Source organism: Schistocerca serialis, chromosome 2, assembly GCF_023864345.2.
Source record: "Schistocerca serialis cubense isolate TAMUIC-IGC-003099 chromosome 2, iqSchSeri2.2, whole genome shotgun sequence".
Lineage (NCBI taxonomy): Eukaryota > Metazoa > Arthropoda > Insecta > Orthoptera > Acrididae > Schistocerca > Schistocerca serialis.
The window spans coordinates 417510475-417654653 of record NC_064639.1 but is presented as its reverse complement, the minus strand read 5'-3'; the positions used below and the strand labels follow the sequence as shown (position 1 = coordinate 417654653).

At 42.0% G+C, this 144179-nt stretch overlaps 1 protein-coding gene across 1 annotated transcript; it reads right to left on the bottom strand.

Annotated features, from left to right (window-relative positions):
* Positions 1 to 49965: 49965 nt before the first annotated feature.
* LOC126457267 (circadian clock-controlled protein daywake-like) lies at positions 49966 to 93485 on the bottom strand. The gene is made up of 6 exons (XM_050093431.1): positions 93363 to 93485; positions 68778 to 68870; positions 63473 to 63608; positions 60745 to 60878; positions 54069 to 54221; positions 49966 to 50271 (listed from the first exon to the last, which is right to left on the bottom strand). The coding sequence occupies exons 1-6, from the start codon at positions 93454 to 93456 to the stop codon at positions 50120 to 50122; spliced, it is 762 nt and encodes a 253-aa protein (XP_049949388.1). The 5' UTR covers positions 93457 to 93485; the 3' UTR covers positions 49966 to 50119.
* Between the last annotated feature and the right edge of the window lie 50694 nt (positions 93486 to 144179).

Genomic DNA, 144179 nt, shown 5'->3' with positions numbered 1-144179 from the left:
AGTGCGTGGAGCACTCGTCGCTATTGACTTCGATCATGCGTTCGACAGAGTGGATCATACCTTTTCGCATGCGGTGATGGGCAGATTGGGAATCCCACAGGCCTTCATCCTAGTGATCATGCGACTGTTACACGGCGTACGATCAAAGATCTCGGTGAATGGGCGGGGCACTGACTACATTGTTATTTCAAGGTCAGTTCGTCAAGGTTGCCCCCTTTCGATATTTTTGTATGCAATGGCTTTGGAACCCTGTCTATATAGTCTCCGAAGACGGTTGGAGGGAGTGCCTTTGCCACAACTGACCTTTCATTGCCGCGCTTATGCTGACGATGTGATGCTGGTGGCACGGACCGGCGAAGAAGTACGTACGGCGTTGGCATGGATACAGCGATACGGGATGGCGGCAGGAAGCGTGCTTAATCTACAAAAATCACGCTGCATGAATGTCGGTCGAGGATTACAACCGGGGGAGGAAGGCCCGCTCATCTTAGTTAAGACCATAAAATGCCTAGGTATTACGTTCCACACGGATGTGCAGTGGACAGTAGCGGATAACTACCGACGCATATTGAAGCTGATGCGGACAATGGTGCTGTTACAGAAATTAAGAGCGTTGGATATGATTCAGAGGGTGACCTATGTTAACGTATACCTAGCACCGAGACTCACTCACGTAGCGCATGTCCTGCCTTTAACGCGCACAATGGCATCACGGATACAAGCAACTTTCGGAACCTACGTGAGTGTGGGACACCTGTTTAAGATCCGATGCACAACGCTTACGCTACCACCTGGAGAGGGTGGACTTGTCTAGTTAACGTATATGAAAAGGCACGGGCGTTATTCGTCAGTACGATGTTCCGACAGTGGTGCGGTCAATTTCGCAATATCTCGGGTGCGTTGGCCGATGTACTAGCGCCCACTTCAATGCTGCCCCCAGTCGGTGTGGGCCATATTTCACCGAAGCTGTCACATTTCAAGTCTTTTTTTTTTTTGGAGCTTAGCTATGTCAGAGATTCCTTCCCAACAACACGACTACCGACGACGCGAGACGTATACCAACTCTTACTGCGCCGGTGCCCCAGGAATACCCTGGAAAAGAAGTACCCAGACAAGAACTGGCGACAGATATGGCGCGTTATACGGAACGTTTACCTCCCAACGTCGGTACGCTCAACATGGTATGTGGTGATAAATAGGAAGTTCGCAACGAATCAACGGCGGCACGCGATTCATTTGGCAGACACTCCACTATGTTTAGGCTGCGCAACAGTGGACACTGATGAACATCGCTTAGCATGTAGTGGGACGGCTCCAGTGTGGCTCTTGGCACAACAGATATTGGCGTTCCTGTTACGCTCCGCCCCTCACACAATTTCATCAGACACACTTTTTTTCCCCCAAGAATCTTATTTCCCGGTCCAAGAAACCAATGCAGTGACATAGGTGAGGGGAATGGTGGTGGGCTACGTGTATAACGAATCGGAAAAGGACAAAATTGAATTTTGGCATTTTCTCCTAGATGGACACACGAAGCTGCAACAGCATAAGAAATATAGGCAAGACTTCGCTAATTACTTGCGACTTACATTTACCGACCGGCCGGCCAGCTGGGGTGTGACGGGTGAGAGATGAGATAGACGAAGAAGCCGAGATAGACATCGATCACACTTACGGACCCTTAGTTAATTTCGAGAAGACGACACAGTCTTACACCAACGTCTGGAGAACGAGTCGATAGATGGCTCTCTTGCTCTATCGAACGTCGGGTCGTGAGCAGGTGTCGCCCCCGACACGAATTTCATTTCATTGCTACAGGAGAATGTTTCTTTTGTATTTGTACTATCCGCAATGTCTTCATGTCTTTCATTTGGGCATTTTCAGAATAAAATAACAAAAAAAAAAAAAAAAAAAGATGGATAGTGCGTCTGCCCGGTAAGCAGAAGATCCCGGGTTCGAATCCGGGACGGGGCACAGTTTTTCAACTGATCCCGTTGATGTACATCAACGCCTGTCGGCAGCGTGGGGTCTTGATTTAATTATCATTTCAAGCAAATATCAGGCTAACTATTCAAGATATTATTGCTAAAGTTGAGTCACTGCCAACCAACAAGATTTCCAGAGTTTGAAATGCGAAGTGTATCGTTTAAGCATTGAGCAAAGTGATCTTGCTACGGAAATGGCAAATCTTAAGCTGTCCCAGGAGAAAGATCCTGCGGAAGTCTCTAAAATCCAAACCGAAGTAAAAGATGTTACTGTAACTGTAGATTCTCTTGTGTCCAAATTGGAACATGTTATATCAGATTGTGTCGCAGTTACAGAAGAGAGGGTGACACAATGTGTTAATGAACAACTGCAACAAGCTGTGCAAAACGTTCAACTCGCTAATGTATCGGATTCCACAAGAATCCAGGCTGATGTGATGTGATAAGCCAACAATCTGCAGAAAAGTTCTCAAAGTGGACAGACAATGTAACCAAATCGATTGAAGAATTTTCCAAGTCAATAAAAGAGGTAAGTGCAAGTGGTTCTGACACATGTCACATTTTCTAACGAACCGAAGCAAAATGTGATGGATTCGCCGTCAGTGATGAGTAGCCCAACGCCTACGACAACAATTGGACATGTGGTGTCTGACCCCTTTTATGGCACTACGTCGACCAACAACGTACATGCCCAAATGTTAATGGAGGAGAAGCTCCGAAAGCACCGGCAGTTGTAAGCCTTCTGTACGGAGAAGAAAACTGCTAACACCGTCGTTTTCACTTGCGGGTTCAGCGGTGTTTTACCCCGTGCATGGACTCACACGAAAAAGATTTCTTTTGTCGCTGGCTATGTACAAGGGGAAGGTACTTTATGGTGCACGAATATTATGGAAACCTGTGGCACCTACGAGGATTTTGAGCGATCGTTCTTGAGTAGGTATTAGTCTCAGGAAAATCAAGATCGACTGAAAAAAGAGGTTTATAAGCGAGAGCCATTTTCAGTCAACAGTGGGAACTTGCGTCGCTACTTTGAGAAGTACCTGTATAAAAGTAGATATTAGGATACTCCAGTGCAAGGTGGATATTTTGAAGATTATTAAGGCAAAGTTACCGGTCAAGGTATGTGAAAAACTCATATATGCTCCCGAAGACAGTGTGAAAGACTTCCTCTCTGCCATCGACACCATGACTTATTAAACGATAAATTAAGATCTACAGATGATGGGAATGAGTCGTCGATTAGTGTAAACAAGATCTCTGCATATCACCCAGTATCGAGTGGCAATAATAATAGTAGAGCGCATCAGAGCTGCCGGCCGGGGTGGCCGAGCGGTTCTAGGCGCTACAGTCTGGAACCGCGCCACCGCTACGGTCGCCGAATCCTGCCTCGGGCATGTATGTGTGTGATGTCCTAAGTTAGGTTGAAGTAGTTCTAAGTTATAGGGGAATGATGACCTCCGAAGTTAAGTCCCATAGTGCTCAGAGCCATTTGAACTATTTTTTGCAGCAGAGCTCCAACTTCCAAGTTCAGCATAATAAACGACAGCTGAACGGCGACCAAAGATTGGATGCCAATGAGGTGCAGTTCAGACGTAGCTGGGAGAAAAATAAACCCAATGAGCGAAGATTCAACCCGATGCAAACCACGAATCCAAATAACAAAACCAACATAGTCAGAACAATCAGTAATTCCACGGGAATAATCCGAAATGGCAACCACAAAATATTAACCAGCAATCTCCCAATATAAATGACTGGAGAGAGCAACCACCAGTGATTACGGATGTCTCTGACAAACCCAGAACCCCTCCGTTAAACTAAAGACGATAGGATCGTGCCCCGCAGAAACCGTTGGGTGTGATGTAAGGAGCTCTGGCAAGAGAGTTGTCATGTTCCAATGCAATGACGGACAGAGACTAGTAAATGAACTTAGGGATGACGTTCAGCATTGTACACCCAAGCGTATGACCCTTCCTGTACCGGCGAAATATGCAGAAGACTACGGCCATACAATTAAAGTTATTCTTGATACAGCTGCAAATGTGAATGCAATCTAAGCATCACTGTTTGAGAGGTTGACACGACACAGGAATCTACCAGTCTTTCCTATGACTAATTGTGAAGTTATAGGTGCAGTCGGTACCAGGGCACAGAAGGTAAAGATACAGACTGTTATTGAATTAAGAATAGGAAACGCAAACTTTATGCACGTACCTAGTAATAAATCAATTAATAGAGGACTGTATTTTGGGTATTGAGAGTATCAATGTCCGGGAGACGGACGTGTAACTAGATTTATCTGCGGGCTGTGCCTATTTTAAGATTGATTCGAACATAGAAGACCATAGCCATGGAAGATATAGTAGGAGTTCAACAATTAAGCATGCAGGGCGTTTCAATGTGAGTCGGATATCAAATGCAGAAGAGGAGGAGAAGGAGGAGGAGGAGGAGATTAGTGTTTAACGTTCCGTCGACAACGAGGTCATTAGAGACGGAGCACAAGCTCGGATTAGAGAAGGATGGGGAAGGAAATCGGCAGGGCCTTTTCAAAGAAACTATCCCGGCATTTGCCCGAAACGACTTAGGGAAATCACAGAAATCCTAAATCAGGATGGCCGGAGACGGGTTTGAACCGTCGTCGGTTCTTCCATTTGGCCAAAATGTTAGCTCCAGTTTGTTTATCCAGGCATTGGATGCTGTTTTAGGACCTGGACTGCGTAGTCAACTTACGCTTTTTGTCTATCAAATTGTCATTGCTACATCTTCTTGGGAAGAACACATTAGCCTCTTGTCCAAAGTGATAAATGCATTTAGTAAAGGAGGCGTGACAGCGAACCTGCAAAAATATCATTTTTTACTGGAACAGATCCCTTTCCACAGGCATATAATAGACAATAATGGAATAATACCGGATTCAGCGAAGGTGAGGCCCATCAAGAATTTTTCCACACCATCAAACAAGAAGCAGTTAAAATGTTACGTAGGAATGACGACCTTCTATAGGCGAATTTTAAACAAACAGGTGATGAATGCAGAGCCCTTACACTACAACGTACCGTGGAGGTGGACAAATGACTGTGAAGTTGCATTACAGCTTGTGAAAGACACTCTTGCGGATGCAAAATTGTTACACAACCCAGATACGACTTTGGAGTTTGGTTTGATGACTGATTCATCGAGCGTTGGTTTAGGTTGCTGTTTGTTTCAAATCAAGGACATCAATGATCAGCCAACGTTCTGTCCAATAGCTTAGGCAAGTCGCGTGTTACCATGCTAATTTTGTTTCTTGGGGTTAAGTGACTTTCATGGACTCTTTCGTCTCAATAGGGTGTTCTATCTCTTTCCTGTTCTTTTGTCCTTAAATTAGTTTAGTGTTCTATTTTTATTTTTTATTTTTAGATCGTTAGACAATTTTTCCCTGTTGCTGGTTAGGAGCAACAGGCTGCATGATGCGCAACGACACTCCCAACGTCCATGGCAAGGTCCATCTTTGCAACCACGACACCATGCAGCGCGGTACAGATGGGCCCAACAACATGCCGAATGGACCGCTCAGGATTGGCATTACGTTCTCTTCACCAATGAGTGTCGCATATGCCTTCAACCAGACAATCGTCGGAGACATGTTTGAAGGCAACCCGGTCAGGCTCAACACCTTAGACACACTGTCCAGAAAGTGCAGCAAGGTGGAGGTTCCCTGCTGTTTTGGGGTAGCATTATGTGGGGCCGACGTACGTCGCCGGTGGTCACTGAAGGTGCCGTAACAGCTGCATGATACGTGAATGCCATCCTCCGACCTATAGTGTAACCACGTCAGCAGCATATTTACGATGTATTCGTCTTCATAGGTGACAATTCGCGCCTCCATCGTGCACATCTTGTGACTGACTTCTTTCAGGATAACGACGTCGCTCGACTAGAGTGGCGACCATGTTCTCCAGAATTGAAGCCTATCGAACATGCCTGGGACAGATTGAAAAGGGCTGTTTACGGATGAGGTCACCCAACAACCACTCTGAGGGATCTACGCCAAATCGACGTTGAGGAGTGGGACAATCGCGAGGAACAGTCGCTGCACGTGTGGCGAGATACGTCATCCGGTGACGTCACATGTTCAATAATTTTCATCAACTATTGGGGTTTTTCCCGACATTTGCCGACCCATGTGTCTTATATTAAATTATCTGGCAGCGTCATCTACGTCGCTTTGGGAGTTTCTAAACGTTAATAGGAATCAGGCTGCATGCAAATGTTACTACGAAAGTGAGCTATCTTGTAGATTGATTGCAATTACTTTTGATGTGCTTATGCCATCGGAATCACTTGTGTAAATTTATCTTAAATGCCTTCATCTCAGTGGAGAATGTCTCAGTCAAACTGCAAGTAGTGGGACACACATCAGTAGTTCCCTTTACTGTCTTTTTGCTACCCGTTGTTTATCCGTTTTCCGATTGCATTTATATTTCAGCTCGCTGGGAAACGAGAAAGGAGTACGGTTCAAAATCATTATTTATTAATCATGAAAAGTTAAGAAATATAATGACATATTTCTTTCCGAGAGGCCGATAACATCCGCAGACAGGGAGCAAGTGGCAGAAGCAAATGAACAATACAGAAAGACCGAAAGGTTGAGGAGGACCTGACATAAAGGTTCCTCTCGGCAGACGCCATTTTTGTGATACAAACGCCTGTAAACATCAAGTTACGTGAGAATAGATCCCGCTGATTCCGCAAGCTAGTAATTATATTTTACATAAAAAAATTTGGAAACCATAATTCCTTCCTGACAGATCGTTGAACTTTCTTTTCCAAGAAGTAAACAGATTTATCAATTATTATGTTCATATACGAGGGGACAACTTTTTTACGCATTTTAAAATGAAAACTATATGCTGGTGTTCATGGTTTCATAACTGCATGACTTGTTTTCTAGTATTCCTCTCGATACAAACTATTGTTCTCATAATCGTTGTCGCTTTACTATGTAGTTCATAATTATAAATTTCACATCCGTGCAGTCTTTACTACAAATACCAACATACCAGCATTATAATGCGAATACTTAGTTACAATGTTAGTAAGGATTATCTAAGCACTTAAATATAATACATACAGTCATGGTATTCAAAAGGAAGGAAGAAACCTTGTGTACTAACATCTCGGCGACGTCGAGGTCGTCAGCTCCGATTCCTTGAAGCAAGGCGATGGAGGTCGGCCGTGTCCTTTCAAAGTAACCTTCCAAGAATTCTCCTGTTCCAATTTAGGGAACTCTTTTTAATCATCAGTCTTCTGACTGGTTTGATGTGGCCCAGCGAGATATCCTGTCCTGCGCTAACCTCCTCATTTCAGAATAGCACTTCCATTCTACATCCTCAATTATTTGATGCATGTACTGAAATGTCTCTCTTCCCATGCAGATTTTGTCCTCTACAGCTCTCTCTAGCACCACGGATGTTCTCCTCCTCAGTGTTTTCCGTAACTTCCTTTCTTCGCCGATTCTGCGGAGAGCCTCCTCATGCCTCATCTTATCGGCCCATCTAATTTTCGACGTTCTGCTGTAGCACCACATCGCAAACGCTTCGATTCTCTTCTGTGCTCGTTTTCCCACTGAACATGATTCACGAGCATACAGTGCTATAATCCGAACGAACATCCTCAGAAACTTCTTCCTCAAATTAAAATAAAAAGAACTGATTGCAGTGAATTTCTCTTGTCTATGAACGCAGTGCTGGTCTGTTTCTTACGTCCTCCTTCTTTCGTCAGTCATCGGTGGTTTTGCGGCCTAGGTAGCACTTTTCCTGAACTTCTGTTTCGTCATAACCAGTTTTGATGTTAATTTTCTCGCTATTCTCGTTTCTGCGGCTTCTCATTACCTTTATATTTTTGATGTATATTCTCTATCCACATTCTGTTCTCACTAGACAGTTCATTCCATTCAACAGATCCTGAAGTTATTATTTATTCTGACTCAAGATCGCAATGTCAGTAGTGAATGTCATCACTGATAGTGTCCCATTCTTGAATATTCCTTTTAATACCGTCATTTCTTCTTCGATGCATAGATTGAGCAGCAGCGACAGAGACTGTCTAACAGTGCTAAACCCTTTTTAATCCGAGTAATTAGTTATTTTTCTTCCAGTTATGTTTGTCTCTCTTCGTTCCTACATACACTCACCAAAAAAAGGTTTGCATCCCCTCGATTCCTTGAGTTCCGGAATCTGTACAGAAAATTGGAATAGAGATCATCATAAACATCATTTCCGTCCTGTTTATTGCTCATGAAAACCATGCATTGCATTTTATACCACCATACTACGAGACCTTCAGAGGTGGTGGTCCAGATTGCTGTACACACTGGTACCTCTAATAAGCAGTAGCACGTCCTCTTGCATTGATACATCCCCGCTCGCCTGTAGGGGGCAGTGTTGCACATCGCTCGCTAGGCTACTCTTTTTTCGAAGACCTTTCGTAAATGTGATTTGTTGTAAACGTAAAGTTACAAAATTATTGTCCTCGATGTAACTGAGCAAAAGCTGTTGTTATTTTGGTTCCTTTCCTTTTGTCGCTTCCTTTTTTATTTATGGATTTTATTTGGAATAGAAAACGTAGGTTATTTACGGGTATCGACGCAGTTAGTGAACTTATTAACTTATACCCCTGTACAATACTTTTCAGTTGTACTATTCTTTGCTATAATCCAGTGGAGACCGGCAAACAAAATCTTATCTCAGTGTAAAAATGCAAAAAAGTACTGTGTGTTAAATACAAGACTCGAACTCTCGCCCCACGCGCTTAAGTCGGGCACATAAGTCAAGAGCCATACCGACGTGAATACTTCACTTGCGTTGGAATAAGATGTGACAGACCTACAGGCTCAATTGCTGCACGTGGGGCGATGTAAGTCATCCCGTGACGTCACATGTTCAACATTTGTCATCCACGTGGTATTTCCCGACATTTGCGGCCCTATGGGTCTTTAATTGCTTGTTCCAACCTACGTATGTCGCTTCGGTGGTTTCTAAGCTTTAATACCGGGTACTGTATATTTAGGAATAGAAAAACGAAATCAAATGTTAACAATATAACAGCATTTACGTTTGGAGTAAAGTTTGGCTCGAAAGGATTATTACTGACGTTGCTTGCTTCCTACCCAGAGCAGCCCGTATGTCCTTTAGACAGTAGGCTCTCCCCCACTTTACACAGGGACAGTATCAAGCGGTCGCTCGTACCCACTTTTCGCGCAAGCCTGGGGTCCTGAAGCTAAAATTTCACTGGAATGAGCTGCAAGGGACGGCCTGTTGATTGATGCCAGAGTAGCGCGCACGCTGGAACTGTGGCTCCTGCTGCGGTTGCTTGTGAGCCGTAGCAATGTGCATCTTTTTTTCGTTGTCTAGTTCGGATTTTTCGAAAATATTCCAAATGGAAGGGGAAGGTGGGAGGTTATCCTCATGTCTCATGGCCTAACGACAAGACTAGAGCTCTGATAGGTCGCTAATATTTGCCGCAGTCTTCTCTGGCGCTCACCAGAGGGAGAAGGGATTTTCTGTCAATCTTCCTTTTTCTGATAGGTCAGTCAATAACTATGAAACCTGGTTGGTTCAGGTCCGTATTGACGCTCTCAATTTTTAGTGGGATGCGGAATTAGAGAGACGAAATGTTCAGAAAGCACGCTCGATCTGGTATTGGTGAAGTACACTTTCTAGTTTGGATACTGGGTCCGATACTGGCGAATTATAGATTGAGGTTCCATTTTTGACGAGATGTAGACTGCTAATAATTGCATAGTTTTTCATGGCAATGGGATTCCGATGGAGTGAGGGCTAGTAAGTGCTTTCGCTTCTGTGACTGAATTTAACTGAGACTGACACCATCTGAATTTTAATGACCTTACATAAAGCCGTATTCATAAATCGTATCGTTATTTCAGTTCTACCGCGATTCGCGGATGGATTCAGTGAATCCTGTGTTGGCATGTATTGCTTAGTAGCATGCCAAATGCGTGTTTTTGTTGTACTGTGTCGTTATAATTTAAGTGAAGGTGCTCACGGGAGTCCAGTGTGTGCTCTGATTATCGTATGGCAACGAAACTTGGTAGATATAGTAATGCGTCATTGCGGAACAGATTTACACTGGACAAACTTTATTCCAATTCTGAGCATCAGGTGCAAATCTGGCGATGTTCACTGTTCGTATGACGGTATGTCATCCACACTGTCATTTGAGAAGCCTTAACGTGAATGAATACTATAGCTAGTGAGCTGCTGGGGAACCTGTTTTATCTGAACGATAGATATTACAATACTGCACTGAGAGAGTATAGCCAACTGAAATGACCGAGGAGAGGCCCGATCTGATGTTACTGAATGATATAAAGAAACTGGTAATGAAATTCTAAAACACGGGGCAGCTTGGTGTGGCACCTGGGAGAGGAAGGCGTCCAACCGCTCTGGAAGTTATTGGCGACATGGCTGTTGCTGTAGGTGACCATGCAGCACGTGCCCGGGAGTGCCAGTCCTCGTGCTGCGTTGCAAGAATTGTCCACCTTATGGTCAACAGCATGGAACGTTTTTCGGTCTATTTTACACTGGTACCTGTACAAGATCCAGAAGGTGTACCAACTGAAACCTCATGATCCTCAACGACGTTCTGAAATTATCCTTCGGTTTGTGGCTCGAACTGCATGATATGTGGACGCGCAATATTCCATTGTGTACGAGGCAAATTTCATACACAGAACTTCCGAATTTGCGGTATTGTTAAACAGAGCGTTGTGCGCAAAGAAACATTACACTCCTCGTATGTGACTGTTTGGTGTTGATTCACAAGCACGTTAATCTCTGTTCGTTCTTCATTGAGGGGACTACATCATGAGATTCTGTCAGGTGCACCGTGACGTCTGCTCATTAACGAGACCTCCATGTGTAGCATGCGATTCCTCTTTTGGAAGACCGTAGCTATATGGAAAGTACTGTTTTCATGCAAGATGCGGCAACATCTCATGTCGCTCTCCTAGTGGAGGATCTGTCTAATGAAACCTTTCACGAACTTGTTATCTACGCAGATTTTTCAGATACATTGCCCCAGGATCACCTGGAGTGAATCCATGTGACTTTTGACTCTGGGGATACCTAAGAGAACGCTTTCACGATTGACGCGTTTGGCCTCTACCTGATCTGAAGGACAATATACAGGAAAACGTTGCTCAGATTCCATTGGAACTGCTGCGAGCAGCGGTTAATCACATAATTTTACGAATGCAGAATTTCATCCACGGCCCGGTCCTCACATTGAAGAAATTTTATGAACGGCTATTAATAATAAAATTAACATTATTTGACTTTATCTGTCCACATACCGTTTCCTAATCCATTACATATGAAAACATTTCTATAAGTCTCTCTTGTGTTACAGCACCAGATTTGCACCTGATGGACAAAATCAATTCCACATTAGCGCCTTAAAATATCTACCAATTTCCGCTGTCGCACAATAGTTTCAGCCCATACTGGCTTCTGTAGTAGTTGCACTCTAATTATAACCATCTGGTACCATGAGTAAAGTCTATTCATCCCAGATATCTGGGAGTAGTAACTCATCTTTTATACCAGGTTTCCCACGTTGAACGCTGGTGATGGAGACGTGTTCATGGTCATGAGAAATACGATGATATGTAGTGTGATCAAACATAGTCATAGAATGCTTTTACAGACTTCCCGACTAAGCAACAGTAGTGGCGGGGAAGTTGAGGGAAACTTGGAGAATATTTTGCAAAAATTTCCTGGGCATGTTACGGTTTTAGGTGGAAATCTTAACTTACCAGCTATAGCCTGGGAGACTCAACTTTTTTGGACGGGTAGTAGGGAGAGGGAATCGTGTGAAACTGTTCTAAGTACTTTATTCGAAAGTTACCATGAGAAGTTAGTTAATCACAGAACCAACTGTGGAGACAACATTTTAGACCTGCTGGTGACAAACAAACCCGAATAGACCCTACATAGAGTCACTGATCGTAATGACGTTACAGCATTACCGAATAGGGCTGTAAATAGGAACACAAAGAAAGACAGGAAGATATTTCTGCGTAGCGAAAGTGACAAGAAACAGATTTCAGATTACTGAGCATTCGACACGAAAATTACATCTCCAGCACTAACAACGTTGAGTATCAATGTTCAAAGTTCAAGGACGTTGTACAGAACGCTTAATCTCCCGAGAAAAGTAATGAGGGGTAGAAGGGTTCGACAGCATGTTAGAAAAATGCTACAAAGCAAGGCGAGCTTCACTGCAAATTTAAAAGTAGCCAATTGCAATTTTAAAAGTATCCAAAGCCTCGCAGATAGACAAAAACCAAGCGAAGCCAAACTGATCGTAAGCAGAGACATGCGTGAAGTACTCAACAAATTCGAGAATAAACTTTCATCGTTCGACTCGGCAGGAAAGCAGCGCGGGGTAGCCGAGCGTTCTGAGGCGCCTTGTCACGGTCCACGCCGCTCTCCCCGCCGGAGGTTCGAGACCTCCCTGAGCATTCGGGCATGGATGTGTGTGTTTTCGTTTGTGTAAGTTAGTTTAAGTTAGATTAAGTAGTGTGTAAGCTTAGGGACCGATGACCGCAGCAGTTGGTCCCATAAGACCTTACCACAAATTTCCCAGTTTCAGCAGAAAATCATTAGAAGAATTGGTCTTATCTTAAGTAAGTAAACGGACCGAAGTTCTCTGTCCCGACTCTCTCATGAGCGTAACCATAGTGAAACAGAGAATGATTCAGAAAAGACCGAAATACTAAACGTCTTTTTCGAAAAATGTAATACATCCTTTAAATAGTAACACGAGCTATAAAATGGCTAATATTGGAACAAGCGGCCGAGTGACAGAAAAGAAACTGAAATCACTCAACAGCAGGAAGACCAAAGGCCCTGACGGGATACCAGTACGGTTTTACAGAGAGTATGCGGAAGAAATTGCTCTCTTCGAGCAGTGTTGTACCATAGGTCTCTAGAGGTGCCAAGCGCTCCTACTGCTTAGAAAAAGACACACGTCATTCCCGTTTCAAGATGGGCTGTTGATCTGAAACACAAAACTATTGGCCTATAACGTCTGCGACGGTCTGTTGTTGAATTTTGGAACATGTTTTCTGCTTCTGTGGTATTCCAAGGAAGTATTACACAATCATTATAGTAAGCACTATCTTTAAATGACTGAGCGTATAAAGTTGGAAGTTTCATGAGACTTTTCGGCAATGATTCTGTTGTATACAGAGAAGTCGCTACGCTACAAAATTGTAGCAAAATGCAAGAAGCCCTGCAATGTTTGACGCGTGGTGCAGGTATTGGCGGAGGAGCCTCAACGTTAACAAACGTAACATATTGAGCATGAAAGTGCAGAAAAAACCATTATTGTGTGATTAGACGATACCATGGGCCAGTCAACAGTATACACTTTTGGTTAGCATTTACAAAGCTCAAAGAATTCTGCAGTAAGGAAACGATTAAGTTCTCGCTATCAAAACTTGGGATGATGCAGTAGGAGAGGAGACAGAATTATGCTGTTTAGGGTGCGATATTACACTAGATGGCGAAAGTAAGGGAGACACCAGAACCGGTGCCACAGGTGATAAAATGTTTCTTTAGTAGGAGGGTTTTACCTGTGTCACTGAGAGTTATTGGAGATTTTTCTGAAACTGTACGTGTAGAGCACTTTACTGTATCGATGTGATCTATTAATCCTGGAAAATTATGGAAGATAGATCTGGCTCCATAAAGACGTTAATCTTGAAGTTTTACGGTTTACAGTGGTGCGCCCGGTTTGCAGCTGATCGTCGTTTGCTTCCCAGCACAACATTTCGACTGGATATCTGTTAGTGATATTCCAGTTTTCCATCAAAGACTGCATTATTTCTGAGACTTTGGATTACTTACTGGCGTACTGTATATATTCCGTGCATGCGTCATGATGCAACAGAAATAGCAAGGGTGTCGACGGTTAGCAGCAACACGAGCAGCGCCTTCGGCGGTGAAGCTGCAAAACCGGTATGTTTGATTGGTTGCCGCATCTACTGGCGCTAGGCGAGCAAATAGCAGCACGCCAAGCTTCGTCCAACCAGCACCATGGTTAATGAGACACAGGATAATCAGTGCCTCCGTAGTGGGAGGTAGGTAACAAATTGATTCGCAACGGCTAGTGGTAGTCACAACAACTTCGCCAGAGTTTGACTCATTTATTAAGAAATCATGACTGGTGTTCAACCCATGGGAGGATATTATCGTGTTCCTCGATTGCAAGTGTCAACTCTAGTATTCTCACATTTTTCTATGCATTCAAAGAAAATACAAAAAATACATGGAACACTTTCCCAATAACTTCATTACATAAATGTAAGATATAATATTTAAACAAATTTAGACAAATAGAGATCAAAGTATGAATCTTGTCATTCTCACTGATAAAGAACATTGAAACTTCAAAGAATCCAGAGAGATGTTTGCAGTTTCTTTGAATACGTGCAGAGAGCTACGTTATATCTTTAGGGCCACAAAATCGGATGTAAATTTAAAGATAGGGTATCTAATCGAACATCTTTCAACCGTCTAATTTTCAGACTGTTATTTTATTGGGCTACCAGTTTCGGCGCTATATTACGCCATCTTCAGGCCCTTGATACGGCGATCACTTCAAACATCGTTTGGTGACTCGGAAGATGACGTTTGAAGTGATGGCTGTATAAAGACCATGAAGATAGTATAATATAGCGTCGAAACTTGTAGCCCATAAAACAATAGTTTCGGAATTAGATGATTGATAGGTGTTTGATTTCACCTTCTGTACTGAACAGCAGAGGTCCCGCAATCATCTCTGACTGGATGAACCTACAGAGATTAATTTTCACGATGTGGGCAGCCATTGTGGAAACAAATAAGTGTAGAGCAGGGAAGGTGGGGGGGGGGGGGAGGGGAGGGAATTGCTACGCTAGCCACCCAACGATAGGTCGAAGCAATGGGTTTGTCGGTGGCAAGAATATCATTTGAATCAGTAATAAAGCAATAACAGGAGCGTCTTGATAGAATTCAGAGGTTCAAATCAAAATAGTTGTGTCTTAGTTACACAGTGAAACATTAAAAGACACGAGGCATCAGCAGAGATATGGAACGCTCTACTGCACAAGAAGGAGGAAAAAGCAGTTGACAGTATAGTGGAGCCTAGTGAAACTACGAATTCTTGTCGGTCAGGACAGGAAGATACAGTTTATCACGCAGAGCAGTCAACTCGGATAGATGATAGCCATGACGATAACGTGGCAAATAACAACCAATTAGAAAACTATGTCAGTTCGGCGAATGAGAATACAAGAGAGGAAACGGAAGAAAGTACACCACAAGACGGAAATGCCGTGGCATTCATGCGTAATACGAAGGAGAAGAAAGGATTGAGCCTAGGTGCCACAGAGATCGACTCACTGCATTCCAGAGCAACTTCGGCCAGTAGAAATAATACGTCACGGAGCGATGAATCCAACGAAACTGACTTTCTAAGAGCAATGAGAGAAAAAAGTATTGATATTGGGGAGAACAACATACAGGAAATTAAATATTAAAGAAAAAATCGTGGATGCTGTAGCTAGTGTTCGTCAGTACCCTGACAAAAGTTCTGTGTCAGTCATTTGCAGCGTCATGCCATAATAACTGCACCAACATTGGAAATAATTATCTTATACATGCGCAGAGAATTGTAAACACGATGGTAACTATTTTCAAAGCAGTGAGTGTCGTAATGGTACATGTTAGACCGTGATTACGCAGTCAGGGTAGTTTTTACTACGTCTTACTTCGTTCCATACTCGGTGCCTAAGTAACATCTCTGTATATCCATCTACTTACAGATGATTGCGGAACCTCGGCTGTTCAATACAGAATGTCAAATCAAAACACATATCAGCCGTCTAAATTTCCAAATTGTTATTTTATCGGGCAACCAGTTTCGGTGATCTATTCCTTCACGTCGGTCCAGGAGCCTGAAGACGGCGTAGTGTATCGCCCAAACTGATTGCTCAATAAAATAACAGTTTGCAATTTTGACGGCTGAAAGGTGTTTTCATATGGCATTCTATGTTTATACGTTTCTGAGGTTCCATTTGTCTATCTCGATGGAATAGATAGCCTTGATCCGAAGACATAATGTTGTGAATAAAATATGTCTAAATAATGTTTTTCGTATAAACTACTGCCCATGAGGGACCTAACTAATAATTCGTTGGACAAGGTATTTTTACCAGAAAAAAACAAGTTACAGGGACCCTAAATAAGGACCTCACGGTCTAACATGTACCATTACGACACTCACTGCTTTGAAAATAGTTACCATCTAACAAGTGGAATGATACTAGCGACCCTAGCGGCGAGAAAGCCAGCCATAACATTAATGATTGTTTTTAATTATTTTTCTTATTAATTAACGAAGTAATTATTATATTTTTGCTTTCCAAGTTTAGTAAATGATCAAGAAACGAATTTCATTCATGAGAAGCATATATTTATATTGTTGTCCTTTCTTATTATGATACGCACTTTCCTTGACATGTAACAATTTTATATGAACTCTAATAATTTGCACATTTCTGCACTTTATTCAGTTTCCAAATACAGCAATATTTTTGTAATTGTAATTACCTTTGCTTCAAAAGCCAATATTTCGAAGACTCTTGGCGTTTGTGGCTCATCTGTAGCAAAAGTTGTGCTATTGGTTTCTTCTGTCTTGGGAAACATTTTTATACTTTTGACGTTTTATTATTACGTTTGTGTGGTTTTTCCTTGAGCTACGCTCATCTGGCCTTATTTGATACTTTAAGTAACGTATTACATTTCACACAAGTTTCCTACGTTTTACATTAAATAATTTGACTGGGGCTGCAGTAAGGACAACTTCACGTTTCTGAGAAGATATACAACGTCTTTCGGCAAACTGACACGTCTTCTACTGTTTACGACCCATTTTTTGGTCGTAAAAAAATAAAAAAGCAAAATTATTCATCAAATATCTGTTATAAGAGAATCTTAAATGAACTATCCTGTAATGTACTGTTTCATAACTCCCATAGTACTTAGGCAACTACAGAAAAACAAATGTCGTATAATTTTTTAGGCATTACCTTCTTTTATGGCACTATATAACGTCCCTGTTATAAATCTGTGTTATAAATCAACGCAAACGAGACTATTCGCACTCATCCGATATCGTATTCAAAAGTGGAGCTTTCTGTCTGCTTTGAGAGCTGCTGTTACATTGTATAACAAATACTGTTGTGAATGTATGCATTAGAACGTGGTGTAATGTTAATGGTCCGTCACTGTGCCGAGATCCTATCAAACCACTGAACTAAAATTCAAAATTCCACAGAGTAATAAGGTGTTCTATCTTGTAAGTGCCAGGTAAGACTTTACGTTTTAGAGCTACACTATGTGATCAAAGAAGTATCCGGACACCTGGCTGAAAATGACTTACAAGTTCGTGGAGCCCTCCATCGGTAATGCTGGAATTCAATATGGTCTTGCCCCATCCTTAGCCTTGATGACACCTTCCACTCTCACAGGCATACGTTCAATCAGGTGCTGGAAGGTTTCTTGTGGAATGCCAGCCCATCCCTCACGGAGTGCTGCACTGAGGAGAGGTACCGATGTCAGTCGGTGAGGCCTGGCACGAAGTCGGCGTTCCAAAACATGCCAGAGGTGTTCTATAGGATTCAGGTCAGGACTCTGCGCAGGCCAGGCAATACAATGATATTACTGTAGTGTAACCACTCCGCCACAGGCCGTGCATTATCAGTAGGTGTTGATCGTGTTGAAATATGTAATCGCCGTCCCCGAATTGCTCTTCAACAGTGGGAAGCAAGAAGGTGCTTTAAACATCAGTGTAGGCCCGTGTACTGATAGTGCCATGCAAAAGAAGAGGTGCAAGCCCTCTCCATGAACACGACCCAACCATAACACCACCGCCTCCGAATTTTACTGTTGGCTCGATACACGCTGGAGGAGGAGGTTCAACGGTCATTTACCATACCCACACATTGCCATCGGATTGCTACATTGTGTACCGTGATTCGTCGCTCCACACAACGTTTTTCCACAGTTCAATCGCCCAATGTTTAGGCTCCTTACACCAAATGAGTCGTCGTTTGGCATTTACGGGAGTGACGTGTGGCTTATGAGCAGCCGCTAGACCACGAAATCCAAATTTTCTCACCTCCCGCCTTACTGTCATAGCACCTGCAGTGGATCTTGATGCAGTTTAGAATTCCTGTGTGACGGTCTGGATAGATGTCTGCCTATTACACAAACGACCCTCTTCAAACGTCGGCTGCCTCTGTCAGTCAAGAGACGAGATCGGCCTGTACGCTTTTGTGCTGTACTTGTCCCTTCATGTTTTCGCTTCACTATTGCATCGGAAACAGTGGATCTAGGGACTTTTAGGAGTGTGGAAATCTCGCGTACAGATGTATGACACAAGTGACACCCAATCATCTGACCACGTTCGAAGTCCGTTAGTTCCGCGGAGCGCCCCTTTCTGCTCTCTCATGATGTCTAATGACTACTGAGGTCGCTGATATGGAGTACCTGGCAGTAGTTGGCATCAAGATGCACCTCATATGAAAAAAGTATATTTCTCGGGGTGTCCGGATACTTTTGGTCACCTAGTGTATATATCACACCGAAGCAAATGAAAAGATTGGAAACACGTTTCTCCTAACAGTACGCCGTTTCAGATACATTGAGCTTAGTTTTTAAACTTTATATCACTATGAAGCAAATGTAAAGATACAAGCACATTTTTTCACTTATTCACACAAGTTTTTTAAAACTCGTTCGAATGAAGACAAACAGCTGGTGAATTCTTCATTAAAATTACAGTGGTCCTTGTTGTATTACCTAGATGAATCACTTTCGACAACAGAGAGCAGTAAAGCAGTATAGTCGTAGCCTCGTGCAATCAGAAGACGTCAGTCTAGCTCGAATATAAGGCAACGACCAACTTTATTACAACATAAAGTCAATTTTCTTCTTTCGGATACCGGTGTTGGCTGTGCAGGCTGCCTCGCGCTGTTCTGTAATCACTAAAATGAAAAATGAGGTAGAAAATTCGAGATTATTTTGGTATTACGGATGGTAAAGAGACCAGAGAGGCCTTTCAAATGTTGTGCTTGATAATGGAAGTAAGATTGAAGAAAAATCAAGACACGCTCATGAGAAATGTCGACCGAGAAAAAGCTTTCGACAACATAAGATGGTGCCAGATGTTTTAAATTCCGAGAAAAATAGGGGTTAGCTATAGGGAAAGACGGGTAATATACAATATGTACAAGAACCAAGAGAGGAAAATAAGTTTGGAAGAACAAGAATGAAGTTCTCGTATTAATCCGTCTATACATCGAAGAAGCAATGACGGAAATGAAAGAAAGATTCAAGAGTGGGATTAAAATTCGAGGCTAAAGAATATCTATGATAAGATTCGCTGATGAATTTTCTATCCTCAGTGAAATGGAAGAAGAATTTAGGATGTACAGAACAGACAGAAGAGTACAGAGAATGGACTGAGGGTAAACCGGAAAAGGGGAAGTCATGAGAAGTAGCAAAACTGAGAATAACGACAAAATTAACATCAAAACTGGTGCTCAGGAAGTTGAAGAATTCCGCTACCTTGGAAGCAAAATAATAGACAAACGATGAAAGGAGGATCTACAAAGTAGACTATCACAGGCAAGGAGGGCACTCCTGACCAAGAAGTCTGCTTGTGTAAAAGACAGGCCACAATTCGAGGAATACATTTCTGAGGACGTACGTTTGGAATACAGAATTGTAAGCTAGTGAATCATGGACAGTCGGAAAACCAGAACAAGTGAGAAAAAAGTTGAATTTTCTCATGCTGAAAAAATTTTTTTTCATGCCTTGTTATCATGTTATATTATGCATCACTACGTCGTCTGTTCTGTAATATTGATGTATTGTTATATTACAACTACCCCACATATTTCCCAGAGGAAATATCTGCTGAAACTTTTTATTTAAAATGATTGTACTTTTATGTTTTTAATTTGTAGAGACTCTTTCTACTTAAAGGATGGCACATACATCTCGTTACTTTAAATTGCACACCTACAGTTCTCCGTTGTGAAAATTACATGCACTCCAAATCTCTCACTTTGCTTAGACCTTCATTCTTAAATTCTTTATCCTATACGTTCGTAGCTTAAAAAGCAACCCTGTTGCCACCTGCGTTAAACAGGGTGCAAATTTTAAGCTGACAAACGAGGATTACTCGATAAATAAGCTTCATACCAAAAATGTGTAGAATTCAAAGTTGATTAATTTCGAGGGGGACATCATCTGCTGGTGCTAAAATTAGCCCGTCACCCCAGCGCCTTTTGGGGTAGGGCGGGAAGCAACTTTAAAATTTCAAATGAGAACCCCAATTTTTTACTGCAGAATCAGATTCATAAAAAAATTCGCAAATTTTGTCTGAAGCATTTGTTTTGATTCTTAGTAGTTGGCGCTGTAATTCAAGAAAATCCATGTTCTCATTTTTGTGTGGCAAATGATTACGGATAAGTAAAAAATACTTATTTGATTCGCTAAAACCAAAACTCTCCCTCTCTTCGCAAAGGTTGGTGTTTGAGAGAGAGGAATTTCAGTTTTACAAATGTTGATCCAAATATTAATTTTTTCGGGTGATTTGGATATTTGGGTCAACATTTGTAAAACTCTATTCACGTTAAATGGAATGACCTGCAGAATGAAAAAAAAAAGAACAACAGGCAGATATCCTACAAGTACTAACAACCTACAAGAAAGTCAAGCGTGGTGTAAGTAGCCATATATCCCTACAACTGGATTCAAGGTTCACTCATTTTAGCACACCAGTTCATGGCACATAATGGTGGTTTATTATCAACACATATCATAGGAAACAAGTTACTTAACTTAAATAACTACTATTTACAGATCATATAGTTACACAAATCATGACGTACATTTAAAAAATACACAGAATTTTTTGTAGAACATTTTCAAATCCTTATGAGGTTACAAACACTTTATTTTCAATGCCTTTGGGTATACCAACAGATATGCACCTGGATGTGGCAGTTTTAAAATAACATAAGGTCCATGGTATATTCTTTGCCACTTCTTGGTGCTCTTCTCTAGAAGCGAAAATCTTGAATGAGATCTCCGTAGTGCCAAATCTCCAACATTATAATATTGTCTTCTCTTTGATACCTCGTCGTGTATCTTCTTTCTCATCTTTCTCTTTCGTGTTGAGGTAAGCATCGCGAATTTTTTCTTCCAGTGAGATACTATTTCGAGGTATCTTCGGTAATGCTTGCATCCACTCATTATTTTCTTCGGTATTTCTACCAAAGTATAACCAGTAGTTGTACGCGGTAGGTTATTTACGATTGTAGTGAAGTCTTGCATCAGATCAAGATTAGATTGGGTTAGATTAGTACTTGTTCCATAGATCATGAATACGACACTTCGTAATGATGTGGAGCGTGTGAGGTTAATAAAAGGCGTCTATACAAGATATTACATTACACAAAATGTTGCATGACACTTAATATATTTAATTTTTTATTTTTTTTGTGGGGGTTGGGGAAATTACCTATTTATTACTAAATCCAAAAACTGTATCAGACCATCTATATAACAAAACATTATCAATCCACTTGGTTTGCTTTGTTGAGCAATAGGTTCTCATAAAACGATTAAACTCTCTGAATACACGTTCGATAGGGCTAGCTCCGAGATTGTAACATGACGTTTTGACATGTGTAATATTTACATCCCGTAAAGCCTTCTTCCAAGTATAACACGTGTAAATCGTTGCATTGTGTGTCAGAACCTATCTTGGCTTCCGAACAGATGGTATAAAATCAGAAAACAATTTCTTGATAACGGATTTGCTGCTGGCTGATCGAATTGGGTACAACATTACATACTTAGTAAACGTATCCAAAAGGCAACTATGTATTCACTACTTCCTCTTGCCATCAGAACTGGCCCACCGATGTCCACAGACATTAGATCTAAGGGCTTGTGTGGTATGATGAAGTGCATATGATCTTGTGTACCTTTGTTACAAGGCTCAGTCAGCTGACAAACTTTGCATTTCTTCAAAACCTGCTGAACTCTTCTGCTGATATTCGGAAAGCAACAATAGCGACCTATCTTACTTGTACGTGTAAGTACGCCAATATGTCCCCAAACATAGTGAGTATGCAGTATGAGCTTTTCTACGTAATCTTCCGGTATAAATACACACCATTTATATGAAGTATCAGACCTTCTAAATAACTAAACATTATCAACTACCTTGAAAACTCTTCGTAGCTGTCCTTCGTCTGGCTGACTCAGTTTATTCAATATTATAGATCAATGTTCATCTCGTGCTGGAGCACAGATAGATTACTACACATGTATAAATAATATCTCCTGGATTCCAAATCTTGCATCAGCAAGATCCTATGTTGCTTCTACTCATCTTCCACAGTATTAATGTTCTCCAAACCTTCAGGTAGTATAGATAAAGCATCTGTGATCTGGTTATGTTGTCCCTTTATGTATACAACTATGAAATTATATTCTTCTAAAGCCAAGGTCCAACGTGAGAGACGAGCGTGAAGAAGTTTGCATTGTTGCAAGAATGGGAGAGCTTGCTGATCGCAGTACACGGTAGTGCATGCTCCAAGCAAGTAACAGTGGAATTTTCGAGACGCCCACACAGCCACCAAAGCTTCGAATTCTGTGGTTGTGTAGGAGCGCTAACAACATGATAATACGCGACTTGCGTAAGCTGTGGGACACAACGTTGGCTGATTAATGATGTCTTTGAATTGAAACAAACAGCATCCTAAACCAACGCTAGATGAATCAGTCATCAATCCGAACTCCAAAGTAATATCTAGGTGGTGTAACAATTTTGCATCCGCAAGAGTGTCTTTAATAAGCTGTAATGCAACATCACAGTCGTTTGTCCACCTTCATGGTACGCTGTGGTGTAAGGGCTCTGCATTCATCACCTGTTTGTTGAAAAATTGCCTGTAGAAGGTCGTAATTCCTACGCAACTGCTTCTTGTTAGATGGTGTGGGAAAATTCGTGATGGTGCTCACCTTCGCTGAATCCGGTATTATTCCATTATTGTCTATTATTTGTCTGTGGAAACGGATCCGTACGGGTAAAAAAAGTTTTTTGCAGGTTAGCTCTCACGCCTGCTTTACTAAATGCATTTATCACTTTGGACAAGAGGCTAATGTGTTCTTCCCAAGAAGATGTAGCAATGAGAATATCATCGACAAAAAGTGTAAGTTGACTACGCAGTTCAGGTCATAAAACGCCACCCAATGCCTGGATAAGCACACCAGAGCTAACATTTTGGCCAAATGGACGAACTTTAAAATGATGGCTTCTCACTGCATAAACAAATGCTGTGTACTTCCTCGATTCAGACTTGCCATTATCTGCCTGTAAGAAATAATGATATCACAAGTTGAAAAGAATTTCTTGCCATGAAACTTCTGTGTAATCTCATCAGTATTTTCTGGATGGGTGCGGACAGAAACTATAATTTTATTTGTCTGTCTTGCGTCCAGTACTAATCGAACTTTGCCCTCTAGTTCAGGGACAACCAATAAAGGACAACAGTATGAGTTTGTGGTTGGCTCGTTCAACTTCCAATCCAATATTCGTTGCGATGCTTCATTGACAGATCGTCGAAGTCGCCACGGTACATGATAAAATATTCGGCAACATGTACTATGTTGATACACTTCTAAATTACACACATAGCTTTTCACTGTACCCAGTTTTTCACTAAATACATCGATATTCTACTGCAATAAGTCTGCCAATTGTTTTCGCTGCCAATCGTCCAAACAATTAGATTCAGACTTCTTTTGATGTATAACATGAGTTAAGGTGCATGGTTGATAAACCTCTTGATACTTGATAAACCTCTTCTGCACTTACCGGGCGGGGTGACCCAGTGGTTAACACACTGGACTCGCATTCGGGAGGGAGACCGTTAAAACCCGTCTCCGGCCATCCCGATTTAGATTTTCCGTGGTTTCCTTAAATCGTTTCAGGCAAATGCCCGGATGGTTCCTTTGAAAGGGCACGGCCGTCCCAGTCCTTCCCTAATCCCAGTTTGTGCTCCGTCTCTAATGACCTCGTTGTCGACGGGACGTTAAACTCCAATCTCCTCCCCCTCCTCCTCCTCTTCTGCATTTGATATCCGACTCTTCCTGAAACACCTCAGAAGCTTAGTTGTTGTATACCGAGACTATCTTCCGTGGCTACCGTCTTCCCTGGCCGAATTGATGTTAATAGAGGCATAGACCGCAGAGAAGTCAAATTTAACGTCCGTTTCCCGGATACAGATGCTCTCAATACCCAAAATACAGTCCTCTATTAATTCATTTATTAGTAGGAACTTGCATATAGTCGGTACATTTTCTATTCTTGTTTCAATATGAGTCCTTATCTTTACCTTCCGTGCCCTGGTACCAATTGCACCTGTAACTTCACAATTACTCACAGGAAAGACTGGTAGATTCCGGTGTCGTGTAACTTCTTAAACAGTGATGCTTAGATTGCATTCACGTTTGCACCTGTATCAAGAATTACTTTACTGGTATCACCGTAGACTTCTGCATGTATCGCCGAAGTAGGAACGGTCATACGCTTGGCTGTACAATGTTGAACGTCATGCGTAAGTTCATCTACTACTCTCTGTCCGTCACTGCACTGAAACAACACAACTGTCTCGCCAGAGACCCTTACATCACACGCAACCGTTTCTCGGAGGCACGATCCGGTCGTCTTTATTTTTATCGACGGGTTCTGGATTCGTCAGTGACATACTTAATCAGTGCCGGTTACTCTCTCCAGTCATTTATTTTCTGAGATTGCCTGTTAATATTTTGTGGTTGCCAGTTCGGATTATTCCGCTGGAATTGCTGATTATTCTGATTATGTTGGTCGTGGTTACTTTGATTCGTTGTTTGCATCCGGTTGAATCTTCGCTCGATAGCTTTATTTTTCGCCCAGCGAGGTTGGAACTGCGCCGCATTGGCATCCAACGTTTGGCCGCCGTTCAGCTGTCGTTTCTTATGCCGAGCTTGGAAGCTTGAGTTCTGCTGCTACTATTATTAATGCTGCTCAGTACTGGGTGATATGCAGAGATTTTGTTTACACTAGTCGACGAGCCATTCCCATAATTTGTAGCTCTTAATTCATCGTTTAGTAAGTCGATGGTGTCTATGCCAGAGAGAAAGTCGTCGACATTTTATTCGGGAGCATACATGAGTTTTTCGTGTATCTAGACCGGTAACTTTGCCTTAATAACCTTCAAAATATCCACCTGTGAGACTGGAGTATCCCAATATCTACCTTTATTCAGGTACTTGTCAAACTACCGATGCAAGTTTCCACTCTTGACCGAAAATTATTCTGGATTATAAACCTCTTTTTTCAGTCGTTCTTGAATTTCCTGAGACCAATACCTACGCAAGAACGCCTGCTCAAAATCCTCGATGGTGCCACAGGTTTCCATAATGTCCGTGCAACGTAAACTACATTCCCTCTGTACGTAGCCAGCGGCAAAAGAAATATTTTGTGCGTCATTCCATGCACGGAGTAAAACACCTCTGAACCCGCGAATGAAAACGACGGAGGTAACAGTTTTCTTTTTCGAACAAAAGGTTTGGAATGGCGGTGCTTTAGGAGCTTCTCCTCCACTGAAGTTTCGGCGTATATATTGTTGGGTGGTATAATGCCAAAAATGGAGTCGCACCACATATGCACTTTTTGTTAAATGTTCAAATGTGTGTGAATCCGTATGGGACCAAACTGCTGAGGTCATCGGCCCCTAGATTTACACTCTACTTAAACTAACTTATGCTACTAACAACACACACATCCATGCACGAGGGAGGACTCGATTCTCCGGCGGGAGGGGCTGCGCAATCAGTGCCGTGGCGCCTCTAACCGCGCTGCCACTCCGCAAGGAGCACTTTTTGTCGTAGGCGTCGAGCTATTCCTCCCTGACGCCGAATTCATTACATTTTGTTCCAGTTCGTCGGAAAATGTGACGTGTTTGTCAGAATCACTTTCTCTTATTCCCTTAATTGACTTGGAGCATTCTTCAATCGATTTGGTTATATTGTCTGTCTGGATCCTTTTAGAATCCGACACATTAGCGAGTTGAACGTTTTGCACAGATTTTTGCAGTTGTCCGTTAACACATTGTGTCACCCTCTCTTCTGTAACTGCAACACAATCTCATTTAACAAGTTCCAATTTGGACACAAGAGATCTACAGTTGCAGTAACATGTTTTACTCAGGAACTTTCTCCTGGGACAGCTTAAGACTTCTCACTTCCGCAGCCAGATAACTTTTCTGTATGCGTAAATGATCCACTTCGCATTTAAAACTCAAAAAAATCTTCTTTGGTTGGCAGTGACTCAACTATAGCAATAATATCTTGTATAGTTAGCCTGATATTTGCTTGTTCAGTTAGTAGCGCCTCCTGCTGCTTAACGAGACCGTCTTCTTTAGCAGAGAGACTCGCCTGTTCTACTGCTACAGTATGAACTATATTGGAAATTTTCTCTTGTCCGCTGCCATTGATTCTGGTGCGGAAGCTATCCTGGACTGTTCAGTTGCTACAGATCAGAGCTTTAGCAGACATCGATTGTTGATTTGCAATTTACGTCTACACCGCTTGGGATATACTAAGTAAAAGATCTTTAATGTTAAACTCCTCAGTCCTGGCTGTGGTCATTACAGGTACCGAACTATCAGAGGAACTAAACTGAGTGAATATTGTCCGTTGTATTCTGACCCCGTTCCATTTTCGACTTGGCGCGTGTCCTAACTACAAATAAAAAAATCTTCACACGACCCACGTAGTTTCTAAACACACACATAAAATCAGTACAAATCTACACATGATTTTTTATTAAATATACATCTGTAACTAATTTAAATAGGAAGACTCTACAGAAAAAGACCGTATTAGATTCCAGGCGGGTAAACTTTCTGTTGCTTGCCTGCAGCCTGGACATTACATATACATATACATTACATACACGAACTTGTTGGAGTGCTTAGCAACAGAATACACCGCCCAGTGGCTGTTGAGACATTAAACCATCTCCAGTTAAACATTTTGGGCCAGGATTAGAATATGTCTATTTTCGAGGTGAGGAAATCGTAGCGCACCTTCACTTGTAGCAGCATGGTCATAAATATAAAACCGACCCATAAAACCGTCAGTACATCATATCATAGTAGAAGGGCAACGTGATGACATGTAAGAATTTAAAGTTTCTTATGTCGATAGGACTGAAAGCGCACAATGATGTCACGCAATGTAACAACCGCAGTTCAACATGACGAGTTGACCACTCGCTGGTGACATTTCTCCCAAAAACCTATTGCTTTGGCACAGTTAAATAAAAATGACAAGATAAGGATTCTAATTCAACATTAAGGTGTTTCAATACTTCTGAGCAGCAGCTTCTTATACCGGGAGAACAAATTTATGAAGGTGGAAGTCCTATATCAGTAACATCAGCACTTACACATAATGTGTTCACCTCCTTGTTACAAGAAATAAAATACGAACTTAATGGTGTAGAGGTCGGCCAACAACAAACGTTGGAATCATCTCGTTCCGCAAGACAAACGTTTCTGCATCAACTTTGGCCTGAATAGTTTACAAAGTACAAGGTGGTTCACAGACTGATCGATAGATAATCACTTTAGCGTATTGACTCCTCACAAAACGTTTGTGGGAATCCTTCAGGATAATAAATGCATCACTAACTCTCTTTTGAAGTCTTACACATAATGACTTATACATTCAAGAGGGGCAAGAACAGAAAAAAGATGCATTTGATACATTGGCGTAGCAGGCGCTCCATATATCTTTATCAGACAAGGAGCATCAGATACTTTGGTGTGTACTGTATGCAAGTGTTCAGTCCCCATTAAGTTTCCTTTCACGACAACTTTGCGAGTATGTACTTCTGCTGACGACATGAAGACAGTCTTGGGTGATTAAGAAGTCAGTTAAACTAAAAACACCTCGATTTGTTATTCTGGCGCTGCAGACATACAGGAGAGGAATGTGGAAAGGTTTCCAACGTGTTCGACAATCTAAGCTAGCCAATGCAAGTCTGTAGCCGAATTCTGTATACCACCCATAGCATTATCTACAGCTTGGCCTGTTGCGCAGTATGTTCACTAGGTCTTTGATCTTCGTACTGTGATGGCCACGAATTAGAATGCATGCTCAACCCAAAGCAGTGTAACGATTTAGTACTAGTTACCCTGATCGATTGCTCACAGCAAAATGAAAGTATCAAATTGGGACCTATAGGCATCCTCATCAAATTTGAGTCATCATATAATTTCCCCTCGTACGCCACAGTGTAAGTATTCTTGTTGCACGGTTGTGTGATAAACTACACACCTATCACAATGGTTGTAGAGCTTCACATCCGAAGCATTCCTTGAAGACACCTCAAAGTGCAAATGTTAATGCAAATTTACAGTTCTCTTATGATAAATGTGTACAATGTTTTGTTTAAGATGTTGCATTCGTTACATTCACCAACACTGGACATTTACCGGCGACATTTTGCACAACCATAGTTTCGCCTAAATCATTCTGTACAGTAACACATGCCAAGACTCGGAAAATCACGGCATGATTAACGTGCTTCCGCCACGGACAATGGTGGGACGATATTGGGATGGTGTATGAAGTAATGTGACTTCACCTCGAAACATATAGTTTACATCAAAGGTTATGAGAAAATATTTTGGTTTGCGTGAAATTTCAAGAGAGCTTAAATTAGAAATCTCAGTTCGACGACTCAAGCAAACGTACTGAGAAAAAGACAAAATAATTGGCTTCATGTGTGCTTCACATAATGTATAAATATGTGCTTCACATAATGTATGAATATTTTTGAGTTAGTAGTAAACGATATTTTCATTAAAAATTGTGTTTGTGTAGCTCATGATCCACGTACAGATGTTTAAAGTAAATATTCACCACATGCTGCCTATATAGTTCTTCAACTATGGGAGATATAATTTTGGATGTCTCCTCTGTCTGACACTGGATCTGGTGGCATGCAATTGGGGGCTGTTGGCATAGACCTTTCTGAGTTGCCCAGTAAGTAGGAAAATTCTAATTATTTAATATGTGAATCGAGCTACATGCCTCATTCAGAAAGTGTACTCTCTTCTTCATGACGGCAATTCTGTATGCTAACGATAGTAGAGTGGTGTAGGGAGAGACAAAGTCGTGCCAGTTCCTCCTTGCGGCAGAGCAGTGAGTGCACGCTGCACGCCGTCGCCAGATGCCAAAGGACACTCGTGGGGTAGGATAAGATAACAATTATCCTTTGTAAGGTGTCGACAGCGTATTGTCAGTACAGTGGCTACCTGTGACAATACGTACTGCTACGTCAGCGGATGGTAACAAATTCGAGAAAGTGCCACCACCATATCGGTGACATTGATTTGAGGCCCCACATGTGGGAAGGTACATGATATAACGATGTACTGGCAGAGGCAGCACTAATTCTTATTGTATTCCTTGTTCACTGCCGCCGCTCTGTCTATGCAGCTCTAAGCGATAAGATAATACGGTAAACACTACTGATGGCGGCTTCATAGATTATCTCTTCAATGCAAAGTTGTCACCTCATAATCTATATGTAAGACATGTGTTGCTCAGAGATATCACATGGTTTACAGTCCGCAGCAAGAGAACATCTGCAATGATCAAATGCAGCACTTTAGAGGAGTGTGATGTTGCAGGCTAAAAGTTTCATTATGCAGAAGGAGATGGAGATACTTCCTCACGTTCACTATATGACACTAAATTAGAAGAGCTAATAGAGCTACTTGGTACTTCTAGAGAACCACTATCAGACGAATTTTGTGAATGTATGTGTATCACTCTCTCTCTCTCTCTCTCTCTCTCTCTCTCTCTCTATGAATGTGTCAATAATAATAATGCTTTTTCTTTCTTGTGGAATCTTTCGATGATATAGCAGCCATGGGCGTGGAAGAAGCGCCTGCCAGACAAACTGCAGCAACATCTATAGTGCAAATGAAAACCATATATATGACCCATCTCTGTGTGCACGTGTCACTCACGCAGTGCGTTTTTATATAAATGCCAGCCGTAGTGGCCGAGCGGTTATAGGTGCTTCAGTCTGGAACCGCGTGACCGCTACGGTCGCAGGTTCGAATCCTGCCTCGGGCATGGATGTGTGTGATGTTCTTAGGTTAGTTAGGTTTAAGTAGTTCTAAGTTCTAGGGGACTGATGACCACAGATGTTAAGTCCCATAGTGCTCAGAGCCATTTGAACCATTTTTTTATATAAATGCTTGGAGTTGGGCTGGTCCCTAGCGTCAACTCCCAGGACATTCGAACATGTAAGTGTGTTAGTATTTCACACAAGAATCTTATAAATATTTACGAACACTAATAAAATGTCATTGTTGATTTCTAGCAGACCCACATATCATCATAGACAAGTTTAAAAGGATTGTTCAGATCCCTTGTATGAGCTGCCAGGACCGCTGCCAGGACCCTTGAATACACAAGTGTTTCACATAACAGTGTTGCACACACACACACACACACACACACACACACACACACACACACACACACACAAACACGCGCTCGTGAGAGAGAGACAGATGGTCTTCAGTAAATGTTACGCTTTTTGTATTTTACGAGGAATGGGTATGATTATAGAGAACGTAGTAGTATAAATGCCAAATCTCCACACGAGGATGGTTCCTATCATACGTATGTAGTTGATATTTTCTCAGTGTTAATTTCGGCTTGTCTGCATTAGTTATAAGTTGTTTTTTTATTCTGTTCCAGTTGCTGCCGATGCCACACCTGATCTCATTATGACTGATGCTTTTATCACACTAGATAAAATATTAGAATCCATTAATCCTAAAGGTGCTACATCTGCTCACAATGAGATGGATATTGATGCCAAGCTGGATGAAACATTCGAAGCCATAAATCTGAATGATGAGACACCCTTTCAGGACACTGACACCAAGCTGAATAAAATAGCCAAAGCCAATATTCTCATCAATGGTATTGATGATGAATGTCTGAAACCCCTGTGCGGCTATATCAACACTGATGGTTCTCCACGTACGTATTGGGAATTATTATTATTATTATTATTACTTAAATGCGAATATGTCTCTTACATGATACTTATTAATACCGTTTTTTATTCCTTTGCAGGAGTATTGGAAGGATATGGAACTGAGCTTCAACTAGCACAATCGATGATTCAATCATCACCATCACTAAAGGCGCCCTATCACCTTCGTACAGGCCAAAAACGCCGCTAACGTGACTGGACCTGTCGATGTCATCACCATCCTTTTACGGACTGGCGTCGGCATGGTTCCCATGATTTGGGCCGTGCTCTCCGCGCCTTGGACCATCTAGCCATCGTCGTCCTGGACCGAGCAGCAGACCACTAACTCCATCTGTTAATGAGCTCTAGGTAAATCATATGTCTGAATTGCACTAGTCTGTGGTTTCTGGAGTTTTTGTAGGATCGCATCTCACAGGCTCACACAGCCAAGTTCAATACTGTCAACTGAGGGCCTAATACTTACCTTAATACATGCCTACCTGAATTGGAAAGTGAGCTTTCCAGAATTGTCAGCGATTCACGGTGTCCCACCACTAAGTGGAGCACGGTTCTCTGTTGCGAATTCATGCAACTTCCAAGAGTGTCATACTGGGCAATTTTTCTGCACTCTACCTTAAAGAGTACTTACTTCTTCTCTATTCAGTAAGTGAGGGATCGAGTTTTATCCCTCTTTCATATGATATTGCCACTAAAAAAGAGTCTACCTACGTCCAAAATGCTGCCAAGGTGGGCTTTCCATGGTCACTTCTGGCTTCCGGTTGAGGTTATAGTGTCCATCTTGAGTGTACCAATAACCTAATTTCCGCAAGCATTGTAACTTCACTGGCATTTCATTCCCTGTTAAACTACAGATACTACCAGAATTTGAAAGGCTGAGTCAGGACTATCCATTTCACATTTCCAGCCTGCAGGTGGGAAAGAAAAGCAAGCCAGAAGAAAGAGAACCAGAAGAAGAAGAAGAAGAGGATGAAGAGCACACGGTGTAGAACACAAAAGATGTAGAGTATGAAGTAGTTGGACGCCTCTATTTTTCAAAAGCAGCCGGTCACCGCTTCAAACGCATATACTCGTTGCTATTCTCTGAGGGTGAGACACAACACTACATATGGATCAAAGATACGTCCCATTTACTTCCCACCCAAATGATTGGGAAGGAACATAACGCCATTTTTGCCGTAGATACCTAAACTCATTCACTGACAACAAGAATTTATAAAAGCATCGGATTAGTTGCACTAGCCAGGAAAAGATACTTGGATATGTCTACCAGTGCGAACTAGTTCTTCAGCAGGAGCGCTGCTTCATTGTCGTTTATGCAGATTTAGAGTACCTGTTAGCTCCTGCAGCACGTTGCGAATGCGATCCCACTGCATGTGATATTACTTTCACAGAACAACAAGCACCTTACCGCAACTGCATATCAAGCTCTATCCCCTTATCATTCCATTCTTAACAAATTTAATTTCTGTTCTGGTCCATCAATCTTTTAAGTGGTTTCTTGAGGTCCACCACAAATACCTCTCCTGTACCAAAGTCTTCATCTCTGAGTAGCAGTTGTACCTAATCTCCTCAGTTATTTGTCTTCCCTTACAGGCGTTACCCTCTACAGCTCCCTCAAGTACCAAGGAGGTAATTTCCAGATGTATTAACACATGTCCTATTGTTACACAACCACTTTCGTCAAAGCTGCCAGTTACCATAATCAATTGCCATAGTATTTGCAACCGTCATCCTCGATTATTTGCTAGATGTATTCCACTATCTGCCTTCCTCTACAGCTTTTACTTTTTACAGCTCCCTATAGTACCCTGCAAGTTATTCCTTCATGTCGTAACAGATCTCCTACAATCCTGTCCGTTCGTCTTGTTTTCTTTCCAGATATTCGTTTGCTCAGCGATTCTGCAGAAAAGCTCTTCATTCCTTACTTTAAAAATCCACTTAATTTTCAGCATTCGTCTGAAGCACCACATCTCAGACGCTTCATTCTCTTCTGTTTCGGTTTTCTCACAGTCCACGTTTCACTATCATACAAGACTGTACTCCAAACTTACATTCTGAGAATCGTCTTCCTCAAATTAAGACCTATATTTGATACTAGTAGATTTCCCTTCGACATAAACACCCCTTTTTTCCAGTGCTAGTCTGTTCTTTATGTCCTCCTTGCTCCTTCCGTCATGGTTTATGTTGCTGCAAAAATAGCAGAATTCCATCTACTTCGTGATTACAAATTCTGATGTTCAGTTTCTCGATATTCTCATTTCTGCTGCTTCCCATTACTGACTAAGATTTACTCTCAGTCCAAAATCTGTCCTATTACATTGTTCATTCCATTCAAAAGATCCTGGAATTCTTCTTCATTTTCACTGATGGTAACAATGTCATCACCGAATCTTATCATTGATATCCTTTCACTTTGAATTTTAATCACACTCTTGAACCGTAATATACACTGAAGATTCATACAAACTGATACACGTGCCTAACATCGTGTAGGGCCCGCGCGAGCATGCAAATGTGCCGCAGCACGACGTGGCATGGAGTCGACTAACGTCTGAAATGGTGCTGGAGGGGACTAACACCATGAATCCTGCAGGGCTGTCATAAATACGTTAGAGTACAAGGGGGTGGAGATCTCTTGGGAACAGCGCAAGACATCCAAGATATGCTCAATAATATCCATATCTGGAAAATTTGGCGGCCAGTGGAAATGTTGGAACTCAGAAGAGTGTTCCTGAAGCCACTCTGTAGGAATTCTGGACGTTTGGGGCGTCGCATTGTCCTACTCAAATTGCCCAAGTCCGTCGGAATGCACAATGGACATTAATGGATGCAGGTTATCAGACAGGATTCTTACATATGCGTCACCTGTCAGAGTAGTATCTGCACGTATTAGGGGTCCCACATCGAACGAACTGCACGCGCTCTACACTATTACTTAGCCTCCACCAGCTTGAACAGTTTTCTGCTGACATTCAGGGTCTGTGGATTCATTAGGGTGTCTCCATACCAGTACATCTCCATCCGCTCGATACAATTTGAAACAATACTCGTGTGACCAGACAGTGATCAACAGTTCAATGTGAATGATATTCACGGTACACTCGTGAAATGGTCGTACGGGAAAATCTCCACTTTATCGCTACCTCGGGGATTCTGTGTCCCATTGCTCATACGGCGATTGTAACACCACGTCCAAACACACTTAAATCTTGATAACCTGCCATTGATCTTTTGTTTTGAAAGTGACATAAGGTCATTCCATGATAGCAGTGAGAGGACATATAAAATAATTTTATACTAAATTAATCATAAATTATGTGACATTCAAATTATTATTGGTTTCACCATCTTAAGCTTACTGCATATAATTAAAGAGAATTTTACACCAAACGCTTTTTGATTTATTTACAAAGCATCTCCTATGGCCATTCTGCCAATATGGACACATTTATTTGTAGAATTTCGCTGTTATTGATTAAATACAGTATTTCCTTCACATGTTCTGCAGATCACTGCTTTTCCTTTCTTTGTTAGCAGTTGTTGAAGTCAATAGGAACTTCGTTGTACTTGGCAGTTTTCTGTTTTTTGTAGTTTCTCTTACTCTGCATTGTCTTTATTTGCGCTTCACCGCACTTTTGAAGACAGGAGTGAAGGTATACGTATATATGGTCGCATTCGGCACTGAATTATAGTGTTTACGGTTGCTCATTTGTTTTTCGTGTGGGTTGTATTACACATCAGTTGGCATATTCGTGATTTCTGATGTAGATTAGTTTTTCCTGTTCTTTTTGGAAAGCACTTTTGAATTGAATTGTTTGTTTGGTGGGCTATTTTTATGCCTTGTATTTTGAAACTATTAGATTTTCTATGCTTTTATTTGTGTTTGTATTTCACTTTGTATCATCTTTTGTTTTATGTTTCTTCTCATTTTGAGTTTTTCCTGTATTTTTATTTTTTGTGTGTAATTATGTAGGATTCCGTCCTTCTCTTGGTTACGGCTGGGTGTTTGCTCCTTTTGTTTCTTTATTTTATTGTTCACCTTTGTTAATAAGTTCTCTTTGTATCCATTCTTTGTGGTTATTTGTACTATGGTATTCATTCCTGTTTGGTAGTTGTCTGTCACTAATGGCACTGTGTTTCGTCTGTGGGGCATGTATCTAAGTGCTGCCTGCTTATGAGAGCCAATTCCACTGTCTGCCTTCCTCTACAGCTTTTACTTCTTACAGCTCCCTCTAGTACCATGCAAGTTATTCCTTCATGTCGTAACATATCTCCTACAATCCTGTCCCTTCGTCTTGTTTTCTTTCCAGATATTCGTTTGCTCAGCGATTCTGCAGAAAAGCTCTTCATTCCTTACTTTGGTGTATAACTGTATCTGTTGCTGTCGATTTTCGGTGTATGTCAAATGTGTGTTGCTTGTTCCGAATCTTTATGGTACTGTCCAACAAATCTAACTGCGTATTTGTTCTTTTTCTACTATAAGACATAACTTCATGAACAGTATTTATGTCTGTACGTAAATGGTCAATTTTACTGCTTGGTTCATCGATTGGGCACACGATGTCATCAATACATGTAATCTAGTATAGGATGTTTTACCTATTTAGCAATGTTTTGTTAAACATAATTTGCTCTGAATGGTTCAAAAGTACGTTTGCTATGGTTCCAGACACTAGCTGTCCCACTAGTAATCTTTCAGTTTCTAAATAGAATTCATTATTGAATGGAAAGAGTTCTGTTCTGTTAGTAACTCTTTCTTTGATGTATTAAAAGCCGACCGGTGTGGCCGAGCGGTTCTAGACTCGTCAGTCCGGAACCGCGCAACCGCTACGGTCGCAGGTTCGAATCCTGCCTCGGGCATGGATGTGTGTGATGTCCTTACGGTAGTTAGGTTTAAGTAGTTCCAAGTTCTAGGGGACTGATGACCTCAGATGTTAAGCCCCTTGGTGCTCAGAGCCATTTGAACCATTTTTTTAATGTATTCAAATGAATGTGTGCTGCGTGTCTTAAGATTTTTTGCTACAATGTTTATCATTTCAGTTGCTGGTACATTGGAATATATGTTCTCTGCATCAGATAACAGGAGGGTGACTGTGTCCGGAACCTGTATGTTTGTCTATAATAATTGCAGTGGAAGATGGTCAGGCAAACGATTCTCGTTTGTTCAGAAAACTCGCTCGTTGATGGGTCTAGGTTTTTAGTTGCGCCTGGCTCTTAGGTAATACATCGTACGATGATGTATTGCTGGTAGCATAATTGGTAGAGTCGAGTATGTGCCACTGGCGGTACACGCCGCCCGATGGAAGAATCCAGCACCAGCCGCCAGTGGTATACGCTAGCATGAACAGGGTATATACAGGGTGTTTCAAAAATGACCGGTATATTTGAAACGGCAATAAAAACTAAACGAGCAGCGATAGAAATACACCGTTTGTTGCAATATGCTTGGGACAACAGTACATTTTCAGGCGGACAAACTTTCGAAATCACAGTAGTTACAATTTTCAACAACAGATGGCGCTGCAAGTGATCTGAAAGAAGAAAATTACTTTCAGTTTAATGGTAAAATGTATGAGCAACCATTCGGCTTAGCCATGGGTTGCCCGTTAGCTGGCATCTTTGCTGACATCTTTATGAATGCACTAGAAGAAAATTTCTTCAAAAACAACCCTACGTTAGGCAATAAGATTTCTTTTTATGCTCGTTATGTTGATGATATACTCATACTATTTCAAGGTTGTGACCAAGATCTACAACAACTGTTTCATGTTTTCAACAGTTTCCACGAGAAAATGAAATTTACAAAAGAGATACAAAATAACGAGAGAGAACTCAATTTTCTTGATTTGAAACTTAAGTTATCGGGTAACACCATTAGCTTCGACATTTTCCGTAAAGAAACTTTTTCTGATAATATTATTCCAGCAGATTCCTGTCATCCTCAAACTCACAAGATCGCCTTTTTTCATTCTGCAGTTCATCGCGCTGTGAGCACACCTTTAGCACAGAATTGTTTTGAAAATGAAATATTTTTATTAAAATCAATAGCCACTAACAATGGATACGACCCTAAATTAATTGACCAAATTGCTAAGAAAAAAACAGCTGTAAAATTTTCTACTTTAGGAGATAACAGGGCAAAGAACTATGAGAGTAATAACTTCATTTCTATTCCATTTTTAGGGAACGTTTCATATAAGATTAAAAGACTTTTACAGAAACAATACGGTTATAGAGTTGCTTTTTCCGTAAATAATAGCCTCAAACGTAGAGTAATTCATAATATTGGAGCACGAGAAGAACTCAGCACTAAGTCTGGTGTATACAAAATTACTTGTAACGACTGCCCAAACTATTACATAGGGCAGACAGGTAGACCCATTAAAGTTAGGTATAAAGAACACAAGTTAGGTAAAAATGGGGAAAACGTATATAATTCCACTTTTGCTGAACATCTATGGCTCTTACAGCACACGCCAAGAGAACTGGACGACGTAGAGCTGCTTCATGAAGCTGATAAAGGTGACAAACTAGACTTGCTCGAAGAATTAGAGATTTTCAAGCATCTGTCTCTAAAAGATGGTTTTGTTCTTAATGAACAGGTGCAGCTTCGAAACAAAAATTTTTTAGACAGTTTCAAACCCCTCATTGCCTTAATGTAATATAGTCTGGCTGACTAGGAGTTATTTTCTTGCTTGATGATGCCGGTGAAATGCGCTTTTCCTATCTTGTTGGGATCTACATATTGTGATGTTTGTTAATTATGAATTTCAATGTGTATGTGTGGTTAAATGACTACTATGTTTTATTCATACAGACAGATGGTTTCGTTTTATTAGAACATTTTGGTTGTTTCGCTAGTATGTATTTCACTGCCTACATTACGTGAGACTCTCGCGCATTACAGTAGTGCCCTCTCTCGTTAGATGTTCCAAGCGCAAGCTTTATCCGTTTGACACTAGGACACAGATAAATTTGGTTCTATATTTATAGTTTACATAAATGTCTTTAATTGGCGTGATACGCTTTATTTATTAAGACAAAGTTTGAATTAACACAACCTTTAATAATTTTGATGCGCTTATGTATGTATTTATGGATTGTAATATGCGCGAGTCTGGCACATGCAAGTGCCCTCTCTCGGCGAAACAATCTACCTTAGTGCCTTCACACTCGTGTCTCAACAGTTCATAGGCGAAGTAACATTGTTAAACTGTTCGCTTTGATCCTGTACCCATTACACATGTCGTACAAATGGAGATGATATTTTAATTACTGACGACGCCTTTTGGCATAATTGTTTCATTATTCTCCAGTGCATGATGTAATTTTAGTAAGTACTAAAGATTGTGTGCCTGTATTACTTTAGCAATTTCACCGTTATTTAAGCTTCTGTTTCTCACTTTCGTTGATATGGCTTTTCTAATGTATGTGTCTTTCTATTCAGGAAATGTACTTCTGATGAAGGTATATTTATATGTACCGAAACCTTGGTCAAGAATTTAATAAAAAAAAAAGAATTCTATCCTGCAACTGTTTTTGGCTGCCATCCTTTATTGTGATGATCTGAAAGATATAGAAGACAACGCAGTCTGTGGGTGCGCCATTCTGTACGTCGTCTTTCTGCTGTAAGCGTGTGCTGTTCACAACGTGCAAGTGTGCTGTAGACAACATGGTTTATTCCTTAGAACAGAGGATTTTTCTGGTGTTGGAATTCCACCGGCTAGAACACAGTGTTGTTGCAACAAGACGAAGTTTTCAACGGAGGTTTAATGTAACCAAAGGACCGAAAAGCGATACAATAAAGGATCTGTTTGAAACATTTCAACGGACTGGGAACGTGACGGATGAACGTGCTGGAAAGGTAGGGCGACCATGTACGCCAACCACAGAGGGCAACGCGCAGCTAGTGCAGCAGGTGATCCAACAGCGGCCTCGGGTTTCCGTTCGCCGTGTTGCAGCTGCGGTCCAAATGACGCCAACGTCCACGTATCGTCTCATGCGCCAGAGTTTACATCTCTATCCATACAAAATTCAAACGCGGCAACCCCTCAGCGCCGCTACCATTGCTGCACGAGAGACATTCGCTAACGATATAGTGCACAGGATTGATGACGGCGATATGCATGTGGGCAGCATTTGGTTTACTGACGAAGCTTATTTTTACCTGGACGGCTTCGTCAATAAACAGAACTGGCGCATATGGGGAACCGAAAAGCCCCATGTTGCAGTCCCATCGTCCCTGCATCCTCAAAATGTACTGGTCTGGGCCACCATTTCTTCCAAAGGAATCATTGGCCCATTTTTCAGATCCGAAACGATTACTGCATCATGCTATCTGGACATTCTTCGTGAATTTGTGGCGGTACAAACTCCCTTAGACGACACGGCAATTTATTCAAATTTAGAGAATGATTACATTGAGCCTATTGCAGCAGTTTTATTCGTCTTTCCACAGGGATAATTTTGATACCTTGCAGTCGGTTTAACATCTGATGGGTCTCTTTCAATTATAAAAACATGAACTTTGTAAATTATATCATAAAAAGAATACATATCTAAATATTATTTTTAGTGTTTAATGCAGATTGATTTTGAAGCAACATTTTTCCGCTTTCGAATTGTGTTATTTTTTTCACATATTTCAACTATTTTTTGAATTACACATTTATTAATGGCAGTTTCCATCACGTGCTAATGTGACCAAGAAATATATGGTCAGATTTAAGTATTGACAGTATCTGTCGTTTGAAGCAGTATATGCAGTAGATACGTATGCTGACAGTAATGAAAATTTTATTTATTGGTGTAATGGTGTACTTAGTTCAGTTGCCGTAAATGTGCCAATTTTTTTGTCTGCAGAGTGTTGTATACTGTCGATAAAAATATGTACTTATTTTTTTTACCGTCATAAATGGATCATACATAATCGGATTCTCGTTGTGGCCAGTCTCTCACAAGCTGCAGCCAACGGTCGAAATTACTCTGCTCGTAGAACTCTGCCATCTTCTTCTAGAAAGACTCATTTTGACACACAATTGTCGGAACTCAGTGACTACACTACGTCATTAGCTGCTTTGTGCAGTGAGTTCACTACGCCCAGTCTCCCTCTATGTACTCTCGGCCGATGATATCCAGCTCCTACGGCTGTGACAATCTATCAACGTTTTCAATCTGGCAACGTCTCCACACGGTGCTTCACAATGTATATTATCTGCTGTATGCATACAATACAGTAATATAACAGTATAGTGGTAATCATTCATGTATACTGGGTAGTAGTGACACGTTTCGTGAGGCTTTCCAGGAGACACGTAACACAACAGAAAGTAAGCCACTGGTACTGGAGACATCATTGTTTTGTTCCATTTATGTACTGTTCATAAGATGTCAAAAATATCCAGCTTACTGTTGACAACATCGGTAATATTTTATATTAGCCGTTACCTGCGGGTAAGCTCGCATATCAGAAGTTTTATTAACATGAGTGATGCTAAGTAAACTATTGCATATGCAATAGCGTGTCTGCCTGTTCGTGTGAGCATAGCAGGATGCTTACATGCACCCCACTCCTCCAACCACCCCAGTGCATAACGACGTGGCTCGCAAACAGCGTTGCTGTCGTGACATGTACGCGGACGGCCATAGGCAGATGTGCACATGTATGCATCGTCTACATCTACATCTACATGATTACTCTGCAATTCACATTTAAGTGCTTGGCAGAGGGTTCATCGAACCACAATCATTCTATCTCTCTACCATTCCACTCCCGAACAGCGCGCGGGAAAAGCGGACACCTAAACCTTTCTGTTCGAGCTCTGATTTCTCTTATTTTATTTTGATGATCATTCCTACCTATGTAAGTTGGGCTCAACAAAATATTTTCGCATTCGGAAGAGAAATTGGTGACTGAAATTTCGTAAATAGATTTCGCCGCGACGAAAAACGTCTTTGCTTTAATGACTTCCATCCCAACTCGCGTATCATATCTGCCACACTCTCTCCACTATTACGTGATAATACAAAACGAGCTGCCCTTTTTTGCACCCTTTCGATGTCCTCCGTCAATCCCACCTGATAAGGATCCCACACCACGCAGCAATATTCTAACAGAAGACGAACGAGTGTAGTGTAAGCTGTCTCTTTAGTGGACTTGTTGCATCTTCTAAGTGTCCTGCCAATGAAACGCAACCTTTGGCTCGCCTTCCCCACGATATTATCTATGTGGTCTTTCCAACTGAAGTTGTTCGTAATTTTAACACCCAGGTACTTAGTTGAATTGACAGCCTTGAGAATTGTACTATTTATCGAGTAATCGAATTCCAACTGATTTATTTTGGAACTTTTTGTGGATCACCTCACACTTCTCGTTATTTAGCGTCAACTGCCACCTGCCACACCATACAGCAATCTTTTCTAAATCGCTTTGCAACTGATACTGGTCTTCGGATGACCTTACTAGACGGTAAATTACAGCATCATCCGCGAACAACCTAAGAGAACTGCTCAGATTGTCAGCCAGGTCATTTATATAGATCAGGAACAGCAGAGGTCCCAGGACGCTCCCCTGGGGAACATCTGATATCACTTCAGTTTTACTCGATGATTTGCCTTGTATTACTACGAACTGCGACCTTCCTGACAGGAAATCACGAATCCAGTCGCACAACTGAGACGATACCCCATAGGCCCGCAGCTTGATTTGAAGTCGCTTGTGAGGAACGGTGTCAAAAGCTTTCCGTAAATCTAGAAATACGGAATCAACTTGAGATCCCCTGTCGATAGCGGCCATTACTTCGTGCGAATAAAGAGCTAGCTGCGTTGCACAAGAACGATGTTTTCTGAAACCATGCTGATTACGTATCAATAGATCGTTCCCTTCGAGGTGATTCATACTGTTAGAATACAGTATATGCTCCAAAACCCTACTGCAAACCGACGTCAATGATGTAGGTCTGTAGTTCGATGGATTACTCCTACTACCCTTCTTAAACACTGGTGCGACCTGCGCAATTTTCCAATCTGTAGGTACAGATCTATCGGTGAGCGAGCGGTTGTATATGATTGCTAAGTAGGGAGTTGTTTAAGTAGCTATACATTTCACAATACGTACATTACGCAACATATTTTATAACCTTTGACACTGTTTATGTTCACCCATGAAGAAGAATGTGTACCATCACCTACTTCACATTTCTGAGTGCTGACTTCTCTTTTTTCCTTTTTTACTTTCTAAAGCAGACGGGTTCTTCCTCAGGGATCAAAACATCTTCGTACCAAATTTCATGAGAATCAGTTCTGCGGTTTTATCGTGAAAAAGTAACAGACGAACACACTTTCGCATTTATAGAACTTTAGATTATGATATCTTCTTTACGTGATACAACTTTGATGAAATGAAGCCTATATTTTTGTTACCTGACATAATCATTCAGAACAGGATGTAATCTGTTAGTTTGTACTGTAGTCTTCTTGTGAAAACCGATTTATTTGCAGAGATCTAGTGATTGTTTTAACTTAGTGATGATGACAAATGAATTGATTTTTACTAGAAGATAGTAGTATGAAGCCTGTATGTCGCTCCAAGCTATGCTCACGTTACCTGTGCAAACCCCATAAAAATTCGTGTAGCACTATTGGAGGTTGTCGCGTTCAATCAGACAAATAGACAGACATGACAGTTTTAAATAAAACATTGAATCACGGTAGCTTTTCGTTTCGTGATCTGATTTTGATTAATTAAAGCCTATACGTTGCTCCAAACTACTCTCAACTTACCTGTGAAAACCTCATAAAAATTCATGTAGTGGTTTTGGAGATTAGCACGTTAAAACAGACAGACATGACAGTTTTAGGTAAAACTTTAAATTACGTATCTTTTTCTTCCATGACCCAGATTTGATGAAATAAATCATACATGTCACTGGAAGCTACGTTCAAGTCACCTGTGAAGGCCCCGCGAGAAATAGTCTGGTAGTTTTGGAAATGAGCGAGTTCAAATAGAAAGACAGACAACGATTTTATAGTTTTATTATTAGTATAGATACTGGTATTAATAAACTATGGCGTTGGATGGCGAATGATTAGAGTGTTAAAATGCAGTCAGACAGATGCGCTGTGACTAATAGTACGCGTGTAATAGCTACGGACAGTATGTTCAGTGTACTAGTCCAAGTACCAATTTCTTCTCTGAATTCCATTTCATAAAAGCAAACTGCAGGAAGACTTCGGGTAGACAATGAAACAGGCAATACGCAGGCCTATTTTGGTTTCTTCGTCGGACAGGGGTCTGGAAAGTGAATGACTTATGGTCCCGCAGGATGATGATGTCGACATGCCTATCAACAACTGTGCTAGATGGGTGACGCAGTTGGCTGGTATAGCTCAAGGCAGCAGAGGCCGAAGCCATAACATACGGTCTTTGGCAGTCGCTTTGCCCGCTGTGTACATGGAAAATGGAACCGCGGACATGACACTGGTCAGCTGTCTATGAAGAAATTACGCACGTCAGACACAAAATTAGTGTCCCCAAGGATATCTCAGGCTAATTCCGCGTAAAACCGATCCTAAGCGTGATAATAGCCTCATTTCGGCGAGGAGAATTTAAAAACCCTCTAACCAGCCAGTGAGACCGTCCAACCAAGAGATCGGCCTCACTTCACTGTTTAGCAGTATCTTCAAATCCATCCTTTCGCAAAGCACACATAAAACCAGCGTCTGCCCCTCCCTGTCAACCAGTGTGGATCGAGACCTACATCTTCCTCTGACGACCCATCCTACCAACTTTATATCCGTAAATAAATGTCTTTAGATTCGTTGACCTAGGGCTTTTGTGGCTTTCATAATCCAATAAACTTCCAATAAATTATGTCCACCTTATTGTATCCTTTCTAACCAATCCTATCTAACTATGAACAATACTAATTTCAGTGTCATCTATCTCACTGCAGGCATGCCTTGCTCCACTCCTGTGTATCATCTGCACTGCCACTATGCCTAAACCCAAATCACCCAATCTACTCCCTCCAGTAAGCCGACGATACAGCCTTCCTACCCTTATACCCAATCCTCGATAAATCACAGCGCTGTTTCTAATAGTCCCAAATGTTTTCCACAGGGTTGGGATTGATGATTTAACGAGCCGGTCGAGGAGAGGATCCATGAATTTCGTTAGACCTGTGAACACGGATCTTGTGATGTTGGTCGATGGGAGTGCCCACAGCATTATCATCACGAAGATGTTGGCTAAAGGGTAGCACTTGGCAACCTTAATGTTGAAATAAGCCTTCTAGTTTATGTTCACGGTAACATGAAAGAGTGGGCCCGAGTCACGGTACGACAACACACATCACAGAACGACCCCCGACGTGAAGCACACCCTACACACGTTGCGGATTAACTTGCATCACTGGAAAACAGGCAAAATGGTGACTCGTCGGACCACACTGCACTCCAGTCAGCTACTGTCGAGTTTTCACACTATGTGATCAAAAGTATCCGAACACTCCCAAAAATACAAATTTTTCATATTAGATGCATTGTGCCACCGCCTACTGCCAGGTATTCCATGTCAGCGACCTAAGTAATCGTTAGACATCGTGAGAGAGTAGAATGGGGCTCTCCGCGGGACTTAGACTTCGAACGTGGTCAGGTGATTGGGTGTCACTTGTGTCATACGTCTGTGCTCGAGAGTTCCACTCTCCTGAACATCCCTAGGTCGACTGTTTCCGATGTGATAGTGAAGTGGAAACGTGAAGGGAGACGTACAGCACAAAAGCGTACAGGCCGACCTCGTCTATTGACTGACAGAGACTGGCGACAGTTGAAGAGGGTCGTAATGTGTAATAGGCAGACATCTGTCCAGACCATCAGAGAGGTATTCCAAACTGCATCAGGATCCACTGCAAGTACTGTGACAGTTGGGTGGCAGGTGAGAAAACTTGGATTTCATGGTCGAGCGGCTGCTCATGAGCCACACATCAGGACGGTAAATGCCAAACGACGCCTCGCTTGTGTGAGGAGCGTACACATTGGACGATTGAACAGTGGAAAAATAGTGTGTGGAGTGACGACGGTACACAGTGTGGCGATCAGATGGCAGCGTGTGCGTATGGCTAATGCCCGGTGAACGTCATCGGCCAGTGTGTGTAGTGCCAACAGTAAAATTCGGAGGCGGTGTGTTATGGTGTGGTCGTGTTATTCATGGAGGGGTCTTACACCACTTCTTGTTTTGTGTGGCACTATCACTACACAGGCCTACATTGATGTTTTGAGCACCTTCTTGTTTCTCACTGTTGAAAAGCAATTCGGGGTTGGCGACTGCATCTTTCAACACGATCGAGCACCTATTCATAATGTACGGCCTGTGGCGGAATGGTTACACGACAGTAACATCCCTGTAATGGACTGCCCTGCACGAAGTCCTGACCTGAATCCTATAGAACTCCTCTGGGGTGTTTTGGAACGTCGACCTCGTGCCAGACCTCAGCGACTGACATCGATACCCCTCCTCAGTGCAGCGCTCCGTGAAGGATGGGCTGCCATTCGCCAAGAAACCTTCCAGCACCTGATTGAACATATGCCTGCCAGAGTGGAAGCTGTCATCAAGGCTAAGGGTGGAACAACACCATACTGAATTCCAGCATTACCAATGGAGGGAACTTGTAAGTCATTTTCAGCGAGGTGTCCGGCTACTTTTGATCACATAGTGTATGTTGTCTTCCCCACTGTGTAGCTTTACGCTCACTGTGACCAATGGTGTTATGGTGTTCAGAAGGTACCCGACTCTAAATTCCATTGCATGTATTTCTCTTTGCAGTGTTCACTAGGAAACTGCGCTAATTCCCAACAACCGACTGTCACACACCACTTCACTGCCGTGACTTATCGTCAGCAGCAGATGGTCACGTTACCTCCTGGAACCAGTTGTACTCCATTTTCAACGCTCCAAGGCGAACTGATTAGTCGAGAATCCCATTATATTACAGTTATAGAACTGCTGTAGGCTACCGTAGGCTGTCGTAAGTATGTGTAGACTACGGTAATTTTCCTAGTAGCTGCGGTCAGTTAAGGTCGTAACAGCTAGGTGTGTTGCATACCTGTCGGGCGTTACCTCATTTCAATCGTTTTGCTTGCGTATGAAGCCAATGCCCTACAGATTCCCCTATAAACGGAAAGTTGTGTACCGTCTAAAAACTGAGTGAAGACATGTAAATGGCCGCGTAACCCACGGAATATTTTTGTTCCACATAGTTCTCCTCCTGTCCGTTACTTAAAAATAATCAATATTTATGCAAAAATTCAAACTGTCATTATTTAATTAATGTTTTACTCGAGAGTTGTTGATTTGTAACGTGAAACAGAGGGACGTTTTAGCAGAAATAAAAAATAGTACGGGTTTATCACATAGCTCTAGAAAACGCAATTTCCTCAAAGGAAGATAAAACGTAGAAAAAGTGAGTGGAAAACAAAAAGTATCAGTAATTTTTGGGAACATTTCTCCTAGAGTACAGCGGTTATTTTTAGCGCTCAAAAATGAACATTTGCAGTCACAACCGCAAGAAACTTCTTTTTTATGATAGAGCAGTTTCGGGCCTCACACCATGATGGAAGACGGTGGCTGTAAACGGAGCAGTCGCTACGACTCCACAAACGCCACTGCAGTTCCAGTTTGTGGTGCCGTAGCGACTGCTCCGTTTACAGCCACCGTCTTCCATCATGGTGTGAGGCCCGAAATTGCTATAAAACAGACAGAAACTGGCAACCTCATGAAAAAAAAGTTTCTGACGGTTGTGACTGTTCATGTTCATTTTTAAAAAACCTATCATACATCGCTTCCAATACTTACATAAAACATGTTCCCGTTATTGCTAAACAACTTTCTCACTTACGAATAATAACAGGAAACTCTTGTCTTGGGTCATGATGAAGAACGTTCTAATCAGTACACAACAACAACAATAATTATACAGAATTTTTGTATCTGTGCGCGTAATCAGTACTTGCGTCTAAAGTTTTTGCTTTGGGTGCATGAAAGCACAAAAGTTACGCTAGCTGCTAATTTTTATTTGTTATACAATGAAATTTAGATTTTTTAAGGATATAATATGCACAGTGGAATAACACTGAACGATGTGCGATTCTAGTTATGTACAGCACAAAAAAAAAAGATAGCTGGTTGCCTCCCAGTTCCTTTCTCTCACACATTCGTTTAAATTTCTTTCCCTACCAATGCTACTAGGTCTTACACTCACTAGGTCAGGTATGTACCGCACCTAAAAGATCGAACCGTAATCTTGGAAGAGAGCAACTCCACATAGGACACAGGATTCTGCATGCAAGGTCACGTAAAAAAGGAAGAAGGCGTCTACATACCAGATATCCTGTACGTCATAACTCGTGAACGGAGAGAATTGAATGGGAAGATGCTCAGCTACATTTTTCCAGATTCTTTGTTGTAACTGTGCTGTGAATTGGGAACGTCAGTGCTCTGTTACACTAGCAACTCTAAGGTTTACTGCAAAATCCAGTCTTCAGACTACCCTGTCAGTTTTGCAGCCACAGTCGTTGCAACTCAGCTACAGAGAGCAGTGACACAGTGGTTCGTCAACATGTATTGTCATTCCGTTGTCCTGATGATGTTCCTATCCGGAAGTAGCTGATCACGAAATCGAATACTTCACTTTGCGTAAAATTGTGTGAAGAGGGCAGTCCTTGGTCTGGCGAGAGGGAGTAGACCTGGCTCACGGCTGCTTAGAAATTCATTGGAGGTAGTACGATAGTCTCGGGCTATTTTCCCAGGCTTGCGTTTGAACGCTTTGGACGGTCAAAGAAGCACAGCTGTTTCTCGTACATTCTAAATAACTACATGATTTGAATTATTCGCCCGAGCGGTTCTAGGCGCTTCAGTCCGGAACCGCGCGACTGCTGCAGTCGCAGATTAGAATCCTGCCTCGGGCGTGGTTGTGTGTGATGTCCTTAGGTTACTTAGGTTTACGTGGTTCTGAGTTGTAGGGGACTGATGACCTCAAATGTTAAGTCCCATAGTGCTCAGAGCCATTTGAACCATTTTTTAAAATTATTTGCCAACTGTTTGGAATACGATATTTTCTGCATTAACATTATGTTAGCGCTGTAAGCAGGGAAAGTGTCATTATTTCGTAAATGTGGCAGCAGAAGGTTCAGAAAATGGCTCTGAGCACTATGGGACTTAACTGCGACGGTCATCAGTCCCCTAGAACTTAGAACTACTTAAACCTAACTAACCTAATGACAGCACACAACACCCAGCCATCACGAGGCAGAGAAAATCCCGGACCCCGCCGGGAATCGAACCCGGGAACCCGGGCGTTGGAAGCGAGAACGCTACCGCACGACCACGAGATGCGGGCAGAAGGTTCAGACCTCAATCAGCTAATGCGTCGACATCGTGCTATACAATTCGCCCGAAACAGCAGCAAAAGCTATCTGCGAGTATTTGGGGAGAATGGAAACAAACTGAGTCTTCATTGTACCATATGCTACTGGAAAGCTCCATCGAAGGGTGTAATAGTAGTAATACAACTGGAGGTATCAACTGGACCATGTAGTAGAGGCTGTTGGAGGAATTTCGCCCAGTAGTGTTCCTTCAAGGCTTATAGCACAACGTTAAGAGACGATAAGAGACAGCTGAAATCGATTTCTAATCCCCCAGATACTCTTTCGATTTAGCAGCATCTGCACTCAGACTATGTTTCGAGGAATACTGAAATTATCCCATATGCCATCCTTCCGAGCATTCCATCAAAAACTTGACCTAAATTTTTTAAATGATAATTTTTCGAATGTACGCGTCTGTCAAAGAGCATTTGAAATACAGATAAATAATACTTTGATAAATAAACTGCAACACATTTCATTTTCATATTAACTACTCAACATATTCAATCAATGGAAAATCCTGGATGGAATGTAACAAAATTATGAGAAGGAAAGATGCTACTCACCATATAACGGAGACGCTGAGTCGCAGATAGGCGTCGCGTTTCGTCCGAAACAGCAGCAACGACTATCTCCGAGTATTCGTGGAGAATGGAAACAAACTGAGTCTTCATTGTACCATATGTTAGTGGAAAGCTACACTGAAGGGTGTAATAGTAGCAATACAATTGGAGGTATCAACTGGACCATGTAGTAGAGGCTGTTCGATGAATGTCGCCCAGTAGTGCTCCTTCAACGCTTATAGCACAACGATAAGAGAGTCTTTTTGTTGTGCCTATCTGCGACTCAGCATCTCCGTTATGTGGTGAGTACCAACTTTCCTTCTTATAATATTGCTACTCAACATATTACTAGATCACGATACAGGCGGGTCATTCGCTTAACACAATATTTTTCCAATATTTTTCAGAATTATAAACAGAGACTCTATTCCTCTAGCTCCTAGGCTCTTCATCAGGAGTCTGTTGAATGCGGCACTAATCTTCCCACTCAGATTCCCTTTCGGTATAAAATGATTCAAACGGCTCTGAACACCATGCTTAGGTCATCAGTGCTTTCGGTATAGTTAGAGACCGTGAGGGATCAGCAGTTGTGGTGAACATACGAACGCAGGAGAAGGAAACGGGAAGTGTTGAAGGGTACATATAAGGCAACCGTATTTGCTCAAATATTTGGAGCAGCAGAGAAACTACTCCTAATATCATCGTTCCAAATCAGTAAAACACCTTAATGAAGAAGGAAGAGTGATTTAATGAGCTTCGACTCTAGAGGTACATCTTAGCGTCTACCCTAAAATGCTGCACTAGCGCCGGTTGCACTCTGAGAACGAGTGTAGATAAGCGAGAAGGCAGCATCTAGCAGGTGGCTGGGTGGTGCGCCGGCCGCTACAGGATGAAGAGCTGCTCGTAAGGCACCTGCAGGGCGATGCCGGACAGGATCTGGCGCACTGCCTCGGCAATCGCCTGTGCTATCACGGGGCCCACGTCCGTTGTCACCTCCCGCCAGTTCTCGTTCAGGAACATGTTCGTGTTGTCTCCTGAAAGCCACACATACAGCGGGGTTAGAATATGCAGAAAAATCTTTCCAGACGCTTTGGGGCTATAGACATGTTTATAGAACCACACGCTCTCTGTCACACACTTTCTCTTCCTCTCTCTCTCTCTTTGTCTTTGGCTGGCACGTGCCAGAGACAAACTTAAGGGGTCAGAGAAAGATAGAGTGTATGCACGCAGATGCTTGACGTATCAGAGATCAACAAGACATATATCAGATGCGAATGTTTGTTTCTCATACAACTTCAAACGCCAAATCTACGTGTAGTAATCGCTCCTGGATATCTGGTGACGCATAAATTCCAAACTGCGTCGTTTTTTTTTTTTTTTTTTTTGATCAGTCTTCTCACTGGTTTGATGTGACCCGCCACTGGATTCTCTCCTGTGCTAACTTCTTCACCTCATAGCAGCTCTTGCAACATAAGTCCGCAATTATTTGCTGGATGTATTCCAATCTCTGTCTCCTTCCACAGTTCTTGCCCTCTACAGCTCCCTCTAGTACCGTGGAAGTTAGTCCCTGATGTCTTAATAAATGTCCTATCATTCTGTCGCTTCTCCTTGTCATTGTTTCCCACATACTCCTTTCCTCTCCAGTTCTGCGCAGAACCTCCTCATTCCTTACTCTACCAGTCCACCTAATTTTCAACATTCTTTTCTAGCACCGCATCTCAAATGCTTCGATTCTCTTCTGTTCCAGTTTTCCCACAATCCATGTTTCACTACCACACAATCTTGTACTCCAAACGCACATTGTCAGAAATTTCTTCCTTAGGTTAAGGCCTATGTTTCATACTAGCAGACTTCTCTTGGCCAGGAATGCCCTTTTTGCCACTTTAACTTCGTCGTCACCATCAATCCTGATGTTAAGTTTCTCGTTGTTCTCATTGCTACTACTTCTCATTACTTTCGTCTTTCTTCGATTTACTCTAAATCCCTCCTCTTTACTAATTAGACTGTCCATTCCATTCAGTAGATCATGTAATTCTTCTACACTTTCACTCAGTATATCAATGTCATCAGCGAACTGTATCATTGATATCCTTTCAACTTGAATTTTAATTGTGCTCCTGAACCTTTCTTTTATTTCTATCATTGTTTCCTCCTCTTAAAATGATTTTTGTAAGGAGACGTACTATTTCTAAGAGTCATTAAGGTCATATGTCTCTGAAAACCTGCATTTGTGTACAATTTAAACACAAAATGTTGGAGACAACGCACTGTAACAGACCATTATGACCAACCTATTCACAATAGACATAAATAGGTTACTGGACAACATTTATAATAATGCGTGGTTTCACGGCAAAATATACTGATAAAATCGTCTCGACCTTCCAACCGCGTCAAGCTTTTTAAAATCCACGAACTTTTGATGGACTATTTCTGAGTCATTGCCAGTTAGTGACTGTCGTGGTGTTGCTGCCGACGGCCAGAAGACAGTTATCACTTGACAATGACTGCAGAGTACTCTGTCGAAAATTTGTTGTGGATTTTAAACCATTTCGTGCGGCCGGAAATACGAGAAAATTTATTACCCTAACATTTGCGAAATAATGTACTTTAAAACATGCAGTATACACACAGACACATTGTCTAAAATAGGAGTTCCTTTCTTGTCACAAGTTCTTTTCTTATTTCTCATTGGGGTACTTGTGCGGAGTTTCAGGTAAGTGATTAAAGCACTGGGGAATGGAAGACTATGTACACATGACAAGGACACCTTGTGGACCTATCATTTTCGGTTTATTCACACTGTAGCTGTGCTATACAATATCAAAGGCCATAGTGATCATACTAACCCGAGCTTTGCCATAAGCGTAAAAACGTTGATGAGCGTGGTATAGTTATTGAACTAATGTTGTTACGAATACTCTTTGATTGTTTAGACGTAACTTCAACATTCACGTTCATCCTTTCATGTACATCCTTCCTCTCAAATTCACGAAATTAATGTAGGTTAAACATGTGACAGCAGGGTGTGTTGTTACAGAATTTGTTCTAAAGTACACAAATGATATTAGATTTGCACATAAAAACACGTTGTTGTATCGACGAAGTGAAAGAAGACTAGGAAATGTCAAACAAACAAATTGCGCAGAAAGAGAGTTTCAGTGGGCATACAACACTGATGTACTGAGATGAGTAGTTCAGCTTTTCCATTTAGTTGTCTTATATTTAAATCGCGAGGAACAGGGATAGTTTTAATCGGTTATGTCGATTTGATATCAAAACACTTATCACAAAGTAAAAGATGTTTAATCTATTTGAGTAACAGCTATATTTCACTTCCGCATCATAAAAAAGTTAGGTAGGGACATAAAAATTACACGAGAACCGTAGAAGGCAAAATAGCCTAATTCTATTGAAACGACTAAAATATGAAGCTTTTACTGTCAAGTTCTTCATTCATCCATTACCAAAAAAACAACTTGAGCGTATTTCGAAATACTATTTAGCCTGCTCTCAGAATAAATTTTCGTGTGCAGCTGGGTTTGTGGTGATGAGAAACAGTGATTGAAACTGTGTCACAGGAACTCGCAACTGGGACCCTCGCCTTTCTACGTACGGCTTCCGGTCCAGCACCCAGTTTTAATCTACCATGAAGTTTCTCATCAGCGCACAATCCGCTGCAGAGTGAAAATTCAGTCTGGGAACAATCTCCTGGGTTGTAACTAAGCAATGTCTGCGCAATATTCTTCCTTACAGAAATGGTAGTCCCGCAGTGTGTACAGGAGAATTTCTGTGAAGTTTGGAAGCTGGGAGATGAGGTACTGGCTAAAGTACAGCTGCAGGGCGGGGAGCGATTCTTGCTTGGATAGCTCAGCCGCTGCAGGTACGGTCGCTTAGCTTGTTCGGTCAGAGGGTTAGCTGCCCTCTGTAATAATAAAAATAAGAAAAACTGAATGAATGGATCATCAACGAACTTCAACGGGTGTCGTGGGATGTCCGCCCTGAACAAATGTAAGAAACAATAACGAAGATAATAAAATTTTAAAAAAAGTTGGTAAATCACTTGCTGTGAAAGGCAAGGGTCCCAGATTCGAGTCCCCGGCCGGCACACTGTTTTGATTTGGAAGTAAGTTTCGATTTTAACTGCTGATTACAATTCCACAGAGACTTTTTTCTCTCATGAAATTAACCGAAAAGCTTTCGATTCCTCATAAATAAGTGGGTCGAGAGGTCACCTTTTTTACCCTTTATAGCGGACTTCTCTGCCAAATAAGGTTTTAAATATTTGTTGTCACGAGAAATGAATTTTCAGTGTTTCCCGCCAGTCCTTTGAGTTTTGCATTCCGCCATCATATGTAAGGACATACCCACTGTATCGTGCTACTGTGAATGACTCATTTTACAAGACGGAAGGATCCAGCCCTAGAAAACCTATAAGATATGCACAACTGCCCAAGTGAAGCACTAGAATATCTAGGTTAAATGAGTGCCGTAGTACTGAACTTGAAAAACGTCTTTTGTATTGCGTGTTTTTTTAAATTATGTATTATATACTTTGTGTGTGATATCTACGCGTTTGTGTTACAAAATGAGTAAATAAATATAATAACTAGATCCTTATTTAGAATCTAAAAATGCAATGGAAGTAGCAAGCATACTTGGAATATTTAAGTTTACTATTTACTAAATGTGGGATTGACTGTTGTTGAAAGATAGTTATTCCCTCAGTCTAAAAGCGTACTAGTGATAGCGAGCCAAATAAAGCAATCTCAACTTGACCTATGAAGTTTCACGTGCTTTATGAGGGTCGCTGTTTTCCTCTCTGACTCACCCAGCAGTTTGTCACCGTTGAACAGGTTGTCGAGCTGTATGTAGGTCCGGCTGGTGTCGAAGGTGGGCGTCGCCCTGGTTGGGTTCAGGTACTCCTTCCCGTCCTCCTTCTTCACCAGCTCGTACTCGAACTTCAGCGCTAGTGGTACGTCAACTGGAAAACACAGGCTAGCCTAGTAGGGCAATTTATGTACCTCTATATTTTTGGCACCACAGGTTGAGTCTAACTTGTTGTTAGGCCAAACTTGCTATATCTCTTACCTTCTTTTCTTCTCTATATTATGTATGCCAATAAAATTGGAAATTTGTGGTAAGAACTACGGGACCAAACTGCTGAGGTCATCGATCCCTTGGCTTACACACTAATTAATTTAACCTAACTTACGCTAAAGACAACACACACACCCATGCCCGAGGGAGGACTTGAACCTCCAACGGGGGAAGCCGTGCGAACCGTGACAAGACGCCCAGACCGCTCGGCTACCCCAGGCGGCTGGCAATAAATATAATAGAAGCAGAGACAAATTAATTGCAGATGAAAACTGAAGAAAGAGCTCACATAGGTAGAATGACCAGATCTGTTAAAAATCCCTGGATGACAAAGGAAATATTAAATTTAATTGTTCAAAGGAGGAAATATAAAAATGCATCAAAAGAAATAGGGGAAATAGCATACAAACGCCTTAGAACTGAGATTGACAGAATGTGCAGAATGATTACGTAAGGAGCTGTCTATGGGAAGTTTAATGTGACTTTTGACGAAAAAGGAGACAGCTATATGAATATCAAGAGTTCAGACGGAAAGCCAGTAATAAGCAAAGAAGGTAAGGCTGAAAGGTGACGCTCTATATAAGGGCAACTAACATGAAAACGGTATGATATGTACAGAAGACGAAATAGCTGGAGATGGGAGACATGATACAGCGACTAAAATTTCACAGAGCACTGAAATATATAAGCCGAAATAAGGCCTCGGAAACAGTAAACAAGTTCAAAGAGATGTAGGCTGTGGTAGTTACACAGAGATGAAAAGAGCTGCACAAGATAGAGTAGCACTGAAAACTGTACCAAACCAGGGTTCGGGCAGAAGACCACAACTACGCCGGCCGGTGTGGCTGAGCGGTTGTAGGCGCTTTAGTCTGGAACCGCGCGACCGCTACGTTCGAATCCTGCCTCGGGCATGGATGTGTGTGATGTCCTTAGGTTAGTTAGGTTTAAGTAGTTCTAAGTTCTAGGGGACTGATGACCTCAGATGTTAAGTCCTATAGTGCTCAGAGCCATTTTTGAACCACAACTACACTCCTGGAAATTGAAATAAGAACACCGTGAATTCATTGTCCCAGGAATGGGAAACTTTATTGACACATTCCTGGGGTCAGATACATCACATGATCACTCTGACAGAACCACAGGCACATAGACACAGGCAACAGAGCATGCACAATGTCGGCACTAGTACAGTGTATATCCACCTTTCGCAGCAATGCAGGCTGCTATTCTCCCATGGAGACGATCGTAGAGATGCTGGATGTAGTCCTGTGGAACGGCTTGCCATGCCATTTCCACCTGGCGCCTCAGTTGGACCAGCGTTCGTGCTGGACGTGCAGACCGCGTCAGACGACGCTTCATCCAGTCCCAAACATGCTCAATGGGGGTCAGATCCGGAGATCTTGCTGGCCAGGGTAGTTGACTTACACCTTCTAGAGCACGTTGGGTGGCACGGGATACATGCGGACGTGCATTGTCCTGTTGGAACTGCAAGTTCCCTTGCCGGTCTAGGAATGGTAGAACGATGGGTTCGATGACGGTTTGGATGTACCGTGCACTATTCAGTGTCCCCTCGACGATCACCAGTGGTGTACGGCCAGTGTAGGAGATCGCTCCCCACACCATGATGCCGGGTGTTGGCCATGTGTGCCTCGGTCGTATGCAGTCCTGATTGTGGCGCTCACCTGCACGGCGCCAAACACGCATACGACCATCATTGGCACCAAGGCAGAAGCGACTCTCACCGCTGAAGACGACACGTCTCCATTCGTACCTCCATTCACGCCTGTCGCGACACCACTGGAGGCGGGCTGCACGATGTTGGGGCGTGAGCGGAAGACGGCCTAACGGTGTGCGGGACCGTAGCCCAGCTTCATGGAGACGGTTGCGAATGGTCCTCGCCGATACCCCAGGAGCAACAGTGTCCCTAATTTGCTGGGAAGTGGCGGTGCGGTCCCCTACGGCACTGCGTAGGATCCTACGGTCTTGGCGTGCATCCGTGCGTCGCTGCGGTCCGGTCCCAGGTCGACGGGCACGTGCACCTTCCGCCGACCACTGGCGACAACATCGATGTACTGTGGAGACCTCACGCCCCACGTGTTGAGCAATTCGGCGGTACGTCCACCCGGCCTCCCGCATGCCCACTATACGCCCTCGCTCAAAGTCCGTCAACTGCACATACGGTTCACGTCCACGCTGTCGCGGCATGCTACCAGTGTTAAAGACTGCGATGGAGCTCCGTATGCCACGGCAAACTGGCTGACACTGACGGCGGCGGTGCAAAAATGCTGCGCAGCTAGCGCCATTCGACGGCCAACACCGCGGTTCCTGGTGTGTCCGCTGTGCCGTGCGTGTGATCATTGCTTGTACAGCCCTCTCGCAGTGTCCGGAGCAAGTATGGTGGGTCTGACACACCGGTGTCAATGTGTTCTTTTTTCCATTTCCAGGAGTGTACAACAACAGAAACACTGGACATACATCTCCACAAACATTTACCGATAAATGTCAAGGGTAAATATCAGTACTTCATTTGTTATGTCCACCTGAATATAAGACCTTTTATTCTCTTCAATATTGATACACAAAATAGCGGCTTAATCTCGCAGAACAATGGTTATGTTAATTCTCTCTTTCTCTATGAGAAAAAAAGTCAACGAGTAAAGGGTGTGCAATAGCAGAGATCTAAATTACTCGTGTTTTGTCTTAGATGGAGTAGGCAGACACTGCTAGACCATAGAGGTAATTAAAATGATATACTTTAAATATTTTTTTAATTCAGGCTCTACACTCTATGATTTGTGTGTAAGAGCTGGAAAGCTTCCTTTCAACATAATCTGATCAGTAAGTGGCAAAAGTTTTCCTTCCAAAGAGGTTAATGTCGAGAGCATTCCATAGCATTCTCTGGGTTCAGCGATAACTCTACTACTCCACTGTACAATCAGGGTACAAAAGAGCATAATTTGCTTAGCTGTAGAGCGTCCCTTGAAACTAATCTCTGAATTTATAGATCGTAGATCTTGTCCGTCGAAAACGCTGACTTGTTTCTCTGTTGCTGGCTTCAATGGTTGTTACACTGCGAGTTTCAGTAACGTGGATCTGTTTTGAAACTCAACTCTTCATGCATTTGTGACATCTATGTACTGCCGTTCCATGTTTCTTACTAAACAGAGTAGATGACAGCAACTCAAGACTCATGTCTGCCGAAAGGGCACTTGAAGCAGCAACCAGTGACTAGCTGAATTCCTTGTTAGGTTAGAATCATGTGAAAATACATACTTTTCCGTAGTAACTTGTGCTGTCCCTTCGAACAGAGCACGACGTTCTCTTCCTCCATGTTTAAAACGACGAATTATGCTGTAGCTCAATTTCTTTTCACAGGCCTGCACAAAAGTAATTGTTACTTCTATTACGTGTTACGTAGTGTGAACGGTTCGTCCTCTCAGTCATATTCGACCGCTTGTCTCATAAAATTCTTTTAAAATTTTCTGTAATTTGTGCCAAAATATTGACTGAAGCCAGATATTTCATTTACAGTGTTCATTTCTTCTCGAAAACAATTAAGTTACTCTTTGTCATTGTTGATTTTTGAATGATATTTTTCACTGCAGAAATTCTCCTCTAGTTACACTAGGCAACACTGAAAAAGTAATTGGGATGAAATAAATGTTTGTTGACTGTGTCGGTCACATTGATAACGAAAACGACAATGAAATACGCGAATTAGATCTCTTTCCACGTTAAAGGGGGTGCATTTAATTACACTTTCTTAGGATTCATTGTCAATCCCTTCCCATATAGGCTTCGAAATCCCGTTCATGGTAGAAAGAGTGATGAAGTTTGTCGCCCGTGCTCGAAGCAACACGGCGAAGGGGAAAAGGAAGCGAGGAGCTGAGCATGTTTCATTTCAGCGTAGTTTCTATCTGTTACAATCTGTGTTCCGTTCCTGCGTTGGAAGAGGGTATTACTGTAGTGTAGCTAGTGCGTGGGGTCATTGTAATTACTGTGATTCATTGCGCTTTGCAAATGCGTAATCGGTGTTGACATTTTGCTACATTCGCGGACAGGCTACACTGATATCTTAAGGAGGTCGTAACGTCATATATTAGGAAGGAGTACAGACTGTCCTTTGGCTGTGACATCAGGGGCCAGTACAAACCGTGGGCTCCTCATGTATGCTTCATATCTTGTGTTTAGAGTCTTCATTCGCAATGGAATCGTAAAAGATCTTCCACGGGACTTCTATACCCGTGATCCGGCGAGAACCATCAAACCATGGGAGTGATTGTTATTTTGTATGACAATTCCTTTAACACATGGCATTTCCAATAAGAGAAAGTCTTTCTTGGCGCATCCAACATGTCGTTGGCCACGTGACCAGTCCTCCACGGAGACTGCCTGTTCCTGCCTCACTTGACAGTGGCAGTGACAAGGGCGGTAGTGAAATTAGTGCTGCACCGTCATCTTCAAAACCCAATTCTTCGGAAATCCTGATAATAATGAGTATACAGAGATTCGCAAAATAACACACTAGGAACTTAATGACCTAGTGAGAGATATGGAATTGCCTAAAGGTAAAGCTGAACTGTTGGCGTTGAGACTACAACAGTGGAACCGTCTTGATAAAGTGGTAAATGTGACAGCGTTCCGCAATCGCCGTATGGCATTCCATCCACTTTTAGAAAGCGAAAATAACTCGGTATTTTGTTGAGATTAACAGCGAGTAATGGCAGCTATGGAAAATTTCCAGGGATCTGAAAGCTACAGGCGTATTACTTGGGCTACAACACGGCTACCAAACTGTGTTGCTTCCTGGGACTCTGGGATAGCAGTGTCAAAGCTCTTCATTACAAAAATAAAAAAGGGAGATTGACCTAAACGTCAACCATTTGAACCACTGATCTTGTCGAATAAGAAAACTCGTAATTCTGCATGCTCTTCATACAAAATTCGGCCAAACGAAAAACTTTGTTAAGGCCACGGATAAAACGGGGAAGCATTTCTCTATTTGAACGATCAATTTCCACTCCTTAGTGAGGCGAAAATAAAATAGGGGATATTCGAGGAACCAAACATATGCAGACTGTACAGAGATCAGCATTTCAACACCCCGTGTCGGGTGATCAAAAGTTAACTCGGGATACCGTCGTTCAAGTGCCAACAAACTCTCTACGAAATAAGAGAGCAGAAAACTTTAACGATATTGTGGCAAATCTTCTGCACTGCTACAGCAGATTGGGGTTGCAACATGTTCTTAAAGTTACAATTCCTAGATTCTCACTTGGACTTCTTTCCTGACAACTGTGGTGCTGTTAGCAACGAGCACGGAAAACGCTTCCACCAGCAAATTTCGGAGGAGGAAATGAGACACCAGGAAAATGGAATGTCTCAGTGTTAGCCAATTACTGCTGGACACTAATCAGGGAATCACCAGCAGAAAACTACAAACGCCAGGCAAAGCGGTTAAGTCTTCAGTGCCCCTCCTCTGAGAGACAACATCAAGGTCTATACATGTATCAACTTAAACCTATAGTTATCATAACTTCAAAACGAGAACTAATCTTACACTTTCATTGACGTGTACGTCATCAGCACATCCTAAAGCATAGAGATTATCTGTTTTTATGCCAGTTACAGAAAAAAGTAAAGTTTTGTTACCTCGTTTTATCATTATCTTAATCTGGTTGCTGGAAACTCTAAATTTTGCTCTTTTGTCATGAACAAATCATTGTAAAGATTTTTGAAAGTCATCTGAAACTGAAAAAGCTATAACATATTAGCTGTTACTGAAGTTCTTTGTGCAGTTAATTATCGTTCATGGCAACGAAAACAGTATCATAAGGAATATTTGACGTCGCTGTAAGATTTTTTGTTATATTTTTCTGACATACATAGCCACATATCAAATTATTGTCCAGTTAGAAAAACGTAACTAATTTCATGATTATTCTCCAGCTATAGACCTGGCAATCAATGTTTCACCACGATGTCTTTTCTGTAAGACTTATTTTTGTATGGAGCATAAATGTTGATACATAATCATCTCTTTCTTGTCCAGGTACAAAATTCGTCGATGAAACTTGTGTCCTCTTTAGAGGGACCAAGTGATTTCTTATTGATATCTACGGAAGGGAATTGCCTTGGAGTGTAATGTGTGTTAACATTCAGAAACGTAACTGAGTGATATCTAAATGAACTTCCTGTGAATTAGTTGGTATATTTCATAGAATACATAAAAAAACATGTAATTATTGAAATTACTAATGTGAGTATGATTAGATTCAAAATAATATGCTATTATTAATCGAGGATTTTAGTTAACAAGCCAGCAGAGAGCATAAATAAATTTCAGAAACAGCTATTACGAGTTTCACTTAAATACGTGACGTGGTTCAAAGTCGCAAAGTACTTACGGAGAGTAATGTTGGCGGGGCCACTGCCTTTCAGGGGCAGCACGAGAATCTTGCCGTCCACCTGGTAGTCGGCTAGAACTTGCAGCCGCGGCAGGAAGAAGTCCCACTCGAACTTCTTGCCTTTTGAGTCAAATCTACGACAAAGGTTACATTCCTATACTGCCATGCATGTTAAACTGGATCAGTGGAGATATAAAAGAATTCTATTGCGTTAATGGCATTGAATAAGATCACTCGCGGGAAAGTAAAAGTGCTTTAACTTCAGTTCTGACGCTCTGTGCTCTCCATGAATTTCTGCAAAGCTGCATCTACTTACACAGGAAATTTAACTATTGGTATGCTTTGTAATAAATAAACGGCTTACAGTTACTTTGCCCTAATATTTCATAGTGAATCAGTAGGGAGGCAGAGCTGAGAATATATGAAAAAACTTATTGACTCCTATTGTGTAGAAGTCCATAAAAACGTTAGCGATGTTAGTCCCAGATGAAACAACAGTGTAGTGGGTTAACAAACTGAATTTTCTTATAGGTAGAAACTATTTAACATTTTATAATATTTCCTAGACGTAAAGTACATTACTCCAATTATTTTGTGAAGACCGCCGCATCTGTAGAAGTCTACATCCCTTTCGTAAACCCAATTTACTCCAAGAACTTTGTTCTTGTCTTCCAGTCTTGTTGTTCTCTCTTGGTTTATGTACACATTGCACTTTTTCGTCTTCCCTTGTAGTTTACCCTTATTTATCTCGGATTTCAAACGTTTTACGTTGGCGAATGCTTTTCCCAGGTCGACAGATTCTCCCCTTTGCTACAGCCAAACTGATCGTCATATAAAAATTTGCTAATTTTTTTTCTGTCAACTTACGCTACCTAGGTGTCGAGCGTCATCTTGCTCTCAAGTAGGACGAGTAATATTAACCCCTGTCACGTTCTCGAAATGCCTCAGCAGCGCAAGTGAACCGTATGGCATCAAAATATGCCCTCTGGGAGGATTGTCCGTCACTGTGGTGTGGGTGAACCACATCGAAAGCAATTTTGGTACCACCGGGATAACGCAGACGCCAAATGTGCACATGTGCTTGGACTACTCGACAGCCGCTCCGGCAGTGAGGTTAGCCATGTTATCCAAACCCACCTATGTCCGGAAAATATGTTACTGAAAGACTTCATGGTTAGGACGATCGTTGCACAGGAGGAAATAGAAGGTCGTCACTGTACCTGCGGGACCTCCACACTTCGGCTGGACCAGACGTACTGTCACACTTCTACGGTGCATATGCTTGCGGAGCTGCATCGCACCGTGCTTTCGTTAACTCAAGAGGTGTACTTGAGCAAGCCGGTAGAGATCGCGAGCGTGCTAAACGAGACTGCTGCTCCACAGGTGTTTAACGCAATGCACAACTTGCAAAGTTCGCTCGGACGTTTTGACATTTCAGATAGTGATTTATGATCAGGTCCTTTAAAGGGAGATAGAATAATTTGTGCATTCGCTCGACTGTACGGGATACACATGACAGCATGCAAACGGTGTTTTGGAGTGTCTAAACCGTCCCTTGAAGGCAGTTACATTCCACCACACAATTGATTCGTGGATTGATGCTCTCCCAACTGTGAAGTTGCGATTGTGCAGTGCAAAGAATGCCTGCAGGTGTCCCAACAGAGCAAGTCTGTGGCGAATGTCTGCGTCTAACAGGAGGTTTCTCAACCAAACCGCGGCTCACCACGGTACAGTCAAGATATCCTTGCGGGTCTCCAGAATCAAAGGGAGGTTCTGCCACTGAATGGAACTAACGGCACGCGAAATAGACTCTCTCTCTATCCTACGCTCCCGGTCCTAACGAATCCTACTCCCACTGAACTATTTTCTCCTGTTGTTGACGTCACCTTATATTCATCCCTTGACAGTTCCTTATCTGGTTTGCAATTCAGCTGACCGCCGTTTCGTCCTCTGCCAATGACGTCATTGCTTTCAGTATGGAGGGCGGGAGGTCTGCACGCCTCTCTCCCGGCCGTTGTCAGTTTTCTTGCCCTGGAGCCGCTACTACTCGGACCAATAGCCCCGCACGTGGTCACACAAGGCTGAGTGCTCATTTTTCCACGCCTCCAGTCAAGGAAGTATCCTCGGCAATACAGGGAATCGAACACGGATCCACCACATGGCAGTCTATCGTGCTGACCCCTCACCCATGGAGACGGACTAGCAACTGTAGGTTCTTAATAAACGCCACACTTCAAAAACAATCATGATATAGGCTCTAAGATCGAGCTTTATCCTGGTCTACCCCCTTAAACGCTCTAAACATAGTTCACCTTACGTTAATTTTAGATCGTTCATTGTTTGTTTGTCTATGAAACTTTTGCTGCGTTTGTAAATAAACTCGCTTTGTTTTCAGAGCAAATTTATAACCTAGTTGTTCATACACAGTAAGTCCTTCCTATTCCTCACAACTTTGCTGGGTACATACCTATCTGTACAATATCCTCGTACTTCGTCTATTATGGTCCAAAAATTTTAGTCCCAGAGATGGATATTTATTACTCAGGTTATCCAAATCGTTGCATTTACTAAGACATACATCCCAATGTTCCTTCACATTCCTACTGACGCCCGTAGTCTGTGATCCTGGGGGCCTCATGACCACTGGTTCGGTACTCTACGTTAACTAAGTCTGATATTTGAGGCGTGACGCGCTGCCCTCTGAGAGTCCAGAGCGGGGCGCACTTACACAGAGGATCGGAACTCGATGTCGGTGATGCCGTGCAGGCGCACGTTGCGCAGCGTGATGTTGAGGCCGCGGTCCGCCACGCTCACCTCGCTGATCACCAGCGGCTCCATGCTGGGCACCCGGTACTTGGGGTCTCCTGCAACAGCACGAGTAACAGGTGTGCAGCGGGGACGGGCTTCAATTACAACCACTATGCCTTCGTATACACACGTTTTACGGGGGCGTGCTGAAAAGTAATGCTTCCGAATGTTTTTGAATGGAAACTCTTAAACCTTTTTGAATAACAGAAACGTTATTGACATTCTGCACTTTTATTATTGAAACTATATATTTATTCCTCAACATAGTCACCCTGGCGACGAACACATTTCTCCTTACGCGAGACCACTTTATTTATACAGTCGCTGTAGAATGTTTGTTGACGGGGCCACAGCCGCACCTCTGCTTGCACCGCTTCATCATTTTCAAACTGAAGTTCTCGAACGTGTTCTTTGGCTTTTGGAAACAGATGAAAACCAGATGGTGCCAAGTCGTGAGGGTGACCGATGACAGTGAGCCCAAGGTGCTCGATTACTGAAGACGTCGCAGCGCTCGTGTATGGTCTGACATTGTCATGCTGAAGAAGAGGGTGATCTGTGTGTGGACAAAATCTTCGAATTCGAAACTCGATTCCATCAAGCTGTTCCACACTCAACGAGATAGTTACGTTACAAATCGCCATGTTACACGTTTCCAGGCATGACTTTGCAGCACGCCCTCGTATACGAACGATGAAAAGATAATCTTTTGTCAGTGCGGCGCTTAGCTGCTTGCTGTGGAATTTTGTTTTTATGTTGGTACATTTTACGCAGTAACGTAAGTCATATTTAAACGCGATTTGGGTAATACCGTTGTCTGCAGGTTTTTCTGAGTTAGCCATGTTCCGTGTGTTCTCAAATAGATAAACTGTGAACTGCGTAGTCTCCAAACTTTCGTTCTTGACGATTGTGGCAGCGGAATTTCATTGAAAGTTTTCGAATATTTACAAAACATTGATGGCTGGCAATATTGGCAAGTTATCGCACCTCTGTCGGAATTGGTCCAGGTGAACGACTTCCCGAAACAGCAACCACAGTTGGTTCAAATGGTTCAAATGGTTCTGACCACTATGCGACTTAACTTCTGACGTCATTAGTCGCCTAGAACTTAGAACTAATTAAACCTAACTAACCTAAGGACATCACACCCATCCATGCCCGAGGCAGGATTCGAACCTGCGACCGTAGCGGTCACGCAGTTCCAGACTGAAGCCCCTAGAACTGCACGGCACCACAGATGGAAAACATCGAGGAAGTGTAGAGTGTGGTGTTAGGGTATGTACTGCTGGAGTATTCTATTTGTACCTAGTGCAATTGGCTTATCAGTAAACAGAATGTATCGTGTTTTCCAATAAATTATAAGAACGCTATCTGCAAGGTGACTGTCATGTAGTTTAATGCAGGCAAAAGAGATTGCGCAAATAAGTGTCTCCTCGTGTTCAGATCTTATTAAAACAAATTAAAATTTTTTGTATAATATTGCTATGGAGAGAGTGATACATCCACAACTTCTAGACATAAATGAAACTGCAGTCTAAGTAGTCGGAAGAAGCCAGTAACCCTGCACGTCTTTGTGAGCAACGGAAGAAAAGAGTACTTGAGAAGAAGCCCTGAGGCCTCGTATCCATAAATTCATTAATGGAATTTACCGGCACACAAAGGTTCTTCAGCAATGAAATCTGAAGCATGAATTGTTAGAATATCAAACTCGTTTCTCAAACGTGGGATCTGCTGACATGGGTCTAATTCCCATGTATGACAGCATTCGTGACTGCAAGCTATGAGAGCCTTCGTCAAGAATAATGGTTCACATACTGAAAATAGTTATTGGAAGAAAAGATGGACTAAAGGAGTGTAGCTGAAGTGAATCTACGATGAGTAATATGTGCATTTTGAACAAAAAATCCCAGACGAGAAAGTCTCGAAGAGCTGGAGATATTATACATGATAATTAAAAAAATCACTATATTCTGTTAGTTCTGAAATGCAGCGTTGCCTACTTTTTGGAATTGTTTCGATGTTAAGGGCATTTTGCATCTTGGAGGTGCCAGCGATGCTGGTGTCCTCGTTCCGTGAAATTGCACGTCTCGTAATGAATCTGACTATTAAGAATAAAATACGTTCGCAAGGATGTTTAATGTTGTAATGTAATAACCTTGGAGGTACATATAATACGGGGAGATTGCGCTACACACATAGGCTTTAAACTGTTTTAAAGCCGCGCCGCCATGTTAGACGCCCCAGAACATTGTAAGAGTTTTGCTTACGATTGATTCTTGTTATACCGTGTGTAGTGTGCACGCAGGAGTTAAATGGAAAATATTACAGTGCTTTCGTGAATAACACAGTGTCAGGATGGTATTTTCAGACTTTTTTCTAATGTTGAATGAATATTTGAAACAATAATACGACTCATTTCGTCTCGTTCATGTAACACACTTTTTGTCGTATGTTTCGAATAACCACCACAAGTTTGTGATGTGAAACGCTGCTATAGTAATACAACTTTTTCCTTAATATGTTCTGAGGAAACTGGTATTAGGTCTACGCACTCCTCCCGAAAATACAGATTATACTTTCCTATGTTTGGTCGATTGCCAATCTTTCCTTCTCATACCGTTACCGAAAGAGCTTCTCGGCTTGAAATAATAGGAAATATGAAGTCAAATGACAATTTTTATTAAGAAAACTTTCAAGGTGAGCAACATAATTCTGTAGTATCAGAATACTTCCTCCATTTTCTGGATACAAGTAAGTTATGTACAAAAAGATATATATAATTTTTTTTATTCTCCCGACAAAAGTGAGATTTGGCAGTCAGAACGTGTGACTTCTTAACTAGGAAACTACCTCATTTGTCTTGATAGGGGTGTGTCGTAATCCTACATTTATATTCTGGAAAAAAATCCTTGATTATGAGTTAATTACACTGATGAACGAAATCATTATCATCACCTGCTGGACTAAACATTGGTCCGACTTGGGAACACAACATAGCAGAAATTTTTGGTGACATGGATTCGCCAAGTCTGGTAGGTTTTTGAAGGTCCGTGCCACAACGTCAGATTTGTGCTATAGTGACTTGGGAAGCACGGTCATAAACTAACGTTGATGTCTTGGCCACAAAACTCGTCTTACCTGAACCAGAAGGAACACGTCTACGATACAGTCGAAGTTCTGTTCTTGCGACACAAACCCGCTACTGCTGATTACTTCCTGATGAGACCAGAATAGCGATGCCTTTGGTACAAATGCCAGTGGGCAGGCACATGACCGTTTAGTACGTTTAGTGATTTGATTTTTGGGCTCTGTAAGTTCATACACAGGTATTATTTTACTTGTGCAGTGGCATGGTCCAGTACTCTAAACTCGCTAATGTTGGTTAATTCCCCACATTCTTCTAAGCAGAGCACAGGTCACGTAACTCCCATAAATTAAGTGTCGTTCGTCGTGAAGCTTATAACGTTACAAGCCATGGGTTTTATACGTATAAATCGATCAGGGCTGCACTGTACCCGCCAGGGTAGCCGAGATCGCTAATGCGCTGCTTCCTGGACTCGGATAGGCCCGTCGGCCCCGAATCGAATCCCTCTGGAGGATTAACGCCAAAGCCCGGTATTCCAGCCAGCCTGGATGTGGTTGTTAGGTGGTTTTCCACATCCCGCTAGGTGAATACCGGGCTGATCCTCACGTTCCGCTTCACTTGCACGACTCACAGACATTTGAACACGTTCGCACTATTTCATGGCTTACACTAGACACAGACAGCTGGGGTACGCTACTTACATCCCGGGGGGTTTGGGGTGGCAGCAGGAAGGGCATCCGGTCACCCTCTGCAACTAACACTGCCAAATCCGTAATGACACGGCCGATCCCGCGTTAAAAAGCGAGACAATGGCCGAAAGGAAGAAAGCAAAGGCTGGGATGAGCAACATGTAGCTGACGAGTGAGGCCGCAGAGCAAAGTGAGCGAGGTGTATGCCGGAAAACAGGATGGGACAGCCGACCCACGAAAGGCTGTGCAGCCGTGTCCGGAAGATTCCGAGTCGTTAAATAAACTGCATTGCTGAAAGCTAGCTTGCAGCATGCTAACACGGCGAGGTTCTGAGTGTATGCAACTCTGAATTGTATACTCAGAAAAAGAATAAAAGAAATCGCAACAGAATAACGATCCCAATTAATTTATTACTACCGATGCATTACACAGAACATTGTCGAAGATTATATAACTTTTTTATTTATAAGAAATATTCATTACGACAATGTGTCACAAACAAATGACACTCCATGTGAAGAAAAGTGAAGACATCTCCAGAAAGAACCTACATGACACATTGCTACACCAAAAGAGGAATGTATAAACACAAATATTGCATTGCAATGCTTGTGGGCAAAACAGAAAGTCCGCAAGAGTAACACAACCAATGTCCTCTGCGTAAATAATTTGTATTATTGTTCTTTATTTAGGTATTAGTATGAAATTCTAGTACTGTTGTGAGTGTGTCATTTCAGTAAAGCAGTAACATAGGATATGTAAATTGTGAACTTCACTAGGTTCCAACAGTTCCGATTCAAAGTGTAAAATACTTTTCCAAAAGACATAATTTCAGCTATATAAAAAATTAATGTCTCATACTGCGTTGCAGATGTAATGTAAAAATATATCTTATTTGGTTAGTATAAAGTATGTTCAAAAATTGTAAATAAATTGGAATGATGGTACAGAAGTTAAGAGCTAACATGACTCGAGTAGTGATCACAAGACCAAGTCGAGGAGGGAGAGAACAGAGGTGTTCTTTTGTCGCTGTCCTTGGTTGGGGCCAGAAATGAGCGCCTAACAGCCGCTGGTGTGCTTTTGTTAACGTGGTAGGAATTTGGAACTTATTCACCTCAGTAAAAACAGTTTGCGTGTGTGGAGATGCACGTTATTCGTCATGAGTTAGCCTGAAAAACTGTATTGATCTTTGTATGTTACTCTGTAACTGAATAGACTGTGTGAACTAGATAAATGTTGGATCAACATGGGAATAAATCGGGCTCGTCTGCTGCTAAGCACTATGTTCAACTCGAATGATTCCCCTTTCGTCTCAGCTCCGTTTGTATTCTCTTCTTGCCACGTCAAGTGCTCGCGTTGCCAGCAAGGGGGAGTGGTCATAATATAATGGCTCGTCTGTGTACGTCAGTAATGGCGCAAAAAATGTTACAAATATTGTAGATGAAATGTCTCACCTTTTAGGATGGATGGTATCGCCTCTCGACCATTCTTCAGTGAACATTCATTCAGGCCAGGATCGTTGATTTTGCAAGGCTTGATGTAGCTCGCTGGAATAGGAAAAATTTTTATCGTTTATTCGTGTAGAAATGGCAGACGTTACAAACAGAAATAGATACGATGGAATTACCTTAATAATTAACAACTGAACTCTACAATTCAGTGCGCATGTAAAACCAACAGCTGAAATACTACGGGAATCAGAACTCTGTCGTTCCTGTGGGCGAGCGGGAAGCTGGGAATTTGGGCCTGAAGCGAAGCGCGTCCAGATGGCGGTGGAGGTTGAGGCAACTGTTCTAGAGAAGCAGAACATCCTGATCCGAAACACATTTTCAAATCTCGCCGCTGCATTTCCGCTTTGACCTGCGCGGCTGGAAGCCGTTATTTCCTTTTTATCTCTTTTCCATCCCGTCCCTACCCCCGTACTCCCCACCCCTCTCCCCAATTATACATGTAATCGTACACAAGATCGCTTGCGAAAAGCATATTGAAGTTAATTAACGTGTGCACTAATACCACTTGTCCGTTCGTTCGTTGTATTCTACTAATGTTATAAGACAATCATCGGTATTCTACAGTGTGTACAGGCCCGTGCACAACAGTCCACGCTATCAATATTTTCCAAAAATCTGCCAGTCAAAATGCGATTTTTCCGAGGCTCATATGCAGGAGTTCTTTTGATTACGGAGATAAAGGGTCAAGAGTTTTGGATAGCCCTTGGCCAAGTGACCATTTGTATAGCTATCAGAAGAAAACGGCCGAGCCTTCTGTAGCTACCCTACAGCACAGCATCAAAATTTAAACATTACATGTTTCCTGTAGCCCAGACAAATTGAGCAAATCGGTTGGTTCTCTTGCGGTAGGTGTGGTCCGTGGTGGACCTTAGGCGGCTTATAAATGCGCCATTTGTTCATGAGCGGCTACTGAGGAAACCTCGAAAAACCATGAATTTTGGCTATCAAAAATACCAATTATTGTGATGATGATCACTTCTATAACTGCTATTCAAGGCAGATTTTTTACCATATGTTCTTAAGGTTAAATTCTCGGGGAACCAAGAAACTTTTTTCGATATCACCAACCGTTACCGAGGTCCAGAGGTTGAGGGTTACCGTACTTATGCTCGTAAAACACGCAAGTAACATACGGTCTGTTTAACTGACGTAGCGAATACATGGCAAAGGTACTAGGGTCATCGCAAGGGATCTAAGGCCACTTTTCACCAATAAAACTTTACGACGCGCTCCCTCTGTACAATGGTCACATTACTTCTATACAGATAAATCCAAAATTGTGCTATGGTGACAGAAATCGGCTAAAAAGTATCTTAAAATGTCTGCCACAAATTATGTAATACTGGAGAGACTGTAAGTTCATCAAAATATTTCTAACAAAGTTTTTACCCCTTTCAGATATAAATCATAAGCAAAGCATTTCCGATGACATGCGTTCGATGAGTAAAGTATACAAAAAATGGTTCAAATGGCTCTGAGAACTATGCGACTTAACTTCTGAGGTCATCAGTCGCCTAGAACTTAGAACTAATTAAACCTAACTAACCTAAGGACATCACACACATCCATGCCCGAGGCAGGATTCGAACCTGCGACCGTGGCGGTCTCTCGGTTCCAGACTGTAGCGCCTGGAACCGCACGGCCACTACGTAAAGTATACAGAAAAAATGAAAAAGTAAACGGTTTTATATTAATCTTACATTATGCGTACTTGTTTGTTGTTTACATGTGTCAAAGTATGTACAGTTAATGTGTCGAAGTACATAAATAAAGCGTCGAAACTTAAATGACTTACAGAATTGGTTTTATGTAAGTTGTACACCTTGCTTTAACAGGGAAAAGAGGGAAACCAACGAAACAATGCACCTGTTAGCACAAAAAAGTCAAATATGATCCTCTTTAAAAAAACTCTGACGTAGGTGGGGAACCAGCTGCACCAATCCACATTCCGCCTTCCCCAACAAATATTTTGGCATGTGAACATATTCGCACATTTTTGTGCACAAAAAGAATAGCACAGAGACAGTGACGGTGGAACAGAGAGGAGACAGTGCTAGTGGAGAGAAAGAACGAAGAGACATTGATGGTCAGTGAGAGAAACTGTCAATAAAAGAGAAAGAGAGGTGGATGGAGATAGAAGCAGTGGAAGGAAAAGAGAAAATAGACGGTTTTAATGAAAAATGCAGAGACTGTACATACGCCTGTGGGTCTCCAAGACCAGCGAACTTTAACACGTAGGTACAGAAGAGGGCGAATGTTTGACTGAAATTTTAAACACTTGGGCATAGAAAAAAAAAACTAGTTAGATCCCCCAAGATCCAACCTAGATATGGTGGAGACAGTGGCAGTGGGAAAGTAAGTCAGAAGGAGAGAGTTTAAGTAGAGGAGACAGTGGCAGTGGGATACGACGTAAATCAGTGAGAGAAAATAAGAGACTGTGGGAGAGAGATATAAAATCTAAGAAAAAAAAAGACTCACCATGAAGGAATTGTCCGAATGGAATGGAAATTATTAGATGTGAGGTACGTGTACAGCAAACAAATGATTACAATTTTATAAAAACTGAACGATTTATTCAAGAGAAAGAGCTTCACAAACTGAGCAAGTCAGTAACGTGCTGGTATTTATGCACGCAGGCACTCGGCTTGGCATTGTACTTACAATTAGGGCCAAATCGAGTAACTGCCTGCAAATGGCCAGAGGTGGACCAAAGTGTTGTTAGCTTGCTCTTTCTCTTGAATTAATCATCCAGTTTTTCTGAAATTTTTATCATTAGCTTGTCTGTACATGTATTTGGTTGGTGCATAAGTTCGTAGGTTTTTTGTTTTACATGTTGGCATTCCGGTTTCAAGGGGCTAATTTATCGATTGTCATGTTTTACCAGTAGTCCACGGCTGCTATCTGAGTTTACATACTGTCACTTTGTCATCTGGACGTAGTGAACGATGCTGTGGATGGCAGGAAGTGGAGCACCAAGTGGAGAAATCGAAACATTTCCGACACATTCATCTGTTTGAGATCAGTAGAGGGATGACAGCAACGATCAGAAACATTTTCGTCATGTACGGGGATAACACCACTTGACAGAGCACAGCAAGAAAACGGTTCTCTCGTAATAAGAAGAATTATTTTGACAGTACTGACTTTCCACGTTCGGGAAGACTTCCGGGGCTTGATGAAGGTCGTTTAAACGCATTCATCCACAATGACCGACGTCAGTGTGTTCGAAAAATTCCAGATGTGAAAAACTGTGATCATCGTGGAACTTTTCTATTCAATGGAGAAGGCTCAAAAATCGGGTGTACAGGTACGCCCTTTTCTAAGCTAAAATCACAAAAGTCAGCGGGCGCCATATGCGTGCCTCTGCTTTCACGTTATCAATTGGCTCGAGAACAACACGGTCCAATCCTATCCTGTAACGTTACTGGTGATAAGAAATGGTGTCTTCATGCCAACATAAGGAAAATAAACGAATGGTTGAGCCCAAATAAAGCAGCCCCGTACAAAGACCTGCCCGCATCCATAAGAGATAATTTTATGCCTCTAGCGTATCTGTGAAGGTGTCGAGTAATACGAATCGCTTCTACAAGGTGTAATCATCATTGATGACATTTATTCTCAACAACTGAAACGTATTGCAGACGCAGTCCAAGAACAACAAGAAAGAGTGCGTGAAGTGATTCTACTCCACTAGCTTCCTACTAGAGTGACAAGAAACGCTATACAGGTTGTTGAGTCATTCCGCACTCGCTTTATTCACGTGATCTTGCGCCTTCAGATTTTCATCCTTTCCGCTCTGTCGAACAGCCTTCAAGGAATTTCCTTTCCGGATTAATATGCACTCCTTCGAATTAAATTATGATTTTTCAGATGTATAAAATATTCCGGGATGCCTCCCAAGGGGGGATACAACTCGTCCGCAAATGAGGACATTGTGTTCAAGTGGGTGCAGTATAATTCGAAAGCTCAAAGTATTTTATGTGATTTTTATTTCATCAAAATACATAAACTACACAAAGCTTACTCAATAATTATATACATAAACTATGGCTTTACCCTTGTGAAGAATTATTATCAAAGAAACATATTTTTTTCTATCCAGACATAAGTGAATGTTACATTTTACACAATAAAATTTGGTATTGCCTTTGCAACCCGGTTTCTTGCACCAGTCAAACGATTTTTTGCCACTGACCACTGGAACATGCTCAACGTTGTCCAAACTACCGTCAGCTTCGGGACGAGCTTCCACGTTGACCCGTTCTGAAGTACTTGGCCTCTCACTAGAGGGACACCCCTTTATCCTGGCAGCTGGCTTATCTATTCTTGTCAGTACTTTGCCCACATTTGGCCTAAAGTGAAGCAAATCAAGTGCCTTATTTTTAGGAACACCTAAATCTGATGCGTTTTCTTGTAATCAGTCCATGCATTTACGCATGCAATATCAATTGCAAGAACAAACATGGCTGTCAAAAATCGTGGTGTGTGCCGGAGGGCACTTTACGTGCCACTGTCATTACCTCCCTTTCCTGTTCCAGTCGCGTATGGTTCGCGGGAAGAACGACTGCCGGAAAGCCTCCGTGTGCGCTCGAATCTCTCTAATTTTACATTCGTGATCTCCTCGGGAGGTATAAGAAGGAGTAAGCAATATATTCGATACCTCATCCAGAAACGCACCCTCTCGAAATCTGGACAGCAAGCTACACCGCGATGCAGAGCGCCTCTCTTGCAGAGTCTGCCACTTGAGTTTACTAAACACCTCCGTAACGCTATCATGCTTACCAAATGACCCTGTGACGAAACGCGCCGCTCTTCTTTGGATCTTCTCTATCTCCTCTGTCAACCCGACCTGGTACGGATCCCACACTGATGAGCAATACTCAAGTATAGGTCGAACGAGTGTTTTGTAAGCCACCTCCTTTGTTGATGGACTACATTTTCTAAGGACTCTCCCAATGAATCTCAACCTGGCACCCGCCTTACCAACAATTAATTTTATATGATCATTCCACTTCAAATCGTTCCGTACGCATATTCCCAGATATTTTAGAGAAGTAACTGCTACCATTTTTCTGCTATCATATAATCATACGATAAAGGATCCTTCTTTCTATGTATTCGCAATACATTACATTTGTCTATGTTAAGGGTCAGTTGCCACTCCTTGCACCAAGTGCGTATCCGCTGCAGATCTTCCTGCATTTCGCTGCAATTTTCTAATGCTGCAACTTCTCTATATACTACAGCATCATCCGCGAAAAGCCGCATGGAACTTCCGACACTATCTACTAGGTCATTTATATATATTGTGAAAAGCAATGGTCCCATAACACTCCCCCGTGGCACGCCAGAGGTTACTTTCACTTCTGTAGACGTCTCTCCATTGAGAACAACATGCTGTGTTCTGTTTGCTAAAAACTCTTCAACCCAGCCACACAGCTGGTCTGATAATCCGTAGGCTCTTACTTTGTTTATTAGGCGACAGTGCGGAACTGTATCGAACGCCTTCCGGAAGTCAAGGAAAAAGGCATCTACCTGGAAGCCTGTATCTAATATTTTCTGGGTCTCATGAACAAATAAAGGGAGTTGGGTCTCACACGATCGCTGTTTTCGGAATCTGTGTTGATTCCTACAGAGTAGATCATGGGTTTCTAGAAATGACATGATACGCGAGCAAAAAACACGTTCTAAAATTCTACAACAGATCGATGTCAGAGATATAGGTCTATAGTTTTGCGCATCTGCTCGACGACCCCTCTTGAAAACTGGAACTACCTCTGCTCTTTTCCAATCATCTGGAACCTTCCGTTCCTCTAGAGACTTGCGGTACTCGGCTCTTAGAAGGGGGTGGGGGGGTGAGTGTCTGGATATGCTGTTTCGAGCTACTTATTGATTCAACGTAAGACCAGAACTTCCTAGGATTTTCTGTCAATTCGGTACATAGAATTTTACTTTCGAATTCACTGAACGCTTCACGCATAGCCCTCGTTACGCTAACTTTGACATCGTTTAGCTTCTGTTTGTCTGAGAGGTTTTGGCTGCGATTACATTTGCAGTGAACCTCTCTTTGCTTTGGCAGTAGTTTCCTGACTTTGTTGTTGAACCACGGTGGGTTCTTCCCGTCCCTCACAGTTTTACTCGGCACGTACCTGTCTAAAATGCAGTTTACGATTGCCTTGAACTTTTTCCATTAACACTCAACATTGTCAGTGTCGGAACAGAAATTTTCGTTTTGATCTGTTAGTCTGAAATCTGCCTCTTATTCCTCTTGCTAAACGGATAAACCTTCCCCTTTTTTTATATTCCTATTTACTTCCATATTCAGGGATGCTGCAACGGCCTTATGATCACTGAATCCCTGTTCTGCGCTTACAGAGTCGAAAAGTTCGGGTCTGTTTGTTATCAGTAGGTCCAAGATGTTATCTCCACGAGTCGTTTCTCTGTTTAATTGCTCGAGGTAATTTTCGGATAAATGAGGACTCCATGATTCACATGTAAGGATTCCTAGGAGAAAAAGAAGGAAGTAAGGGTTTAACGTCCCGTCGACAACGCGGTCGTTAGAGAGGAAGCGCAAGCTCTGGTTTTTACAAAGAAGGGTCGAGGAAATCGACCCTGCCCTTTGTAAAGACCCGTCTCGGAATCTGCCTGGAGCGGTTTAGGAAAATCACGGGAAACCTATATCAGGGTGGTCGGACACGGATTTGAACCATCGTCCTCCTGAATGCGAGTTCCGTGTGTAAATCAATGCTCCACCTCGTTCGGTATTGTTGCTAGGATACGAGTATGTTATTCCTGACCACTTAGTGGATGCTCCTGAAAGACAAAGTGTATGGTATCCGCAAAATCAAAGTACGCTGGATAGATGCTGAAGCCATTAACGGTATAAGACAGAGACTCTCGCTGGTAAGTTGTCGTTATAACTGGAAGAACCAGTCTGAGTCCTGATTTACTTGTACATAAATTGCCAATACCATTTCCGAAGCAAACGCTAAGAACTTGCTTTGCAGTTACAGAAGCTCAGAACATATTAATAACAAAGCCACAGTTAAGGATAAGGTGTGGTTTGAATGTGCTGTACAGCAGAGTGGGGAAAAATTGTAGACCTCTGTCCGGAGTTTTGAAACTGCTACTGTTTGGTTGCAACAGAGGCCACTCCTACAAGTGTGGCTGTTGTGGAACTGGTTTGGCACATATTGCATTTCCAGTTGCTATAATACCGACCTCCGTCTCGTAGACGTATACTGCAGACATCGAGGCCGCCACGTGACTCTGGAAAGGCGACTCGTTTACCAGCTTCAAGGTTCATCCGGCAACTGACGAGGCAGCCGCGTACCCTCTGGAATGTACGAGCGATCTAATAGCAACGGCACTGAACCACGATCCTTTCTGTTGGGCGAGGGATGTCACTGCCTGTTCGCCTCTAGATGAATTGTAATTTCTTTGATGTTGTTGTCATCGTCTTATTCTCGGAAGCTAATTTCTCGTAATTTCAAGAGGAATCATTTCTATCAGGTACGGTGTCTTTGTTTTAGAATTTCTCTCTGTGACTTCTTTCCCTCTGCCTTAAACGACATATGGCGAATAGTAAACGTCGTCTGTTTATATTTTTTCTGGTAACCTGTTATGTATCGATCCCGAACTGAACAACTGTACTCAGGTGTGTGCGTCACATGCGTTCCACTCGGGGATGACATTTTATGAGCTTTCCCAACAACTGCATGTATGTTACCGTCTAATTTTGTCCGGATATAGCGGACATTAAAAACGTACCACATTTTGAGACAAACGGTACGAAATTTTTTTTTTTTTCTGTTCAGGTACATTCCGATATATTTTCTTATATTCAGAATAAACAGCCAATCGTTTCACCAATGTTTTGTTAATCCCCAAGTTTTCCTGTATTTTATGCAGTTCTGTGTGTATAAAAAAGAACTGTTCGAAAGGGATCTCAGAAATTTATCACTGGTAGCGAATCCAATGTAAAGGTAGTGGGTCCCAAGACTGTAATGCTGTTCCAGGGTAGGCCGTACTCAGAAATAATTATTAACAAAAAATTCGATATGATGTGCTGTGTCTGATTTAATTAGCATTGAAGTTATGCGATCTGGCCTCCGTGCTCGCAAATTTAAGGTGGCCGTCAGTAGCGTTGTTGCCAACATGTACTTCGTATGGGTTCCTAAAACCGAACAAGAGAGCGATGCAAATAGAGACATGGGACGATAGTAAGGATCGAACCCGAGACAAAGGCAGAGCAGTCTCTAGCACTGTCATCTACGCTATGAGACCAACTAACACTAATTATATCTGGTGGGCCGCTTGAATTAGCACACCTGATTGGCTAACTTCAACGCCAACTAACCCGGAAACGGCGCAATGTATCGAAACTTTTTACTTAACAATTATTTCTCAGCACAGCCTACCCTGTAACGCGGCTTACAAACCCAGCCGTATCGGAAATGCACCCGTCCTTCTCCCGAAAGCCAATTGTCAGGCCCTTTGGAGTCAGATAAAGATTTTCAGACTGTTTCCGATCAACATGAATACAGCTAAATTAACCAGCTACGTTGTAGTCCTACAAGTTATATCAACTGCAACAACTCCTTTTAAAATACTACAGAAGACGTGTCACCCTGTTAGTTAGTAGATAATAGGAAACAATTATTCGTCTGTGGTGATTTCAATCTTGTAACTGAGAACGTTGTTTTCGCAACATAGAGACGGTTACGCTTCTCATGTAGCAAGTGCACCAATATCATCTTGTACTCGATTCTACAGTGTATGAAAATGAAAAGCTGATAGTATTGTCTTTTTTCCACCATATCTTATATGCTAGCCAGATATTACTTGTAAGGAGCCCTTGTCACTTCTTGCAGGTGTATTTGCAACTTTGCATCATCCTGTACTTCATTCAAAAATCCTTAGAATCTGCAAATTTTTTGTATATTTTTAGTCTGCATTCCCTACGCTAAGGTCTGGCGGTTTGTTATAGAAAAGACTCGCAGTACACTTGGACCTTTTAACCCAAATCCCAGTGAACTGAGTGCAGGGCAGAGTGGTACTCAAATGAGCGTTTACTATCATTTACTTTACAACAAAAGGAAAACTCCCGAATATCTAGGTCGGAACTGTGGTGCAGGGAGCGGAGGTGTGGGATTGGCGCTTTCGTTAATTTGTTCCAGAAACAAAGTGTGCGTATGTGTATGTTTAATGCACCAAAATACAGTGCATCAGTCGGTCGAGTTGCAATGGAGTGAAAAAGAATCGTTTGCAAAATGAAACATTCTTAGTAATGTTGTAACACCTACCAGATGCAAGAAACTTAGCCTATAACTACTACTAACATCTACAGTAGTCTGCTATGTCACTCTGATGAAAGTACTGCAACAACAGTTTTAAGACCTCGGTATAATATACGAGGGTTGGAACTTAAATAGTGGCAACTATTTATTCACAACAGATACGATAGAGTTATGTGTTCGCACCTGTTACTGTCCTCCAAAGTAGTCATCAGCGTTGTGTGGAACCAGTTTCCAGCGATGTGGAAGGCGTAGTATACCTTTAGTAGAGCCTGTTCTGTTGATGGTGCGAATGGAGTGGTCTACTGCCTGTCGAAAATCTGTAACAGTTCTGAAGCGAATGCCACGAAGTGGTTCCTTCATCTTCGGAATCAAATCAAAGTCACAAGGACTTAAGTCCGGGAAGTATGGTGGATGGTACAGCACTTCCCAGTCCCATGGATCGAACAGAGCAGCACAGCTTGCGCTGTATGCGCCCGCGCATTGTCGTGCAAAATGATGGGTGGCTTGCGCAGAAAGTGTCGCCGCTTCTTTCGCAAAGATGGTCGCAGGTGATGCTCCAAAAAACGAACAGTAATAGTGTGCTTTGACGGTCTGCCGTGGAGGAACATAATGCGTTAGGATAACACCACCACAGTCGTACACGAGAATCGCCATAACTTTAGACCTCTCCATCAGTACCATCAACAGAACATGCTCTGCTAACGGTATACTACGCCTTCCACATCGCTGGCAACGGGTTCTACACAACCTGGTGACTACTTTGAAGGTCAGTAAAAGGTGCAAACATGTAACTCTTTTGGATCGGTTGTGAATAAATAGTTGCCACTACTTAAGTTCCGACCCTCGTACTTAGTAGACAAGCGCTTCGAATTTAATTTTGAACAATACACAGATGTTATGGGAGAACAGCATAAGGATGCGGACTTAGTCCAGGGTTATGTGGAGACCATAGACGCCGTCACACACTGTTTCTCGGCTGTGACGTTGCGCTGGCGGTGTCAAGGGCGCGCTAGCCCAATGGCCGGTCTGCTAATCTCGGGCTCAGTTTGCATCCACGCCACGCGCTGCGGTGGCACGCGGCAGCGCAAGCCAATTGCTCCGCATCACAGCTGGTGGAGTTTATGGCTAACTGCCGACCTTCACTGCCTTTCTCTACCTTTCGGTGCTATTGTCTTAGCGCGTAGCGAGTCCTGAAAAAGTTTATGCCTTTCGTTTCCTCTCCATTTAACAGTTGCATACCAATTGGGGGGGGGGGGGGGCAGTAACTGACCCCAACGTTCAGGCTGAAGCTCCTGTCTGTTCAGTAGTTTATTTAATACATACATGACATTTATCGTAATTATAATTGCTATTGACAATGTTGAAAATTAGGTGGACTGATAAGGTAAGGAATGAGGAGGTTCTACGCAGAATCGGAGAGGAAAGGAATATGTGGAAAACACTGATAAGGAGAAGGGACAGGATGATAGGACATCTGCTAAGACATGAGGGAATGACTTCCATGGTACTAGAGGGAGCTGTAGAGGGCAAAAACTGTAGAGGAAGACAGAGATTGGAATACGTCAAGCAAATAATTGAGGACGTATGTTGCAAGTGCTACTCTGAGATGAAGAGGTTAGCACAGGAAAGGAATTCGTGGCGGGCCGCATCAAACCAGTCAGTAGACTGATGACAAAAAAAAAAAAAAAAAGACAATAAGAACAGCTTTTGGTTTACACTCATGGTTGAGTTATTATAGCGATTGTTATAACTGAGGGTGTAACAGGTCAACAATCACCACTCGCAGTCAAACGGTAAACACTGTGGTGGGTGGAAGGTAATATCTTTGCGGCATTTGACAGAATGTACAAGAAGATGAAACTGACAGATGACGAAATTCGAAATTTGCTTTAGAGTTCAGACATTGAATTCAGTGGTGAACTATCTGAAAGCTCAAGCAGTGAAACTGAAGATGTAGTCATGGAAATTACAGATCAAGTAGTTTCTGACAGCAGCGAGCTGGATGAAAGTGAACAGGGTAGGTATTGATTTTTATTACTTTTTGCAGATATTTTGGAGTATATTAGGATGTGTGTCTCGGTAGAGGGCTTAGTTTGCTAGTGTTCGGTTCTGTTTTCATATTTTTTTATAGATATTCAACCAACAAGAAGACGACCCAGGCGGAAAGCACAACTTGATCAACTTGAAAAAGACATGGTGGCTCCGTCAAGTGTGATATGGAAGAGAAGCCCTTACGTAAATCAAAGGAGGAGGTCTGTTGCTAACGTAATGAGAACCCCGAAAGGAACTAAGCCAGGGATAAAACCTGATGTACCAGGTAAAGCTTTTCTCATGTACCTCGATGATAACATCCTGGACAACATTTTGATGTGTACCAATCAAAAACTTGGAAATCTTAGGGAATCATCTGAAGATATTTTCATAAAAAATTCCAAAGCATTTGAAAGGGAAGGAATTGTGTCAGCAATTGGAATTCTATTGAACTGTGGAGTCCATAGACAGAACAAAGACAGTGTACGTGATACAATTAGTAAAGAAAACTTTCCGATATACCGAGCTTCATTTTCGGAGCATAGACTGAGGCTCTTACTGAAGTGCTTGCGTTTTGATGATGCTCTAACTCGAGCAGCTGGAAAACAGACCGACAAATTTGCTCCTATCAGGGATATATGGAACGTGATAGTTAGTAAATTTCCTGAATTTTATAATCCTAGTGACTCAGTCACAGTTGATGAAGAACTTGTGACCATCCATGGGCGATGCTCATTCAGGCTATATATTCCAACAAAACCAGCAAAATATGGAATAGAGGTGAACCTGTTATGTGATTCAGATACGAAATACTGCTTCGCTGCGGATCCCTACGCTGGAAAGCACGCTAATGAGAAGAACCATAACAGTGGCCCTAAAATAGTTAGAAGATTGATTGAAATGTCTAACTTGAAACAATCTGCAAGAAATGTTACCATGGACAGAAGGTTCATTACCGTTCCACTCACATCTGATCTTTTGCATGAGAAAATAACTACAGTTGGTACTATTCGAAGTGACAAACGCGATGTCCCTACAGAACTCCGTCCTGTTTTTCTAAAAAAAGCTACACCAGGAACAATCCGACTTGCCTTTAGTGATGATGCCACTTTAGTCAGTTACGTGCCTAAGAAAGGAAAGGTTGTTACAGTATTGTCAACCCAACATCATGATATGAATGTGACGGAAGAGAAGCCAGACATCATCCTATTCTACAATTGTACGCGTCGATGGCCAATGGTGGTGTTTTTCAACTTGATTGACATTGCAGCATGCAATTCATATGTTGTATTTCAAGATACACACAAGGAATGGACAAAGAATTACCCGACAAAGAGTTCTGGAAGAAAGAAGAAAGATCTTGCACGTGAACTTTGTGAACTCAACATGATAAGACTCGCTCAAAATGCTGTAGGCCTCCACTCTAAACACACTACAGCGTTATCAACTTTTGAGTATGTGTGTAATCAAAATCAAGGTGCTGTGATCAGAGGAAACAACGTTACGGAGCCACGACGGAAAGTAACATGTGCAGCTATTCATAATCTGCCAAAGAAAGGACGCTGTTACTTATGCGCCAGAAGCAAAGACCGTAAGTACATGAAGGGTTGCACTTCTTGCAGGAAGTATATCTGCCCCGCACACACCAAGAAAGAAGAAGTAGTTCGTATTGTAAAGTGTTCTTAATGTGATTCTGAGCAATCCTTGTAATAGTGAAATTAATATAAATAAATGTAAAAAAACTATTTATTTTTTACTAAAAATGTCCCAGAAACCCTTTCCCAGTAATAATAATCAACATTTTAATCTTCTAATCTGCCAAAATAATGGAAATACATCAGTAATGTGATTTATCCTAGATAGAGAATGTGTGATGGTTGCGGGGTTAGTCGCTGACCTCTCCCATTGGCGTTGGCCAGCGCAACATACATCACTGGTATGCAACTGTTAATGTTTTCCAGCTGTCTCATGAGCAAACAACGAGAACACAGATGACGTAAATACGGAGTGTTCAAAAAGTCTCTCCGCAGTGCCGTATGATTGTTAGCCGCGCGTGCCGTATGCCGCAGTGAATATACCGAAATGAAACTCAGTGAAATACAAGTTATTAATTTACTGAATATTCATTTTTACTTGAAAATTTCCACATTAAATGTTGCAAGTGTCCCCCCTGTTGTTGAATACACAATCAATTCGTCTAATCATGCTTCCAAACACAATCTGGAACATTCCTTCTGTAACAGAAGCAGTGAAAGTGGATATGGCAGTTTTCAGTTCATCGATGGATTCTGGACGGTTTTTATAGACAGTTCCTTTCGCTGCACCCCCGAGGAAAAAGTCAGGTGGTGTTAGGTCAGGCGATCGTGGAGGCCAAAGTCCCTGTGAAATTATGCGATCACCAAAAACATCAGCAAGCAGTAACAGTGAAACGCGAGCTGTATGCGCGATTGCACCGTCTTGTTGAAAATAACCGTTCAGTATTTCACTTAACACAATTTCTCCTATGAATGATTACAGAATATCACTGCAGTATTGTTGTGCATTTATTGTTTCGTTGAAAAATATGGGACGCAAAATCCGACGTCTAGAAATTGCAATCCAAACTCCTATTTTCACAGAATGAAGTGGTTTCTCATGAACACACAATAGATTTGCAGTACTCCACATACGAGAATTTTGCGAGTTCATGTACCCGGATAAATGAAACCACGCCTCATCAGTGAAAAACGTTTCATTAACAATATCCCTTCCATTTTGCTGAACGAAATGTTTAAACCATAGACAATAATGCAGTAGTTTTCAGTTCTTTCACGACTGTTACTTTGTATGAGAATAGTTCTAATTTTTTCCTTACAGCTGTGTGGGCCGTTCCGACGCTAACATCGATTTCCTGGGCGAGTTTTCTTACTGACGTGTTCGAACTCATGGACATTTTATCAGAAATATCGAGTACTTTATCCTCAGACAAAACGCTAGGACGACCACTTCTTGGTGCATCTGTCACTGAACGCGTACTTCGAAATTTGTTAAGCAAATCTCGCACAGAATCGCAATGTGGGAGTGTTGTCTCTGGGAAAACTGAATTAAATGTTCGAGTAACTGAAAATTTGTATTTACCGCCAGCTTTGAACACTTGTTTGACTAAAAACACACGTCTTCAATGGTTAGCATTTTAACACTGACAAAATCGAAACGAACGAACAAAGGAACTAAACTTAAACGTACACGTCAACAGGTAAGAACACACATCAACGATACTACTGACGCTGGCTGAGATAAAACAGTGGGATGTTGGGAGAGTCCACTTGAAGGGAAGGAACCCAGGCAGGCGAACAATCAATACAGCACGCGCGGCTAACAATCATACGACTTTGCGGAGAGACTTTTTGACATCCCGTAGTTCCCTTAAGCACACGACGCTGTAAGTTACTTCAAAACGGCTTGCTCGAATTTCTAAACTGTGTAACCCAAAACTTATTTAGTTGTCCCCCACTGTCGTACTGGTTGCCATATGTAGATAGACACCTGTGTGTCACAAATTATAAACTCGGTAAGGTCTCATTTTCCATTAACTGCCGCAAGGCTTTTGTGTCTTATGTTCTCAAATTGTGGCAGTCTTTAAACGGATTTTGGTTCAAATGGTTCAAATGGCTCTGAGCACTATGGGACTTAACTGGTGAGGTCATCAGTCCCCTAGAACTTAGAACTACTTAAAAATACTAACCTAAGGACATCACACACATCCATGCCCGAGGCAGGATTCGAACCTGCGACCGTAGCGGTCTCGCGGTTCCAGGCAGGAGCGCCTAGAACCGCACGGCCACTGCGGCCGGCAAACGGATTTTAATGTACGGAAAAAATACAAAGACAATAGTAATTTTTCAATTCTTTCTTAATTTGGTCTAATTCCTTTTTGGCGTATTAGTTTTCTTTTCGCTCAACATATTTCATCAGTTAAATAACAGGCATTCTAGATCTTTTCTTACCACATTTCCAGAGCACGCAAAGTAAGACGACATATTCAGAAGTAGCGCATTTCTTTATCTTCTACTAGTGGGGTAACAGATGGTATTAAGTCAGTATGGCATCTGATAGAAACTAAGCCCATAGATGCTCTTGTCTGGGATACTAATAAAATGACTTGTGTTATACGTTCTTCAATTCGCAAGTTTACTACTACGTTTTACCATAGTATTCCTCGCTACTCAGTGGACGTCTGTTAGCGGTACTGGAGTGCAAATGTCAGCCTTCGTCGCCTATAAAGTACAGCGAACATGGGCGCATAAACCAGGTGTCCGCTGTGGAAGCCCATATGCAGCAACGGTCGTTGAGGAGGCACTGTTGGTAGCCCATTGGTCCACCTGGGCGGTCAGTTGCTCAGCAGTTGCACGTCTGTTCGCCCGTACACGTCTCCGCAGCCGTCGTTCACCCTGTTGTCAGGGCCCCTTGTCCACTACAGTTGCCTTGGCGCCGGTTTTGGATAGCGCCGTTTTGCCACGCGCTGTATACTTCAGCCACTGCGGCACGCGAACGGTTTACAAACGCAGTCGTTTCGGAAATGCTCCCACCCTTCTCCCGAAAGCCAGTGATCATGCCAGTTTGGACTCAGATAAATTGCTCCGTTTCCGGATTACGACAACGCGTGCGCTGCTTTTCTGCTTCATCCCGACACGCTTTACATACCCTCTACTGCCAGTGCTGCCACATGCCGCCTGCCAGTGGTTATTGCACGTTGACGTCGTACAGGGGCGGTGATCTCATTAATGTGACTGGACCGTGTGTCTGACAAATCAGACATAATGGTACCCAATGTTGCAAAGTGAGTGCTAGTCATTAAAAAGCGATACGTTTGTCGTCTACAGTCGAATTCATAACAGTAAGTAATATTCAGAATGAAACAATTTTTTTGCAAATAGTGCTAGCATGATATGGATGAAGTGCACTTGTAAACTACTAATGAGTAACGCATGTTTTCCTAGACACATCTGAAAAAAATTGAAACTATTGTAAAACGTAAATGTAGGTCCTAAGAACTGCGCATCCTCAAATCTTGTCATGAAGAACTGCAGTCTAGAGTGCTGAAGGACAGCAGATTACAGTGCTGTACCTTACTGCAGAAGACACCAAGTTACGGAAGGACGACAGAGGGAGCTCCCAGAAAGACGTTCCTGGCACAGGTATGAGCTCGTTAGCATCTCTCGATGCTAAGGAAAGGCCTTGTACCAGAAACGACGGGTATGTTACACATCCGTAATTTGGACGAACAATAGGAGGAACTTTTGAAACATTGTACTCGAGACTTTATCGTCAACACGGCTTCATTATTTTACTGATTACAGCTTGCGTTCCTCACAAAAGATTCAGTCGTCGTAAATAAATTGAATGTAATGAAATAAGGTTGCTGTTGCCAGTCGCTATTTATTTCCACAACGTGTTTCGAAGTTTTAAACTTTCATCGTCATGAGGATTTCTGTAGATTAAATCTGCATGTGTTAGTACTTCGAAGAAACCTTCGACACTCCCTCCATTAACTCTTGGAGTCCATTCCCAGTCGTGTTGCATCACACGCACCGAGAGATTTGCGTTTACAATGTGTGATGAGGTATCTGATGTAACACGACAGCGAAAGGTGTCTGTGACGAAATTACATACATGCAACATAAATATACATAAATCCTCATAATGACGAAGGTTTAAACCTTCGAAACGCGTTGTGGAAATAAATAGTGACTGGCAACAGCAACCTTGTTATTTCCTTACATTCAGTTTATTTATGACGACTGAATCTTCTGTGAGCAAAGCAAGCAACAATATAAATGGTGATTGGTAGCAGTAAACTCGTTCTTTCATTCTGTGTTGATAAAATTCGTGATAAAGTGTAATCAAAATGGGCGTATTTAAAGTTAAACTAAATGTAGGGAGCTACAGTACGGTTACAAAAAGTTGTACAGTTATGTGTGACTCTTGAAAGAATCGTAGGAGCATGAACTTGTGTTGTCAACTCAAAGAGGGCGAGCGCGTGCAATAGTGAAGATTGACATTTTACCAATCAACGATAGACCCTGCACGATAATGTGCGTTCCTTTACGTATTTAATCGACACGTTTGGGAATTGAGAGACGTAAAGAAACAGTTTACCTTTGCTTCCCAAGAGATCGCTAAGTAACACAGATATTTCCAGAATGATATTTTCACTCTGCAGCGGAGTCTATGCTGATATGAAACTTCCTGGCAGATTAAAACTGTGTACCGGACCGAGACTCGAACTCGGGACCTTTCCCTTTCGCGGGGAAGTGCTCTTCCATCTGAGCTACCCAAGAAGGACTCACGCCCCGTCCTCACAGCTTTACTTCTGCCAGTACTTCATCTCCTACGTTCCAAACTTTACAGAAGCTCTCCTGCGAACCTTGCAGAACTAGCACCCCTAAAAGAAAGGATATTGCGGAGACAAGGCTTAGCCACAGCCTGGGGGATGTTTTCAGAATGAGATTTTCACCCTGCAGTGGAGTGTGCGCTGATATGAAGCTTCATGGCAGATTAAAACTGTGTGCCGGAGCGAGACTCGAACTCGAGACCTTTGCCTTTCGCGGGGAAGTGCTCTTCCAACTGAGCTACCCAAGCACGGCTCACGCCACGTCGTCACAGCTTTACTTCTGCCAGAGGTCTCGATCCGGCACACAGTTTTAATACGCCAGGAAGTTTCAACACAGATGTTTCATCCACGCGGTTTCGTTTATTTGCGCTCCTGCGCTATAACGTTTCGTATAATTGTAATATTCACCAAATTCGAAAAAGTAGCTTTTTCAAATAATGATCACCCATATGCACAGCGAATAGGCCTAATGAGGCTACTACACACGTGTCAAAATTGCGATGTCATGCTAGTATGATCACAATGATGTGTCATTTTTATTACGTGGGCGTTTTTAAAAGTAACGCCTCCGAGTTTTTTATGTGAAAACTCTTAAACCTTTTTTAAATAAAAGTAATCTCACTAATAATTTTTTCATAAAGCGGGACCACAGTCATAATATATTTCTTTAAAGTCAGAACCTTCATTAGACTGTTTATTTACACAGTTACATTTACATCGCGATTGTGTAAGTGTAAATGTAAGACTGTAAATAAGCAACAGTCTAATGGCGGTACTGACTTTAAAGTAATCTCACTAAGATTTTAAATCTTTATTTTTCATGTCTACGTTTTTATTTCTCAACATTTCTCCCACTGGGAGGCTAATACGTAGATCTACATCTACATCTACATCTATACTCCGCGAGCCATCTTACGGTGTGTGGCAGAGGGTACTTATTGTACCACTATTGATCCCCCCTTCCCTGTTCCATTCACGAATTGTGCGTGGGAAGAACGACTGCTTGTAAGTCTCGGTATTTGCTCTACTTTCTCGGATCTTTTCGTTGTGATCATTACGCGAGATATATGTGGGCGGTAGTAATATGTTGCCCATCTCTTCCCGGAATGTGCTCTCTCGTAATTTCGATAATAAACCTCTCCGTATTGCGTAACGCCTTTCTTGAAGTGTCCGCCACTGGAGCTTGTTCAGCATCTCCGTAACGCTCTCGCGCTGACTAAATGTCCCCATGACGAATCGCGCTGCTTTTCGCTGGATCATGTCTATCTCTTCTATTAATCCAACCTGGTTCAAATGGCTCTGAGCACTATGGGACTCAACTGCTGAGGTCATTAGTCCCCTAGAACTTAGAACTAGTTAAACCTAACTAACCTAAGGACATCACAAACACCCATGCCCGAGGCAGGATTCGAACCTGCGACCGTAGCGGTCTTGCGGTTCCAGACTGCAGCGCCTTTAACCGCACGGCCACTTCGGCCGGCTAATCCAACCTGGTAAGGGTCCCATACTGATGAGCAATACTCAAGAATCGGACGAACAAGCGTTTTGTAAGCTACTTCTTTCGTCGATGATACCATCATTGTAGAGCGTTTGACTTTGTTGGCAGACCCACAACCTCACTCCTGCTTGCACCGCTTCATGGTTATCAAAGTGCAGTTCTCGAAGGTGTTCTTTTAGTTTTGGAAACAAAAGAAAATCTGACGGGACCGAATCGGGAACGTACGGAGGGTCATCGACCACAGTGAATCCAAGGCATGGCATTGTTGGTGATATCGCGGGGATCGTGAGCGGTCTGACATTATCGTGCTGAAGGAGAGGATGCTCCATGTGTGCACGAATTCTTCTGCGGTTAGAAACTCGATTACAGCACGATGTTTCTTACGCACAGACATAGTTACATTAATACCGCCATGTTACACGCTGCAATTCGGGGCCCTCTAGTGGCTGTAGGTTGCAACCTGCGTCAGTGAGTCGGGAAAGTCGAGCGATTAATGTGTATGACGTGTAATAGTCCCATATTGAGAACAGAATAAAAAATTCATAATCACTATTTTTCAAAAAGCCTCGTACTAACCTCAGGACATCACAAACATCCATGCCCGAGGCAGGATTCGAACCTGCGACCGTAGCGGTCACGCGGTTCCAGACTGAAGCGCCTAGAACCGCACGGACACACCGGCCGGCATTTACGAGGGGACATCAAAAAGTTAGTTACACATTGTGGTTCAAAATGGTTCAAATGGCCCGCCGGGAATCGAACCCGGGAACCCGGGCGTAGGAAGCGAGAACGCTACCGCACGACCACGAGCTGCGGACCACATTGTGGTGACAAGCGATGTAAATTTTAGTGAATACTGCACTGTACTTAAAATGTCACATATGTATAACATTATTTTTCAACATAGATACCAAGTCTCTGTAAGCAACGATTGAAAAGTTCCACAGTTTCTCTACAAGTGAAATCATTTCCTTGGTCACGTAACCATTCGAGAACTGCTGTGTGAACATCCAGATCGCTGACAAATCTGCGACTGCTCGGAACCAGTACCACGACTGCCTGGACACTGTTATTGTGTGGTCGATGTCGATGGCCTTCTTCTCCGATTAGGACCAACTACGCCTCTGCATCCTTGGACAAACTGTTGGCACCCTTTCACAATGGCGGTACGCGACATTGCATTTGGTCCACATTCCGTCAGAATTCCGTTCTGAATCATAGTTTCGACGTTTCTGAAATAAGAACCGCAATGTTCTGTGTACTTCTGCTTTGGAATTCGATTCTAGTTGCCACTCCATTTCTCTCGCACACTGTGATACACCTGCTACCTGTACAGCAGTAGAGCTTTGTACGACACGCGGAACTTATACTCTCTTCCGACAAGCCAACGAAAAGCTATGACTACAATTTCGAAACTCCTAGTGAGAACATCTGATCTGTTAGACTATTCTTCAACCTAAGTACACAGCGTACCTGTTAGCAACTAGGCGCCGTCTCCATAAGCTTTGGTACAAAGCTGTTGGTATGGGAAAAGCGTTACAATTATTGAATCAGTCTTAGAAATGTTTCTCCAGTCGAAACTCGGAGTTTGTGCTAGACTGTCTTTAATGAAGTTGTACCTCCATAAGCTAAGAAAGCGTTCTATGTAATTACATTCCAACGAAATGTTATTAGTATTAGTGGTAAGACACCCAGAAATAATTAACTTGGCATCTGGAGAAGACATGATGAGGGAAGTTTCTGGGACACATCGAGACTGTAATATCGATGTCATGCTACAGAGGAGTGTAGGAGGTATACACTGGTTACAAGATCAAGCAAAATATTGAGACATATCGAAAATATATCACACCAGTTACCAAAAGAAAAAAAATGTTTCGGTAACTTCTCTGTCAGCGTTACCAGGATGTGATACGTCGCTGGGTCATATTTCTGCAACAGTGTGCCAAGCTGTCAGATAAACAACGTGTTAATTTGTTACTTTCGGGTTCTGTTTTGCATTTTGAATTTCATAGAGTAGAAGAAGGAGAGAACTCAGTGTTGACTGTTTCCCTCTGGAATACTTATATTTGTTTCATAGTTTTAATTGTACATGAACTATATCAGAACAAAATTTATTTTTCCCACTTCTCGTACCGCTATTGTATTAATTTTCCGTCCAGAGTAAACAAATACACACGTATGACGAACGATTTATCTATTGGTAAAGAAATTAAACCTGATAAAATGGAGCACTAAAATTAATTCTTAGCTAAGACTTCTAATGGTTGGAGGAGGAGAAAGATCAAATCTGTGAATACCGTGTCAACGAAGTTTTGAGTGGTTTTTCGGGTTACTTCATTATATTTGTAGAAACAAAGCAGATGGTCTGAAAAATAGTCGACTAGTTCATCCGCATTTTTGTTGTATGTGATAGAATGAAATCTGTGTTGGCGTCGCTGTTTCACAACCGTTCGTGGCAGAATGAAACCTATGACAGAGACCAGAGCAGCACCAACTACTTCTGTGTATCCTTCGGCAGTTTGTTCGTACCATTTCACTACGCCTATAAGCGACACTGCATTTGGTCAACATACCGTGAGAATTTTGTGGTGAATCTCAGTGCAATTTAGACGCTGTAAGGATATGGTAGCCATTCGTTGTAAAATGTTGATGGGTATGTGTAACATAATAGTACGTGGCTACAGCAAACAAGAGTCGGCTTTTCCTTGTCGCGGTACCGCCGTTATGGAGACAGAAATGCAAGCTGTGACTTTTATTTTACCAGCTAGAAAGGTACATAAATGTATTCATTTCGGGTCGCATAGCGTAGTGGGTACTAAATTTAATCGCCAGCTGTTTCTGTGGTATGTATCAGACGTAATGAGAAGCAAACACTGCAGTGTTGGTGAAGCGATGTAGCCGATGTTCTGAAATCGCGATTTTTGCAGGGGTCAGCAGCCCTTCCCGATTCCGGAAGTGAAAGTGGGTGTTGCAGAGAACATAGCGCGGTATGCTCTGTGCGTGTGATGAACGTATCCAAGAGCATACTCATCCCCGTACTGCCCAGTATGACACGACGGCCTTCTTTGGCACAAGAATCCCAAGGGTACGAGAACTGCTACAGTTATTGTGAAAAGGCTATTAGGGTACACAGTTTGTAGTACAATAAGTCCAGTTTGATGGTAAGACCAATTACATGCAGACTTACTCGAAAAGCTAACAATTCAAACAGATTTATATTCACTAAGACAATATCTCATATTGAAGTCTGTGGCGGGTTATAACAACACATATGCGGTTGTCTTACGAATGGCACGTTGATGGACCTGTGTTTACTGGAACGTGCTTGATTCAGTTGTCCGATATTTTAATTAATGGTAAATCCTGTTACACAAACTTTTTAAGATAACCGAATGTTCTTTCTTTTTACAGATTGCATGACGCTAGAATGTGAATGAAGCCAACGGGAATGCAATATGGCAGAATCTGACAAGAGTTCCCTACTGTCGACGGATAAACAGATATAAGGTCTCAAAACTGGATATTAACTTAGCAGCAAAGAGTGCGCTGTTTTGAAAGTTTTTGGCAGATTAAGAATGTGTGCTGGACCAGAACTCTAACCCGCGACGTCTGCATTTCGAGGGCAAATATACATTACTAAAAAGTTAACCCACTTCATGGTTCATGGCTCATGGTGCAGGGCCCAAGATGAAAATTGCTTACCTGCTGGCTTCCTGAACCAAGAAAAGTTTTATATTCAGTATTTCATATTATTATTGACCAAATTTAAAAATGTAAAATGCTTTCGTAACCTTATGCATAAAGGTTGACCCATTAGGACAAGAATTACAGTTAAAACTGCTTATATGTCTCAAAACAACGTAGTTCACGAGGCGCAAATCACCCGGACTATATTCATCCAGTATTTGAGAATAGGAGCACTTACACCCAAACCTCCAAAGGTCAGACACTCATATTGGAACCAAAGGTTGTATCTCGACAGAGTGTAAACCAAGACTCCGATTTAATTCGTACCATGTGCTGTCGTTCTGCAGAAGGGGCGTTAATTAAAAACAACAGCAGGACTCAGGAAAAGTATAGAAGTTAGTAAATAATACGTATAGCTTCCCTGGGAAAGTTGGTAGTAGGTTAAACTGTCGTACCAAGGATCCTGGGTTCATACCCTAGTCATGACAATTTGCTTTTACTGTATATTGCTTGAACGTGTTATACGGGACTATTAATACTTTCGCACATATGATGCAATTTTTTCTTTATTCTTCTGTTCCGATTGTTTATGTTTATTCGGTGAAACTTCAAATGCACTCGCTACTTCATCACGAGTGGTGTCTGTTTTGTGGCACATGTCCAAATGAACACCACACCGCTCTGTACAAATATACCCTGTAAGTTTGCTTCTTTCAACTAACGAACGAAAGCAGACTGCCAAAAGAACATTGTTACGAATTCCGAAAAGTCCTTTTACTTGTCAGGAAAGTGTTCTACCATTGAACCATTCAACCCGTAAGCAGTTAAAACACACTGTCATCGGTGTGTTTGAACGCGGGACCTGTGGTGCAACGACCACACGCTCTTCCAATTCACCCACGCGAGATTTGCCAAGATATCGCTCACTGATACGCGTTTCATGTGCTCCATAGTTCTGGTGTTACTTTTAATTACCGTTTACGCAGCTTATACCAGACGATAGCACATAGCACGAACTAAATCGGTGTCTGACATATGAAGCTTTGGTGTTATCGTCTTCCAACAGACTTATGCAAAATTTCAAACCTTTTCTTAAATTTTTTCATACTTAATTCGTTTGTAAGGTAATCAGACGTCTGAAACTGTTTTATACATGAGAGTTCGATTCTTTAAGGCATCTGTGTTCACTGGTGCTCTGCTAAGGTATCTTGGAAAGTACAGTTTTACATCTACCAGTACCTATCTTTTACTTCCGAAACTGCACAGAAGTTCTCCTGCATTCTTTAAGGGACTAGCTTTCCTAGAATAAAGAATTTTACGGAGAAACCACTCACTCACATGAAGAATGAATTTTTACCACACAGTGAAGAATTCGTTGATTTGAAAATTCCTGGTCGATTAAAACTACGTGTCGGCCCAGGGACCTTTACCGTTAGCACGCAGATGCTCTTCCAATTGAGCTGTTCACATACGATTTATTGCCTGTCCTCACAGCTTTGTATTTGTCCACGAAAGGGAAAAGTTGGAGTGTCGGTCCGGCACGCCGTTTGAATCTGGCAGTAAGTTTCACGTACAGTGCCTCTAGTGCCGTGACGAATACCTACGGCCGCGTACACTGTGCGTCGGACGGTACTCACGCAGGGGGAGAGCGGCGGCGGCGGCGCAGGCGACGGCAGCGGCCAGCACGGCGCAGACGCGGGTGGCGGTGGCGGTGGCTGTGACGTAGGCCATGGCGCCGCGTCCTCCGTGCCGTTCCGGTGTGCCGCGTCCGTCTGCGCGCCCCTTTTTAAGTGCGCGCCTTCCCGCGGGCGGCGCTGGTGGGGGATGCAAGGCTGCCTACACCATCGGGCTAACAGAAGAGAGGGAAGCTGCCGCCTCCCATTTACGCACGTTCAGCGGCCAAGCGAATCAAATTTGGTACCTGATGGCTGCTTTTCATGGTCAACAAGGGCAGCCTCAATGTCAAGATGCGAATCCGCTGTGACTGCACGTACTGTCAGAAGACACGGGCCGTCGTCTACTGCAGGCTTCACGTTTAACTCCCTGGTTCTATACTGAAGAATGTCTAGCTTCATCCTTCGCCTTGAGGCTGGCAGGAAATGAAGTAACGAGCCCACTACAACTGTTATTTTAGCACCTGACAATTGAAATTATTTCGCTGCGCCGCTAATTACAAGTCGCTTTAGTTACTAACATCAGACATTAATTTGCACTTGATACGAACTACTAAACGTGTTAACCACTTGCAGCCAGCCAACCGAAACGAGCTTCACTAAGGACAGGCATTGCCAAGGACAGTGTACGTTTGAGAAAAATTCAACGGAAGGTTGTTCCATGAAACGTAAGGAGAGTAAGAGGTGAATGTAGTCCTATCGTCTTCTCACTGTTGCATAACACGCTGTAATCTTCCTATTTTAATAGAATCTTGGAATATATTCTGAGCTCAATAATGACTTATTTCGGACAGAATGACCCCCTCATGCCGACCACCATGGATTCCGAAGACATCGATCATGTTAAGGCCAACTCGCACATTCCTCACTTGAGATACTGAAAACCGTTGATCAAGGCAGTCAGATAGATGCAATATTTCTCGATTTCAGAGAAGCATTTGCCTCTGCATTACACTTAAGCTTATCGTGAAAAGTACGACTGTAAAGATTGGGTTGGGTTGTTTTGGGGGAAGAGACCAAACAGCGAGGTCATCGGTCTCATCGGATTAGGGAAGGACGGCGAAGGAAGTCGGCCGTGCCCTTTCAAAGGAACCATCTCGGAATTTGCCTAGAGCGATTTAGGGAAATCACGGAAAACCTAAATCAGGATGGCCGGAAGCGGGATTGTACAGCCGTCCTCCCGAATGCGAGTTCAGTGTGCTAACCACTGCGCCACCTCGCTCGGTGAGTGTTAAGAGTGTCAAGCGAAATTTGTGACTATGACTAGAGTTACAATTTTTTGGTAGGAAGGACACAGCATTTTATCTTGGAAGGACAGTCGAAAGATGTACAGGTAAATAACTTTCGGTGTGTCCCAGGAAGTGTGTTGGCACCCTTGCAAAATTAATAGAAATCTCAGACTTTCGAGATAATGCGGTTATCTGTAATGAAGTACTATCAGAACGAAACTTCACATATAATCAGTCAGATCCTGATAAGACAAAAGATGCAGAGACTGGGATCTTTAGATGTTAAGAAATGTAAAATTATGCACTTGACGAAACGAAAATAACGCAGTGTGCTGCGAGTGTACTATCCGTCAGTCAGAGAGGGGAACGGTCGACTCAAACAAATACCTGGGTGTAACATTTTGTCGATATATGAAATGGAATACTCACATAGGCTTCAGCCTGGTTCGGTGATGGGTAAAGCAAGTAGTAGACTTCGGTATATGTGTACAAAACTGGGAAAATGAATCAGTCTACAAAGGGGACTGCATACGAAACGCTCCTGTGACTCAGTCTAGAATATTACCTAAGTGTGTGGGACTCATACTAAATAACAGAGGATATTGGACAGATACAAAGAAGAGCAGCAGGAAAAGTCGCACGTTTGTTTGACGCACTAGAGAGTGTCACCAAGACGCTGAAAGAAACTTGCAGCTGCTTGAAGACAGACCCAAATTATCTCACGAAAACCTACTTATAAAGTTTGTAGAACCAGTTTAAGTGATGAATCTAATCATATATTACAACCCCTACGTGTTGCTCCCATAGGTATCTCGAAGGCATGGTTAGAGTAATCGCAGCACGCACGGAGGCGTTCAAGCAATCATTCTTCCCGCGCCCCATACGTGAGTGGAATGGGAAAAAGCCACAACAACTAGTCTGTTGTGACGTACTCTCTGCCTTGCACTTCACAGTGGCTTCCGGAGTATACAGGACGATTCAAAATTTCTGTTACTGACTACTAGGCGTTGTAGGTTGTCGTCGGTGTTAGGTTCTTGGCTTGCTGAATTGTTCACAGCAACTCACTCTCTGTCGTACCATCCTATTCGTAACGAAACCTACTCTCTTTATACCATTTTGTGCTTCTCTTGATGTTACCGTATGCTCGTCTGAACAGAAATCTTTGTCTTCTTGCCATTTCACTTCACTGACACCTACTGCATATAGAACAAGCCTTTGCATTTCCATTTTTAGGTTTTCTGGTTTACCTGCTACCTTCAAACTTCTGTCGTTCTACGCTCCGATCTTTAGAGCTTTATCCTTTTGATGGTTAGTCAATCTTCTTTCCATGGTCACCTCCCCCTTGGCAGTATTTGCCCAAAGATCCAAATGGGGGACTAGTCCGGAATATTTTCCATTGTCTTCTGCTTCCTCATGCCGTTGATCATTGCTGATTATTCCGCCTTTTAGTGGAGGTTTCCCACACCAAGAGCAGGTGGGTGCTCTGAATCTCTGTCCGCTCCTCGATCCTCTTTGACAAGGCCGCTGGCAGAATGAGGGTGACATCTTATGTTGGAATTTGTCGGCCGCCATTGCTAACGATTTTTATTCAAAATTTAAGAAACGGCGGGATTCAGACACGGGACCGAGGACTTCGTGATTACCAATCAAAGGCGCTACCCGTAGACCATTCTCCGCCCATATATATGATAAATATGGATGTGCGTATTTATGTAAGCATGCATATTCTACATCTTCTCTTAAATCACTGGACCGGTTACACGCAAACTTGGAACACATATCACTTAATATGTGGAAATTATCACTGTGAAAATAACTTACCTGCCAAAGGGGTGAGGTTCGACGAGAAAAAGCAGTGTAGTCCACGACGAGCGAATACCCGTACTTCAGCCGTCCAAGATTTGAGAATGGGAGCACTTAGTGATTGCAAAAAACATTACACGTATTTTCAAACGTTTACAAAACTTTTTCTCCTTGATGGCGCCTACAAAATTATGAGAGGAAAAAAGTTTATCGATTACTACATCTCTGCTTTTGATGCAGTAACAATGCCCCCTGAAACGTGTATTGATTTATTACTTCTTTACTACTAACTGTATTCAGTACACCTTTTGGAGACCATATCCGCATACATCACTGAATGTACGAGAAAAGTTTTAACTACGTAAAAAATTATTAATTTTGCAACCCGTTCCCGTGTCGTTGCTGTTAAAGGGAGTTGAAGCGACAAAATTCATAAGATGGCGATGTGCACATATACAGATGACGGTAGTATCGCGTACACAAATTATAAAAGGGCAAATCAGTGGCGAGTTGTCATTTGTACTCAGGCTATTCATGTGAAAAGGTTTCCAACGTCATTACAGCCACATCAGGGGAATTAGCAGACACTGAATGCGAAAAGGAGAGATAGCCGCATATGAAATTCCATTTCGGAAATCGTTGGGGAATTAAATATTCCGAAATTGACAGTGTCAAGTGTGTGCCGATACAAAATTTCAGGCATTACCTCCCACCACGGACAATGTAGTGACCGAAGGCTTTTACTTAACGACCGAGAGCAGCGGCGTTTGCGTAGAGTTCTCAGTGTTACAAGACAAGCAACACTGCGTGGAATAACCGCAGTAATCAATGTGGGACGCACGACGAACATATACGTCAGGATGGGCTACGACAGCAGGCGCCTTTGCTAACAGCACGACATCACCTGCACCGCCTCTCCCGGGCTCGCGATCACATCGGTTGGCGCCTAGACGACTACAAAACCAGGGCATGGTCAGTTGCTTGTTATAGTGGTCTCCAGTACAGAGACTGGTTTGATGCAGCTCTCCATGCTACTCTATCCTGTGCAAGCTTCTTCCTCTCCCAGTACTTACTGCAACCTACATCCTTCTGAATCTGCTTAGTGTATTCATCTCTTGGTCTCTCTCTACGATTTTTACCCTCCACGCTGCCCTGCACCACTAAATCGGTGATCACTTGACGGCTCAGAACATGTCCTACCAACCGATCCCTTCTTCTGGTCAAGGTGTGTCACAAACTCGCTAATTCTATTCAATACCTCCCCATCTTCAGCATTCTTCTGAAGCACCACATTTCGAAACCTTCTATTCTCTTCTTGTCCAAACTATTAATCATCCACGTTTCACTTCCATACATGACCACACTCCATACAAACACTTTCAGAAACGGCTTCCTGACACCTAAATCTATAATCGATGTTAACAAATTTCTCTAGCTTCAGAAACGCCGGCACGAGTGGCCGAGCGGTTCTAGGCGCTTCAGTCTGGATCCGCGTGACCGCTACGGTCGCAGGTTCGAGTCCTGCCTCGGGCATGGATGTGTGTGATGTCCTTAGGTTAGTTGGGTTTACGTAGTTCTAAATTCTAGGGGACTGATGACCTCAGAAGTTAAGTCCCATATTGCTCAGAGCCATTTGAACCATTTTTCTTCAGAAACGCTCTGCTTACCATTGCTAGTCTACATTTTATATCCTCTCTACTTCGACCATCATCAGTTATTTTGCTCCCCGAATAGCAAAACTCATTCACTACTTTAAGCATCTCATTTCTTAATCTAATACCCTCAGCATCACCCGATTTAATTCGACTACATTCCATTATCCTCGTTTTGCTTCTGTTGATGTTCATCTTATATCCTTCTTTCAATACACTGTCCATTCCGTTCAGCTGCTCTTTCAGGTCATTTGCTGTCTCTGACAGAATCATAGTGTCATCGGCGAACATCAAAGTTTTTATTTCTTCTCCATGTCTTTTAATTCCTACTCCGAATTTTTATTTTGTTTCCTTTACTGCTTGGTCAATATACAGATTGAATAACATCGGGGATAGGCTACCCTGTCTCACTCCCTTCCCAACCACTGCTTCCATTTCATGTCCCTCGACTCTTATAACTGCCATCTGGTTTCTGTGCAAATTGGAAATAGCCTTTCGCTCCCTGTATTTTACCCCTGCCACCTTCAGAATTTGAAAGAGAGTATTCCAGTCAACATTGTCAAAAGCTTTGTCTGAGTCTACAAATGATAGTAACGTAGGTTTGCCTTTCCTTAATCTATTTTCTAAGATAAGTCGTAGGGTCAATATTGCCTCACGTGTTCCAACATTTCTACGGAATCCAAGCTGATATTCCCCGAGGTCGGCTTCTACAAGGTTTTCCATTCGTCTGTATAGATTTCGATTTAGTATTTCGCAGCCGTGGTTTATTAAACTGATAGTTCGGTAATTTTCACATCTGTCAACACCTGCTTTCTTTGGGATTGGAATTATTATACTCTTCATGAAGTCTGAGAGTATTTCGCCTGTCTCACACATCTTGCTCATCAGATGGTAGAGTTTTGTCAGGGCTGGCTCTCTCAAGCCTATCAGTATTTCTAAAGGAATGTTGTCTACTCCCGGGGGCTTATTTCGGGCCGGCCGAGGTGGCCGAGCGGGTCTAGGCGCTACAGTCTGGAACCTGCGACCGCTACGGTCGCAGGTTCGAATCCTGCCTCGGGCATAGATGTGTGTGATGTCCTTAGGTTAGTTAGGTTTAAGTACTTCTAAGTTCTAGGACACTGATGACCTCAGCAGTTAAGTCCCATAATGCTCGGAGCCATTTTTGAACCTTATTTCGGCTTAGATCTTTCAGTGTTCTGTCAAACTCTTAACGCAGTATCATATTTCCCATTTCATCTTCATTTACATCCTCTTCCATTTCCATAATATTGTCCTCAAGTACATCACCGTTGTACAGACCCTCTATATACTCCTTCCACCTTTATGCTTTCTCTTCTTAGCTTAGAACTGGGTTTCCATGCTAGCTCTTGATATTCATACAAGTGGTTCTCTTTTCTCCAAAAGTCTCTTTAATTTTCCTGTAGGCAGTATCTATCTTACCCCTAGTGAGATGGTCAGATACGTCCTTATTTCAGTTAGTAAGAGCTTACGGTAAGGTTCGAGTGTACCGCATACCCCACGAAGCCATGCACCCAAGTTTTCAACAAGGCACTGTGCAATCTGTTGGTGGTTGCATACTGGTGTAGGCTGTGTTTACGTGCGCTGGACTGGGTCATGTGGTCCAATTGAACCGATCATTGACTGGAAATGATTATGTTTGGGTGCTTGGAGACCACATGCAACCATTCCCCAAACAGTATGGAGTTATTTATGGAGGACAATGCCCCAATTCGGCAGGTCACATTTATTCGCGATTCGTTTGAGGAACATTCTGGACAATTAGAGCGAACGATTTGACCACCAAGATTGCCCGACATGAATCCCACCGAACAGATGTGGGAGATAATCGAGAGGTCAGTTTGCACACAAAGTCCTGCACCGGCACACTTTCGCAATTATGGACGGCTGTAGAGGCAGCATGGCTCAGTATTACTGTGGGGGCATTTAACGACTTGTTGACTCAATGCCACGCTGAGCTGCTCCACTGCACACTGTGCAGGGCAAATTCGTGCTATCCAAACCCGGCGCCGAAGCAACTGTGTGGCACCAAGGGCCATAGATGACAGAAGTGAATGACAGCCGCGGTGATGTGTACGGTCGAATAGACGTGCAACTGTTGTGCAACTGACCAGCCAGATAAACCAAGGACTACCATAGTGTCTCGTCAACAACCGTTCAACGAACGTTGCTACAAATGGTCCTCCACAGCCGGCGCCTGGTTCATGCACCCATGGTGACTGCTGTTCACCGACGACGAAAGCTGGAATTGGCACGGCAATACTGCAACTGGACGTCTCTGGGTGGCGACAAGTGGCCTTTCGAGATGAGTCTCGTGTTACGCTCTGGTGGATAGATAATCGTTGGCGCATACGCCCCTGCAACAATTGGCGGAAGGGTCTAGGGCTGGGGAGGCGGCGTTATGGTCTGGAGGATGTTTTCATGCCATCCCCTGGGTGACATTGTAATTCTGAAAGACGTAATGGATAAAGAGAAGTATGCTGTGCCTCTGGGAACCACGTCCACACCAAATGCAGTTTGTTTTTCCTCGGCACGACGGTATCAACCAGCAAGAAAATCTAACATGTCACACAAATCGCAGTGTTCGTACGTGGTTCGAAGAGCACCACTATGAGTGTACCGTACTCCCATGGCCTGGCTGTTCGCACCAAGGATCCTCAACTGAGAAACTTACCTGGCCACAGCACTGGTGTCGGAATGGCTCCGCACACCAAGCGGTAGCTCTAGATCGTGACTGACTCTCTCCCTGCACGCCTCGCCCTGCAGAAGTGCTTATCGAGGCATTTTACAAGTGACCACATTAATGGGACTAGATGGTGTATTAATTTTATTTTGTTTTCGCTGTAACCGATTGTTGTTTATGGTTGTCTCATTAAGAGGATAGTCGATATTGTGCTGTAAAGGCTTAGCAAAGGAAACGACCTCACTGTTCAAATGCTAATTATAATAAGATAAGGTTTTGCACGCAACGTGTGCATTGTTTAGCTGGTCCATGTGGAGGTTTAGCAGACACTTTTTTCTCTAATAATTTCTTTAATAATTTCTTCAATAATTACTTCTCGTTAGGTAGCATATGTGATGGCTGTATGTGGTTAACTCTGTGGTTGCAAGTCGTTGTTAATTTTCGATTTTGTTCTTATATTCTGTACATTATTATTGTGAAAACTAATTAGAGTAAACTACACATACGTAACTTGAATCTGAAATGACAGCATTATCAAGAAGTGAGAAAATACATGCCATGTGATTGCATTGTTGGTTACTTCTACCTTCGTGATTTACCTGGAATCTAAAATTGTTTTTGGTAAAGCCCACTCATATACATCCTGCGGTGTGTTATTGGTAAGACCGAAGAATTTTCGAAGCAGAGCATTCTACCACCAACAGATACCAACTGCCGATATTTGTGGCAAGTAAATTTTATTTCTTTTTACGTCTGTTTGTCAACGATCAAATATTTGTATAAGTATTAGCACATGCTTAAGCGGCAGTGTCGCAATTGGAAAACAGAAGACATATCTGCGCAAGTGAGAATTTTTGGAAGAATACGAATTCTGAGACTGTGGAGGTACTCAGACGATAGGAACCCTGTGAAAGTTACGTCCGTCAACTAGCAGTGCACAAGATCTTCTGCCATATCGCAACAATGTCGTTGGCGTAGCCCGGTATTACTTACCTGACCATCTACATCTATGTTTCTTAACTGTATATTTGCTGTGACTGTCAAGATTCGATTATTAGGCGGTCTGCATACATCCTTGTATTATAATTTATAATATAGATAGTTTAGCAACCATATGTTCTACATAGCGCTTGAAAAACTTGCTTTTTCTTCTTTTTTATTTATTTTCATGAACTCTTTTCGAGGATACGATAAATAAACATTGTTTCTGCTTATTTGTTTCCATCTGTAGTTTCCTCAGGTTTCACACCTTTTTCATTCTTCTCTTCTTGTGTTTACATTCTTCCGGTTCTTGACTTTTTTCTGTCCTAAGAGTCTGACTTTTCTTTGCCTCCTTAAGAAGCATTCTGTTTCTTATTTCGTCCATGTCGACTCCAATATTTTCTGTATCTCTGCCTACTTCTCTCAACCAAGTGGTTTTTGATTTATAATTATTTAATAAGTCAATGGTTTATTTTGTTATTCTGTCATTATTGGTTCAAATGGCTCTGAGCACTGTGGGACTTAACTGCTGTGGTCATCAGTCCCCTAGAACGTAGAACTACTTAAACCTAACTAACCTAAGGACATCACACACACCTATGCCCGAGACAGGATTCGAACCTGCGATCGTAGTGGTCGCTCGATTCGAGACTGTAGCGCCTAGAACAGCTCGGCCACTCCGGCCGGCTCTGTCATTATTCATCCTGATTATGTGTCCAAAGAATTTTATTCTTCTTTTTCTCATCACATTTTTTTCTCAATACATGTATCATCTTTTCAACCTTCTGATACATTTCTGTATGAGATCTTAACGCTCGAGCGGTAGCGCGAGTGTATAAAGTTTGCCAACCAAAACTGTTTTGCTTTGTTCCGTTGTTGTTTCACCATTGCGAACCCATGCACATTCCTTCATTTATGCTTCTGCTAAAACAGCTATAAACAGAGTCGTAAGCAGCTGTAATAAAAAATAAACAGATAGCTAGGTAAGGAAAAAGTTTACGATCCCTGCAAGAAAGATTACGAGCTAGCAACACAACGCCACAATGAGGCCACTGCCCATGAGGTTAATAGTAATCGAAACCGCGGTTGGCTGGGATCCATGGAGCTGCACTGTTTCATGCTTCGAATGGGTCATTACTACGGGGAAACACCTGTCAGTGGCAACAGAGTGATGTAATAAAGATTATTTTATTATTGTCTAAATAAGGGAACAATTGACAGGAATGCGGGAAAGAAAACTGTAGAAGCAGAATGGGTAGCTTTGAGGGATGAAGTAGTGAAGGCAGCAGAGTATCAAGTAGGTAAAAAGACGAGGGCTAGTAGAAATATTTGGGTAACACAAGAAATATTGAATTTAATTCATGAAAGGAGAAAATATAAATATGCACTAAATGAAGCAGGCAAAAAGGAATTGAAACGTCTCAAAAATGAGATCGACAGGAAGTGCAAAAAGGCTAAGCTCACATGGCTAGAGGACAAATGTAAGGATGTAGAGGCTTATCTAACTAAGGGTAAGATAGATACTGCCTACAGGAACATTAAAGAGACCTTTGGAGAAAAGAGAATCACTTGTATGAATATAAAGAGCTCAGATGAAAACCCAGTTCTAAGCAAAGAAGGGAAAGCAGAAAGGTGGAAGGAGTATATAGAGGGTCTATACAAGGACGATGTACTTGAGGACAATGTTATTGAAATGGAAGAGGATGTAGATGAAGATGAAAAGGGGGATGTGATACTGCGTGAAGAGTTCGACAGAGCACAGAAAGACCTGAGTCGAAGCAAGGCCCCGGGAGTAGACAACATTCCATTACTGTTGACGGCCTTGAGAGAGCCAGTCCTCGAAAAACTGTACCATCTGGTGAACAAGATGTATGAGACAGGCGAAATACCCTCAGACACCAAGAAGAATATAATAATTCCAATCCCAAAGAAAGCAGGTGTTAACAGATGTGAAAATTACCGAACTATCAGTTTAATAAGTGACGGCTGCAAAATACTAACACGAATTCTTTACAGATGAATGGAAAAACTGGTAGAAGCCGACCTCGGGGAAGCTCGGTTTGGATTCCGTAGAAATGTTGGAATACGTGAGGTAATACTGACCCTACGACTTATCTTAGAAGATTGATTAAGGAAAGGCAAACCTACGTTTCTAACATTTGTAGACTTACAGAAAGCTTTTGACAATGTTGAATGGAATACTCTCTTTCAAATTCTGAAGGTGGCAGGGGTAAAATACAGGGAGCGAAAGGCTATTTATAATTTGTACAGAAACCAGATGGCAGTTATAAGAGTCGAGCGACATGAAAGGAAAGCAGTGGTTGGGAAGGGGGTGAGACAGGGTTGTAGCTTCTCCCCGATGTTATTCAATCTGTATACTGAGCAAGCAGAAAAGGAAACAAAAGAAAAATTGGGAGTAGGCATTAAATTCCATGAAGAAGAAATAAAAACTTAGACATTCGCCGATGACATTTAAATTCTGTCAGAGACAGCTAAGGACTTGGAAGAGCAGTTGAACGGAATGGATAGTGTCTGGAAAGGAGGATATAAGATGAACATCAACAAAAGCAAAACGAGGATAATAGAATGTAGTCGAATTAAATCGGGTGATGCTGAGGGAATTAGATTAGGATATTGAGACACTTAAAGTAGTAAATGAGTTTTGTTATTTGGGGAGCAAAATAATTGACGATGGTCGAAGTAGAGAGGATATAAAATGTAGACTGGCAATGGCAAGGAAATCGTTTCTGAAGAAGCGAAATTTGTTAACATCGAGTATAGATTTAAGTGTCAGAAAGTCGTTTCTGAAAGTATTTGAATGGAGTGTAGCCATGTACGGAAGTGAAACATTGACGATAAGTAGTTTAGACAAGCAGAGAATAGAAGCTTTCGAAATGTGGTGGTACAGAAGAATGCTGTAGATTAGATGGGTAGATCACATAACTAAATGAGGGGGTATAGAATAGGATTGGGGAGAAGAGTAGTTTGTGGCACATCTTGACTAGAAGGAGGGATCGATTGGTAGGACATGTTCTGAGGCTTCAAGGGATCACCAATTTAGTGTTGGAGGGCAGCGTGGAGGGTAAAAATCGTGGAGGGAGACCAAGAGATGAATACACCATGCAGATTCAGAAGGATGTAGGTTGCAGTAGGTACTGGGAGATGAAGAAGCTTACACAGAATAGAATAACACGGAGAGCTGCGTCAAACCAGTCTCAGGACTGAAGACCACAACAACAACAATTAAACAGTACTGTAGGTCATATTGTATAAGTTTATTTTGTGATCGTTCAGTTAAACTAAGATTAAACTGTAATTTTAGTCATATATATTTACCTCCTTGGTAACATACAGACAGCCTTTCTCTGTATGTGTAAGAAGTGCTCGGCGAGTTCGCTTGTGGTATTAAGCTCGCTTAAGGATTTATCTGTTTTCTCACTCGCTGTTGCTTCAGGTCCTAGTATTTTTCTTAGGATTCTTCTTTCAGATTCACTAATTTTTGAAGCTCTCCTTTCGAAGTCAGTTTAAGAGCTTCTGCTGCATAATGTATTTCTGATGTTACCACTGCTTTATTATTTCAGTGTTGTTTTCCAGGATAAGGTTTCATAGTACATATCTTTCTTATTATGTGATGGGACGTCTCAATTTCATGTATTTTAGTTTCTTTTGCTGTCTTTTCCTTCATGTTGTTTGACTTCCATTCTGCTAGATACTTACAAAAGCTACATCTGGATATCGTATTATATTTATTTTCACCTTTTGAGGTACATTAGCGATATTTGTCATAAACTGTAGTTTTTCAAATAGTATATGTAATACTACATATGCTGGACGCTGTTGTTCTGTGATTTGTTCTTGTGTGTTTTCAAATGAGTCTGTGATAAATATCATAACATCTGCAAATGACAATCCACTGTGATTTTGTTTGACTGTCTTCCTAGTTGTATACTCTTCATAATTATTGCCTTTCTCTAGTCTCTAACCACTAACTGTAATACACAAATAATAAGTGGGCTAACACACCATCACCACACCTTACTCCTGATTTTATTTCAAAATTTTCTAAGCATGTTAATTAATGCATTTCTATCATCGCAGTCTTAAGCCTTTTTTAAACTACGAATGCAACCACTCATCCTAAGCGTCTGGGTTTCTTAATTTCTAAGATGTGCTTTAAATATACGATTTGCTCTACACATGATCTTCTCTTCCTACCCCCTGCTTAATGCTCTCGCAACTGTGATCACGTAATCTTTTAGCTCTGCTTGAAAGTGCCTTCTGTAGGATCTTGTAGGTCATCTGCAAGAGGGAGATTCCTCTATAATTGTTAGGATCTGTTTCATCTCCCTTGTTATGCAGGAATGTGTTAATGTAAGTGCCCATCCAGTTGGCAAGGTGTTTATTTCCCACACTTCCTGAATTATTGTTTTTGGACATGCTATCATACTGTCGGTAGAGTGCCTCCGTAATTCTGCGTCCAGGATGTCTTCCTCAGATGCCTTGTTGTTTTTTTAGTTGTTTTTATGATTTCTGTAATTTATTTGATCTTTGGTAGCTTCGAAACTGGTTCTCTCGATGTTCTGTGTACACTGGTGGATTCTGATTCGAATGAAGAAATAAATTATTGATATTCTCCCTTACATTTGTGACGTTCTAGTTTTCTCGGATTACTTGTCATACTCACTTAACAACCATCCTTTGATGAGGCTTCCCCTGAACTACCCATATTGCTCATTTCCTATTTTTGTCCTAATGTTGCCTTCGATTATTTTGTGTGTTGTGTAGATGAGATTGAGCTTTGAATCTCCGACTTTGAATGTCTTGTCCGTTTTTATGAGTTCTACGTTGGTCAGATACATCGGTTTAAAACGTGTTGCGAGCATTTATGATTTTCGTATTAAACCTTGTGAGTTTCTTCAGTTTTAACTTCTATTGTTCAGGATGTGTTGGTACGGTTTTCTCTGTCGTTGTTTCACAATTGTCGTGTTAAAATTGTGGGGGCATTAAGAGATAAATAATTGTGTTTTTCAAAGATGGAACACTAAGTCATCAACCAAGCTCCTCGCACAAAAAAATTAGAAAAAAACACTTCTGAACGAATTTTATTCACGATCAGTGAAAAACGGTCTTACTCTGTTATGTCGGGAAGCTTCCGCTAAAGGAAAGGATGAGGAAGAATCAGGACGGTATTCCAACATTTTCATAGGGAATAATTTTATTCTTTAAATGAATTGCGAAATACCTGTATGGAAAGTATATGAATCAGTTAGACATTGAAATGTAAAGATATTTGCTGCTGTACACTATGAAGGCATTAGGCTAGCCGCAGGACCCTACTGGATCAGCCTAGAGCTCTGTATGAAAGACAGTGCCGCCAACCTTTTATGTGCGGATTTCCGACTATCGGCGGCTGCTATTGGTCGATTGAGGCGAGAGGAGGGAGGCAGCCATTTTGCGCCTAAGCAATACGTGAGCGTTAAGTGGCAAATCTGAATTAACTCGCCGATATTTTAGTATTTACAGGTGTTGGAAATATATATACTCGTTGTGTATTAAATTAAGAGTTTAACGTGGCATGTTCCACTGTTCTATAGAGAAAATGCCGCAGTGCTGTGCTGTAAATTGTTATACGAAACCAGTCTGAGGTAGCAAGCTTTTCCACATTCCACAGGGCGAAAGGAATGCGAAAAGACGCGAATTGTGGCTACACCGTATTGGAAAAAAAGATACATTTCCCTACGAAACAGCTAAAGTGTGTGAGGAAGGAAACTTATCTTTGTATCAGATAATTACGTGAATTACGTATTACAAAGCACACTGTAACAATGGAAGTATAGTTCAGTCGGTAGCCGGCACGGTAGCTCAGCGTGTTCGGTCAGAGGGCTGCGTGCTCTCTGTAATAAAAAAACTGAGTAAAGGAGTCAACGATCAACTTGAACGGATGTCTTGTGACGTCCGCCCAGACTAAACGCAACGAACTGTCGGACAAAATGAATTTTAGAAAAAAGCGTGCTTGATCAGAGGGTTAGCTACCCTCTGTAATAAAAAACTGTGTGAATGGATCAACAAAGAACCTGATCGAGTGTCATCGGACGTCCGCCACGAACAAATTCATCGACCAATATAGAGCAAAATGAGACAAAAAGTCGGTATAGCATTTGATTTCTGATTTTTGTAGTACTTTTTATATAGAAATAGCTCTAAATGCATTAACAGTATTATTGATAGTATTAATAAAGCTACATCCACATCATTTTCCAATAATGCCTACGATCACCATTGAATAAGAGACGGAACCTGAAGAATCAGTTCAAATACGGATGTACTTCATGTATGTGAAACTTGAAAAGGTTTATTTTGTTAGTTATTCACAATGCCATCTTTACTACTTTACAAGTATTAGTTTTGAACTTCATTTAACAGTGTAATTTGGATTGTCATTTTTAGCTTCACTTCAGACCTGATCAGTTTGAAGCAAATCGTAAGGATGGTGTTAAAAAACAGAAACCTAATGCTATACCAACTGTATTTAGCCATCGTCCTCAAAATAGGGAACGAAAGCCGCCAAAGGACAGGGGTTTGTAAAGGGAACCTGAGTGCACTTACACTGCACAGACAGAGCCAGGTACTGTTTAAATATATGTAACTAAAGAGAAACTTATCTATCCTATTCACTACTAAGTTTTTATGAAACTTAAATTTCTCGCGTTGTAGTTCGACAAAAAAAATTTTTGTTATTATTATTAATATTATTTCTTTTCAGGTAATGAGCAAGTTTGCGTACTTCCTCAATAAGGTTTGCCGGATGTTCACATTTCAGACGTCGGATTAACTCCTGAGAATGACACTGAAACGGAACTAGAAAGTTTGGAAAAGAAAATCCAGTTATTGCAGAAGCAACTGCCCAGTGGGAATGGTAAAACTGATACAAAGGCTGCATCTGTGAAACCGTTATTAAACGACGATCAGATCTCGGCATTACAGAAAAAAACTATGCGAGGGACAAAGTGGTCACCGGAAACTATTAAGAAGGCTTTCAAAATTCAATTAGCTTGTGGAAGGGTTGGATATAATGCGGTAAGAGAACTGGGACAACCATTACCAAGAAACGAACTCTACAAAGGAAACTTGAGTCTCTGGCACTCAGTCCAGGTATTTTGAAGGATGTCGTATCCGCTCTTAAAGTGAAGGTAGAGACCATGAATCCTTTTGAAAGACATGTTGCAATAACGATGGATGAGATGAGTCTCACGCCAGCCCTAAATTACGACATTTCATCGAAATTCGTAATTGGCCATCCAACACTTCCAGCAGCCAACGGTTCGTATGAAAAACATGCTTGTCACGCCTTGGTATTTATGCTTGGTGGTCTAAGTACGCGATGGAAACAAATAATTGGTTACCTTTTCACCGGGAAATCAGTTTCAGGTAAAGAACGAAAGTCTTTCCTGTGGCAATTAATTATGAAGTGTGAAGCGATTGGTCTGATGGTTGAAGCTATTGTATCAGATATGGGTGGACAAAATCAGGCACTGTGGCGTGAATGTGGTATTATTGCTGGCCTTTATAATCAAACAAAGAATTTCTGCCAACATCCATTTTCTCCAGAGCGGAATCTGTACTTCATGCCTGACGTAGCTCATATCTCGAAGAATGTGAGGAATCACCTAACTAATTCCGACCACATTATCCTGCCATAGCAAGTAGTTGCTGACAATAATTTGGCGGGACTGGTAGTCTCGATTGAGCCTATCAATAAACTATACGAATTTGACAAGGAAAAGAGATTAAACATTGCTTGGGATTTAAAAGATAATGCATAAGGCCAGGGCATTATAATAAAATGAGGGTTGGTCCTGCTTATGCACTCTTAAATCACAGCGTTGCAGCAGCGTTACAGTATGCAACAGAGGAACATGTACATGAAGATTCTGCCACATCAACAGCGTTTTTCATAGCCACAATTTTCCGTTGGTTTTCATTAATGACCTCAAGGAACAGGAAAACTGCCATTGGTAGAGCCGTTGAGGACAAACACAGTGATGCTGTACAGTTCTCGCTGTTTGAAAATTTGAAAACTGGAAACAGGGGTATCTGGAAACCTGTACAGTCTGGAGTTATTCTAGCAACATGCACAGCTATTAATGTCCAGGATTATGTTCTGAACGAAAAAGGTTTCCAGTGTGTTCTGTTGTGCAGGCTGTCACAGGATGCTCTGGAAAACCTTTTCAGTATGGTTCAAGCCAGTAATCCTGTTCCAGATTGTGTTAGTTTCAAGATGATTCTGCGGCTTATTGCTGTGTCACAGTATTTTCGTCCCAGTCCCCATGGAAGTTATCAGACAGAAGATGCTGAATTTCTTGTCGAATACTTGGAACACAGACGGACGTACGATTAAGCAGAAGGCACAGACGATGCAGACTTGCTTGCAAGTGCGAATTCAGACGTATGCGATGTTGAAGAAATGCCACCTGAGGAAGCACAGTCTCTACATTATTTAGCAGGCAGAACAATAAATCAAGTGAAGCAAAAGTATTTGCTTTGTGAAGCGTGCCGAGAATGACTTTCAGCAAAGGAGGTCTGAATATGAAGCAGTACAAAGACTCGCTGAACTAAAAAAATTACACAGCTCAAGACAGCTTGGAATGCATTTCCCAAGAAATATTTCGCATTACTGAGATGACATAAAAAGTCTTTCGTGTGAATGAAAATCTGCTCCTGGAATCTGTCCCTTCAAGCAATGGAGGCAGTTGCACATAAATCAATAGAGGAACTCATTCAGAATATTCCTTTTTGTCACAGTGTCGTGGACAGAGTTGGACATGAATTTTTTGAGACTCGAATTTATATTCTTCGGAGGAAATATAACTGCCAGGTACAGAAGGATGCCACAGCAAAGTGCGACAGTAGAAGTATTGGTATGAGAAATGCGGCAAAGGTACTTTAAGAAGAAGAAATTTATTGTCTTTCATTTGTTGTAGCTAAATTTATGTACCGGTAATTTGTAATTTTGTGTTTCTTTTATTTTTAATTACAAACAATTAACATTATTTGAAACAAACAAGCATTAAAAAAGAAATTTTGCAAATCGAAGTATGCATTTGTATTTTAATATGTACTGTAAGTCATGTATGCACCTCAGAAGACCTTGACTGGAGTCTATCTTAGAGCATGTAATACTTTTCACAAAGGTCAGCATGAGAAAAAAATTACTGCTAGTTATATTTATAAGCGTCTCGATCTCAGTGACAGAGTAGCAAATTTTCATTAATTTTCACAGTAAACGCCGAGTTATCAAGGAGGTACGATTAATAACGATAGTTATTTGTTCACTTAACGCACTGTCATATTCAGGCCGGTTCCCATCTTCATAAAGGCGAACTTTACAGTTCCGTCCATAGGGCTGGCATTGCGTAGTAGGCCTAAAATGGCGGCGGCCGGCAGGTTGGCGGTACTCTCCCGTATACAGGGCTCTAGACCAGCCCCATTCCTAGCGGCTCTGTAGAAGCTGGTGATCTGCGCCTTACCATTCGGCGAGAACACCTCATGGTGCGACATATGTACTAAATGCAGCCCATCACAGACCTGTTAGCTATGTCAGAACTGCACAATACAAACAACGAAGGAATATCGATCGCGTGGCTACTAACCTTTTTTCTGTCCGTTAGAAGCAATATCTTGAGCAAACTGATGTAGCTGCGTGGAGCAAATTCCCTCCCTGGATGATTGACAGGCTCACTCTAAACTTTGATATGACGAAGTACAACAAGCTCACCACTCCGACCTTAGTTTTTAAACGCGTTTTTAACAGCAATTTATCGAAGTATCGCAAGCCCATGGTGTTTTTTTCCGACGGACGATATCATGGGAATAATGTAGTGTTCTATTATCTTCCCACATTTTGTCATTAAACTCTGCTTACCATGCCACTTCTCAGTGTACGACGCAGAGTTGTGGCTGGTCAGAAAGACGCTGGAACCCGTAAGACTTATTGGCAGAGGGAAGTTTGTTGCCTGCACGGACTCTCTTAGTGCTCTGCACGCTACTCAGCAAATGCTTCCAGCAGGTAGGGTAATCAGATGGTCCATAACACTTATCCACCTCACGCACAACCAGAAGAAAGAGGTGGCTTTCTGCTGGGTCCGTGGGTACATGAGAATTGAAAGGAATGAGGAAGCCGATAGAGCAGCGAAAGTAGTCCGCCAGGAAAATACCACACTGCAACTGCCCCCCCCCCCCTCCCACCTCACCTGCTGTCGAGTCGTGGGTGAGAGGGTGACAAAGAGAGTGTTGGCTGGAAGTGGCTAGTGACAATCTGCTATTAGTCAAACCGGCTATTCGCCGTTGGTACACTTCCTTTCGGTCTCCACGAAGGGACAAAGTGGTCCTCACTCGCCTTCATATCGGGCACTGCCCAATGCCACACGCATATCTCTTGCGGCATGATGACCCATCGGGATGCAGTGTTTGTGGCAGCAAACTCACAGTGCACCATTTTTTAAAGGCATGTGTGTTGTGCACTGATACGAGAGAAGGTTTTTCTCTATCTAGTGACTTACCCTCAATTAAAGGGGATAACGAAAATTGTTGAAATCTTTTGAGGCGTCATGGCACACGCCCCATCTAACTGGACGTAGGTTTTATTGTGTTTTCTAGTGGCTGGCTCATCCTCTTAGTTCCACGATCAACAAGCCTTCTTGCTGATTTCCACTGTTTTATTAATACTTTTACCACGTGTATTACTAGATCTACTGGAAACTGTATGTGACGTTTTCTGTAACGTTGACAAACGTCACATGGCCTTAACTTTTAGTTTTAGCTAGACTATTCTTTCACCAGTACCACGATCTTGTGAAAGCGTGCTGATGAGCACGCTGTGTAGCGTCCAGCAGTTTTAAATCCATGGGTCCATCTAAAACCGCACTGCACAGCAACAACACACTACTCGGTTATTTCACCAGCGGAGGAAACCATGTGCCAGGGAGTAGTGGCCAGTTCTTCAACGTGTTAGGAACACTTCCTGTCGCTATCCGAGGCTGTGATCTTTGCTTTCACTTTCCGCGTGTTGCTATCCTTCACTTCCAGCCACCGTTCCTCCTGTCCCTCAGCAGTCTGGTCACTGCACGATTGGGAGCAGAGTTGAAGTCAGATTCGCGGTGTTATTGTAAATATTTTACATGTCTCCTCGCCCTTCCTGTCTGCTAACTTGTTTATCATCATTCACACACCCCCTGATATTCAGCAGAGCATTAACTCCACCCCTAGACCTTGTAGATGGAGGAGAGTGTTTTGGATCGTCTCCATTTCTTTCTCTGCTAATTTCATGTGCCATATGGCTTGTCTTCTTGCCTCCCATGTCTGATAACTCGTTTGTCATCATTCACACACTCCCTGATATTCAGCAGAACATCAGCTCTTCCCCTCGTCTTTAAGGGGAGGATAGCGTTCTATATTGACTGGATATGTTCGTCTGCTGATTTCATGTACCGTATGAATTTAAGGAGATGGGATCTGGATAAACTGACAGATTCAGAGGTTGTAGAGAGTTCCAGGGAGAGCATTAGGGAACGATTGACAAGAATGGGGGAAAGAAATACAGTACAAGAAGAATGGGTAGCTTTGAGAGACTAAATAGTGAAGGCAGCAGAGGATCAAGTAGGTAAAATGACGAGGGCTAATAGAAATCCTTGGGTAACAGAAGAGATACTGAATTTAATTGATGAAAGGAGAAAACACAAGAATGCAGTAAATGAAGCAGGAAAAAAGGAATACAAACGCCTCAAAAATGAGATCGACAGGAAGTGCAAAATGGCTAAACAGGGATGCCTAGAAGACAAATGTAAGGCTGTAGAGGCATATCTCACTAGGGGTAAGATAGATACTGCCTACAGGAAAATTAAAGAGACCTTTGCAGAAAAGAGATCCACTTGCATGAATATCAAGACCTCGGATGGAAACCCAGTTCTTAGCAAAAAAGGGAAAGCAGAAAGGTGGAAGGAGCATATAGAGGGTCTATACAAGGGCGATGTACTTGAGCACAATATCATGGAAATGGAAGAGGATGTCGATGAAGATGAAATGGGAGATGTAATACTGCGTGAAGAGTTTGACAGATCAGTGAAAGACCTAAGTCGAAACAAAGCCCCGGGAGTAGACAGCATTCCATTAGAACTACTGATAGCCTTGGGAGAGCCAGCCCTGACAAAACTCTACCATCTGGCGAGTAAGATCTATGTGACAGGCGAAATGCCCTCAGACTTCAAAAATAGTATAATAATTCCAATCCCAAAGAAAGCAGTCGTTGACAGATGTGAAAATTACCGAACTATCATTTTAATAAGCCACGGCTGCAAAATACTAACACGAATTCTTTACAGATGAATGGAAAAACTTGTAGAAGCCGACCTCAGGGAAGATCAGTTTGGATTCCTTAGAAATGTTGGAACACGTGAGGCAGTACCGACCCTATGACTTATCTTAGAAAATAGATTAAGGAAAGGCAAACCTATGTTTCTAGCATTTGTAGACTTAGAGAAAGCTTTTGACAATGTTGAATGGAATACTCTCTTTCAAATTCTGAAGGTGGCAGGGGTAAAATGCAGGGAGCGAAAGGCTATTTTCAATTTGTACAGAAACCAGAATGCAGTTATGAGAGTCGAGGAGCATGAAAGGGAAGCAGTGGTTGGGAAGGGAGTGAGACAGGGTTGTAGCCTATCCCCGATGTTATTAAATCTGTATATTGAGTAAGCAGTAAAGGAAACAAAAGAAAAATTCGGAGTAGGAATTAAAACCCATGGAGAAGAAATTAAAACTTAGAGGTTCGCCGATGACACTGTGATTCTGTCAGTGATAGCAAAGGACCTGGAAGAGCAGCTGAACACAATGGACAGTGTTTCGAAAGGAGGATATAAAATGAACATCAACAAAAGCAAAACGAGAATAATGGAATTTAGACGAATTAAGTCAGATGATGCTAAGGGAATTAGATTAGGAAATGAGACAATTAAAGTTAAAGTAGTAAATGAATGTTGCTATTTGGGGAACAAAATAAATGATGATGGTCGAAGTAGAGAGGATATAAAATGCAGACTGGCAGTGGCAAGGAAACTGTTTCTGAAGAAGAGAAATTTGTTAACATCGGGTATAGATTTAAATGTCAGGAAATCGTTTCTGAAAGTATTTGTATGGAATGTAGCCATGTATGAAAATGGAACGTGGACGATGAATAGTTTAGACAAGAAGAGAATAGAAGCTTTCGAAATGTGGTGCTGAAGATTAGATGGGTAGATCACGTAAGTATTGAGGGGCTATTGAATAAATTGGAGAGAAGAGAAATTTGTGGCACAACTTCACTAGAAGTATTGATCGGTTGGTAGAGCATATTCTGAGGCATCAAGGGATCACCAATTTAGTGTTGGAGGGCAGCGTGGAGGTTAAAAATTGTAGAGGGAGACCAAGGGATGAGTACAGTAAACAGATTCAGAAAGATGTAGGTTGCAGTAGGTACTGGGAGATTAAGAAGCTTGCACAGGATAGAGTAGCCTGGAGAGCTGCCTCAAACCAGCCTCTGGACTGAAGACCACTAAAACAACATGGATTGCAGGGTAAATAGGATCACTAGGGGCAACTGAGAAATTTGATAACCTGAAAACCTCCCAGCTTATCTAGCGTCTTCAACACCGAGTGTCGTGGATGATGCAAATGGATCTTGAGTGTTTGTCAGTGTACACAGGCATACAGTTACAAAAAGTTTTGAACTGACTGTCTGAAGAAAGAAGTCCTGACACTATGTTGTCTATTCTCTAGTATTTGAAATCCATCCGAGATTGCAGTTAACTAACGTAACAGTTTCATCTCTAAGCAAGGACTGTCATTTGCATCACATTAAGTGCCACTAGGTCTGTTATCGCCTGACCCTTAAATGGTTTGAAGCACGCGAGACACTGGAAGTGGATAACCAGATGGAATGGAGGTGACTGCAGGTCTGTCATAGATCTGATGTCTTGGCGCTCCATGAGACGTTGCTCTGAGATGGATAGAGAGGCTGCTCACCACACAACACATAAACATCAGCGGCCAGTTAAGTCTTTTCGTAGTGGAGGACTTTAATGATCTTCGGCATCACAGAATAATCTCGTTGTATGTGCCTAATTTTTTTTTTAAGTTCTGCTCGGCGAGCTAAGAGCCGGTGTACCCATCGTACCGCCGATGTAGCAGAACACATTGACAACAGGTGGGCATTCCGACACATCTTCCGAGCAAGAGAAGCAAAGGAGCAAATGTTGCAATACGTTGTAACAGTGCAGCATGAAACAGAGTGTAACTTCACGCTGGCAGAGTAACTTCATGTGCCAGAACGCCTCGTTGCAGCAAGATCCTAGATTGGTGACTCAGAGTAATTGTTTAGCGACCACAGTGAGGCAGGGAGCAGTGACGAGACCAATAAACAAGGTCAAATTCGATCATGCAGAAACACCGGGTCATAAGTATCGGATCTGTTCTTAAGTAATGGGGCTCCTCAAGCTCGCCGGCCTGTGTGGCCGAGCGGTTCTAGGCGCTACGGTCGGGATCACTACGGACGCAGGTTCGAATCCTGCCTCGGGCATGGATGTGTGTGATGTCCTTAGGTTAGTTAGGTTTAAGTAGTTCTAAGTTCTAGGGGACTGATGACCTCAGAAGTTAAGTCCCATAGTGCTCAGAGCCGTTTGAACCATTTTTTTCCTCAAGCTCAAAGACATATTCAGACGTGCCGCCAAAAGAAAAGACAATGGCGATCTTTGAGTTTTAGTGAAACTATTACAAGCTCATAGATGATGGTCCACCTGCTACCTCCTTCCTGACTTCAGCACTGAGACGCCGCGCGGAATGGCCGCACGGTTAGAGCGGCATGTCAGGGACTGCTCGGCCCCTTCCGCCGGAGGTTCGAGTCCTCCCTCGGGCATGGGTGTGTGTGATGTTCTTAGCATAATTTAGTTTAAGTTAGTTTAAGTAGTGTGTAAGTCTAGGGACCGGTGACCTCAGCAGTTTGGTCTCTTAAAAATTCACACACACACACACAACACTGAGACGCAGCCAACCCGGTACAAAGTACAGCCGTGGTTTGCTGTTGCTCCCGAGTGGGACACCACGGATAAAGAGAAGACTGGGGTGCTGCGAGCCCTCCTCCCACCGAGGGTCATTCGCGCATGAGCTGTGAGCTGTCATTTGCACACCACATGGGCATGGCGCTCTCATGCAGCCCCTTGCCGACTCGTGAACACCGGCTACGGTCTTGGTCGATCCGTGGTGAATTACCACGGCCTGATCTTCACGACAACCGATATCTTGTCCCACGTAGCCTGCCAGCCTCACGTAGGTGCCTCACGTAGGATTGCCACGAGAGTGGTCATACCATACTGCAGAATGTTATGGTTGAGCAATGCCTTCCCGGCTCCCCATGCTGGTTGCATGCATGACAATACACTGCCGCCGCACACGAACTGTGGCTCCGACGTCACCACTGGCTACTGGTACATGTTAGTGCTTCTTCCTAACATGCACTGAGGTCTGACTGCCATTTAACGCATTGAGGCAGCCTTAAAGCCCCGTAAACTCATCCGTAAAATAAATGTTATTTGAGATACTCGGTGTCACTAAGGTCTCTGGGCGTTAAAATGGTTCGAATGGCTCTGAGCGCTATGGGACTTAACATCTGAGATCATCAGTCCCCTAGAACTTATAACTACTTAAACTTAACTAACCTAAGAACATTACATACATCCATGCCCGAGGCAGGATTCGAACCTGCGATCGTAGCAGTCGCGCGCTTCCGGACTGAAGCGCCTAGAACCGCTCGGCCACCGCGGCCGGCTTTTATTTTAATCACTTTAGTAGTGCTCAAAGTGCTGTTATTTCTCTCTCTTTTCAAATGAACGACGCCGAGACCAGAAGCATGTGTATCTCACAGATATGAAGACAGCAATTTCGTAAGAATTTCTGCTCAGTCTGTAACTGTCTTTATAATTCTGTTTATGTGCCTTTAACCATGTTTGTAAAATGCAATCTGGCTATTAGTGTCTTCCATTAGAGAAAAAGAATGGCATTACAGAAACACTTTTTGACTTGAATAATCCAGTTGAAGTAACAAGAGTCCACCAAACATCGTTTGATGGTATGAATGAGGATGGAGTGCGGCCTGTTGCATCATCTTACGATTTAGAAGGACGACTCTTACACTGATGGATCAGGGAACACTGAAGTGCGGGAGGAAGACTCAGAAACAGAACAAGGCAGCACAGATGTGAGCTCAGCTGAAGAAGAAGAATAAAAGTTGAATGCCTATGTTTGTCACCAGAAGCAGGGAAGAAGGTAATAGAAACATTTACTTAGAAAAGAACTCCTTATAGAAAACAGAGGAAAACTTCCAAACACACTCTAATCAAGTGGCGCCCAGGTGTATTTGAAACTGTCATGTTGACGAAAATGTGGAGTCGTGAAAGTATCTCATAGACACGGTAAATATGTTTGTTAGATATGCAAATCAGTACACTGACAGAATGCCATTGCATTATTCACTGCCTAAGTTTGTACGTCAAAATGATCAGGATGGAATACGTTTCTTCATAGGCTTTTTATACATGGCAGGACATTACAAATGTGGAAGTATCAATCTTGATGATTTGTGGAGTAAAGATGTATTCGGCATCAAAATTTTCAGTTTGACGATATCCCTCTTTAGATTTCGATTCTTACTGAAAAATGTGAGATCTGATGACAATGAAAGTAGACTAAACAGAAGATCAGACCGTTTAGCAGCTGGTTGTGATTTGTTTGAAAAGTTTGGAAACAACTGCAGAGCTTGCTACTGTGTGTCAGAACTGACGAAAACCTGGAGGTATTCAGGGGCAGATGTCCATTCACTCGGTATATTCCAGCAAAATCATCAAAATATGTGATCAAAACATTCGCTGTTATAGATTCTAAAACGTTTGCTACAATCAGTCCGGAAATTAATCGTGGTAAAAAGCAAGAGGTATCATTCTAGTGTTGTAACAAATGCTCAGTCATAGTACAAAGAATAGTTACTCCCGTAACTATCACTGGACGTAACGTGAAAGTTGACGATTGGTTTAGTGATGTCACTCTTCTTCACAGGCTATCAGGAAACACTGCTTGTCTCACGTAGAAATGCTAAAGAAGAGCGTATGGCATATTCCTAAAGAGATAAAATACGTGAATAACAGGGAGAACTTTTTCAGCCTTTTTGCATTCCATAAAGAAGGATTTTGCATTTCGTAAAGAAGGAACACTAGTTCCATACGTCCTCAAAGTAAAATGAAAAATGTACTACTCATCTAAAGTTCACACAAGGGCTAGCCAACCGATATTCTCGTGACAAGGGAACCCTGAAATGGTTATTTACTACACTGAACGTACGACTGGAGGAGATATACTTTACAAAATGTGCGCCACTTTCAATGTCGCGAGGGTTACTAGAAGGTGGCCCACGATTGTTTTCTTTTCGTTCGAAGAATCGGAAGAGAACTTACTGGTAATGACTTCATAAGGTGATCTTCATCTACGTCTACATAGATACTCGGCAAGCCAACGTTCGGTGCGTGGCGGAGGGTGCCCTGTATCACTATTTGTCATATCTTTCCTGTTCCACTCGCAAATAGAACGAGGGAAAAACGACCGTCTATATGCTTCAATATGAGCCCTAATTTCTCATATCTTGTCTTCGTGCTCTTTGCACGCAATGTATGTTGGCGGCAGTAGAGTCATTTGGCAGTCAGCTTCAAATGCCGATTCTCTAAATGTTCTCAACAGTGTGTCTCGAAAACTTATGCCTCATTTATCTCGGTCAGATTCTACAAAACTTAGTGAAATTTCATCTCAAAATCGACAATTCATCTTTACTCACGACAATTCTGTGACCACTGATGGTGCAAACAGGAAGCCTTGTCAGCCTTCCTGGGCCACGAAAACGACAAGTCCGACAAAATATACCTGCAAAAAATTTGGACAGTATTTCTGTCCGAAACACCGTCCGTTTGTTTGTACTGATGGGTAAGACACAGGAAATGAACATAATGAAGAAGACTGTAACTGATTTTATTCTTTAAACTTCATTATTGTTCACTATTTTTGTACATAAACGTCATTATTACAATATGTTGTGTGGCGGCTCTATTACAATCATTAAATAATTTAAGAAAGATTATGATTTTTCAAGTAAGTTTACCTACATATAAAGTAAATAAGTGAAGACTACAGTGTCAATAATTTATGTGAAGTGTAACGTTTGTCTAAGACTAAGCTCCTGATTTGATTCATGTTTTACTGTATATGCTATCAAACGATTGTGAGTATTCCATTATCATTGCTTTATCTTATCTGGTTTGTTCTTACTTTTGTCTGCACGATTGCCACCTTTGTTCTCATGAATGTAAGTGCAGCTTCTGATTAAAATGACAATTACGGTAAAGATTCAGTAAACCTTCTTTACGTTAATTCCTATCCTTTACGATCCTACAGTACCTAAAGTTAAATGTGGCCATCGTAATTGTACTAGAGGAAGCTAGTATGGTCATGCGTGGTGGTATTAAATTGATTTCTATCTAGCTTTAATGCTAGTTTTTTGTATCTCCGCCGGCCGCAGTGGCCGAGCGGTTCTAGGCACTTCAGTCTGGGACTGCGCGACCGCTAAGATCGCAGGTTCGAATCCTGCCTCGGGCATGGATGTGTGTGGTTTCCTTAGGTTAGTTAGGTTTAAGTACACTCCTGGAAATGGAAAAAAGAACACATTGACACCGGTGTGTCAGACCCACCATACTTGCTCCGGACACTGCGAGAGGGCTGTACAAGCAATGATCACACGCACGGCACAGCGGACACACCAGGAACCGCGGTGTTGGCCGTCGAATGGCGCTAGCTGCGCAGCATTTGTGCACCGCCGCCGTCAGTGTCAGCCAGTTTGCCGTGGCATACGGAGCCCCATCGCAGTCTTTAACACTGGTAGCATGCCGCGACAGCATGGACGTGAACCGTATGTGCAGTTGACGGACTTTGAGCGAGGGCGTATAGTGGGCATGCGGGAGGCCGGGTGGACGTACCGCCGAATTGCTCAACACGTGGGGCGTGGGGTCTCCACAGTACATCGATGTTGTCGCCAGTGGTCGGCGGAAGGTGCACGTGCCCGTCGACCTGGGACCGGACCGCAGCGACGCACGGATGCACGCCGAGACCGTAGGATCCTACGCAGTGCCGTAGGGGACCGCACCGCCACTTCCCAGCAAATTAGGGACACTGTTGCTCCTGGGGTATCGGCGAGGACCATTCGCAACCGTCTCCATTAAGCTGGGCTACGGTCCCGCACACCGTTAGGCCGTCTTCCGCTCACGCCCCAACATCGTGCAGCCCGCCTCCAGTGGCGTCGCGATAGGCGTGAATGGAGGGACGAATGGAGACGTGTCGTCTTCAGCGATGAGAGTCGCTTCTGCCTTGGTGCCGATGATGGTCGTATGCGTGTTTGGCGCCGTGCAGGTGAGCGCCACAATCAAGACTGCATACGACCGAGGCACACAGGGCCAACACCCGGCATCATGGTGTGGGGAGCGATCTCCTACACTGGCCGTACACCACTGGTGATCGTCGAGGGGACACTGAATAGTGCACGGTACATCCAAACCGTCATCGAACCCATCGTTCTACCATTCCTAGACCGGCCAGGGAACTTGCTGTTCCAACAGGACAATGCACGTCCGCATGTATCCCGTGCCACCCAACGTGCTCTAGAAGGTGTAAGTCAACTACCCTGGCCAGCAAGATCTCCGGATCTGTCCCCCATTGAGCATGTTTGGGACTGGATGAAGCGTCGTCTCACGCGGTCTGCACGTCCAGCACGAACGCTGGTCCAACTGTGGCGCCAGGTGGAAATGGCATGGCAAGCCGTTCCACAGGACTACATCCAGCATCTCTACGATCGTCTCCATGGGAGAATAGCAGCCTGCATTGCTGCGAAAGGTGGATATGCACTGTACTAGTGCCGACATTGTGCATGCTCTGTTGCCTGTGTCTATGTGCCTGTGGTTCTGTCAGTGTGATCATGTGATGTATCTGACCCCAGGAATGTGTCAATAAAGTTTCCCCTTCCTGGGACAATGAATTCACGGTGTTCTTATTTCAATTTCCAGGAGTGTAGTTCTAAGTTCTAGGGGACTGATGACCTAAGATGTTAAGTCCCATAGTGCTCAGAGCCATTTGAGCCATTTTTTGAACTTGTATCTGCTGTTTAATAGAACCTGCACGGAGTGTACCTGTTTGCAAAGTCCTATGTTTTATTAGGTTACTCAGAGCGTTTCATTTATTCAGTACATCTATTTTCAACACACACAAGCCGAAGCTACTCAGTAACTTTGGCTTGAGCAGAAATTAGTCTGTTTTTCTAAAGAGAAAAATTAATTAACCCTAATATGAGGGAATAGTAAATTATTATGTGCAGTCTTCGCCCATAATTCAAGGCAGTGCTGAGATACTCTTTAATGCTGACTCACATTTCTCTCTCTTATGACGAATTTATAGCTGACATTCATGAAATATTAATACAATCTAGAAGAGAAAGTGTACGTAATCTCTTTGTTTTGAAATAAATTATAATAAAATCAGAGGTCAGTTACAATTTCTGAATATGTAAATACAATTCATTTTTCTTACAAGATTTTGCTAGATATTTTGCAGTTTTTTGGCTATTAAAAATACAAGACGATGTACACGTGTTTTTATTTACTACACTCCACTAAAATACTGACATAATAACTGGATGTGTGTTGCAATTTATGTCATGTATCTGACAGAGATAGCTACAGAAATGACGTTAACTTCTCCGAGTATAGCATTTGAGTGTTACACCCGCAAGATGCATTCAATTCTGCTGCAGTCCCTAAGGTTTCGTTTGAAAACTGGGCCTGTTTGGCGCATATTGGTCTCTGCTCTTTTGTGTTGAAACCATTCCAACACGGCGTTATCCAGCTCTGCGTGAGTAGAAATTTTCATAGCCTTCTGTCTGGTAAACCTTTAGATGAGTCAGAACCACTAGAAAATAGAATTTTTTGTTTTGTTTTTTCAAATATCAGGGAACTTAGTTTTACCCACATTGTATATCAGTGACAGATTTCGCGTATCAATAGTGCCTCCTTTGAGTTTGTGTAGTATTCCAGTTCCTGCTGTACTGTTGCCACAATACGTTTTAGCTTTTCAGACGGAATTCAGCACTAACAGAAACCAATTGCTGTATTCCGCAACAATTACTTGCACCGCTTGCAGCGTTCCAGCAGGAGTTTGTTGACTCACTTGTGTCGTAAAGTAAGATCATCGCTACTCCGCGACCACTCCCCTGTCAAAGAAATGTTTTCATTAGCAGAAACAGCGAGACAAAGAGGCTGCGGATAATTCGTACAGCTGATAATTCGTCCACGGATATTCGAGACTTTACGCTATAAGTATTACAAGCAAAAGTATTGCTGTGCTTCTGACAGCAGTTCGTGTGTTTTACTTTTGTCTCAGATGTAGAAATATCGATTCCCCGGACCTACCAGAAAATCAGATAGGTCTGCTTGTCGAGTGGTTAAGTGGCCTAACCAAGAAAGAACAGAACGAAAGGTCCGTGGTTCAAATCTTCCATCGAGTGAAAAGTTTAATTTTTTACTTTCAGTTTATGTAACAAACACTTATGTTTTCATCACTTTTTTGGGAATGATTATCACATCCACAGAAAACCTAAATCGGGCAAGGTAGAAGAATCTTTTTACCCATTCGCCAAGTGTACAAGTTAGGTGGGTCGACAACATATTCCTGTCATGTAACGCACATGCCGTCACCAGTGTCGTATAGAATATATCAGATGTGTTTTCCTGTGGAGGAATCGGTTGACCTATGACCTTGCGATCAAATGTTTTCGGTTCCCATTGGAGAGGCACGTCCTTTCGTCTACTAATCGCACGGTTTTGCGATGCGGTCACAAAACACAGACACTAAACTTATTACAGTGAACAGAGACGTCAATGAACGAACGGACAGATAATAACTATGCAAAAATAAAGAAAGTAAAATTTTCACTCGAGGGAAGACTTGAAACAAGGACCTCTCGTTCAGCAGCAGCTCACGCTGCCACGGGACCACGGCGCTCCCGAATTCCCACTCTCCAATATGTTGTTTATGTGACCCATGGACCACTCAGTTTGCATATTTTGCTTATTCTTTCACAGTTCCACACAACTTCTTCCTGTTTTCTCAATTGATCTGTGTTCAGTTTATCAAGGCCTATCCACTGTGCCAACTTATAACTAAATCTGATGGGGGTGCGATGGGGAGGTTCCCTTGTGAGAACTCGTACGCCAACGACGATGCTCTCGGTCGTCAACTGAATGCCGACGGCCACTACGTTGTCTGTGGTGAGATGTAATGCCTGAAATTTGGTATTCTCGGCAGACTTTTCTTACTGTGGATCTCGGAATACTGAATTTCCTAATGATTTCCAAAATGCAATGTCGCATGCGACTAGCTCCAACTACAATTCTGCGTTCAAAATCTGCGAAGTCGTGTCCTGTGGCCATAATCACGACGGAAAGCTTTTGACAAGAATCTCCTGATTACAAGTGAAAGCTCCGCCAATGCACTGCAATTTTACACCTTGCGTAATCGATAATACCGCCATCTGTATATTTGCAAGTCGCTATTCTATGAACCTTTGCCACCTCAGTGTACTGTAACACAAGGGACTAAGTGATGCACACTACGACGTACAGGAAACAAATCGAGTTCACCTTTATGTCATTTACGATAACATGCAATGTGGTAAATATGCGAAAAGAAGACGAGTATTTTTTAGCCGCAAGTAAAAGAGCCGGAATAGACCAGTGGGAGAATAGCATCATGTGGCAGATTGAAAGTATACAGTTTATCATAATTTCACATAAACGGCATTTCATGTAACTTTTCTACCCGCTCACGCACCTCTTGGGTCTCATTGATACTTGCTTTGGGCCGCACGCAGCCCGCTGGCCACGGGTTGGACACCCCTGTTTCAGTGCTAAGTACAAGAAACGGCAACCAGTTCCACCTAAAGCTTTATTTAGCTGCTGACCGGTTTCGGCTGCTTTATATAACAGTTGTCAAACGACAATACTATTAAAATCCGTACGTTAAACGCATGGAGCAGCTACACAGCCTGCATGCATTACAGTTATGTCGTACATTGAAGCTGCCTGCATAACTTTTACGATCGCAAATTTTTATTAAGCTGTTTCCTGTTACATGGATAAATACTGAGTTATTGTTTTTCGAAGTTAGCTACTTGGGGTTTCCTTAACTGTTTTTGCCGACATTCTGCAGGACAAGTCTCTAAAGGCACTTTTTTCTCAGAATAAGTTGCTGCAGCCATGTATGTGCTGTAGTGGAAGTGGGAGTTTCAGAGAAAGTATGCCATCACTGGTGACAGTGCATCTTCATTGGCACATTTAGTGAAACTGGATTACTGATTCCAGTTCTGCCAAACAATACACATTGACTACGGGTAGTGTACTATCACTGCTGAATGTATACCTTCACTGCTAAAAGGTAACGAATGTGAATCATGGCTGTAAGAACAAAACAGTAGTACTTAGAAAGTTGTATTTATCACCTACATTTTGAAAACGTAGTCGTACTATGTTACATTCATTTATTGCAGCAAGGACGTGCACCATGACACTTTGAGTTGCACCACATATTTTTGTTTTTGCAAAAGCATCTCAGAGTCCGACACTTTTGCTGGCAGTTGCATCTGAAGAATCCCTGGCCGCTTTCCGTCGACTGAGACGGGCAACAGTTTTCTCTGCTGGAACTTCCTCCTCTGAGATTACTCTTAGAGGGCAAGTACTGAACTGGGTCCTGAAATAAAATGTTGTAGTTGTAGCATATCGTATCGACCCTTCCATAATTATTCAAAAACAAACAATCTTTACCGTGTGTATAGTTGGCTCAGTACACCGTCTCTCGTCCCCATTTGGCAGAGGCCATGGCCCGTTGTCTCGAGGACGATACCCAACATCGACCTGGCATCTCCTCTTCCTCTATCGAAGTAGGGAACTGGAACTCTTAACAGTACAGCCCTTTTCCACGGTTGGAAAGCAGCGAACTGAACGCTGCCACATTCTTTGCGCTTGTTATCGTAAGCACTTGTACGCTTCAGTTCTGCTGACTCGTCAAAATCGGTCAAGCAGTAGTGATTATTGTCAGGAATACTTTCTTTCTCTCTGTTGTCAACGTCTGTTCTTGTTGGTATGTTATCCTTTCTCAGTGGAGATTTACTATGATAGTTATCCTGCAACGTTTCAGTCCCTGTCTCACAACACTCACTTGATGTATTATATTTTCAAGGTCATCCCCAGAGTGAATGTTCATCAATGCTTCAGTGGGCTACCTTGTTGGAGAAAAACCATTCTTAGGAGGGCAGCCAAATATCGTTTGGTACGGAGATCTTTTACTTCCAAAAACCAACATCGCTATTCTTCTAATGGTTCAAATGGCTCTGAGCACTATGGGACTTAACATCTGAGGTCATCAGTCCCCTATAACGTAGAACTACTTAAACCTAAATAACCTAAGGACATCACACACATCCATCCCCGAGGTGAGATCCGAACCTGAAACCGTAGCAGTCTTGCAGTTCCGGACTAAAGCGCCTAGAACCGCTCGGCCACAGCAGCCGGCGCTATTAGCTGCACAAATCTTAATGCACGGCTCCACTATCCGATGTTGTGCTCCTGCAGCCATGTAGTTGGCATATTTTCTATGTCGTGATTTGCTCGCTCTACGCTGCCTTGGCTCTGACTGTGTAGGTTTACCGTGGACAATCTTAACATTGGGCTGTAGTTCAGTTAAGCTGCTCATTATTTTGCTAACGAACTCTCTAGCATTGTCAGACTGCAATACCAATGTCAATAATGTTATCGCATACTTCTCCAGCTGTTTTAGACTTCAGTGGCCTGAGAACAACGAATTCAGTGGCTTGGTCCCGATAAACCATTACGAATTTGTAATCTCCATCTGGTTGAGATTGGAAGTCGATGAGATCAACTTGATAGCTGGAATTTAACTCCTTGAACAGCACTGGCTTCACTATTATTCCTTTTTTCTGACCTTTTTGCTTTTGTATAAAAGGTTCAACAAACAAAGATAAATTTGGACAACTCTGCACGTTATATTACAGAACTTTGACTTCAAGAATTTCATCATTCCGTTGCGTCCACCGCGGCCAGTCATTACATAAGTATCATGCAAAATATCATACAGTTCTTATCATAAACGTAGTATTTAATCTTACCTTCTTCAGGTACAGGTTGTATTAATCTGGTTACTCCATTCACTTCCAACACTTCATATCTCTTCAAAAACTTGTAGTCGTTGCTGTCCCTCTTTCGTCCAGATTTTAGTGATTTTGCCTTGCTGATAAGTGACTAATACTTTTCTCTGTCCTTGAAGACGGAATTATAACTGAGATTTTGCTGTTCCACTCTAAGATGTTCCAAGAACTTCACTGATTCACCCATAGCTGCACTGATGTGGGCGATAACTGCGCTAATGTCAACCACAGCTGCACTACTGTAAAGCGTAACTTGCACTACTGTCGACCATAACTGCACTGCTGTATAACGTAACAATAACGAGATGACAATTACGTTCATGCGTGGTAGCATTGTTGGGCGCACAGTTAATAACCCGGGAGCAGCGATGGTACACCTTCACTAGTGAATAATATACTACTGTACACTTTCCCTAGCCGAATACAGTGATGGTTCACCTCTGCTGGTGGATGTGTTTTTCTTTTCAGTTTATGGCAAGTTCTCACTGATCATTTTAGTGATGGTGTACATCCACTAAGAAGGTTTACCTTCCCTAATCTTCAACTTCCATTACAACATACGTAAAAGAGCAAGGAGCAAACGTTAATTCAACGCCACTTTTCTAGGGATTGGCGCACTACTGCGTGCCGACGTATTTGATGGTATTTGTCTGTCTTAAACACTCTTTTATACAATAACTTTATCGGTTATGACCGAAAAAGTTTCTTACTGAAGCAGGTTCTTGGATTTGATAAGAGCGTATACGACCATCCGCTATAATCAGATTGTCTTTCCTAGAGAATTTCGATAGGAAAACTCCTTCAAACTTTGCACACTAGAGAAATATGAAATAAAATTTTAGTTCCTTTGGTGTTACGAGTGTGGAAATCACAGCTTACAGCAGTACAGCCTAACGTTGCATAAGACACTAGAATCACCATTACCTACTAATTATGCTGAGGATCGATATACATGAAGTAATGGAAAACAAAAACGATGACATTGGTAAACTCGGTATGCCTTTCAACGTACAATAATTGCACTTAGCATTCCACAATGAAATCATGCGCACAACAATTAAAACACATTTCTCCTTGCACATGGATTAACGCGTTCTCGTGGACGGCAGCAAATACTGCAAACAACAGCCCCAAGGAGAGACGTGCGCACCACAACGGTGTAAAAAGCAGAAGCCCAGGCAGATAATTAGTTTTTAGTGGTAGAATAATACTGCTTTATAGTATACAAGTGTCCTAGTATGCGATTGTTTCGTGGAGTCATTCTATATGAGTGATTTTTTTAAAGGTGAATTTACTTACATTAGCCCCTTCATCGTTCATGTTTTTCAAAAGACAAGATATTTTTTGTGTAATTTGAACCTAGATGTTATTTTATTATACTGTAATCTGGGAGATTACCTGGAGGAGTCGCTGCTACAACCTTGCGGCTCTGGCTAAAAATGGGGGTGAGATGCGAATACAAGAACTCAACAAGAGAGTTCTCTAAGACTCTGTCACCTCAATTCTCCACAATCCTAACTACACGTGGTGCCCCCGTTAAGCTGAACAACTCAGTGGAAGGTTGGGTAACCAACCCCAGCGGGAAACTGGGTCAGCGAGCCGACTGGATGTGGAGGACAGTGAAAGGCAACGGGAAACCACCACTGGAATTACTTCCCTAGACGTTCATGGGATGGACCTCTTTGTGCAATATTCTGGAGGTAAAGCTTCCCCTCAATCGGATCTCCGGGAGGGGAATACAACGAGGACTCCAGAGATTAGGGCAAATGGAAAAGGAAGGAAGGAGAAGAAGAAGGAAGACTTATTGAGGATTGGGACTTGGAATGTTTTAACCCTTCTCCAGGAAGGGAAACTAGAAAACGCCAAACATGAAATGGCAAGAAACAAATTGGTTGTACTAGGAATGTGTGAGGTGAGATGGGGGTGGTTGTGGAGAACTAGAAAGTGACGACTTCCGATTGTACTATTCAGATGAAGATAAAAATGTAATGTATGGGGTTGGAATTTTGGTAGGTAAAAGACTGAAGGACAAGGTTATCAAGGTTGAATATGTTAGAGGAAGAATAATGATGATGTGACTGAAAGGGGAAAAGAAAGACTTAGTTATCATCCAGGTATATATGCCAACAAGTAATCATTTAGATGAAGGGATAGAAGAATGTTATGAGACGATAGAAAACTTAGTAGAGAGAGAGAGAAATGAAATGCATGTATTGTTATAATGGGTAATTGGTATGCCGTAGTTGGCGAAGGACCAGAAGGAAAAGCTATGAGGAAATTTGGACTGGGAAATGAGAGAGGGCAAAGATTGTTGGAATACTGCAATGACAATTTCATAGTAGTTGGAAATATTCTATTTGATATCCACAAAAGACGACGGAATACTTGGATATCTCGATTTGACAACAAAAGATATCAAATTGATTTCATAATGATACAACAAAGATACCGAAATTGGCTAAAGAATGTCAAAAGCTATCCAGAGGCAGATATTTATTCGGATCATATATTAGTAATAGCTGAGGTTCTAGTTAAATTGAAAAGAACCTGGAAAGACAGAAGAGAGAGCACATTAACTTTGAGAAACTGAAGGACAAAGGAAATTGTGAAAAATTAGAGAATACATATCCTGAATACATGATGAAAGGACAGGAAACGGAATGCACAGAAGGAAGATGGGATCGTTTTAAAAACGGGATAAAAAAAGCAGCTAAGGAAACGTTGGGAGTCAAGGAGAGGAAGAAAGTAAAGAAAGAATGGGTATCACCAGATATGATTACCAAGGTGGATGATCATAGGAAATGGAAAACTTTAAACACAGAAGAAGGGAAGCGCAACTACAGGAGGTTAAATAATGAACTATGAAGGGAGACAGAAAAAGCAAAGGAGAAATGGCTGACAGAAAAGTGTGACAAAATAGAGAAATTAGAGAAAGAAGGAAAATATGATTTAATGTACAAAGAAGGAATGGATTTGACATTCAGGGAAAAGAGAAACAACGATGGACTAATGGAAGTAGAGGCAGCAGACGGTAAAATGGTGAGTGAAACCCAAGAAATAATGAGAAGATGGGAAGAATATATAGGACGGCTATACGCTGCAGACAGCCGACCAAGTGAAGAAGACCTTGGGATAGAAGAAGAAGAAGATAAAGTTGCAGATGATGACAAAGGAAATGCAATACTAACTAGTGAGATTGAAGAATCTATGAAGGAGATGAAAAACGGAAAGGTGATGGGAATTGATGAGATTCCTGCGGAACTGATAAAGTCATTGGATGAATAAGAGAAAAGGGAGTTGATTGAAATGTGTAATCAAATATACATGACAGGAAAATGGCCAAAAGACTTTACAGAAAGTTTCTTAATACCTATAGAAAAGAAAAAGGACAGCATAAAGTGTGAGGAACATAGAACAGTGAGCCTGATTTCGCATGCATCCAAAGTCTTGCTGAGGACGCTCAACAGAAGGCTATATGGAAATCTGAACTGCATAATAGGAGATGAACAATTTGGTTTCAGGCGAGGAGTGGGAACTAGAGATGTCATTGGGCTACTGAGAGTGATAGGGGAGAGATACATGGAGAAGAAAAGGAAGGTGTATGTTGTGTTTATTGATCTTGAGAAGGCTTTTCACTGTGTCAGATGGGACAAACTGATGGGAATCCTAAGGAAACATGGCGCTGACTGGAGGGATAAATGACTAATTAGAAATTTATATTTGAACCATAGAGCAAGAGTAGGAATAGGAACTGTAATGAGGGAAGAAATTGAACTGGGAAGAGTTGTAAGACAAGGTTGTTGTCTATCACCAAAACTGTTCAATATATACCTGGAGGAAATTATTGGTGAAAGTTTTGATGGAAGGAGAGGAGTTTGTACAGGGGATCGGAGAGTGTAGTGTATAAGATTTGCAGACGACATGGTTGTGATGGCAGAGAGTGCAAAAGAGATGGAACAAGTGTTAGATGATCTAAACACAAAATTAGAAGAACATGGAATGAAGATTAACAAGAAGAAAACGAAAAGCATGGTAATTGGTGGAAAGGGGAGAAAATGCTATATGAAAATAGGGGTAGAGGAAATAGAGCAAGTGAATAACTTCAGTTACTTGGGAAGTGTAATAATGGATTATATGTATTGCTCAACAGAAATTAGGAAAAGAATTGCAAAGGCAAAAGAAGGGTTCTAGAGGAAACAGAAATTACTTTGTTGATCACTAAACAAAGGTCTGAGGAAAGGACTTGTCAATTGATACATCTGGAGCGTTGCACTATATGGTGCGGAGACCTGGACATTGAGGAAGGAAGATGAAAGAAGACTGGAGGCACTACAGATGTGGATATGGAGAAGAATGGAAAAAGTGAAATGGGAAGACCGAGTAGGGAATGAAGAAGTATTAAGAAGAGCTGGTGAAGAAAGAAACATGCTGAATGTCATCAGAAAGAGAAAACGGAACTAGACTGGACATCGTTTGTGGAGGGACTGTTTATTGAAGGAAGGAATAGAAGGAATGGTGGAGGGAAAAAGGGGGAGAAGAAAAAGAAAATATCAAATGTTGGACAATATCAAAGGAGGCAAATATTCAAAAATGAGAAGACTGGCTTGGACAGACAATAGTGGAAGAGGCTTATCCTATGACAAGACCTGCCGTAAGGCAGAATAACATACATACATACATACATAATCTGTGAAGCAGCAACAGCATTATAAATGTCACATCCTATGCTCTTCTCTGTGCCTTCCAAATACTTCATCAGAGACAGTCCCCTTCCTTTCTTTCTTAGCGCTTCCCCTCCAAGAATATTAATTATGAAAGTGTTGTCTAATGACATATCTACCAAATTTTATTTTTCTCTTTTCCATTTCTTTTAGTAAGCTTTTCACTTCGTTGACTTCCCTTAAGACTTCCAGTGTAGTTTTTCTTTCCGTCCGGTTGTTTGTCGTCATTTTCCGCCATATCCACATTTTAGTAGCTTCAAGTTGATTCCTTTTCAGTTTGCCCAGAGTCTAACTTTCACTTCCAAAGAGCAGTGTATTCCTTACAAACGATTTTGCAAACCATTTCCTGACATATGTTTCCTAATTAAAATATCTTCGTTAGTCATAAATGCCTGTTTTACCAATGCAATCCTCTCTTCACTTCCATTAAGCTTCTGTTGTTCTCTGACCTTTTTTATTATATACGGTATATTTTCAAATTTTTTTATTGGCATTTCGTTGAAGATTGTTTTAGGTTTATCTATACACTAGTAATAGTCCGTAAGACCGTCTTGCCTGTTTGCCTTTGAACACGCAAATCCCCGAAACTACTAGACGAATTCTCATGAGGTTTTCGGTTGTAACTTGAGCGTAGTTTGGGACACCGTATAGCGTTCAGTTCTTCAAAATCGAATTCCAAGAAAAAAAAAAAAAAGAATTCCTGATTTAAAGTTTTACTGAAACTTCCTTGTCAGTATGTCCGGACACGCTAATCTTCTTAACTACTAGGCCGACTTTTTTGGGCTTTCACTGTTAGCTTCAGCGTGGCTGGGAGCACCGTATAAGCTATACTATATTTCATCAAAACTGAATCATGAAAAAAAGATATTCATATATATTACAAAAATATATTTATGTATTTATGTGCGAGTATGTACCTCCGAAACTACTGGACCGATTTCAACAAAGCTTGGTACACATACCTCTTACAGTATGGAAAAATCACTGTGGGTGTAGGAGAACCTACCAATCAAAGGAGTGGGTGTGAGGGTGGGGATGAAAAGAATTGTAGGCCACGACGCACGAATATTCAGATTTTATTCATCCAGTATTTGAGAGCGAGAGCACTTAATAACTTACAACGAACTTTACACATAATATCAAATATTTAATAAACATTTTCTCGTTGAAGGCCCGCCCCTCCCTCCCACCATCGACCTCCTACCCCCCACATAATGATGAAAAGAAAACAGTTTACCGCTTGTCACATTTTCTCTATTCATTTTCCCATGACGTTTTAATCTGTGCGTCTTTACTTCCACATGTATTCTAGACACATTTTTCAGGCAGTGTTCACATATGTCATTGAATGCGCCTGCAAAATTATATCTATGTACGACTCAAACTACAGGCTATATGACGTCATAAACAGTGATATGCGTGAAGAACTGCCGCAACTTCCATTACATGTAAAATATCACTAAGGCGCTTAATCGATTTCGATGAAATTTGATAAGGAGATATCTTGAACCCTGAGAAAGAATATAGGCTTCTGTAGATAGTATGTGGTACGAGACACTTACTGATTCGAAGAATGTGAAGCGAATTGGGGAAAAATATTTACTCTTTGTAATAGCTACTCAGTCCTTGAGTTTTGAACTTTATTATATTTGTGAGAATGCTTTTGAAGATTGATGTGTGCTTCGTGATACGACTAAGGAAATGAAAACAGTGTTTATAAAATCTTCATTGTGGTTATTCCACACTTCTGGACTATTTGTTGAATAATGTATAGTTGCTATCCACACTGCTCATTATTTGAGAACGAGAGAACTTCGTGATTTGCAAGAAACGTTACACGTTCTTTCAGACTTAGGCCAATTAGTGCGAGTACAAAATTATATCATTATATGACATTAAGTTCAGGAGATGTGGGAGAGGAGGTGATGGACAGAGAGAAGGGGGAGAAGGAGATGAACAGAGAGGGAGTCAGAGCAGATGGGTAGAGAGAGGAGCAAGGAGGAGGTGGACTAACTGATCTGGAATAAACATATACCAGGGTAACGTCGAGTACTAATACAGGTGTTTTTTCTTAAATCATGCTCCATTACAACCTATTGTAATATAGGTATCTACTGTGTGTGTGTGTGTGTGTGTGTGTGTGTGTGTGTGTGTGTGTGTGTGTTTGCGTGTAGAGTGTTCTTTGAAAGTTGCTTTCCGTTAGAACGTTCAAAACAGGGTACTAGCGCAAACAGGCAGCCTGGATGGCTGACTAGAGGGATAAGAATATCTTGTAGAACAAAGTGGCAATTATACCAAAACGTTAGAAAGAGTCAAAATCTAAATGCAGCAGCCCATTACAAACTGTATTGTTAGGTGCTTAAAAATGTTATTAGAAAGGCAAAAAGTATGTGGTATGCAGATAGAATAGCTAAGTATCAGGATAAAACCGTATGGTCAGTCGTAAAGGAAGTGGCTGGTTTGCAGAGACAGGTCGAGGATATAGAATCAGTGCATAGTGGGAATGTCCGTGTTACTGATAAGTCGCATATATGTACAGTATTTAATAACCACTTTCTGAATATAGCAAATGAACTAAATAGAAACCTAGTCCCCACAGGGAATCGTATAGCGCTGTTAGAAAAAAGTGTTCCGAGACTGTTACCTGAAATGCTCCTCCATGATACTGACAAGAGGGAGATTGAATTAATAATTAAATCACTAAAGACCAAGAACTCTCATGGATATGACGGGGTATCCACCAGAATACTGAAGTATTGTTCTATGTATGTTAGCCTAGTACTTAGCCACATCTGTAACTTTTCCTTTAGGAGTTGTCGCATATCTGTAACTTTTCCTTTACTAGTGGTCGGTTTCCTGGCCGATTAAAGTACTCGGTAGTGAAGTCACTTTATAAAAAGGGAGACAGGGATAATGTTGACAATTTTAGACCTATTTCTATGCTATCGGTATTTGCTAAAGTTGTCGATAAAGTTGTATATACAAGGTTACTGGAGCATTTAAATTAACATAATTTGCTGTAAAATGTACAGTTTGGTTTTAGAAATGGTGTAACAACTGAAATGCTATATTCTCTTTTCTCTGTGAGGTTTTGGACGGATTAAATAAAATGTTGCGAACGCTAGGTGTTTTCTTTGATTTAACGAAGGCTTTTGACTGTGTTGACCACAAAATATTACTGCAGAAGTTGGACCATTATGGAGTAAGGGGAGTAGCTTACAACTGATTCGCCTCTTACTTTAAGAACAGAAAGCTGAAGGTAATTCTTCGCAGTATTGAGAGTGGTAGTGATGTTCAGTCCCAATGGGGCACTGTTAAGTGGGGTGTTCCCCAGGGGTCGGTGCTAGGGCCACTGCTGTTTCCTATTTATATAAATGATATGCCTTCTAGTATTACAGGTGATTAAAACGTATTTCTGTTTGATGATGACACCAGCTAGGTAGTGAAGGATCTTGTGTGTAATATTGAAACAGTATCAAATAATGTAGTTCATGAAATAAGTTCGTGGCTTGTGGAAAATAATTTGATGCTAAATCACAGTAAGACTCAGTTTTTACAGTTTCTAACTCACAATTCAACAAGAACCGACATTTTAATTAGAGAGAATGGGCATATTATAAGCGAGACGGAACAATTCAAGTTCCTAGGCTTTCGGATAGACAGTAAGCTGTTGTGGAAAGCCCATGTTCAGGATCTTGTTCAGAAACTAAATGCTGCTTTATTTACCATTAGAACAGTATCTGAAATAAGCGACAGTTCAACACGAAAAGTAGTCTACTTCGCATATTTTCATACGCTTATGTCGTATGGTATTATTTTTTGGGGTAATTCTTCTGATTAAAAATGGTATTTTTGGCTCAGAAACAGGCTCTTCGAGCTATATGTGGTGTAAGTTCGAGAACCTCTCGTCGACTCCTATTCAGTAGTGTGGGAATTCTGACATTGCCCGCAGGCTATATATTTTCTATAATGTCGTTTGTTGTTAGCAATATTAGCTTATTCCCAAGAGTTAGCAGCTTTCACTTAGTTAATACTAGGCAGAAATTAAATTTGCATTTGCAACGCACTTCCTTGACTCTTGTGCAGAAAGAAGTGCAGTATTCCGCTGCATCCATTTTCAATAAGCTACCACAAGAACTCAAAAATCGTAGCAGTAGCCCAAACACTTTTAAGTCTAAACTGAAGAGTTTCCTCATGGCTCACTCCTTATATTCTGTCGAGGGGCTCCTGGAAGAGCTTAAAAATTAAGCAAATTCCAGTGTTACATTGTTGATTTTCTTTATTTAAACTTACGACTTGTCGCCTGAATATGTTTCTTATATTTCATTTTATCTGTTTCTATTATCGTGTTATAATTTCATGTATTGACTCGTTCCATGACCATGGAGACTTCTCCTTAATTTGGTCCCACGTAACAATAAATAAATAAATAAATAAAAAAGTGGTGTGTAATGTTTCTGTTGCATGGCGATGAGAGAAGCAAGAAGGTGAAATACGGTGCCGCGCATACAAGTATACTTCTCGCGAATAACACCAAGGTGGCCGCCAAGTTTCACATCCTCAGCCGAAGGAAGGATCATCATCAACAGTACTTCATGAGTACTCGGCATGTATAGCATAATTTTCTGATAAATGGACTTGTCACGCACTTCATAATAAAAGCCATTCCTACTACCTTACGATGTGTGGCGGAGGGTACTTTGTGTGTCATGTCTTTTACTCGTTTCCTGTTCAGTTGCGAATGTTGCACGAAAGAGCGATCGTTAGCCAGCCTCATCGTGAACTCGAATATCTCAAATACAATTTTCGTGGTCTTTTCTCAAGCTATATGCAGTAGGTAGCTATACATTTGTTTACTCGTCTAGGGAAGCAGACTCCCGGAATTTTAATTGCAAACCTCATCGTGATGCATAATGCCTCTCTTGCAGGTCTGCCACTGAAGGTGGCTGAGTAACCCCGTCACTCTTTCGCGCTTACTAAATTAACCTTTAACGAAACCTGCTGCTCTGTTTTAGATTCTCTCCATTCCCTCTGTCAATCCTATGTGGTTCCGATCCTAGAGTGACGAATAGTCTTCAGATGCTCGTCAAGTGAGGTTTGAAAATTATTTTTTCGGTGTAGCTGTCAAAGTTGAGCCAAAAATTTTTATTTGTAATGTGTAGTTTCGAGCTGCTTTGTCCATTGTCGAACCATAGGCTATAAAGTATACATATATATATATATATATATATATATATATATATATATATATATATATAAAATTGTTACATTCCAGAAAAGTGACTTAACATTACATAACTTCATTTTAAACCTTAACGTACATTTCCAACTGTGCATACATATGCAATAGTTATATCTCCTCTTTATTCACATGTCTCAAATAGCGGTGAACCATTACCTCTGTACAGGGAAAAGTGCTGTACGTTATAACATCTTAATCATTCATCGTATCACTGTAATTTTAAATTTGTGGAACTGTATCTAACACCTTTCATAAGTCAAGGAAACGTCATCAACCGGGCGACGTTAGCTACTGCTTTCTGGATCTCGTGGAAGAGCAGAATGAGCTGGGTTTCACACGGTCATTGTTTATGCTGAAAACTCAACATGTGATATACATGGTCACATGTGTCCATCTGTCAGATGCCTTAATAACCACCTTTTGCAGCGCAGACCGCTGCAAGAGGTGCAGAAATTCTGAAAGGTACCATGCCGGCTCCAAAACCTTGGCCAGATGCGCTTTGTTTCTCGGTTGTGGATCCATAGTTAAGGCAGTACGATCGAGATGGCACTACAGATTCTCGCTTGGGCTTAAATCCGGGGAGTTTGGTGACCAGACGAGTACAGTGAACTCATTCTGGTGCTCTTCGAAGCACACGAGCTCAAGTTGCATTGTCCTGCTTGTAGATGCCATCACGCCGTTGAAAACAAATTGTATATAGCAGTCGACATGGCTCCCGAGGATATATTCGTCTATTGTGCCATCCAGAATGACGAGATCATCTAGGGAATGCCACCAACACATTCCGCAAATCATAATGCTCCTTCGATCGTTGCAGGGGGTTTGCTTTCAGATGTTTTATGCCGTACATGGCAACAGCCATCTCGGTGGACGTCCAGTTGCGTTACTCGTTCTCAAATTCCAGCCTTCGTCGTCAATGAACAGCAGTCATGATGGGTTCATTAACCAGGCGCCTGCTGCGGAGGGCCTTACACATCTTGATGAGACACTGCTGATAGCACCTTCGCTCATCTGGTGAGTAAGTTGCTCAACAGTTGCACATCTATTCGCCCGTACACATCTCCGCAGCCGTCATTCATCCCTGTCATCTATGGCCCGTGGTTGACTCGGCCCAGCACCATTTTACCGTACAGGATATGCTTTTACTAACATGGCACGTAATCAGTTTGCTAACTTAGCCCTTTCGGAAATGATTCCACCCCTAGCCGGAAAGCCAATGAACATGCTCTTTCGGACGTCAGATAGACTGCTCAATTTACGCATTACGACAAGGATAGCAGTCCAGAATGAGATTTTCAGTCTGCAGCGGAGTGTGCGCTGATATGAAACTTCCTGGCAGAAGTAAAGCTGTGGGTACCGGGCGTGAGTCGTGCTTCGGTAGCTCAGTTGGTAGAGCACTTGCCCACGAAAGGCAAAGGTCCCGAGTTCGAGTCTCGGTCGGGCACACAGTTTTAATCTGCCAGGAAGTTTCAAGGATAGCAGTGTTATCCGCGTCTCTCCGACACGCTTTACGTACTATCCATTGAAAGTGCTGCCACCTGCCTTCTGTGAGTGTTTATTGCACGTCTGTAGTTACTAATTGCATTTCTTATTTCTGTTATAGTATGAAATTAGTAGTTTCATTTTGGTGGACGTTGGTATATTATTCCATAATTTTATAATATTCATTAAATACGTTACCAGTATTTGTAGGACCTTGAATTGTTCTTTCTTCGCTTTTAAAAAAGAATTTATTGTGTCTTACTTTATTTCTATCACATTACTATTAATAACTGCCATAGTGACTTGGTTGGTTCAAATGGCTCTGAGCACTATGCGACTTAACTTCTGAGGTCATCATTCGTCTAGAACTTAGAACTAATTAAACCTAACTAACATAAGGACATCACATACATCCATGCCCGAGGCAGGATTCGAACCTACGACCGTAGCGGTCGCTCGGTTCCAGACTGTAGCGCATAGAACCGCACGGCCGCTCTGGCCGGCCATAGTGACTTGGTTTTGCTACATTCCTCTTTGATAGTTTATTGATTTTCTAGCTTCTGTACTGTTGTTATCACTTTCCAGTAGCTTCTTACATGCTGTTTTAAACTTGCAGTTTGCTTTGCTGCTGTTGAGCTTTGTAAGAGTTTGTAATGATTTCCGTGTATCTTGAGTTACACTTGTATTTGACTTTACCTAATATTTTATTTTCATCATTGGAATGCAACATATAATTTATATTTCTAGAGCAAAAAATGTTAGTTAGATGCTTTGTTGAAAATAACTTGCTACAACTCCTCCCAAGTTACTTACTGTACCATGAAACTGAAAATTCTATTGTTGTTATTATTCTGTTCTTGTGTCAAAACTGTCATTAATTTTGCAGTTTCTATTAAGGACGTTTTAAGCACAAATTTAATTGTGTCTTACAAACACGATGTCTGGCAACTGATCATAATCATCCTGTTTCTGTCATTTGTGGCTCATTTAGTGACAAAACTGCAATTAATTTCAGTTTTATATCTTTTGACGTGCAACCCTTTTCACTTATACTCCACCACACTTTCAGCTTTGCTTACAAAATCACCTTATCATTTCAAAATTTGTAATTATAATATTGCATTCTTCTGTTTCTTTTAACCAATGCTCAGTATTGCAGATCACAGAGATTCCGATAGTCTTCGTTTATTAGCAACTCTAATCTATCTTATTTACTAATTAAACCTTGTAGATTTTTGTGAAGTAATATTAAAAAGCTATGGATTCTATGCACAATGTTTATGTTAGTAATTTCTTGGTGCAATCTGACATTAGAAACTCCTTCACTGCTGCTACTACTGTTAGTTGTCTTCTTGTCAGTTGTTTCGATGCTGATGTTGGTTACACTGCTGCACTGATCTCTGCTTTTAGCATAAAAACAACTCCAGATCTCTTACCTTTACAAATATTTGACTAGAGGTGACGTGAAGCACTCCTAATGTGATCTACTAACTTTTTCTGCCCTAACCTATTGAGTTGAGTTGTTGAGACTATCTCTACCGATAGCCCCAAAAGGTATCAGAGAAATGTGAACAAAGTAATCATTGTCATTTCTAGCTCAGCATTGTCATGTTCCACGGATTTTATGACGAGTTGCTTATTATTATGTCTAAGTAAATTAACAATGTACACATTGTATCAAGTTATACCCAAGGCACTATCTTTGGTACAAACGCTGTTCCTGTCACACTGTTGCCTGTCCCAACCTACTATTGCAGCTTGGTCCTCCTTTGTGTATTACTTAGAGTGTATAGGCCTTCTGTCATATGTCTAAGACTTGCAATAGGTTTGAATATTCTGGTGACTCAGAACGCTGTAACTAGCATTTCCTGTAAATGTGGGCTTTCACCACATCCATGGCTACTACCAGACAGGGAAAGTAAAACACTACCAGACTGCAGCAATTTCTTCTTAACATCTCTAACTTCTTTTTTATTTTATTTTTTTCACACAGATAATGTCTGACGTACGTTTTCTACTCCCTATATGCTGTAGTCTATCTACCGTTGTGAGCTTACAAGTTTTATCGATCCTCTACACTCGCGGTCACAAACTGAATGCGGTGGAAGGCAGCGCTACTACGCGACATGGAGCAGAATTGAAATGAATAAGGAATTACTCATTATGCTTGGCAACAAATTACTTTCATAACGTTCAGTTACTGCGAGTCTCCCCCCGACTATAACGTCGTTCTTTGGAGAGAAGAAATGCTTAAAGAGTTGCCATATGCCCCACTTATACCACTATTACGCCTTTTCAAAATAATCAATTTTATGATGGCATTAAGCCCTAAGTTGTGGGTAAGTAGAAAGGTTATAGAAGGAATGTTCGGAATCTGAGGTTTCCGACGTCCATGAGCAAGGCTGAGCGAAGTGGAGGCTAGTCATCAATTGCTAGGAACCTGGGAGCAACTCCACTTTTGGATAAAGCTAATTGTAATAGTCTGGAAAGGGACACACTGAATTCCTTAATGATAACTGATTTGGCAGGTGAGATATTGACCAAAAAATAGGCCTTTTTCAGAATTTTAGCCCAATAACGAAATAGAGACTACATAATCATATCAGCAGTTCAGACGAGTGCCTCATAGGAGAGAATGCACTTTGTGAAGTTACAGCTTGTTATGTAAAGAACTTAAGAAGTATGAATATTTGGAGTGTGTCACCCTTAAGAGGTCAGAAAGAAGGACACTTGAAAAAACTGTACTATTAAAATACTTCAATTACAATGGCAAAATAATTATATTGTCATTTTGTAGTAGCTCTAAACAAACTTTCGAAGATATTTTTGAAGACGATGGTCGGTTACAACTACATCCTCTGAAAGGTAATACATTGTAAAGCAGTGCATTAATATGCTACTGGACACTCATTCCGAAGGACGGTGATTTAAATCCAGACGACAAATTCAGATAGGGATTTTCCGCAGTATCTCCAAGACATTTATACTTAATCTCGTGATTGATTTTTTAAAGTATGATGTTGTTCATTACCTTGAGGACTGCAGGGAGACCCTGGACGTCTGCTATACTGAACGTATGACCCATGACCTGAAACAAAGGAGACAGTTAGAAGAACTGAGAATACGGCAAAATGCCGATGATATACTCTTACTACCACAAAGAAGAGAGTCCCTGGAAAAAGCTGTTAACCCTTTCGTGACCGAATTTTCCGCACATCGCTGTAAAACTTCGCTTTTTTGCTTTTGTAATGGATATTGAGTCAGGCAATGTTTCTAAATTTTCATTGTTGTTTACAGTTTCATAATTATTTTAAGTGGAATTTATGTGTCCTGCTAGGCTCGAGGAGCAATAAATGGTTCTCTACATTTATTCCTCCTTGAGCCCAGTGGGACATACACTATGTGATCAAAAGTATCCGGACACCTGGCTGAAAATGACTTACATGTTCGTGGCGCCCTCCAACGGTAATGCTGGAATTCAATATGGTGTTGGCCTGCCATTAGCCTTGAGGACAGCTTCCACTCTCGCAGGCGTACGATCAATCAAGTGCTGGAAGGTTTCTTTGGGAATGAGAGCTCATTCTTCGCAGAGTGCTGCACTGAGGAGAGGTATCGATGTCAGTCGGTTTTCAAAACATCCCAAAGGTGTTCTATAGGATTCAGGTCAGGACTCTGTACAGGCCAGTCCATTACAGGGATGTTATTGTCGTGTAACCACTCCGGCACAGGCAGTGCACCATGAACAGGTGATCGATCGTGCTGAAATATGCAATCGCCATTCCCCCAAATGCTCTTCAACAGTGGGAAGCAAGAAGTTGCTTAAAACATGAATGTAGGTCAGTGCTGCAATAGTGCCACGCAAAACAACAAGGGGTGCAAGCACCCTCCCAGAAAAACACGACCACACAATAACACCAACGCCCCCGAATTTTACTGTTGGCACTACACACGCTGGCAGATGACGTTCACCGGGGATTTACCATACCCACGCCCTGCCGTAGAATCGCTACATTGTGTACCGTGATTCGTCACTCCACACAACGTTTTTCCACAGTTCAATCGTCCAATGTTTACGCTCCTTACACCAAGCGAGGCTTCGTCTGGCATTTATCGGCGTGATGTGCAGCTTATGAGCAGCCGCTCGACCATGAAATTTAAGTTTTCTCACCTCCCACCTAACTGTCATAGTACTTGCAGTGGATCCTGATGCAGTTTGGAATTCCTGTATGATGGACTGGATTGATGTCTGCCTATTACACATTACGACCCTCTTCAACTGTCGGCGGTCTCTGTCAGTCAACAGACGAGGTCGGCCTGTAGGCTTTTGTGCTGTACATGTCCCTTCACGTTTCCACTTCACTATCACATCGAAAACAGTGGACCTAGGGATGTTTAGGAGTGCGGAAATCAGGAGTACAGACGTATGACGCTAGTGACACCCAATCACCTGACCACGTTCGAAGTCAGTGAGTTCCGCGGAGCTCCCCATTCTGCTCTCTCACGATGTCTAATGACTACTGAGGTCGCTGATGTGGCGTACCTGTCCGTAGGTGTCAGCACAATGTACCTAATATGAAAAACGTATGTTTTGGGGGTGTCCGGATACTTTTGATGACATAATGTATATGCCCCATTTAAAATAACCTCTTTACTAGGGATTATGGTCTGTGAAATGAAGAGAGTAAACCATTAATACGTTAAATAAGTTTAATTTTTCAGAATATGGCTGAATACATGGTGGTACTTTGCCGTAGCTACATATGAAATTAGTCATCCTTTTCTTCCACGTGTTGCATTGTATGAATCGCCTCCTTCTTCTCCTTGCTAAAAAATGTTTTACAACGTTACGTAAGTGCAAATTATCATCCGTAGAAAACGGTGTGTATCTGTAATAAACTGGCAAGGTAATAAGCCAGTTACCGTGTTTTCATATCGTCATCTGCTGAAAGATACAAGTTTCGTGACAATAAAATCCAGCGATAGCACAACCTCAGCTATATTCTGCCTTGCATCCATAACAGAATACGCAGCTGTAATGGGAGCTGTAGATCGGTTCTACCAGCCTTTGAGAGAATGATATGCCATTGGCAGTGGGCACTCAAGTGGTGACACCGTCATTTTTATTTTCTTTTGGGCGTTGCAGTAGTAAAGTTTCATCATGTCGGAGTGTAATAATGGAGAAAAATGCGACCAACTTTTTTTTCACGTTGCTCTTGTAAGGCTGCTTTCAACTCTGAGAAGTATAAAGAGAAGGGGAAGGCAAGCAAAACAAGATGCTGTTTTGGAGTTTCCCACTTAATATCAAATCGAGGGAAATAAAATAAGAGTATAGCACCGAATAAAGTACATAAATGTAAAACTTTAGACGGAAATATGAATAAAAGGCACAAGCAGAAACTCCCTACAATCTGGCCATAAGACAAAACCATTAAACAAATATTATTTTATCAATAACTATGTGCAAAAATCTGTATGTTTCTAGCAATCTGTGTAAAAAGAAACAATAATTACTTTTACTGAGCTTATCTATTGCAGACAGGAAAAAGTTACATAAAAGCGCAAAAACACAAGGCACCCAACTCACAACTG

Excerpts from the sequence above, each read along its gene's own strand:
- LOC126457267 (XM_050093431.1), bottom strand. The coding sequence starts at position 93,456 with ATGGCCTACGTCACAGCCACCGCCACCGCCACCCGCGTCTGCGCCGTG. Across the intron at positions 54,222-60,744 it reads CCCCGCCAACATTACTCTCC|TTGACGTACCACTAGCGCTG; the intron begins GTAAGTACTTTG and ends TGTGTTTTCCAG. Across the intron at positions 50,272-54,068 it reads CAACGGTGACAAACTGCTGG|GAGACAACACGAACATGTTC; the intron begins GTGAGTCAGAGA and ends TGTGGCTTTCAG.